The 138,059-nt window shown below is 36.5% G+C and overlaps 8 protein-coding genes across 10 annotated transcripts; 1 reads left to right on the top strand and 7 right to left on the bottom strand.

Moving 5' to 3' along the window:
- The first annotated feature begins 30,183 nt into the window (after positions 1–30,183).
- On the top strand, positions 30,184–31,332 carry LOC107793175 (uncharacterized). The gene has a single exon (XM_016615462.1). It carries the CDS (start codon positions 30,184–30,186, stop codon positions 31,330–31,332), a length of 1,149 nt encoding a protein of 382 aa, XP_016470948.1.
- Positions 31,333–34,048: 2,716 nt separating this feature from the next.
- Positions 34,049–37,976, bottom strand: LOC107793178 (light-harvesting complex-like protein 3 isotype 2, chloroplastic). 2 transcript variants are annotated; one of them, XM_016615464.2, is made up of 4 exons: positions 37,517–37,976; positions 34,835–34,972; positions 34,462–34,723; positions 34,049–34,376 (listed from the first exon to the last, which is right to left on the bottom strand). In XM_016615464.2, exons 1-3 carry the CDS (start codon positions 37,881–37,883, stop codon positions 34,473–34,475), a joined length of 756 nt encoding a protein of 251 aa, XP_016470950.1. In that variant the 5' UTR covers positions 37,884–37,976; the 3' UTR covers positions 34,049–34,376; positions 34,462–34,472. The 2 variants fall into 2 exon arrangements, with proteins under 2 accessions (XP_016470950.1, XP_075109394.1); XM_075253293.1 differs by having other exon boundaries at positions 34,049–34,723.
- A 5,982-nt stretch (positions 37,977–43,958) lies between these two features.
- LOC107793179 (GATA transcription factor 26) lies at positions 43,959–50,834 on the bottom strand. The gene is made up of 8 exons (XM_016615465.2): positions 50,307–50,834; positions 48,070–48,435; positions 47,077–47,509; positions 46,480–46,552; positions 46,074–46,177; positions 45,789–45,975; positions 45,551–45,671; positions 43,959–44,548 (listed from the first exon to the last, which is right to left on the bottom strand). Exons 1-8 carry the CDS (start codon positions 50,344–50,346, stop codon positions 44,238–44,240), a joined length of 1,635 nt encoding a protein of 544 aa, XP_016470951.1. The 5' UTR covers positions 50,347–50,834; the 3' UTR covers positions 43,959–44,237.
- A 15,630-nt stretch (positions 50,835–66,464) lies between these two features.
- LOC107793180 (bax inhibitor 1-like) lies at positions 66,465–87,290 on the bottom strand (the record flags this gene model as incomplete). The annotated part of the gene is given in 7 exon segments (NM_001325559.1): positions 66,465–66,925; positions 67,022–67,177; positions 67,279–67,465; positions 68,048–68,139; positions 68,263–68,406; positions 69,623–69,793; positions 87,280–87,290. Coding segments are annotated over 6 exon segments (750 nt in total). The 3' UTR covers positions 66,465–66,874.
- Positions 72,420–77,060, bottom strand: LOC107793181 (vesicle-associated protein 2-1). 2 transcript variants are annotated; one of them, XM_016615469.2, is made up of 8 exons: positions 76,986–77,060; positions 76,717–76,789; positions 75,364–75,434; positions 75,167–75,248; positions 74,800–74,909; positions 74,555–74,671; positions 73,353–73,427; positions 72,420–72,666 (listed from the first exon to the last, which is right to left on the bottom strand). In XM_016615469.2, exons 2-8 carry the CDS (start codon positions 76,772–76,774, stop codon positions 72,538–72,540), a joined length of 642 nt encoding a protein of 213 aa, XP_016470955.1. In that variant the 5' UTR covers positions 76,775–76,789; positions 76,986–77,060; the 3' UTR covers positions 72,420–72,537. The 2 variants fall into 2 exon arrangements, with proteins under 2 accessions (XP_016470955.1, XP_016470954.1); XM_016615468.2 differs by having other exon boundaries at positions 76,896–77,018.
- A 7,446-nt stretch (positions 87,291–94,736) lies between the features above and the next one.
- On the bottom strand, positions 94,737–97,573 carry LOC107793182 (hydroxycinnamoyltransferase 1). The gene is made up of 2 exons (XM_016615470.2): positions 97,068–97,573; positions 94,737–95,656 (listed from the first exon to the last, which is right to left on the bottom strand). The coding sequence occupies exons 1-2, from the start codon at positions 97,539–97,541 to the stop codon at positions 95,012–95,014; spliced, it is 1,119 nt and encodes a 372-aa protein (XP_016470956.2). The 5' UTR covers positions 97,542–97,573; the 3' UTR covers positions 94,737–95,011.
- Positions 97,574–101,339: 3,766 nt separating this feature from the next.
- LOC107793183 (RGG repeats nuclear RNA binding protein A-like) lies at positions 101,340–108,157 on the bottom strand. The gene is made up of 8 exons (XM_016615471.2): positions 107,695–108,157; positions 104,792–105,125; positions 104,593–104,661; positions 104,361–104,493; positions 103,235–103,393; positions 103,056–103,103; positions 101,965–102,174; positions 101,340–101,567 (listed from the first exon to the last, which is right to left on the bottom strand). Exons 1-7 carry the CDS (start codon positions 107,888–107,890, stop codon positions 101,989–101,991), a joined length of 1,125 nt encoding a protein of 374 aa, XP_016470957.1. The 5' UTR covers positions 107,891–108,157; the 3' UTR covers positions 101,340–101,567; positions 101,965–101,988.
- Positions 108,158–110,674: 2,517 nt separating this feature from the next.
- On the bottom strand, positions 110,675–112,382 carry LOC107793184 (phospholipase A1-Ibeta2, chloroplastic-like). The gene has a single exon (XM_016615473.2). The coding sequence runs from the start codon at positions 112,301–112,303 to the stop codon at positions 110,711–110,713; it is 1,593 nt and encodes a 530-aa protein (XP_016470959.1). The 5' UTR covers positions 112,304–112,382; the 3' UTR covers positions 110,675–110,710.
- Between the last annotated feature and the right edge of the window lie 25,677 nt (positions 112,383–138,059).

Raw genomic sequence — 138,059 nt, 5'->3', positions numbered from 1 at the left:
GCTTACCCGAGCGGACAGCTCGAGCCGGGGGGGAGGGGGGCAGCGTACCGGGAATACAGAAGCTTCACCGGCTTTGCAACTTTTCCGAACCTCGTTCTAAAATTGGGATAAGACTCTAACAGAAAAGAAGTCACATGAAGTGCACACTTCCCAGATGATTTAGAAGACTCAGAGAGAGGAGGGTTTCGTAGCAATTTATATACAGTCCAAACAATATCAAAGCGGTAAAAGCGGCATTTAGCATATTAGGCTCAACATGTAAAAATCAGATAAAACAAGCCAACTATAACAGTTATTCTAAGCTCGAATTCTTGAACCCTGAACCGAAGTTCTGGGTTTGGTTCCCCAGCAGAGTCGCCAGAGCTGTCACACCTCTTTTTTGCGCACCTACCCCGAAGGATAATGCACAAGGGAGTTTTTTCCAATTTAAGTGACATTATTCGAAATGAGATTATTTATTTATTTCAGAGTCGCCACTTGGGATAGATTTGGCTTTTGGTGTCCCAAGTCACCGGTTTATCTTGAATCCTAATTCGAGGAAAATATTCGACTTTCCAAATGAAGTCTGCGAACCAGAAATTCTAAGTAAGGAATTCTGTTGACCCGAGGGAAGGTGTTAGGCACCCCCGGATCCCATGGTTCTAGCACGGTCGCTTAAATTGTTGTAATGGCTAAATATCTGATTTTAATACATGTTATAACTTATGTACTTTATTAACTTTAAACCGCTTTTATTATTATTTTTAATAGAATTGCAACGTCGTGAAAACGCGTCTCGAACCACGTCGCAATCAATGCACCCGTGGTTGTTGATATATTTCGACTCCGTTGAGATTTGGATTTGGGTCACATAAATGTGCACCCGAGTTTAAGGAGGTAATATTATTAAGAACGCGCCTAAAGAGGCTAGCGTATTATTATTTTTGGGGAAGGCCGTGAAATTCGCTAAACGACCATTCCGAATTCTAAATATTTTATTATGACCAATTATTGAGGGCCCCGCAATTTGTATTTTTTTTTATTATTTGGCGAGGCTCGTCTCATCATTTTTTTTTTATTTTTGAAGGCCAACCTAAAGCAAACTACGATTTTCTATTTAATTTGTCTCTAATAATAAAAGAAGAAACCCTAATTATTTAGCCTATTTGAAAGGGTCAAATCCTTATAAACCCATTTTAGATCAGCCAGGCCAAATAACTAAATAAATAAAAATATATCATTTTAGCAACTCATTCAAGACAACCCATATTGTGTTCATAAGGGGGCTGGACGGTTTGAGCCCATAGTGAGCCCAGAAACATGACAACGGTTTCAATTTTTGAGGCCTGCCAGTATTTTATGCCCAAATAACCCTTTTTAAAATCAAATTGTACGCTAGTCCTCAATCAATGAACACTCAAACCATTCAATTCATTTAACAGTGCACATATATGGTAAACGTGAACATTAATTTCATTTATAAAGGGGTGGGGATGAGATGGCCTTTCAACATGCAAATGCAATGTGTATTATTTCAGAGATGATATGTATCTAGTGCTTTTGAATTCACAACATATATAGTTGTATAAACCCGGCAATCCAAGTTAAAACTCAACTTCCTGCTATTAAACTAACAAACTACGTGAGTTATTGATGGATTCCTTTAAGCACAAATTAAATTATGACTCACTGTCTATGAATAAGGTATCCAATGCTAAATGAACTTGAATCATACTAAAAGCTATACTAAGTAGCTGTATTGACACAAATTTCCAATTACGCCAGCCCAGGACAGTCCAAGACTAACTACAAATGAATTGAAATTAGTCCACTACTCGACTGTTTAATGATTAATTGCAAAATGCAGATCTAGAACCAGTTGATTCTGTTGCTAAAGCTTTCAATTAAACTAATCACAAAATGACGTTATTAAGGTTATTAACTAAATAAAGTTCAGCAACTAGATAGTCCATTACGGTCCAAAAGAATTCTAATTATACAGTATACTATCCCAACCAATACCAATCGAAACTAAGCTATATTAAGTAATTACACATTAACTAATATCTATTTTGAAACACAGGTACATGGTAAGCTACATGAGCACAGATGTGGAAGCCAAGGCATGAATATTTCTATTTTCATCTTTCAAGTCAAAGCTACATCAAAGCTTAATTCGAGTGTGTACCTGGAAATATGAAAAATGAGAATGAAGTATCAGCAGCAGTAACTAGCAGGCCACACTAACCCAATTTCAAGCAGCACAGGGTCAGATTCGACTCTAGAACAACCTCGATGACCCAGAAGTGAGAGAAGAAGACCAACTGAATGCTCAAATTAGACTCGATTAAAACCCAGCAAACTTGAAATTTCACCCAGAACTACCTCTGCCAGTAAACTACCCAAAACAGTTTGACTAATACCCAAAATAGCTCGAATTCGAACCTTAGAATCAGTAGGAATCAGAATGAAACAATTAACCTGCAACTGATCTAATACTTTAATGCAACAGTACTCTATTTTTGTAGTTTTCTGATATTTTCTTTTTTTGTTTGGTTTTGAAGGGTTTTTTTTTGAATTTTTTTTTTTGTATTTTTTGTGTATTTGAATGTCAAATGCAGATTTCAAATTTTTTTTTGAGAAAAGTGAGAGAGACTTTTCAATAGGAATCTTTTATGGCTGAAGTTATCCTTTTCAGGGGTCTCCTCTTGTTTGATTTTTATAGGCCTTTTTGAAAAGAGGAGCCCTCCCCCTTCAAAATAAACAGGCTGCCCAGACTTAAAGTATAGTTCCTAATCTGTCCTTTCCACCTTTTGTTGTCTAGGCATGAGTTTTCTTATTTAACAATCTCCTGAAGTTCAAAAAGTAATGCATATCCTACTGTACAACAGGTTTCACTACCTATTCCATGTGCATTCTCGGCTTTTATTATTAAAACTCATTCTGCATCTGACTTCCCACCTTTAAAGATGTCAGCCAGGATGTATTTGCACTATAGATTCCCTCTTTTGATTAAATTATTCATTAATTTAATGGTTCACTACATACTCAATTGGCAGTCCACTTAATCTAAACCCTTTTTAGGTTTTCAAATCCCAAATTAAACTCTGAAATTTACATTAAAACTGCAGCTATAACCAATTCAACTTCCTAAATTCTAGACTGAACTTCAACCACAATGTTATCTTGACTCAAAACTATCCAATTATCCATTAAAACTCAGCAGTAAGCATATTAGGATTAAACAAACTCAGACAAAAGCAATTAACAGTGAGCTTAACTAATAAGTCGAGCATCAGCAAAGCGAATCGAATTCTTAAGCAAAAAAAATGCAAACAGAAATTTCAACACAACCTAAAAATCAGAATCAGTAAAGTTTAAACTATCGATTAACATTCGTAACGTATTAACTAACATACGATTGATTCATAGTCGATAACCGTATACGAACAACCAAACAATCGACCTAATTATACGGGCTGAACCGGCGAAACTGTGAAGAAAAAAGAAATCGAAAGAAAGGGTAGTAGGAGAACAAGACGACGTCAAACGACTAAAAATAAACAAGAAAATGGAAACAGAAGTACCTGAAATCGATCTAAGCAAGAACAAACTTGAATTTTCCACATCTCTCCAATTTTGGTCCACTCGGATATTATTCGTGTGTTTTGTTTTAGCAAAACACAAGAATAAAGTCCAAACAGACCTAATCCGTTCACAATAACCCCCACTCGCCCATTTTTGGGATTTTAGGGTTCATCTTCGATCCAATATTCGAAGGGTTCTACGAGGATTCGAAGAATAAGGTTCAGGGTTTTGGAAAGAGGGTGCTTTGGCGGTTGAGGTGTGTTATTTTGGTCGGATTCGGAGTGGTTGCCGCCGGGTTTACGGTGAGGGGATGGATGGGTGGCGCTTAGGGTTCAGAGGTCGTTTGGTTCGTCTCTGAAAGAGACGAAGGGGGGGTGGTGTTTGGAAATGAGACGGGTAAAGGGGTTTGGGGGGTCTTTGACATATTAAAAATTGATCTCTTAATCTGGGCCGTTGGGTGATGGGATCCAACGGCTCTGATTTAAAAGAAATGATGGGGCGGTCCGGTTTAGTAACGGGTCAGGGTCGGATAATGGATGTGGGTGAGGGTTGGACGATCTGGACCGTTGATCAAGTGAGATCAACGGTCAGGATGGGGCATGACGGAACGACGTCGTTTGGGACGTCTGTGAGGCTTGGGCCAATTGGACCGGGTAAAGGGATGTTTGAATTGGGATGATGATTATTGGGCCTGGTCCGATTTCCTTCTCTTCTTTTAATTTTTTTTTTCTTTCTTTTTCAAACTAATTTTCGAAATTTAAAAACCTAAAATCCTATTCTAACTTATAAAACGCCAAATTAACTTAAATAATATTAGGTTAAGTACAAAAATCACAGTTAAACATAAAAAATACAAAATGCCTATTTTTATGATTTTTCGATTATTGCCAAATAAATTATGATTTAAGTTTTAACCCACAAATTATAAAATTAAATCCTAAGGGTATTTTTTTTTTGTATTTTCCTTTTATATGACTAATTAATTCTAAAAATGCAAAATTAATTACTAAATGCACATGCACATATATTATTTTTTTGTATTTTTCATTAATTAAGAAAAAATAAACATGCACGCACAAAAATGCAAATAATTAATAAAATACCACAAAAAATTCTCAAAAATTGCATGTAAAGGAAAATTATTTTACTTTTTTTTTTATTTCTTTTGGAGTAATTGTTGCGAAGTAAAAATCACGTGCTCACAATATTTAAATAGTTGCATACTTATACGATGTATTAGTAGTAATTTTACGTCAAAAAAAGTTAAGCACTCATGAACTCAAAATCTTGTATCCGCCACTGATAACATCAGTAATATAATAAGATAATGAAAACAAGTGACATATATAACTAGGTGTGGCAAAATGGTTAAAAGAAAACAGTTAACCACCCATATTATTTACTAAAAAAATGGGTTGAATAATGAACTTTTTAAAAACGGATCAAATATGGATAAGAACTATATTATCCATCCAGAAAATAGATAACCAATGGATAACCAATGAATCTAACTTTTACATTTGTAAAACATCAAATTGGGGATTCCTTAAGTTAGGGAGCTAAGAATTCTCCCAAAAGTGATCATATGCAAGAAGTTATGGATAATATGATCACTCATATTATCCGCCGGTTAACCCTTTTTTATCCGTATTAAATATGGGTCGAGTCGGATAATTTATCCGTTTTTTGCATTACTCGTTTCAACCCGACCCGACCCGACCCGACAATTTGTCACTCCTATATATAACAAGTACTATAAATAACTAGGAATAAAAGAATACAAGAATATCAACCCACCACCTTCACATCTTTCTATCGTTAGTCATGTCCTCGGAAATACCCGACACCCCATAAAACAAAAACGAAAAAAGATAATAGAAAGTCTATAAATTAGGTGCGGTGCATCATCCATGAAAAATTGTCCATTCTTGAACATGTAGACAGAAAAGGCTAGGTTGGTCCATAATAAGGGTATAAAGCTACTAATAGTAGTCAATAAATATCATCTACCACTTCAGCACTTCTCACTAATCTGTACGTAAAAATCGACAGTGTTTGTCAATAAAGTCAATCCCTTACTCAATATAATGTGAGAAAATCAGTGCAAAAGAAGGGGAAAATGACACCGCATAATTGCTCTAAAAAAAATAATTGAAAAAATATAATTTATATATATATATATATATATATATATATATTGTATGTTATACGCAAAATAAATTTGACACTTATTCGACGAGTGAATATAAATAGTTTCTGGCATGACTAAAGTATAATATAGGAGAAATTCAAAAATAGCTAGATTCGCAAGTGATAATTGAAAAATAGCCACAGTTTCAAAAGTAATCGAAATTTAGCCACTTTTTATGTAAAGATAAATTTGAACGAAAACACTATTCAAAATCCGAAAAATATTCCAGCATAATACACTGGAGTTCCAGTATAATCTACTGGTCTAGCATAATACGCTGAAAGTTCATACACAGTTGCTCTAATCTCCAGTATATTATGCTAGAATTTTTCGTGTGTTGGAGTTCCAGCATAATATGCTGGAAGTTCATACACATGTGCACCAATCTCCAGTATATTATGCTTACAGCAAAATTGTTGTTATTTTTCAATGACTTTGCAAACGATGGCCATTTTTCAATTATCAATCCGAAAACTGACTAGTCCGTGCTATTTTTACGATAATATACTTCTACAAAACGCTTATGTGGCGAGTGGCATGTTATAAGTTGATGCAAAGTAGTAATTTAACTTCTCCGTAATTCGTATATTTTAGTGATTCACACATAGTTCAATCATAAAAATTAATTTATGAGCTTTATTGTTATAGAGCAAAATTGCAATAACTACATGGGAAAATAACTCATTATATAGTTAGAGTAGAAAATAGTGAAAATGAAAATGATACTAACAAGACTAGTGGAGTAGGTGTGGGATTAGATATGCACATAAAAGATGGTATTTTTGGTCAATCAAGCCACACACCTTGCTGCCGCTAGGCTACCATGTAGATAGGGATGGGTTTGTTTGCTGCCGATAATTGTAAAGGTAAAAGTGTTCCAATTAAAGAATTTCTCAATACAAAAAGGATGTCAATTTTTTTAGATTAACTAAAAAAGGGATAATTTCAGCCCTTGTAACTTGGGCTCCCCATTTTTCAATTTTATAGTCCATATTTCAATTTATGGTCAACTAATCCAAAAATAATAGGCTAAGATTCAACATCCAACTCTGATAGGTTCTCAAAATTACCATTTAATTTTTAAAACGGATTGCTCAAGCTTTTAAGTTAACTTTTGAATTAGTAATTGTGACTCAAATATTAGTTCAACAAACCAAATCCATTTGGGTGGTGAAAATTAGAATTTTAACAAGCTTAAATATGTGGGTTTAAATTCCGAATTTGATTTTGTGAGAAATTTGGAGTGGGTATTATTTAGACTTGTTAGAAATAGTATAAGGAGGTTGTATATAAAATTTGAAGTCATTTAATGGAGATTTGGACTGGTTTTGAATAGGAATTGCAACTGAAAATCGTGAAAGAAGTTCGTCTATAGACGTTTGTATAAAGGTGTATAAAAGTGTATAATAGTGTATACGATGTGTTTATACACTCATATACACTATTATACAAGATTATACATAATTATACAAAAAACTGATTTCGTCTTCTTCCTTGCGTTTTTTCTGAAATTTAACTCAAATCTTGCTCAAATCTACTCCAAATCACTTCAAATTTAAACTTTGAACTCCTTTTGATATTTTCAATCAATTGGAACAACACTCAATCCAAACAACTAAGAATTACAAGAAATTCTATTTTTTAAAGCAAAGCTTTCAATGCCCTTTAATGGTGGACTTCTACTCTTCAATTTTTTTACATTGCAACCAGGTGTTATAGGGGGAGAAGCAGTAATGGCGGATGGCCCCTTGAAGCATATGTAAAATAAAGTGAGAAGAAGAGAGAGCGAAAATAATGATTGTGAGAACACAGATTTAACTCCATAGCTTTTAGAAGCAATGGTTGTAAGAACACATATTTTGAATTTGCAAGAGCTAGTGTTTTCAAAATATGTATAATATAGGCTAGGTGAGGTAAAACTTAAAAATATGGGCCATTTTTTGTTATGGTGTGAAGTCATGTGTATTTTCTTGTAATTCTTTCACTAAAAAAAGGAGTACTGTATAAAGTACAAGGAATTAAATACTTAATATTACTCCTTCCATCTCATATTAATAATCATGGTTACTAAAAATAGTTGTCTCAAATTATTTATCATTTCAGAAGTTCAAGACAAAACTCATTGTTTTTTCCCCTTTTTACCCTTAGTAATAATTGTTCTTGAAAGTGGAGATAACACATAAATAGAATAAATATTTAATAAAGAGAGAATTATATTATGACATAATTAAGGGTAGAATAGTCCAATCCCTTTCCTAGTTAATATTTCTTAAGGTGCATGTAAAAGAGAAATACGATACATAATATGAGACAGAGAGAGTATAATTTATGTAGCAACATCATCAACAACAACAACAACAACAACAACAAACTCAGTGTATTTTCACAAGTGAAGTCTGAGGAGGGTGTATTTCTATAAGTGGGGTCTCGGCTGAAGAAAAGATTTGATTCTGCCATAAAGCTAGCTGCTACTCCTCATCCGTCTCCTTAAAGATAGGATACTCCTTGGTCCTTTTTACATAACACTCTCAGCCGCCCAAGAGGACTATCTATCCTTCTCTTCATATGCAATAACTTGAAAGGCAAAAGAGAAGAAGCATTGACAACAAGTAGTAACAATAATAAAATATTAAGAAAATCCGAAGCAAAGATAGCAATAAAACAATAGATGGTAACAGAGGCGGATCTAAGATTTGAAGTTGGTGGATGCCATAATTTCCTTTAATGTATACTTTGTAATGACTAATGCGAAATTTGTTAGAAACGTTTAATCGATTTTTTTGAGTTGATTTGGGTCAACCTAATTGGTATTTTTTTTATTTGAAAATTTAAAAATTACATCTCAGATATAAAAAAATAAATGTGATTAGAATTTTAAAATAGGATCACACCTTTATTATAACAACATAAATAAAATTAATATTTTCACTGAAAAATTACATCTTTTCGGTATATTAAAAATTAATTTACACAAGTAAGATAACATTTTCAAAGAGAGAATTTTATCAATCAGTGTGAGCACGTGATTTTTGCCCTATGTAAGAATTACTCCCAAAAATTTAAAATAAAATAATTTTCCTTTGTGTGCAATTTTGAGAATTTTCGTGGCATTTTTGGATAATTATTGATATTTGTCTGTGCATATTTATTTGTTAAATTAATAAAAATACAAAAAATATGCCGCATTCGCATTTAGGATTTAGTTCTGCGATTAGGAGCAATTAAGTTTGTTTTACAAAAATAAAAAATCACAAAAATAATGTACGTCGCATTTTGGCATTTAATGTCCAAATTGTGTGATTTTATTTAATTGTTATGTAATTGTGTCTTAATTGTTATTAAGAGTTAATTAGTACTTTTTATCAATTAGTTTAGTTCTATAGGTTAATTTAGAATTGTTAGAATTTTAAGAAAAAAAGAAAAAGAAGCAAAATGGAAATAAAAGAAGAAGAAAATCGGATTGGGCCTTTTCTTCAATTTTAAACCACAGGCCCAAACCAAATAACCCCTTATCCAACCCAAAAAACCCACCGACCCGGTCCGCCCCATAACCCAAATGACCCCCCTTTCTTCCATTTCATTTTTCACTTCCCATCCCTAATAAAAGAAACCCTAAAAAACACCCCCCCTTTTTTTTTTTCTGCTTCGTCTTCTTCATCGCCAAACCAGCAGCCCTTACGTCCCGTCGACCAGCTCAACCAGTCCGTCGACCTCCTTCCATGAACGACCACAGTCCGTCGAGCTCCAGCCAGTCGCCAGGGCAAAAAAATCTTCTACTTCGTCTTCAACTCCAGCCATGGACGAACCACCATGAACGACCACGTCGACCTCCAGTCCAAAACGAGCTCCATCTCCAGCAACCATGGTTGTTGTTTCTTCTTCTTCGTCTTCAACATCGTCACGACAACCTGGAGCAGCCCCACGACCACCATGGCCGCTGCTTCGTCTTCACCAGCAGCTCGTCGTCGACCAGCAGCTCGTCGACCAACAGCTCGTCCAAACAACCAACTTCATCTCCTTCGTCATTTCCTCCAGTCGCTGGAAAAACCAGCAACGACACTCCACATGAGCGACCACCATCGCTTCTGCTACGTCCAGCCATGAACGACCACCGTCGACTCCATCAGTTCTTCGACCACCCAACGTCCAGCTTTATCCGCGAACGACCACAAACCAGTGAACTCGATCGTCACTGCATCAAAAATGAAAATGGGTTGAAAACAGTTATGTTTGTTCAGGAGTGTCGAAGTTGCCATTCGAACCCGGGTTTTAAACCAGTAGGTTTCCGTTCTCTTTTCTTTTAGTTTTCGTTTAGCGAATTCATCTTCCGCCCCTTTTCTTCTTTATCTGATTGTGTTTGTGTTCCGATGGGTTGGTTTGAATTCGAACCCAGATCTTTGTTTGTATTAGAGATAATTCATGTTCATTTTTGTTTGAAGTTCGTTAGTTTTTCATCAACTGATTTAATGTCGAGTGTTTATGTGCTGGTCCTTAGTTTTTGATTTAGTTTGAACCATTCATCTTTGTTATGATGTTGTTTGACTTAGTTTGAGTTCAACTGATGATTGAGTTTAGTGATTTGAATCTACTTGTTTATCCTATTAAGTTTGTTGATATGAATCTGACCATGATAAACTGAATTGGGAGTTAGTTTCATGTGTTTAATTTGTCAATTGTCAGGCTTGATTTGGTTATAGCTGATGTAGTTTGATTAATTGATTAGGTGAATTGGTTATAGATGATATGGTTTTGGTACAGATTGAAAGGGATGGGGGTAGAATGGTAATTTCAGTGGTTTCAGGGGTAATATGGGAAATGAGTCTTAAAATGATTAATTTGAGTGTTCCGTCCACTAGGCACTAATAATATTAAAATAATATGTAGTTGGGGACAAAACATATGGTAGTGGGCAATAATGCATTGTTTAATATAGTGGGGGACAAGACATGTGGTGGTGGGAACTAATATATTTGTTTAATATAGTGGGGGACAAAACATTAAGTAGTGGGATTCAAAAGGGGGATGGGGAGAAGATGGTGGGATTAATTTAAGTGCTTCAAGTTTGGCTATAAATAAGAAGAGGTTGACACAAGTTAAGGGGGGGGGGGGGGATTTTCTGAACATTAAGAGAGAATTGGGGATTTTTCGGAACAGAAAAAACATTCTGGAAATCTAAAGAGAGAGTAGTATACACCCGATATACACTATGGATACACTGGATATACAGAGGGAGAATTCATTTTGAAAAAAAAAATCGAAAAGGAATCTAAAAAAAGGGGGGACGGATTTTGGACATCAAAAATTCAAAGTTTAAGAGTGAAATACAAGCTGAGTTTTAATCCAAAAGAGTTCAATAGGTTGAGAGCTAAATACTGAAAAGTGAGGTCTTCTTTACTACTGAAAATCAGAATCAATTTGTTACCGTTTAATTGAGGTTTTTTAAGTGGTTTCTTGAGTTGTTATTCCTGGTATGCATTGGTTTGCGTCGATATTGTTTCATTGAGTGTGCTGGAATCGTGTTGGTTTTCAAATCTGTCACTGGGTGTCCCGTTTGCTGGTTGTTGCTGGTTATTGTTGTTGTTGCTGTGTTACATACTACTTTGCTGACCTTCCTCTTCTTGTATTGGCAATACCAGGTACACAGCTGTAACTTTGGCATTTTTAAGCTGAAAACATGAAGTTCGAATATACGTGAAGAGTTGAAATTCTGCTTTGGTTTCAATATGACTTGTGTATTTAAATTCTTCGGTCGCTGATGATAGGTAGATCCCTGTTAGTATGTAGTAAGTGGACTGAAACGGAGTTGTATGAGAGATTTTTTTTATTAAAACATGTTAGCATTTGGTAATTGATTCTTGTAGTTAAAAATAAGCTTGTTGGACTGTTAAATTAATCTGGACTGGGACTGTTTGGATCTCGGAATATGATTATGTAATAGTCGTATTAGTTTAGTTTTGTTTCATATTATAATTTGTGAGATTAGAGGCCAGCTGCAAGCTGAAACATGAAAGTGTTTTGGAATTCCTGAATTTCACTTGTATTAAATAAATTGAACTGAAATTAGTAAAGTGGGTCTAAAATGGGTAAAGAGTAATTAGTTTCGTTTTTGATATTATTGTTCATTAATTCTGTATTTCTATTTATAATTTCAATTTTTTGGTAATATTCACTTATAGAATAAGATACGAAATAATCTCCCTTTGTACAAGCTCAATTACAATTTTCCATTTACATTTGTCTTAGACTAATAACTAATAATTTGCGTCCTTATTTTAAGCATGTAATTAATTTGGAGATTTTCTTTTAGAGACAAACTTAATAGAAAATGTAGTCACTTTAGGATTGTCCTTTTAAAATAAATGAGATGAGCCTCGCCTAGCAAAACGCACAGATTGCGGGGCCCTCACACATATATGTATTAATTACTTAGAACTCGGGATCGGCCGCTTAGCGAACTTCACGGCCTTTTCCCAAATTAACCACGTGTTAGTCTCTTTAGGCGCGTACTTTAAGTAACATTACCTTCTTAAACCCGGGTGCACATTTATGTGACCCAAATCCAAATCTCAACAAAGTCGAAATTTGTCTCTAACCACGGGTGCATTGATGTGACGTGGTTCGAGATGTGTTTTCACGACGTTGCAATTCTAGTTGAAAAATAACAATAATAAAAGCGGTAAAAAGTTTAAATTTGCACATAGGTTCAATATGAATAAAAATCAGATAAATAAGCCGAATATGACAGTTGAGCGACCGTGCTAGAACTACGGAACTCGGGAATGCCTAACACCTTCTCCCGGATTAACAGAATTCCTTATCCAGATTTCTGGTTCGCTGACTGTAATATAGAGTCATTCTTTTCCTCGATTCGGGATTAAACTGGTGACTTGGGACACCATAAATCTCCCAAGTGGCGACTCTGAAATAAATAAACAAATCCCCTTTCGATTGTCCTTTAATTGGAAAAACTCCCTTTACGTTCCTTTGTGGGGTGTAGGTAAAAAGGAGGTGTGACAATCAGAATAAGAAATTTTAAAAAAATATTTTCCATAGATAGATTATACCCCATAAGCATAAATTAAATAAATTACAATTTATCATAAATCAAAATCATAAATCACATATTTTTTAAGCAATGCTTACGAAATTATAGTATAGTGATTTAAATTATATCTAACAACCATCGCATAACACAAATTTTTATGATATAATAAAAAAGATGAAAAAAAATTGATCTCAATCCAAAATTCTCATTAAGACCCAAGTTTTTCGGATTTGAAAGAAGAAAACTCATAAATTTTTAATTAAGAGGATTGCTTATTTTATATAATTTTAAAGTTTAGGAGTCTCATTTTTGAGTGTTCTTGCTAGAGATCACATACAAATAATAGAATAGAGAAAAGAAAAATATAAAAAAAAAATGACAAATAGAAAATTCGGTGGTAGCCGAAAAGGGAAATAACTGGGACAGAAGGAAATAAAAGCACAAAGAAAAGAGAAAGTCAGATGATCACGCCCAATTATGCCTTATAAAAAGGACAATGTGGATGTTGCAAATATAACCTGAGTATTCTGCCCAGAGTCGAATCCACAGAGAATTAACCTATCAATTAGAACTACTAAACTCTTGAGAACCAACTTTCCCAGACGTTTGAATCACCGTTGATGGTTTCTTTACTAACTAAGATTGCAAGTAAATAACAAGCTGTAAACTAAAATGCTAAGGTTGTAAACAATAATGAGAAAATGCTAAGGTAATGACTTCCCCTAATGATGGAATCCCTTCTGTTTATGCTTCATACAAATTTACCAACACACCTCTATCAATCATGAACGCTCATCTTACCGCAAATCTCTCCCGAGTAATCACAGTAATATACTCAATGCACTCTCCCGAGATACACTAGCTAGCTTTAATTAACACAGTTCACTTCAGATTGCACTCAAGGCTTCATTATCTCTAATCCCGCCTTTAAACCCGCAGTTATAGATCCCTCTTATACTTTGGGAGTAGTGTTGTTCAACAATAACCTAAATATACACTCTCTCCCGAGTTATGCACACTAAATAGGCACAGCTAATTGAGGATCCTGTCAATTAACTACAGCAAAAACATAGTTGAACAAATAAAGATTGAAACTAGCAATTTGTATTCACATAAACAAGAAGTTCATCCCCCAATAGGTTCCATCAAAACCTTAGACAAAGGATTTAGCTACTCATAACTATGGGTAAACAAACTAAAACAATATTCATCATAAAACTTGCAAGAAAAATAAAGAGAAAGAAACCAAGATGTTTTGGGTGATCTCTCACACTTGTTCTTCTTGCCAAAATACTCTCCAAAAACAATACATGCCTCTCTTGGGCGGAGTCTAATGTTTAATATAGGGTTTTGGGCTAAAAATCCCGTATTTTGCACTTTAGTCCCTGAACTTTCTCGCGCCTGCCGCGGTTTTGCCGCGGTCGCGGTTTTGCCGCGGTCGCGGTTTTGCCGCGGTCGCGGTTTTGCCGCGGCCAAACAGCTCCTCTGAATCTCCTTCTGTCCGCGAGCAGTCTTCACCGCGGTTCTGCCGCGGTCGCGGTGGAACCGCGGCAGAATCATTTCTCTGATTCTTCAGCCTGTTTTTGCGTGGTTCACTTGGGATATTTCACGGATGGCCTCTCTTTCTTCAATTTTTGACTCCAAAAGTACTCCCTAGCCTTCCCTAGTCATATATAACCTGCAAGTCATGAAAAGCACTAATAAGAGCATTTTGTTATCACTTTTATTATCAAAACTATGCAAGAAGGCGGTTATTTAGGGCCTGAATATAGTTAAATTCACCTATTATCAACACCCCACACTTAAACCTTTGCTCGTCCTCGAGCAAGCTAAACCACACTTCTAAGCCTAACCGTTTGATGCATTACCCCAAGTATGTCACACCCGCCATTTTGACGGAACAACCTAAGCAATGTGCCGGTCATACCTCAGATGCAGACTCTACTGCCTGACACACTTGCGCTCACTCTAGTTACTCTAACAGAGGTTAAGACTTACTTTTCCTTCCCGAGTCACATTCCCTCACATCAAAAATCTGAGAGAAATTCCACACGCATAAAATTCAAACACAAGGAACCGAAGATAGAAAGAATTCACTCACTCTCAGCAAAGAACATTCACATGCCACACAGACACACCATAAGCTTGCCCATAGTGTAGTACTCTATTAATCGAGCTGTTTTAGTCAAAGATCAAGAGGTCTTTATTTGGTTGTAATGTAGGCTAAGGGCCGGGCAGGATACATTTGGATGTAGTGACTAACCTCCTTAAGCACTTTTAATACACACTTTCTTTTATCTCAATTTCCCTGCTCAGCCTAATCATTCCTCCACATTTTTGTTTCACAGGTGACCCCTACTTTTCTTTAGGTGCAACTGGCCCCTTTTTTTTTAATGCCAGTGCACTATTCAAATGATTCATTCCTGATTCCCCTTTTTTTTCGCTAACTCCCTACCACCCCACACTTTGACTTTTGTATGTTCCTTAGTGATTCAAGTGCTTCTCGGAGGTAAAGGTTCAAACAATCAGCTATTCAAACACAGGGATATAGGTCATTATAGGGTTATCAAAGAACAGGCTTCAGGCTCAAAAGGGTTAACTATGGCAATATAGACAGGTGGATTCACCATTATATATAGGCTTACACAAAGAAATGCCTCAATCATCTCTAAAACCAAACAGCTTCTATTTCGCTTTGCAAACACACAGGGCAAGTTCTAGGTATCGCATGCAAGCACAGAATGCAAGTAAAATCTCACACACACTTAGTATGTAACTCGTTCTGAATCAGTTTATCAACACACTCGTACGAGCGTTCAAGCAAAGCAAGATGTGCAAAATTAAGGCATAGATTTACAAGTCCACAACTGAACCTAGACGTCACACTCTCAAGTTCATTTTAGTTGTTTGCCGGTGTGTACATCCAGGGTAGCATTCTAGCCTTTACCCATCTTAGTCCTAACTACAAAAGGAAAATCTACCTAACCCGGTTCAAGAAAAACCCTTGGAAAAGAACCGTGGCCAAAAGAAAAACCAAGGGGGACTTACTACACTACCTAAAAAGGAAAAAAATAAATAAATAAAAAGAAAAAAAAAATTCATGGACTACTTCCCTCAAGAGTACTTGTCCAAGTGGTCCGCCCTCAGGAAGAGTCCTCTTTATATTTTTTTTTCATTTTTTTTTATTTTTTTATTTTTTTTTATTTTTATATATCCAATTTGGACCCTCAAGAGACCTGTCGACAAGTATCCATTTGAACCCTCAAGAGACCCGTCGACAAGTGTTCGTCGTTGGGCCAAGTCAGACTCCTCATATAAGTACAGTAAATTGTATATAACAATATCAATTTCATGCTACAACACACACAATGTCTATGTACAGTACACATATCACTAAAGCAAGTCTCCCACCCACACTTAAAGTCATGGCATGTCCCCATGTCATATCAAGAAGGTAAAGAGCAGAAGGGTAAGAAGACTTCCCTGAGACTCAATCAGAGTCGGAGACTGTGCTGGGGTCCACATGGCAAGCTCTCCCCAAAGCACGGAACCACGACATGAATCAGCTCTCAGACCTGGCCTGCCGCTGAGACATGACATTCATGGGTTGCCTCCCATGCAATGCCTGATTTAACATCGCGGCACGACCCAGATGAGTGCAGTTAAGGCTCGCTCGACCTCCGTGGTTCAGTCAACTGCAGTTCCGACCCTTCCTTGGGCTCGCTAATACCCACATACAACTTCAATCTCTGACCATTGACTCTAAATGTACGAGAGTCATTCTCAGTGGAAACGTCAACCGCTCCTGACTGGAAAATTTCAACTACTCGAAATGGTCCAAACCATCGTGACTTCAGCTTACCCGGGAACAACCTCATTCTTGAGTTGTATAGCAATACCATGTCCCCAGGTTTGAAATTTCGCTCAACAATGTTCTGATCGTGTAGCCTCTTCATTCTCTCTTTGTACAGCCTTGTGCTCTCAAAAGCAAGATACCTGAACTCCTCGAGCTCATGCAATTATGTGACTCTTGACATGCCCGCAACTTCCATGTCTAAGTTTAGTTGTTTCAGTGCCCACCACGCTTTATACTCGAGTTCTACAGGTAGGTGACAGGCCTTCCCAAACACTAACTTGTATGGTGACATACTAATTGGTGTCTTGAAAGCTATTCTGTAGGCCCAGAGTGCATCATCTAGCTTCCTTGCCCAATCAGTTTTTGTGGCGTTCACAATTTTCGTTAACACACTCTTGATTTCCATGTTGGATACCTCAACCTGTCCACTAGTCTGCGGGTGGTATAGAGTAGCCACCTTGTGGCGCACATCGTATTTTATAAGCAACTTCTCGAAGGCTCTATTGCAGAAGTGAGTGCCTCTGTCGCTGATAATCACACGTGGTGTCCCAAAGCGGGTGAATATGTTCTTCTTTAGAAACCCCACCACCACTTTCGCATCATTGGTGGGCAACGCTACAGTTTCCACCCACTTGGACACATAGTCTACAGCAACAAGGATGTACTTATTGCCATAGGAGCTGACGAAGGGACCCATGAAATCAATCCCCCAGACGTCGAACACTTCTATCTCCTGAATTGGGTTCATGGGCATCTCGTGGCGCCGGGAAATGTTCCCGGTGTGTTGACATTCATTACAACCCTTCACCCATGAGTGAGCATCTTTAAACACAGTTGGCCAGAAAAATCCGACTTCTAGCACCTTTGCTGCTGTCCTGATCCCTCCAAAGTGTCCACCATAAGTCGATGCATGACAAGCCTGCAAAATAGAATATTGTTCTATCTCGGAGACGCATTTCCGGATCATGTTATCCATGCATATTCGAAAGAGATAGGGCTCATCCCAATAGTACAAGCGGCTTTCACGAAAAAATCATTTCCTCTGGACCGATGAAAGGTCGTGAGGAACTATACCACTGGCCAGGTAATTGGCCAAGTCTGCATACCATGACGCGTCCTGATGAGTCGTGGCGAGCAGTTGCTCGTCCGGAAAAGTTTCCAGAATTTCCTCAACTTCAATTGCATTTTCAGCTCCCTCAAGTCGTGATAGGTGATCAGCGACTTGATTCTCAGTGCCCTTGCGGTCACGTATTTCAAGATCGAACTCTTGCAGCAGCAACACCCAACAAATCAGACATGGCTTAGAGTCTTTCTTTTCTATTAAATACCTGAGGGCAGCATGGTCAGTGTAGACGATTACCTTTGATCCTATCAGGTAGGATCGGAACTTGTCGAATGCGAACACGACAACTAGCATCTCCTTTTCAGTCACCGTATAGTTCAACTGGGCTCCACTCAGCATTCTGCTGGCATAGTAGTTTGGGTGCATCAATTTGTCCTTCCGCTGGCCTAGCACTACCCGCACTGCGTAGTCACTAGCGTCACACATTAGTTCGAATGGTTGCTCCCAGTTGGGGGCAACAATGATGGGTGATGTGACCAGCCTCTGCTTTAACTCCTCAAACGCTACCCTGCACTCATCAGAAAATACAAACGGGTGATCTTTCTCTAATAACTTACATAGAGGTTTGGTGATTTTGGAGAAGTCTTTTATGAACCGCCGGTAGAAACTGGCATGTCCAAGAAAACTTCTGATTGCTTTGACCGAAGTTGGTAGAGGCAGCTTTGCTATTACATCAACCTTTGCTCGATCTATTTCTATTCCCTTGCTTGACACCCGGTGCTCCAAGACTATGCCTTCTTGTACCATGAAATGACACTTCTCCCAGTTCAGCACCAGATTAGTCTCGATGCACCGTTTCAGCACACGCGTTAGATTCACCAGGCACTCATCAAATGAACTTCCCACCAATGAAAAGTCATCCATGAACAGCTCCATTATATCCTCAACCATGTCAGTGAATATGGCCATCATGCACCGTTGGAATGTGGCGGGTGCATTGCATAGGCCAAAGGGCATCCTTCTAAAGGCATAAATGTCATAAGGGCATGTGAAGGAGGTCTTCTCTCGGTCCTCAGGTGCAATGGAGATCTGATTGTACCCTGAGTGCAAGGGAAGTGGGAAGTGGTCTTTCCGGGTGGCTAGATTCAACTTTCGATAATCCATGCAAATTCTCCAGCCTGTGACGATTCTCGTTGAGATTAGTTCATTGTTGTCATTCTTCACAACCGTCATGCCACCCTTCTTAGGCACACATTGAACTGGGCTAACCCAGCTGCTGTCAGAGATTGGGAAAATAATTCCTGCATCTAACCATTTTATCACCTCCTTCTTCACCACTTCCTTCATATTTGGGTTCAGCCTCCTCTGATGTTCCCTGGAAGGTTTGTGCCCCTCTTCCAGCAGAATCTTATGCATGCAGTAAGCAGGGCTGATCCCCTTGATGTCTGTCATGGTCCACCCAATGGCAGTTTTGCACTCCTTCAATACCTGTAGAAGCTGTTGGACCTGCACATCTAACAAACCAGATGAGATAACAACAGGTAGAGTGGAGTCAGGTCCCAGAAATTCATACCTGAGGTGGGCTGGCAATGGCTTTAGTTCCATCTTCGGCGGTTCTTCAATGGATGGCTTAGCTGGAGGAGTCTCCCTCTTTTCTAAGTGTAGGGGCTCAAACTCGAGATTTCTTTCCCAAGACCCTCTACCTTCTAGTGCCAGCACCCATTCTGCCAAGTCCTCACCATTCACTTCCTCCAAATTCGTCAAACATGTAGCGAGGGGATCCTCAACCGTCAACACTTCATCATCAGACTGTATGATTACATCCACGACATCAATAAGAGAGCAATTGGCGAACTCACTTGGTCGCCTCATAGATTTCTGCACATTGAATATAATCTCTTCGTCATTGAGCCTCATCTTAAGTTCCTCGATCTCACAATCAATAAGAGCTCTCCCTGTGGCCAAGAATGGTCTTCCTAAGATGATAGGAATTTCTTCATCCACTTTGCAATCCAATATCACAAAATCTGCAGGGAACACGAATTTCCCCACCTGAATAAGTACATCATCAAGGATCCCAAATGGACGCTTCACAGTCCTGTCAGCCAGCTGCAACAACATAGAGGTGGGTCTAGCTCTCCCAATGCCCAACCTTTTGTAAATGACCAGGGGCATAAGATTAATGCTGGCCCCTAAATCACAGAGTGCTTTCGCAAAAGCAAAGTTTTCAATAGTGCATGGAATAGTAAAACTCCCTGGATCAGAGAGCTTTTCAGCAATAGGTCTAGTTACCACTGCACTGCACGTCTGAGTAAGTGTCACCGTGGCCAAGTCTTGGAAGTCAAATTTTCGGGACATTAAATCTTTCATCATTTTTGCGTATCCAGGCATCTCCTTTAAAGCTTCAATCAATGGAATATTAACCTGAATTTGCTTGAGCATCTCAAAGAACTTTTTGTACTGCTCCTCCTTTTGATGTTTGGCCAACCTCTATGGAAACGGAGCAGGAGGTCTTTTCTTCCCAATCTCTTGGGACTTTTCTTTCTCAGCTACTATCTCTACTACCGGCTCTTCAACTGCTTCAGCAACTTTCTCGGTCTCCTACTGAGTAATCTTTTCTTCCTGAGCAGGTTGGATTGTCACATCTGTCATCCTTGTGGAATCATCTAGCTCAATGGGTACTTGAATGAGTGTCTCAGCCTGTATATTGTCATGAGCTCTCTCATGCTCTTCATTAAGATCCCTGCCATTATGGAGACTTATCGCCATCAGTTGCTTCGGGCCCTGATCTTTAGGATTGATTTGGGTATCAGCAGGTAATGTCTCCCGAGGACGATTGTTCAGAGACATTGAAATTTGGCCCAATTGCACTTCAATATTTTTGATTGCTGCATCATGTGCATCTACTCTTTCATTTATTTTTGCATTGGACCCAATCACCTGCTGCATCATTGCTTCAAGTCTTGTGAACCCATCTTCTTGCCTTCCACCATGTTGTTGCTGAGGTGGGAGATACCCTTGCTGTTGATTGTTGTACCCCTGTGACCTTGGATAAGGTGTCATATTGTTGGGGGGTCTCATACCTCCCATGTTTCCAGCGTTGTACTGTGGCTGAGGTGGTTTGTATGGTTGCTGAGTTTGCTGACCCCAGTTCTGATTGCCCTGTCTCTAGCCTCTATAGTTTGACACATAGTTCATGTCCTCAGGGTGCTGATGATGATGATCATGTTCAGCATTCCATGGATTACCAATTGGCTAACTAATTCAAGATGTGCACAAGCCCCCATTGATGGTATCTACAATATGCACTTGTTGTTTCTGCCCCGATTCCTCCACCTTTTTGGTGAGTATGCTCATCTGTGTCAAAAGGGTCGCCACATTTTCAGTCATGGAATTTGATGGGTCAAAAGGCACTGAGTGTACCACTGGAGTGATACGTGCATTCCTTGTCGTCCACCCCGAATTTTGAGCCATTTTGTCAAGCAGACTCTGACCTTCCCTCCAAGTTTTGCTCAAAAACGCCCCACCAGCTGAGGCATCTACAATGTTCTTCATGCTATCTGACAGTCCCATGTAAAACCGTTGTCCCAATATCTGATCTGGAATACCATGGTGTGGACATATAACCAACATTCCTTTAAACCGGCTCCATGTCTCATGCAGTGTCTCCATTGGTTTCTGTTTAGAGCTCACGATCTCATCAATTTGTTGAGCTGTTTTGTTGGGCGGGTGGAACTTGATGTGAAATTGTTTGACTAACTCATCCCAAGTTTCTATAGAGTTTATGGGGAGTGAGTTTAGCCAGACCTGAGCAGCTCCTATCACCGAGAATGGAAATAATAACAGTCTGATTGCTTCCGGAGTTACGTTAGGTTGCCTTTGAGTTTTGCAAATCGACAGGAAGTTCTTCAAGTGCTGCTGAGGATCTTCGGCTAGTGTCCTAGAAAATAATCCCTTGTTTTGCAGCAAGTGCAGCATGTTGTTCGTGATCTGGAATGATTCAACTTGTATCACGGGCAAAACAATGGCAGTGGCCAGATTGTCAGTTGTGGGTTGTGCCCAGTCATATAGTGCAGCCTCAAGCATAGGAGGTGCCCTATCTTTGACGTTTCCGTTGACGTTGTCTACGTCACCCATGTCAATTTCGAGGTTGTGTGTTTGATGAGGTTGTTGAAGTCTTTTGTTGGCACGGTTCAATATCCGGAATGTTTTCTCGGGGTCTGAGAGTCCTTCAAGTACTTCTCCAGTCCTCGTAGAGTTTCTAGGCATACACCTGTGCAACCACGTCAACAACCGTCAAAATTTTCAATCAAATCTTGGTGTAGAGAAGACTAACTATACTAAGAAATTTTTTGTATTTCCATCAATGGTAATTGATAATTCCGTTAATTCCCCGGCAACGGCGCCAAAATTTGATCACGCCCAATTATGCCTTATAAAAAGGACAATGTGGATGTTGCAAATATAACCTGAGTATTCTGCCCAGAGTCGAATCCACAGAGAATTAACCTATCAATTAGAACTACTAAACTCTTGAGAACCAACTTTCCCAGACGTTTGAATCACCGTTGATGGTTTCTTTACTAACTAAGATTGCAAGTAAATAACAAGCTGTAAACTAAAATGCTAAGGTTGTAAACAATAATGAGAAAATGCTAAGGTAATGACTTCCCCTAATGATGGAATCCCTTCTGTTTATGCTTCATACAAATTTACCAACACACCTCTATCAATCATGAACGCTCATCTTACCGCAAATCTCTCCCGAGTAATCACAGTAATATACTCAATGCACTCTCCCGAGATACACTAGCTAGCTTTAATTAACACAGTTCACTTCAGATTGCACTCAAGGCTTCGTTATCCCTAATCCCGCCTTTAAACCCGCAGTTATAGATCCCTCTTATACTTTGGGAGTAGTGTTGTTCAACAATAACCTAAATATGCACTCTCTCCCGAGTTATGCACACTAAATAGGCACAGCTAATTGAGGATCCTGTCAATTAACTACAACAAGAACATAGTTGAACAAATAAAGATTGAAACTAGCAATTTGTATTCACATAAACAAGAAGTTCATCCCCCAATAGGTTCCATCAAAACCTTAGACAAAGGATTTAGCTACTCATAACTATGGGTAAACAAACTAAAACAATATTCATCATAAAACTTGCAAGAAAAATAAAGAGAAAGAAACCAAGATGTTTTGGGTGATCTCTCACACTTGTTCTTCTTGCCAAAATACTCTCCAAAAACAATACATTCCTCTCTTGGGCGGAGTCTAATGTTTAATATAGGGTTTTGGGCTAAAAATCCCGTGTTTTGCACTTTAGTCCCTGAACTTTCTCGTGCCTGCCGCGGTTTTGCCGCGGTCGCGGTGGAACCGCGGCCAAACAGCTCCTCTGAATCTCCTTCTGTCCGCGAGCAGTCTTCACCGCGGTTCTGTCGCGGTGGAACCGCGGCAGAATCATTTCTCTGATTCTTCAGCCTGTTTTTGCGTGGTTCACTTGGGATATTTCACGGATGGCCTCTCTTTCTTCAATTTTTTACTCCAAAAGTACTCCCTAGCCTTCCTTAGTCATATATAACCTAAAAGTCATGAAAAGCACTAATAAGAGCATTTTGTTATCACTTTTATTATCAAAACTATGCAAAGAAGGCGGTTATTTAGGGCATGAATATAGTTAAATTCACCTATTATCATCAGACAAGCTTCAAGATAAATTCAACTTGAATATTACACACGAGAAAAACTTTCAAAAAGGTCTACCAGTCATGACACCTTTGTCTAGTTTACGATTACGGGTGGCAGGATCAGATAATTAACCTAATTTAAGAAAAACTCTAACATAGGTATATAATTTTTTTATAATCTTACCGGGTGTGTGCCTTGTCACCCCCTTCTTAAAGGGGTGGATCCACCCCGACTAGCATGGTTTCGTGAAAAATTGTATTATGTTATAAAATAAAGACTATAAAGTAAAGACAAGTATAGAGAGAAAATGATATATTATTCGAATTCAAACTGATGTACATAATGAACTGAAATCTCTTCTATTTATAGAAGAAAGGAAGCTGTTGTGTAAGCTGCTACTATACCAAATATGGATAATCTTCTACTGAGAGTAATGTTTATCCATAACGGAGTACTGAAAGGATAAGCTTATTATACCCGATATGGATAATCTTCTATCGGGGTAATGTTTATCCATAACTGGGTACTGAAAGGATAAGCTTATTATACCCGGTATGGATAATCTTATATCGGGGGTAATGTTTATCCATAACTGGGTACTGAAAGGATAAACTTATTATACCCTGTATGGATAATCTTCTATCGGGGATAATATTTATCCATAACTGGGTACTGAAAGGATAAGCTTATTATACCCGGTATGGATAATCTTCTACCGGGGGTAATGTTTATCCATAACCGGGTATCGAAGTGATAAGCTTCTTCAAGAAGCTTATTTCCAATAGAGTACTTAAATAGATAAACATATTTACGGTGGAGTCCCATATGGATAAGCTTCTTCAGGAAGCTTATTTACAATGGAGTACTAAATGAACATCCATAATATAATATATTTATAACACTCCCCATTGGATGTTCATTAAAAGATAATGCGCCTCATTAAAACCTTACTAGGAAAAACCACGTGGAAAAAAATCTTAGTGAAGGAAAAAGAGTACACATATTTAGTAATACGCATTGTTGGTTGCCTCATTAAAAACCTTATAAGGAAAGCCGTGTGGGAAAAACCTTAGTAAGGAAAAAAGAGTACAACGCACATTTTACTCCCCCTGAAGAAAATTTTATTTCAAATATTTGAGTCTCCGCATTCCAATCTTGTATACCATATTCTCAAAAATTGATGTTGGTAAAGACAATCTGTTGGATTGTCACTTGAACTAATTTGATGCACATCAATGTCACAATTTTCATGAAGATCATGTGTGTAGAATAATTCTGGTGAAATGTTCTTCGTTCTATCTCCTTTTGTAAATCCTCCCTTTAATAATGCTATGCATGAAACATTGTCTCTGTATAATATTGTGGGGTTTTTTTATCACATTTCAACCCACATGTTTCTCGAATGAATCACTGATCTCAATCATATGCACTCCTTGCTTGCCGGTTTGAAATTGAGCTTTATGGGTATCGGATAAATAACCTGCATCTGCATTACCAATATGATCTGCACCACTTTTGTTAGCATTAGCAAGATAAATAAGTGCACCATCTACACCGAGATAGAGTATTTCAGGACCAAGGAGCTCCTCATCCTCTTCTAGAGGTTGGAACGGATCCTTATTCACTTCAAGTGATTGAATATTCATTGGTGTACTTAATGGATACACTTTGTCCATGTAAAAGTATTTTTAAGATCCTCTTGGAGCTCTTCCGGAGTTCCAATAAGATTTATGTCACCAACATAAACAACAAGTGTAACAAATTTTGATGACATTTTTTTTATAAAAATACATGAACAAATAACATAATTTATGTAACTTTCTTTCAGCAAATATTTACTGAGGCGATTATACCACACGCGCACAGATTGCTTTAAACCGTACAAAGATCTTTATAGTTTGATCGAGTACATTTCTCAAGACTTTGAATTATATGCTTCGGGCATTTTCAATCCTTCAAGGATCTTCATATAGATTTAGCCAAATAAGTCATATAGGTTAAGACTTGTATCTAAATGGTATGACATCTTCAAGTGTCTGGACTGCTAGTTCGATCCTCACAATCTTTTACAATATTGTGCACTATATTGTATTAAATATATCGTAGACGATCATTTTGTGTCAGTTCCGAAGCGACATAACTTGTGGAGATCTCATCACTTTCTTTATTTTCAGGTACCTGAACTTTTTCGGGAGTTTCATGAAATGTTATGTCGTGGGCTCTTCTAGAGCTTATTTCCTCCTCATTTTGATCTTTAGCTCCTACTATTTTTCAAGGATTGTTACCCTTGGAACCGATTGGTCTACCACGCTTCATGCGTACAGTAAACTCTATCTTTCAGGGACTTTAATTTTAATAGGAGCATTTGCAGCTGAAATATGATATTTAATTTTGGATCAGCAAATGCTTCTGGCATTCGACTTGAATTATCTTCTAAGTGAGGATCATGATAATTCGATTCATATAGCATATTTTTCAACTGTTTATTCCATCCCCCAAAGGTTAGAAAAACTAACATATATCCCCAATCATCTTTGGGAAACATATCTTTGTGTATTATGGTAGAGAAATTAATCATATACCACGCAACAAAAGATAGTAAAAATATTTGGTTTCTGATCCTAAACCAATTGTGAAGGGAGGACTTATCATATATTGTTGATCTGATGCATACAAGTGCTGCTATATGCAATTTAGAAAATCTTAGACCAACACATGAAGCTTTGTTCTCATAAGCAATGGTTTAGCCATTAATAGGAGGTATTCAATGCTAAACCAGCTTGGATATAAACCAGCATTATCAAGATGAACTGTCTTGATTTCATAATCTGAAAATTATGCTCTTAATCGAGAAAAGCAATTCCAAATGTCAAACTGCAGGTTGACAATAATTACACATGTAACCATCTCATATATGCACCTATAAGTGGTTCACATGATAGGTGAACGGGCCCATATTCACCTTTTATATATTTTAGAATCAGGGGTCTTAGTCCCAACTTTAGCTGGTATAATCAATTCATTATGAGAACAAGCAACACATGAGAATTCCCGAAGAATCTTCTAGTTCTTTAGTATATGCTTATCTGAATTCTCAAATAGCTCATTTAAAAATGGCAAATGAAAACTTCAAGTTTATCATGTCATGTGCTATCACTTAGTAAACTTCTGGTTTACTATGGCATAAACTTTTGCTTTAGTAAACTTCTGGTTTACTATGATACATGATATAGTACAAATTAAAGAATAAGGCAGGTAACTTCTCACATACATATTATTTTACCCCCTATGATTGTGGAAACATGAAGATTATCAATCTTCCAATCATTTGTAGTCTCAATATGATAGTCATTTGTATTAGTAAACTTCAGGTTTACTACAACATATGTTTTGACCATAATCATATAATATGAATGACATATTTGTATATAAGCTCTTCGAGAGCCTTCATTTATTATCCACAATCTAATATTTATCTGGCACTACTGGTGTCATGTATTCTTTAGGCAAACATTTAGCTCTTCAGGAGTTGTTGATACATTTTGTACTATCAAATGTTGCTCAGACACTGCTTGTGTCATGAGAGAAAATCACAATCAAATAAACAATGTAAAACAATTGTTTAAGCACACGAAAACTCCTCTTCATAATATTTTTCCACTTCAGGAGGCAATTTCAATTGTGTTACTTCTTCAGGAGCAAATTTAAAATACGAAATATTGAGTATATATTCTCTTAATTATATTAACTCTTCCGGAGGTGAATTGTAATGTATTAACATCAAGAGCGCATTCATATTTACCCAACTTATTAGTATTGTCACATGCACTTCAGGGAATGGATTAATATTATCAAAAGTTATCATCCTTCAGGAAATCGAACATAATTATCTGAATGCACATTAATCACATCAAATTGTGATGCCTCAACCTCTTTTAAAATATTTACTACTTCAGGAGCAAATCGAGGCGTGCATTTAATATAGAGAATATTTATGTAGCTTATCTTCAATTGTAACCATAAAAAGCCTAAATTATCACTTCTGGTGATCATAGGCATATACCACTTCTGGTAGTTAACAAAATATAATTACAATGAGATATACGAAATATAACCACTTCTTGTGGTTGTATATTTCTTGCAAACTCTGCTAGAGTTAAGTTGATCTAATAATGTTATCCATATTCTTCGAAATGACATAAACAAGATATATTATAGTAAACATCATTATCAAATCATAATTTTTCTTTATGTACAACAATTACATAACCATACTATCTATTACAAATAACAAAAATTAAAATATTTTACATTTCTTCAGATTCACCACCGATTACATGACTTGTTTTTCCTTCTGGGAGTGCAAGGTAATCAGTTACATCCAAATGCATGAAGTCTAAATTATCTTCAGAAATAAAATTTGCTTCAACATTTTTCTGTCTTCTTTAGGGAGGCTTGATAAAGCTCAACCAGGTGCTTTGGCGTACGACAGGTACGTGACCAGTGCCCTTTTTCTCCACATCTATAACATGCATTTTCTGCATTTGGTGCTTGCACCATTTCATGCTTTTGCTCCTTCCTTTTCCACTGCTGATGGTGAGGAGTGTTCTTTGGTGCATTATTATTACCATGATTAGAGTTTCTTTCCCGACCACGACCATGACCACGACTGGGGCCACGACTTTTTTCACGTTTAGCCTGGTGGAAGTTCGTCTCATTCACTTCAGGGAATGGACAAGAACCAGTAAGTCGGCTTTCATGATTTTTCATTAATAGCTCATTATGTTGCTCGGCTATAAGAAGATGTGAGATAAGTTCAGAATACTTTTTAAATCTCATCTCTCGATATTGCTGCTGCAGGAGCATATTCGAGGCATGAAAAGTGGTGAAAGTTTTCTCCAACATATCATGATCAGTAATATTATCACCACATAACTTCAATTGGGAAATAATTCTGAACATAGCAGAATTATACTCACTGATAGATTTAAAATCTTGTAGCCTTAGATGAGTCCAATCATATCGTGTCTGTGGAAGAACGACCATCTTCAAGTGGTCATATCTATCTTTCAAATTATTCCACAGTATGACTGGATCTTTAACAGTAAGATATTCCATTTTCAGGCCCTCATCAAGGTGATGACGTAGGAATATCATTGCTTTGGCACGGTCTTGGTTTGATGCCTGATTTTTGTCTTTGATGGTGTCTGCCAGACCCATCGCATCAAGATGAATTTCAGCATCAAATACCCAAGACATGTAACTTTTGCCCGATATATCCAGGGCTACAAATTCAAGTTTAGAAAGATTTGACATTATTTAGGAAGAGAGAGTTCTTGCCTCGGATACTTTCAAAATATTTGCTCGAGATGGCAGAGTCTCGTGCTGATAACGTGTTATAAAATAAAGACTATAACGTAAAGACAAGTATAGAGAGAAACTGATATATTATTCAAATTCCAATTGGTGTACATAATGAACTGAAATCTCTTCTATTTATAGAAGAAAGGAAGCTGTTGTGTAAGCTGCTACTATACCAGATATGGATAATCTTCTACTGAGAGCAATGTTTATCTATAACGGAGTACTGAAAGGATAAGCTTATTATACCCGGTATGGATAATCTTCTACCGGGGGTAATGTTTATCCATGACTGGGTACTGAAAGGATAAGCTTATTATACCTGATATGGATAATCTTCTACCGGAAATAATATTTATCCATAACTGGGTACTGAAAGGATAAGCTTATTATACCGGTATGAATAATCTTCTACCGGGGTAATGTTTATCCATAACCGGCGGGTATCGAAGTGATAAGCTTCTTCAGGAAGCTTATTTCTAACAGAGTACTTAAATAGATAAACATATTTACGGTGGAGTCCCATATGAATAAGCTTCTTCAGGAAGCTTATTTACAACGGAGTACTAAATGAACATCCATAATATAATATATTTATAACATATTATTTGTTTTAAAGCCGACTCAAAATTTTAAGTTTTATAAACTTAATTTTAAAGATTTTTAGAATTAAAGTTATTAAATTTTTATTTATAAATTTATATTTTATTATCCCAATAATATAAGTTACATCCGCCCCTATATTTGCTAAACTGTGTTTACATCTAGCTAGCTCCCATTCAACCACCCTACTTACCCCCCTTCCCAGTCACAAGAAATATCTAGAAAGTGATGATGGTAAGTGGGGGGTGGGTGGGGAATCACTACCTATGGTAAGGGTGGGGGTGGGGGACTAGTGGAGTAGGTGTAGGATTAGCTGTGTACATCCCTTTGTGTAAGTTAGCATTTGTGTGTCATCATTCATATCATTATCCCCACCCACTCTAGCAAACAACTGGCCAAAATTCAATGCCCCCATCACCACCCCACCACCCACCACCCACCACTCCTCATAATCCCCCCACCTCTCAACATCATCATTCAACAACCTCAACCTCCACCATCATCCCCACCCCCACACCATACCCATCACCTATGCTATCATGCGCCTCTCTACCACTACCCATTCCCCACCCCCACCCCCTATACTCCCTCCCCACTCCTCAACATCAATCATACAACAACCTCCACCACCACCCACCTCGCCACCTCATCATGTTTGCTATCTTGCGCCTCTTTCCAACACTACCCATTCCCCACCCACCATCACCACCCCATTTATATCTCAAGTTCCCATCTAAATACAATAACTTAAAAAAACACCACTCAATTTCCTAAAAACAAAACCACACAACACCATAATACGATGTCGTCTAACCTTGATGTCACCGTCGCAGAAACATCCCCGCTGGCGGTGGAGGAGGAAAAGCCTCCAGCTCCGGTGAGGAGATTTCCACCGCCGTGTTGGACCCAAGAAGAAACCCTAGCCCTGATCGACGCCTATCGCGAGCGGTGGTACGCCCTCCGCCGGGGCTACCTCCGTACGGCAGACTGGGACGCGGTGGCAGCCGCCGTGACCAGCCGCTGTCCAGATGCATCTCCGGCGAAAACCTCCGCCCAGTGCCGCCACAAAATGGAAAAACTCCGGCAACGTTACCGTGCTGAAAAGCAACGTTCCCTTGCCTCTCCAACCGGTAGGTTTTTTTCGTCTTGGTTCTTTTTTGATAACATGGATGCTATGGAAAATGGTACTACTGTTGCATCAATCAAATTAAATCAGCAAATGGCCGAAAAACAAGTCCCATCAATTGACCCAAATTTATTGAAATTAAAGATAAATCAAAAGAATGGTGTGAATTTTATTGAAGATTGGACTCCAACTATCATGTTAAATCATGGCGTTGCGAAAACACCCGAAAGAAATAATTTTTCTTCTAAGATTCCAAATGGGTATTGTTTTAACAAAGAGGAAATGCCAAATGAGGTTGAGTTTGGTAGTGGGTTTCGCGTAAAAAATGGGATTTCAATGAAATCGAAGCGATCAGTAATGAATAGTACTAGTTTTGATTGTGATGAAGGAAGTGAATATAATGGGAGTAATGCTAGTGATGGATTTCATGTAAGAAATTTTGGTGAAAATTTTGGTGTTTCGAGTTCGAGAAGAAACTATGGTGGGAATGTTGAACCCAATGTTGATTCTAGGTTTAGTACTCCAAAATTAGGGAAAAAAGGAGTTGGTGGTGGAGGTGGGGGCGGAGGGGTGAAGAGGGGGAGAGATCCGATGGAAGAGATGGTTTTATCGATTAGGTTATTGGGTGAAGGGTTCATGAAAGTGGAGAAGATGAAGATGGAAATGGCGAAGGAAGTGGAGCAAATGAGAATGGAGATGGAGATGAAGCGGAACGAGATGATACTTCAATCGCAGAAGCAGATTGTGGATGCATTTGTGAAGGTTTTGAATGAGGTAAACAATAAGAACAAGAATGTGAAGACTGTTTCACCTGATGAATCATAGCTCTAAGGTGGAGAGTTTATGTCGATTTCCATTGTTTTTGGAGGGCATTGCAACAACAACAACGATGCCTCAATCCCAAACTAGTTCGAGTACGGCTCATTTCCATTGTTTTGGATGCATTGGAACAAAAACGACGACGATGCCTCATTCCCAAACTAGTTCGAGTACTGTTCATTTCCATTGTTTTGGATGCATTGGAACAAAAACAACAACAACGCCTCATCCCAGACTAGTTGGAGTCATGTTGATTTGAAGATTCTTGATTTCAAGGTCTGTGCTTTAATTTTGCTACCTATTTATGACTTTTGTGTGATCATAGGGAATCATAGTTTTAAGTCTGTTTTTGCATTTCCAGGCAATCTGTAAAATATTGTAATGTGTATAGCTACTAGTTTTAGTAGTAGTAATAGTTGTTATTTATTTATATAGTATTTGTGTAGTAGGATTAAGAAGTGAGGGATTTATCCTGATCTGATTCTTAAGGAAATGTTACAACTCTTCAACCTTCATCAATTGGTTGACTCCTTTGCTTTTATAGGTGTTTGTTTTGATGAAATTGTTATTTGTAAAAGAAGATTAATGAAGAAGATATTACTATTTGCTTCAGATAAGAAAAAACAAGTTTATTAACAATTCTTAAGATATTACTTGATTATATTTATTCAATGTTTGGTTATAGGTATTAGCTAATTTCAGGATAAGTTTTACGTTAAAATGGTGGAATTAGCTATCTCATATAAAAGGTCCGATAGCTAATCACATGGGATATTCGATCCTATGAGATATCTTATTTATCCCACTATTGTACCAAACGACCCCTAAGGGTATTACAGACAATTTGATCATTTGTTATAGCTCGAGCTACTCTTTTTTTCCTTGGATAATGGAGTGCAGATCAGCTTGCGTAAGGAAGATACATGTTGATCAAATTATTGTACCACTTCTGAGAATGATCTTGTACAAATTATTGTGTAGAAAGAGAAGGTTAAAGTTTCTTAAAAAGGCAAAACACATAGTTTACCCATCAATATTGTACCCAAATTCTCATTACACATCTTTTTACCACGGGCAACCTTTTACACACCCAACTTTTGTAGAGGGTGTGTAAGACAAACCATTTTTTTCTTACCCAGATTTTCAAAGCATGTGTACTACCACGCGCCAATAAGGTTGTGACACGTGTCACTGACTAATAATAAAAAGATAGCACATAAAATTACAATTATATCCTCGTCTTCTTCCTCTTGTCCGCCATATAACTACCATCACTACCCATAAGGTTTTTACGATTTAATTATGTGTAAACTCACCTATTAACAAAATTAAAGAATGTGCTTATCTGGAAAAGCTTGAGCTAACAGCTGGGGAAAATTTTGAAAACTTCACCCTTTTGAAAATTTAACTTAGCCACGTCAAAGCTCAAGCTAAGTTTTTCTAGAGAAAAGAAGAATCTTCTCTACATAAGCTTAAGCCTAGCTTTAATGGTCGGTGGAGCTACAAAGAGTTTTAATTTTTGAATTCTAATTACAATCTCTCAACCAAAAAAAAAAAAAAAAATCGACAAATCTAAGGACTAATCAACAAGAAAAGATATGAGAAATTTTGGTGGGTCTACTTGAGAAGAAGTAGATTGAGTGGAGAGAAATGGGTTTAAGCGGCAAGGAGTAGCTATGGCAGATTTAATGATTTTTTTAAACAAGGAAGAAGATGACCCTATTTTAAAGTTTAAAAAAACTAAAACTTGACATCTGATATAAAAATTCTCATGTTCACGCGCTTCATTTGTTGGTAAAAACACGCATTGACCACGTGGTCAAAGTGGTATGTCTTAGACACACTCTACAAAAGTTGGGCGTGTAAAAGGTTATCCGTGGTAAAAAAGTGTGTAATGGGGATTTGGGTGCAAGGACGTTTAGACGTAAAATATTTGCAACAATAGACGACGCTACTCATATTCACATGTACACTGAATGGTGTTGAATATAAAAGAATAATAAAATTACTAAATATTTAATATGTTAGGAAATTCTTAGAAAAACTGCATAATCAAATTCATTTGAGTATTAGTTTGTTGCATTTAATTTTTATATCAAAACAATATCAATATTATATACTTCACATAACAACTCATAATGATGACCTAAGAATTAAATTTTATCCAAGAACATGTGTATAAAGAAATATTAGGCGAGACACGATCATATCATATGTTTGTACCAAATAACATCAAAATTAATCTCACTAATTTAAATATATTGTTTAATAGAGTAGAAGTAATATTATGTGTTGTGTTTTTTAATAATGTATAACGATATTGGTATATTCGTTTTGCACGTGCCTAGAAACTAATTAGTTTGTGTAAAGTGCATCAGACTAGTATAACAAAATACTCCAATACACTAGTCAGATAAAATTGACGTTGAATTGCACACCCGAGGGTATGATTTGGCGGTCAATAAATTAAATGAAAACGAGATATAAACATACCAAGTGATCTATTCCTATCTTAAGTATTGGTGGATAAAATTACTCGATATTGTGCAAATGAAAAATAATATGTACTCGGTGCCATGGTGGAGTGCGCATAAGCTGGTTCGGACTGCACTGCTATCAAAGAAAGAAAAAGAAATTGATGTTGAACCATGGCAGCTAGTAGAGCCTCTTAGACTACCATTAATTTTATTAGTAACTCAAAACCACAGCTATTCAACAACTATAAGTGAATTGACCAATTCTTCACATTGATTCTGTCAAAAGGATAGGAGAGTTAGCATTCAAGATCAGCAAAAAGACCTTACAACAAAGACAAAGAAAAAGTTAAAATTAAGAATCATTGACCACAAACAGAACAAGGGAAATAAATACAAGGCAGACCGGTGCATGAAGCATCCCGCGGGATCTGAGGAAGGGCAACTCCCCAAGGGGATGTGATGTAGACAACATCAGTAGCTGATACCACGGCTCGAACGCGTGATCTATAGGTCGCACAGAAGAGACAACTTTACCGTTGTTCTAAGTCTCCTTCCAATATAGCAGCCCGAGCACTACAACAAAATTGAGAATATGATCCTTTGACTAGCATAGATGAATTAGGGGATTATTTGAAGAATAAGGAAACTAATGTTATACGAGGAACAATCTCAAGACTCCTTCGAACTGCTTGAGGTTTCATCTTTCCAAGATGCTTGCCATTGCTTGTCATAGAAAGTTGTCTCTTCCACCAACTTTTTGATAGTTTCTATATCCTCATTCTTGCGGATTAGAAGAACACCGGCTACAGCTACAAACAATAGTGTTTTGCAGAAGAAGTTTCCCATTTGATCGACGAGGCCTACACCAGTCAAGCTATCCACAAAATAGGCCATAAAGAAACCAACCATTGCAGCACGACCTATATAAGATTCACATCACTCGTTAGTTGCTCAGCTTAAGCCTAATATAACTACTTCTTTGTATTTGAGACCAGGAAACAATTGATCAGGAAAAATGTGTATGAGCCAACCGTTTAGACGTTCTGCTTCAGGGAGATGGAACCTCTTCATCCATGCCCACCAAGGAATAATTGAGGTGTCAAAAAGCACAGGATCTTCATTACTTGATGACTCTGGGTTATCTTCTAACCATTTCCTTCTTCTAACCTCTGCAAATGAATAGCCATCAATTGTTTAATTGAGATAAATTCCAAAAATGGACGAAAAGGAGACATTGATAATGTCTACTACCAATAGGGATGACCAAATATATCTCGAACCAAGCAAGCCAATGTGTAATCGAGAAGGCATCAAATATAGGTAAACGATCCCCAAAAATGGATTAAAGATTACAACTTTTTATAGTCTAGTACCAAACAAATAGTGCTTAGTGAAGGCTTCAGACAAATAATCTCAATGACACACCCAAAGAACTGGAGGAAATGGTATCAACTTATAGTTAAGAAGTAACAACAGTATATTATCTGCTATAATCCATAAGTTAAAGAGAGTCCTCATTGTTATCTCCATTTCATGTACTCGCTTCGCCCCAATTTAAGTGAAGGTGTCTGACTGACACGGAGTTTAAGAAATAAAGGAAGACTTTTGAAACTTGCAGTCCAGATAAATTTGTGTGGCTAGAAACATCTCCGGTAGAAAGGGAAATATATAGTTGAATTGTTTCTAAATATAGAAAGGTGTCATTTCTTTTTGAGACTTTCTGGGACTGACTAGAAAAGAAAGAGCGTCACATAAATTGAAACGGAGGGAGTAATATTTTATAATTAATTCCACTAATTATTGACCAGCTTCTCGCAAGTGTCTGTAGACTGTAATTGCATCAAACATACAGATAACTCTCGATCAAGAGTTCAATCAAAACCAGCCAAAGAGCAAGAACACGAACATCTACCGATACCTTCTAGCGCATGGATCTCCACACGTTGTGTGCAGCCAACCTCACAAGAAGGCTTAATACAAAGATTTTGCTCCATAAATTCTTAGTAGTCTTATTTCTAGCTCATACTCACCTGCTTAAGGTCCAAATGCACTTACTCAACACACTTCCTAATTATGCCTATTAATTTCCTTATTTGAGTTGACCAGAACTCAGCATTACACCATCTCTCCAAAATAGTGGGTGGCATCCAAATCGAAAAATAACCAAGTCATATAGAAAACCTTTATGGCAGTGTGCAGGCACACCCACTGTCAAATCAAACCAAGTTACGCTGCTTGACACACCCTCAATCGGACACCATTTCGGAATGAGACACTTAAGCTGCACACTAGTTTCTCAGAGTCTCGGCTAAGAGTGGGCAAGGTTGTCAGTTAGCTATCACTCTATGGCTGCAAACCAACGATAGAAGAACACCCAACATAAAGATGCACACTCCTTGTGAAATATTCATCTTCATAGGAGCTTTTAGATAGTAGTCGTGACTAACAATCATCAGCTCTAGGCTTGCTGGTAAGGTGAGAGCTTCAAGCCCGATTTCTGGTGGCGCACCCTCAACACAAACACCGCCAGACGAGGGGGGGGGGGAGAGCTACAGGATAACGAACCAATCTTATAAATAGACCGGAAGCCTTTGGCTAGTGCGCTGACCTACTCGCCTTCACCTAACCAAGCACAGAGCTGTTAGGAAGGTTGGCGCCTGGTGCCTAAACAGGAGACATCGCACCGGTATGCATTCTCCACGCAGAAAATACAAGCTAAAAGTGATTTACAAGGAGTTCTCAAGTACCGAGATAGATGCTGTTGCATTACTAACTCCAGCCAAGTCTCTGTCGGCTGCATCATCATGTGTGTCATCGAAGCAAGACGTTTCAGGCAAGAGCCCCGAAAAAACAGCAACATCATCCTCCATGGTGGTGGTCATGGATTGTCCAAGGTACCACATGTATGTCTTGGTAGCTGAAGCTGACCCAACATGCCCTAACACAAGAACACTACTCGGAGGATGACTTAATTTGGTTTCATCAATCTAGAATCCGAATTATGTTCTTTTATTACTAGGTTCTAATCCCCCCCTCTCCCTCCTCCCAAAAGAAAAGAAAATCCCCCTTTCCCTTTCATTTTAGTTCCTATAAATAGCACTACTTGAGTTCCATTGTTGCGACTTAGATTTTTTTTTCATTCTTATTCTTTCCCCATTGTCATGAACTAGATATTCTAAAAAGAAACAAGGGAAATCATTTTTCCTTTATTTTGGAAAAAAAGAAGCTATACATAGACTCCCTTAGTTTCATTTTATATGGCATTCTCTCTTTTTTTTTGTCCGTTAAAGAAAAATGACAACTTTATATATTTAGATACCCACCGGAATAGTAGTCCAGGAGCGGACAAGCTAGGCTGGATACCATATACTAAAAAAAGGCTTTCCATTTTATCCATGACATGGTTTTAAGTGTTCTTTTGTTGTGTGCCAAAAGTCTTTCTTTTTAACAAAGAAAATATTCTGAACCTAGTTAAATATCTCTATATAAAACGAAAGGGAAAGAGTAGTTGTACAATTTGAAAAAAAATATACGTACTATATTTATACTAATGCTGCACACTTTGTCACAAAGTAAGGGAAGATCCATGTAGTTATACTTTGCAATCACTTAAAAAAAGTACATAAATTTAGTTCTTTAGTTACTCCTAATTAGTCATATAAATAAACCAACTCAAGAAAAGGAAACAAAAAAATGGAGATAAAGACTGTCACCTGCATCAATAACAGAATCCCAATGAATCTTCCCATCTTTCTCAAATTTCTTCAAATCCCAAGTCCCACTAACCCATCTACTATCCTGAAACTTCCTCACCCCCTCTTCCGCCGCCGGAGCTCCGGCGGAAACCGCCGGCGGTGACCCATTTGAGTTCAAAGCCACCCCATTAGACTCCTCAGCTTTTTCTTGCTCAATAGTCACAGCTGAAGTAGCTGTAATAACATCATCAACAGCTCTAAAGGAGAAATGGGGTTTCTTGAGAGTTAAAGGTATATATAGTTTGTGTGTTAAATGGGGTTTTGGAGGAGAGAGAGTTGGGAAATGGGGTGGAGGAGCTGAGAATAAGGCCATTGATGACATCATAGAACTTTGAGAGAAGTACTATACTACTGAATTTTTCCACAATCCTCAGCCGCAAAGATGGGAGCTTTTTATATATAGCTATTTAAAGATTGAGTTCTAATTTTACTTGTACATTATTTTGTAGTTTTATTTTATATGATGAACTGAAATTTAAGAAGAAGAAAAATTATTGATAAGTAGACGTTTGGACATAAAAATTGTAATTTTTGATCAAGAAAATGTAGTATTGGAAGTTACGTTGGAAAATTGTATTTGAAATTTAAAATTATGTTTGGATATGTATTTCACTTGAAATAATATTGCAATTTCGCGAGTGAGGAAAAAGTTTTTCTAAATTTTTTGAAAAAGTGGTCAAAATTATTTTTTAGTTTTTGAAAAATTAATTTTTCAAAATTTTTCAAAAACTTGTAAAATTTCATGAACAAATACATTTTTGAAAAAAAAAAATTATGAACAAACGGATCCTTATAATTATGTATTTCTTCTATCCTAGTTTATGTGATGATATTCATTGGGTGAGTAATTTGTCATTTAAAACAAATTATAAAAACTTATGTATCTATAGAAACTTCTCGTTAAAGATAAAATAAAAAATTTAAGGTAAAATTATTTTTAAATATAAAATGATATCATATTTACGATTAAATAAAAAATAAATATGCACATAAATTAAGATATTTGGAGTATATGACTGTTTTTAACATGACATAATTTTGGTAAAGTCGTTATTTAAGATAATTAGATTAGTGAAATTACAGATTTCTTCGCAAGCAGGAGAGTTCGACAATCCAATTATGTTCAGTCCTTTAATTGAAAGAAACCTTCAAAATGATAGTTTAATCCAATCGTAAGCAACACGCTGATTGAACCGCGGGTTAGTCGTTTAATTTTTTAAGAGATCTATAAAGAATTACATACGAAAAAATCAATGAAATTTTACATAGGTATATAATATGTACGTAAAAGAAATTTACTTATCTATACAATATAAGTTTTCCGGCTTGGACATGAATATGGTTTATCAATTTTTTTAAAAAACTTGTTTAAGAAAAAAGAATGTGCAAAAGCTTGATAATTGCATTCAAAGAGCTGAAATTGTCACTAGGGGTGTTCAAAACCGAACCGAAATCGAAGTTTAATAGTTTATTGGTATCGGGTTAACGGTTTAACGGACGGGGAACAGATTAAATTTTTTTTATTAACGGCTTATCGGTTTGGGGGCGGATTATTCAATTTTCTTAACGGATAATCCGTTAACCCGTTAAGAATATATATATATATATATATATATATATATATATATATATATATATATATATATATATATACATATATAATTATATATATATTAAATAATCAAAAACCCTTCTTCCACTTCCAGTGCTCTATCTCTATTCTCTATTACTAATTTACTATTAGACAAATTTTAATTGCTTGCTTCGAGTATTCTTTTCAATCCTATCAAACCAAAAATAATATACTTGATTGCTTCACGTATTCTTACCACCTCCAATAGGTGCAGTGAAGTACCAAAACTTAACAAACAAGAGATAGTTTAACGAGTAGAATCTGTTGTTAAATTGGGTTTAACACATACATCTGTAGGTTTGCTTGCATGTAAAAAAAACGTTAGTCCGCACACATTTCGGCAGGTGTTCTTGGATTGTTTAGAAATTAGAGCAACATCTAAAGAAAATTGGAGCAGTTATAAAACAAGAGCAAGAAATCCTATTCTTTGACCAACATCAGCATACATTTGAAGCATGGCGAATCAAATTTCGGACCCTCGCTAAATTTGGTAAATTGCGTCATGTGCAATATAGATTGAATTAGGCCGATAAACCGCCCGATAAGATCTAAACTGATACCAATCCGCCTGATATCTTATCGGGTGGCTAGCGGATTAATACATCTAAAAGCCGATAACCGATAAGACAAACCGTTAAGAGCAAATAACCGCCCAATCCGCCCGATAAGCAGCCCTAATTGTCACATTTTCCTCAAAAGATTCCTGATTACACTACATTACTGGCAATTCTGATGATGGACTAACTTCAATATTTTTGGGGTCTTCACACCTACCGGACTCCATTTGTAAAATTACGCTGAGTTTTTTCTTTTTTTTTTTATTATTGTTGGTATCACACTTACCACATTAACCAAAGGAGCTTGAGGTAAGCACCAGATAGCCATTCTAAAGGACTGTTATTTAGGAATTAATCAGTGCGTTCTGAAATTTAATTTTTCAGGACAAAAATATCCTAAATTTGTCATAAAGTTAAGATTTTTAATTTAAAATTTCAGGACAAAATAACTTGTGGCTTATCTCTAAATAGCATACCTGAGAATGACTATCCGTGCACTTGCCTCATAATATTAAGTGCACTAATAGCCATTTATATGGTCGCTGTTTAAAAAATAGCCATCATTTGCAATTAATTTAAAACTTCAGACCCGCTTCTTCTTCACCTTTCTTTTTACTGCTCCATGTTCTTCTTCCTCCTTTTCCTCTCCGTATACTCATCGTATTCCTACATAATAATCTGCGTATATACTCATCATATAACAATCTTTACAGTGTTATTATAAGCATTATATTTCTTACATTATTATTTAACTATATAACATTCTTCACATTAAATTAGGGCTAATTGCGGTTAGTTAAGTGATTCTAATGTTCATCTAATAGGAAAGAAACAACCCATCTAAGGGGTAGTTTGGTAAGATGCATTAGAGAAAAATAATGCATGCATTAGCTTTTGGTATTGCTAATCTCTTGTTTGGTATACTTTTTCAACCTATGTATTACTATGAAAATATTAGTTATACCACCTATTTGGTATTATCCTATGTATAACTAATACATAGCAAACTATGGTATTAGTAATGCCAAAGCTATTAGGGATCGTTTGTCAGGGTATATAAGAATAGTGCTGAATAAGGTGTATTAGTAATGCACAGATTAGTAATGCATGAGTTAGTAATGCAAGCATTAGTTATGCAGATATTATTTCTTATCTACTGTTTAGTGTGGTGTATTAAAACTATAATGCATTGCATAATTTTTAAGAAAAATAATTGTTTATAAAAATGTCTTCCAGCTTTAATAAGGGACTTTAAGGATAATTTTATCTTTAACCATGCTAATTGTCATGGGCGGCTTTCCAGCCATGCCATTGGACGCGCCCCATGGCGTTCTAGCAAGCCTTCCAATGCTTAGGGGGATTTCACTTCAACCTGGAGTACCGAAGTGGGAAGACTAATCATGTTGCCGATGCACTCAGTTGGAGAGCTGATCTAGCATCGGTGTGCCTACTCTCCTTCCTAAGGGAGAGCGAAGTAGCACCACCATAAAAAATCAGATACAGGATCTACTCATCAAGGATCCTGTTGCACAGTATTTTATTGACTTGGTAGGACATGGCAAGACTCGCTAGTTCTACATGGAATATGGTTTCCTGAAAGTGAAAGGGAGCCGACTTTATGTTCCCCAAGGAGGAGATTTGCGAAGGACTCTTCTAACGGAATGTCACGATACTTTGTGGGCCTGTCATCCCGTTGAAGAACGCACCATGCAATTACTTCGTCGTGCATATTATTAGCCTCAAATGGCCGATGACGTCGCTCAGTATGTGAAGACTTGTCTAGTATACCAAAAGGACAAGTCGGACTGCTTGACACAAGCGGGACTCTTGGAACCACTAGCTCTCCTAAAGAGACCTTGGGAAAACGTTTCCCTGGACTTCATCATCGGATTGCCCAAAGTAGGAGATCTTATAACTATCTTGGTTGTGGTGGATCGGTTTTTCAAGTATGCTACCTTTGTAGCAACCCCGCAGAGCTCGACTCTTCTTCTCTCATGTCGTCAATATTGGGGTTTGCCTAAAGACATCGTTAGTGATAGCGACTCACGTTTCACTAGCAAATTTTGGACACAACTCCTTAAATGTCTCGGGTCAAAACTGAGTCACATCTCAAATTTTCATCCTCGATCTGATGTCCAGACGGAGTGGTTTAATGGCATGCTGGAGAATTTCTCCGCCACTTTGTAAATGGATCGCAGAAGAACTGGGTGAAGCTTCTGGATGCTACTCAACTGTGTTTCAATTCACAAAAGAGCTCTAGTACAAACAAAAACGCTTTTGAAATTGTTACCGGACAGCAACCGCTACTCCCACACACTGTGAATGCACCAAACATGTCAAAATCTCCTCGAGCTGCTAGTTTCTCAAAAGAATGGAAGCGAAATTTGGAGATAGTGCGGAGCTATCTTGTCAAAGCCCAAAATCGGATGAAGAGGCATGCTGATCAAAATCGTCGCTTTGTTGAATAGCAAGTAGGAGACAAAGTGATGGTTAAAATTCCAATACGGTACTTGTTTACAGGGGTCCATGACCCTCGCCTATTGCAAAAATATATTGGACCCTTGCCAATTGAAAGGTGCATTGGAAACGTTGCATACCTGGTGGATACCCCAGCTTGGTGGAAGATCCATCCCGTCTTCCGTGTCAGTCTTCTGAAACCTTTTCGGGAAGACATGGAGGATCCTTCACAGAGCCAACTCATAATACCAAGTATTTGAGGCCCCAATTCAACCAGGAAAAGGCGTATTGAAGCTATTCTTGATAATCGAGTGATTCACGCCTCAAAAAAAAATCACCAAGAGTTCATGGTGAAATGGCAGGACAGTGATGCATATGAGAATACTTGGGAGAGGGGAACAAACCTCAAAGCCTACAAGAGCCTAATTGATGATTATCTTGCAAGTAAGGCGCCGAGGATGTCGCCAACTCGGGTGGGGGAGAATGTCATGGGCGGCTTTCCAGCCATGCCACATGACCCCTTGGACGCGCCCCATGGCATCCTAGCAAGCCTCCCAACGCCTAGTGCCATGGACGGCCCTGTGGTCTTGGCTGCACCAAGTGACAAGCATGCATATGCCTCTGTCGCCCCACCGATAACCCTCGCCAGCGCCCAGTCGCAGGCATATGCCAACAGTGTCACATGCGCAAACAATGCCACGCTCGCATACTAGGATGTCAAAGACAAGGTTGCTGACAACGGACCTGTTTCTACCTTGTAGAAAACTAAGTCCTTTTCATTGTAAATATAGAGTAGTTTTATTCCATGTACTTCCATTATGATTCTCTAGCTTAATCAAGTCTAGTCTTGTAGCTTTGATTTATTTTTTTAAATACTATTAGGGGGGATCAAGCAATCAAACTTTCTAGCAAGCAAACAATTCTCTATATTGGTGTCTCTCCCCCTCGTCACTGTGTTGCTTTTCTGTAATAGCTTTTATTAATGCAATCAAGCTTTCTTTCATTCTTAATTCTCATTTATATTCTCTCAATTGCTCTTGACATTGGTTTTCTCGTACGACACTGACAATTTCGTCTAACATATGAAAGGGACCTCAGTTGGCGGATAGTAACTACACTGACATCAATTGCTTAACTTACGTCAACCTTCCAAGGAATCTCAAGAAGGCAGCCATAATGCATATATTAATAAACCTGGTACTGCTAATACCATGATTTGCTATGTATTAGTTATACATAGGATAATACCAAATAGGTTGTATAACTAATACTTGCATTAGTAATACATATGTTAAAAAAGTGTACCAAACAAGGGATTAGTAATACCAAAAGCTAATGCATGCATTATTTTCTTTGATGCATCCTACCAAACAACCCCTTGATGCATGCATTAACATGGTTAAAGACAATTATCCTTAAAATCCCTTAATGCTAAAGAATATGGACTAATTTTTTTTAAAATTATGCAATGTATTTTAATTTTTAATACACCACATCAAACAGTGGATAAGAAATAATTTTTGCATAACTAATGTTTGTCTTACTAACTCATGCATTACTAATACACCTTATTCAGCACTATTCTTATACACCCTACCAAACGACCCCTTAGGATAACAACAAGAAGAAATGTTTGAAAGGAGCATAGCAAGGAACTCTACCCCCTCCATTTGGAGATTCGATGAGTCTTTAGGACTGACTTCACCATCAATAGAACTAACACACAAAAGGGTGTTCAAAATTAAGCCAAAAATTTCACTGCATACAATATTTCTAGCCATTCATTACCACTTCTGCATTTTCAGCTATATTTTACATTGTTTTATCAACCTATACAAAAGGGAAAAACAATCATATCCATTTGCTAAATCCAAAATTTGGTTTCAAAATAGGTCAACCGCGAAAAGGTAACCATCCGAGCCCCTTTGGCAAATTCCATATATAAGTTTGCATGGGATATGCAACACTATCATATTGTTTGGCTTAACTAGCTTTGAGATATAAAGAAAGCAAGCAAAGTGTGATAATATGGCTAGGGACGGACGAGATGTGAAGGATACATTGAGCTACTACTAGCACTCGCTTGAGGAGTAAAACTTGATGTTGGTAAGAGTAGTTCTGCTTGAGGGAAGTAGCTGTTGGATGGCACATTCAGCAGCAAGTCCTGATCAGAATTTTCGTTTGCAGAACGGAAAGAATCCAGTACGAGGGAACTAGTCTCAGAAGGCAAGGCGAACGAGCTTTTTGGGCTGGAGTAAGAACCATCATTGTCTAATAGTTCCTTCTGCTCATAGATGCTTTTCATCACCGCACTCTTGGGGCTCTTCATTGTTGTCTTTGCACCTGAAGCGAAATAGCTCGTAAATATTTAAATTTGTTGGAATTAGTCAAATATGTAATCGACAACACACTGCACATGGAAATGGAGCAAAGGGGGGAGGAAATTCTTGTACATTCCCACATGAATTTGAACAATAGTTTAACTTGAGAAAGTTCTATGGAGAAGATACTAGATAGAGATAAAAGCTTCGTAGAATTGACGTATTTAATGTAGTCAAAGGTTAAAGGATATCAATCTCCCTATTGAACAAGTTGTGATGCTTACCTATTTATTAAGTAACTAGAGTAAAATAAAGTTGTGATGCTTACCTAGTCAAACCAATCATGATTTTCGCATATACTACTAAAGGAATATTTGCTGGTAGAGAGGGCTAAAAAGAAATACTCCCTTCGTTTTATTTTATGTGTCTTAGTTTGACCGGACACAGAGTTTAAGAAAAGTAAGGAAAACTTATGAATCTTGTGGTCTTAAATTAAAGATGTGTAATGTACCAAAATATCCTTGAATCTTGTGGCCTGAAACATGCCATGTGGATTGGCAGAGTTAAAGAGTTACTAAAAATAGAAAGTGGCAGTCTTTTTTAAAGAGACTAAAAAGGAAAGTAAGACACATAAATTAAAACAGAGGGAATAATAGAAGACAGAGATATATAGGTAAACTTCTCTTTTTACCAACCTTTATTTCCAACCTCTCGTTTTCAACAAATGTATTTACTCCCAATGGTAATAAGGCACACTATGTGGTTTCTCATGTGTGAAGAAATAACCCATAGCATTGTCGGGAACATTTTCTAAATATTACCGGTTATACGACATAACAACGTAGAGAACTCAGTAATGAATGCTCAAACTCATGTGCAAGTCCTTATCTAACATGTGCTTTCTTTACTATGCAAATTTGAACAACAATCCTCAGGTAAATACTTATCTCCCGTCAAAACAAGTCTATGACTGAGGAAATGTCAAATGTCATAAAGGGAAGAGTGAAAGAGGAACACTACCGACCCGAATACTTTAGATGTGGCCCCTCCCGTGGTCTCTTCGCATTCACTGAATGACATGTGCCGACAACACTTTGCTCTCCTGCAACTTCAGAACCGCTGCTACTATTCTTACATTTTGTGTCCTACCGAAGAAACAAAATTAGCTTCAATAAATTGCATTACATTTAGCAGATATAATAACATAGTAGATGGTGGATTACATGTTCAGTATATATGCAACAAATGGTTAGTAACCAAACCTTGAGTAGATTATATTGTTCCACCCACTTTGACTTTGATAAATAGCATAATATAAACCTCTTCAATGTTCTACAATCTTCTAATTTTACTCCTGGCAATGAGTTATCGAAAACACCTTCTGCAAGAAGTTTCTGGAAGGAAGAGACGTTTTCCTCAAATTGAGAGCTCTCGAACATGCTTCTAAGACTGCAGATAGAGAAAAGAACAGGAAAATAATTTGTTGTTCAAGTTCAATATAAGCCAAAACATGACCAGAAAGTGAAATATAGAGAAGACGTGCAAACCTATCTGGAGGCGCAAAAGAATCAACAGGCGGTAAGTACTTTAGTAGCTGTTGTTGTTCATCACTTGATAAATGCCTCATGAATTCTTCATAATTAAGTACATCCTGCACCAAGTATCACATAATCTTATCAATTTCTGATCGGTTCCAGTAACATTTCACACTGAACAACCTAGTGAAAATTGACTTTGAAAATGGTTAAAGACATTTACTGTTAAAGAGAAAGACAATCCACGCAAGTCAAAAGTTACTAATGATAATCAAAAGAGGAAGATCATTTTAAGACTACAAACAACAACAATAAACCAGCAGCACAGACAAGTTGGCGTTGTTAGGACATCCTATGGTAGTATTAAGTGAAAGAAAGCAAAATTACTTTATACAAAATACAAGAGAGAGTGACAGACCTTCAGTTCTATATAGCGAAGGGGTGAATTATGATGTCCAAGAATCTGTAGTGTTTCAAGTTTCTCTTTGTTTCTGCAATTTAGAAAATATATCAGAAAGATGGTAAGCATACACCAAAAACAAAGAGAAAGGCTTCAAATGCTCATAGAATGATGGAACTAGAATGACGCTGCAACAAGTTTACCTAACAATTCAACGGAAAAATGTGGACTTGTGTTGTTTAGAAGATGTGGTGACCAAAATAATGTATGTTCCAGACCCGTAGGTGATACCAAAGGCGGAGCCAGGATTTCAACTTTATGGGTTTTGGATCTAAGTACGACGACTAACAACAGGGTTCTAAGTTCAATATGTGTACAAATTTAATGAATTTCTTAACACAAATACACTATTTGAGCAAAAGCTACTGGGTTCCGCCGAACCCATGTACAGGCTTCTACCTCTGCCCTGGATGATACTACCTGTGTAGCGACATGACATCCAACTTTAGCAGATATAATGCATTTAACACCTTATATTCCATCTGACCAACATGCAGACAAAATTTAGTTTCTCGATGCAATTTTACATGCTATCAAGACTAATGGAGAGTGCACCTTTTAATCTGGTCTTGTTCCACAGCCTGACCAATAGGTTTCTTGGTTCTGTCGGCACCCATATTAGGTGAATTGACACCCTTAATAATATTTACAGGTCGGGTAGTCAATCGTGAATAAGCCTCATTGACAGAACGGTGCTTGTTGTCAACAGAAAGAGAGCTGGCTTCTGATTCTTCTTCTCTACCTATCGAACTAGGATGCCGAATTAGCATACTCCCATGTCCTATCTCAACCGAAACCATCGGCTTTTCACTCTCGAAAAGCAAATCATCTTCAGAGGATGCAGAGAAGCATGAACTTTGCTGTTGTTCATGTAAGATGGTATATAGGTCTTTGGTGAGCTTCTCGACTGAAGATGGCTTTGGCCGATTGAAACAGGTTCTCTTCTTTGACGGCACCGTTGTATCCCATATATTGGATTGCGCCGGGCCTGAAAACCAAAATCAAGGGGTAAATATTTCACGCACAAAAACTTCAAAACAGAAACATAAACATAAAACACAAGAAAATGCTAAGAACAAACAACTACACTTTAAGTTTGATTGAAAGAAGAGACCAAGTTCGAGATTTGGTCCCAAAATTTTCAGTTTTAGAAGAAAATGCAGCCATAATTCTAGAGAAGGTGCAGTTATTATCCAAAAAATATTCTCCCTGCATTTCAAAAAGAATCAACCTATTTCCTTTTTAGTCCGTTTCAAAAAGAAAGTCCTCTTTCTAAATTTGGAATCAATGTAACTCTAAACTTGCATTTTACCCTTAATGAGATGATTTATAGCCACACAAATAACTATAGATTGTTTTAGACCACAAGTTCCAAAAGACTTCGATTCTTTCTTAAACTCTGCGCCCAGTCAAATAGGTTCATTCATTTTGAAACGCAGGGAGTATATACTAGAGAAAGTGAAATAATTCTGAGAACAATATATTGATATAACTAATAAAAAGGTAGAACATAAACAGTAGGCATCAACAAAGAAATATTTAGGTTACCCGTCAAATCACTTGCTTCAGCACTACCAAATTGTGCACAGCTCTCGGAGTTTGAGACAACGGAACCAGAACTCGACCTGTTGCTAGTATCTTCATCTAAACACTTTCGGAAACCAAAATTATAATCAGGAGGACTTCCAACTTCAACCATATCATGACTTTGTTTTCGTTTCAGAACCTTTGCCTCTTTGTTCTTCATGGGCATGTTTTTGAACCTCGAAACTCGGTGTTCCTCAAAGTCACAAGGTTCTGCCCTTGCATGCAAAGGAGTATAGTTTGCCAAAGTCCCTTTTGTTCTCCACCGAGATCCACATGCGTTGCACAGTATTGGCTTTTCAGGCGGTCCATTACGCCAAAGTGGAGTGCCTGCAACATGATTTCGATGGTTAGGACTGTACTCAAAGTACATAATATGGGGAAGTTCCCAAGTGTGGAGAGAAAAAGGAGGACGAGACACAAATTCCCACTGCGACAACAATTGGACCATGTAACTAAGGCACTACAAATTGCATGTCTATAATTAAAAATTCTTATGAAGTTGTTTCTTCAGTAGAGCAACAACGACGAGCAACAGGAAGCCTTCCACTCAACAACTCAGCTAAGACTGGAATTGAATAAAAAAGCAAAGAGCTCCACAGAATTTTCCATCAGAGATCATTGCACTAGATGCAACAACAACAACGACCCAATGTAAGTGTAATCCCACTACTGGGGTCTGGGGAGGGTAGTGTGTACACAGACCTTACCCCTACCCCGAGGGGTAGAGAGGCTATTTCAAATCATTGAACTAGATGGACTTACAAAAATACATGCTTAAAGAATTATACTCCCAAGAACAATGTGACATTGTTAAACATCTCTAGTAAACCTACTTGAAATCTGGCAATTACACAACTTGAACCAGTTTATCACTCTTTGTGCACGAGAATTTGTTACACGAGTCAATAACAAGAAAAAGAAAAGCATCCCAATATCCCAGATGACCTTAAGTAACACTAGTATTGGAAGAAGTAACCAATTGAACACGTCTTCCTAGAGAAGTTGGATTATTTACAGTTCAAAACTAAGAAATACAGCGAAAGACAAAAGAGGACTGCCAAGAAGATGTTATCAAACGTAGCGTACAAAGATTTTCTACTGGAGTAATTTGTTCTATGGTGTGATTCTTATGCAATCCCCTAATTTGAACAATGCAACCTAAATATTTGTCAACATGTTCCAACTCGTCACAATGTCGAGATCAACTCAAGCAGGAGTGGAATCAAGTGACTTGGTTCAGGGGATACAGAAATCGTCCAATAGAACTCAATGCCTTCACTTAGTGAGACGCTGACTAAGAATGTGCTATTATACAAGTTATGTGAACACACAACTGTAACAGAAGCATGACTAAGCAATCAAACAACATTTGTTCATGGAATAAACGTCCTTCGTATTACAAATCTCAGGATCATGAACTTAGAAATCAGTCATCATCAAATTGTCACTTTACGTGCTGCCTTCACCCCTTAAGGAACCATATCAATGCCACATTACAAAGTACATTTCAACATTGGAACCTATGTTACATTTACTAGTTATACATATCCGATACACATGTGTGTAAGACTGCAAAAGCGCAATCTTTTGCTAATTCTGTGTGCATTTTAAGAGTTAACACGAAGTACCCTATACTCATTTCCAACACGTTGGGAGCCAACGCATTTTGTTATCAACGCAAATGAAGGAACCATTATACACATCACATAGTTTTTAGAAGGGAAAATCAAGAATTCAATACAAATCAAAATATTCCCCAATTCTGTAGGAAAAATTTAAAGGGAACTAAATTGAACTTTTACATAGCCCATTTACTCATAGAGGCTTAATTAGCAGGATTTCAACAGACCAATATTCTACAAGAGAGTCAATTGGTATTAAAATAAAAGCAAAAAACAGTTCCAGAAACAAATTCTAACTCAAAAAAACAGTACTCAAATCCATAGAATTAAGTAAAACACAAACAACACAAACTCAAAACAGTACATAGCAATCTTTATTGTTCATTATTGAAGCAACAAAATTATGGGTATTTAGTTCCATAATTGAACAACTATTTAAGCAATAAAAAAAACCCATTTATATATTTTTTTTTTAAAGAATTTCTACAGGGCAAAGAAACAAAAAAGACTCCACCTTTCTTGAAAATTAACAAAATTTAAGTGGAAAAAAAATAAAGTGAAGAACTATAAACTCACTTGTAACACCACAGTGATAGCAAGGTCCTTCCTTTCCCATCCAAAGATTAAATCTTTACACCAATAATTAAAAGTTTTTTTTTACTTAAGAAATGATAAGGAAAAAGTATAAAAATCTAATCTTTATAAGTTTTTGAATTCTGTTCAACCTTTTAATAACAAATTTTTCTGCAAAAAACACACCCAAAAAAAAAACTCAAGACTACACAGAAGAGTTTGTATCTTAAAGTCCCAGAAAACCCCACTGAAAATAGCAAAAAAATAAAATTATGAACAACTTTTTTAAGGGATTTGAGATGGGTTTTTCTTCTTTCTTTCTTTCTTTTTTTTTTTTTTTTTTGGTTTGAGCAATCAGCTGAAAATTTGTACAATTTAATGGACAAATGAAAGACCCATTGAAGGAATCTAATAAATGGTTGAAAAAAGGAAAGGGTGGAGTTTTGTTTTGCTTGTGTATATGACTTCTTTATTGTGTTTGTAAATTTGTATTTGAAGTAAATGTTTCAGCTTTCTTTGCTATTGCTATTGCTATTGCTTTTCCTTTTTTCTTTTTATTTACTCAAAAGAGAATTGGTATACATATATTAATTTCGTAATTAAATTTGAGATAGTTTATCTCACATTTGGTTGGAATAAAATCGTGGTATAACTAATCTCGAGATTAGTTATCCCATAATTGTAATATTTTTTATCCTTATGGGCGGATGGGATAACTTATCCTGAAATAATTAATTATGGGATAACTTGTTTTTCAACCAAACGACCCCTAATAGTGTAGTCATAATTGGACTTTTCTAAATATAGAGTTTTCTTTTCTGTTAAATATTTTTTAAATGTTCCAATTTTATTTTTTTTAGTTTAATGATAAAGTTATCTCCGTGTGATCTATGGCTCATGAGTTTGAATTGTGGAAGAAGTCACTAATGCTTGCATTAAAATAGGTTGTCTTCATCACACCAGTAGAATGTAGTTCTTTCTTGGACCCTGCGTGAATGCATATGCATTATGCACCGAGCTGCCCTATCCTTTAACGATTTGAAATTCGGAACTCATTGGCCGAACTAATTGAAATTATCGCTACGTAGGGTCCATTTTATGGAAAAATACTTTAAAAATTTCTCAATTTTCAAGACTCGAACCGAAACCTCTAATTAAAGGTAAATGAATCACATTCATCCTACTATCTTAATTGATGATAATTGTTCTAATTCCTTTATCTTTAATGAAAATGCATAAAGGAGATTATTTTATTTTATTAATATATATGGACTTCATAAATTTGAAGTTTACTTTGCTTAATATCTTTGTTGACTTTAGACTTTTTTGTTAAATCTTAAACATGTGCTTTCTTTTCAATTCTGTCCTTTCCTCTTTCCACTATGTGTATTGAATATAATGAATGCAGACGAAGTCATTGTCTTCTTTTTTTAATTGTTTATTTTAATTTTCTGATTTGTTTTTTAATTTTAGAGTTATGAAGCTTTTTTTATTTTCAGTTTGATTCATTAAAATATACTCTATTAAATTGTTATAAATATCGCTAGATAGACAGTGCATTTATTAATATACATGAGTATATTAAATATGAAATTAAGGAATTGGACAATTGATTTAATATATATTGCAATTATAATAGTTGGTTAATATGTTACAAATAACTCACATATAGTAAAACAAATAACTCTATTGTAATTCAGAAAACTCTATTATTATGATTCTAAAATAAGTTAAGTAGACCTACACGTCAATAAAACTTTATGAGATATTATTTGACAATTAAAAGCATTCATGCAAAGTAAAGTGCAAAATATGGTGATATAAATGAGCAATTAAAATGGGAAAATATTTACTCCGCATGTCCAATCTAATTATCATGTTTCAATTATTCTTTAAGCTTGATTTACATAAATATTTTTGGAGATAAATTTAAAAAGAAGTTTTTGATTTAAAATTTAATTATTGTACAAAAAACTCTTAATTACTATCTTGTAGGACGGTCAAATTTAGCCCAAGCCCAAATGGTGCCCAAGCCGCCCTGGTTGGGCTGGTTTTTGACCGCCCATTTGTTGAACTCAACTCATCTTAACCCAACACATCTCAACTCATTTAAAGTTGGGTTAATTTTTAGCTCAAATTGATCAATGAGTAACTTTGCCAAAATATCTTAGAAATAAATTTATTTTTTTGTTTGATATGTTATATATGACCATAACAAAGGAAAAAAAGTTTTATTTGGTAATTATACGATTCATAAGAAAATAACAAATATTAATTAAAGATTGATAAGAGTTGGGCAGGTTGGACTATTACCCAAATTTTAGTCCACCTTGACGCAATCCATCTTAGCCCAAGTAACTTTTGGGCGGGTCAAATTGACCCGTCGAATTATTGACTCAATCCGTTTTGACCCGTATCGATCCAACCCGCCCATTTGACACCCCTACTAGTAAAAATAGCAGGGACTAGCCAGTTTTCGAACTGGTATTCAAAAATAGTCAGGAGATCGGTGCACATTTGTACGAGCTTCCAGCATATTATGCTGGAACTCCAACACGCAAAAAGTTCCAGCATAATATACAGGAGATTGGAGCACATCTGTATGAACTTCCAGCATATTATGCTGGACCGGTATATTATACTGGAAGTCCAGTATATTATACTTGAATTCCAGAATATTATGCTAGAGTATTTTTTGGATTTTGAATAGTATTTTCGTTTAGATTTATTTTTACATGAAAAGTGGCTAAATTTCGATTACTTTTGAAACTGTGGCTATTTTTGAATGACCACTCGTAAATCTGGCTATTTTTTAATTTCTCCCCCCCCCCCTACTATCTTGTAATGAAAAAAAGATTTTTGTTAAATTGGTTAAATGTGTGCCTAGTACCTTAATAAAATGTTTCATTGGTGCCACGTGGCAATAAATTCACTTACCTCTCATGGTATTCGTCTATTGGTCATTTCACTTAAAACAGCATATGGGATTCAACAATCGAGTCATCAATTAATTTGAAAATACCTCAACCCCCCCCCCCCCCCTTTCCAAAAAGAAAAACAAAACTAAAATAAGAAGTTACTTCCCCGGTCCAAAATAAGTGATTTTTTGGCTTTTCTCTTGTGGTCCAAAATAAAAGTGATTTTTCCAGATTTCAAGAGTTAATTAATTATTTTTTTCCTACATTGCCCTTGGAGTAATTAATGTTGGAGTATGTACTAAGAATATTTATGTGAAGAGATAATAAAGGTTAATATGGTCAATTCCATTGTTAATTCATGTTAAAATATGAATTTCTTAATATGTGTGAAAACAACCAAAAAATCACTTATTCTGGACCGAAAGAAGTAAAATCTAAGCTCTCTCGACCCTCCAAGTGTAAATATACAACAAATGATCTCCTATGATCAACTACAATTTGAATAGAAAAAATAACCCACAAAGAGTTTTTGTATTTTCATACTAATCACTTGTGAAAAAGCGTCATATCATTAAAATAACATTTGCAATTGAGCATAAATCCTAATATTCCGAAAAATGTGACTATGCAACCGTGACTATGCAACCGTGAAAGTCCATCTATAGCTCACAGCTCGAATTAAAAAGGCAGCATGGTGCACAAGATATTCTGTGTTCACGTAGGGATCTGGGAAAGAATTGCACCCCAAGGGGTATGATGCAGACAACATATCCTAATACAAATATTTTTAGTTGTTTTTACGGCTCGAACACTTGACCTATAGGTAACCCGTAGCGGAGGTAGAATTTCCGCTAAGGGGGTTCAAAAAAATTAAATGAAATTATGGCTATTGGGAATTGAAACAACATCCTAACAAAGGTTTGAACTCCATTAACTACTGAGCTATATTTTTGGGCAGTATCAAGAAGATTCAAAATATAATATATAGAAGTACAAACCAAATTTCGCCTTATATGTACAATGTTTCCACCCCCTAAATCCGCCCCTGTAAATAACAGAGAGATAATTCTATCGTTTCTCCAAGGCTCGCCTTCGCTCACAACTCGAACTAGTTGAAAATTTTATGAGTTACTCCCTCCGGTTCACAATAAGTGACCAGTTTCCTTTTAGCACGCCCATTAAGAAAATGCTAAATCCTATACAAAAATACCTAGTATGACTAAACTACCCTTATTAAATATTGGTCACTTTTTAGGGATATGCACATAAGGTAAAAGAGTAAAAACAAATTAAAAATTTTCTTGATTTCCTAACTGGACACTTATTTTGAACCAAAATAAAAAAGTAAACTGGTCACTTATTGTAAACCGGAGGGAGTACTATATTTATAATTTTAGGATGAAAGAAAAAAGAAAAGGAAAAATAGAGAAGGAAGCTCACAACTCACAAGAAAGGGAAAGGTAAGGAGAGAAAAACAAGATTGAAAAAGGTTGTTCAATTTGGTCTGCTGAGCCATTATCTGTTAGGTCATAGTTGGGTTTCACGTACCGATAATAATAATTATAATAAGATTATGTTATATATATCGTTAAAGGTAAAAAAATATATCATCAATTTATATTTATTTATGATAACAAATAATTTTTATTTTATTTTTAGAAGTACAAATCTTACCTCTTGTAATATTTTTTGAGTGATATCGTATGTAAAAAGTTCTTTACATTATCATTATTTGGTAACAAATTATTTAAACATATTTATTTAGAAAGTGTAGAAAATAATGTTTATCTCTAGAAATTGAATACATATTAGCTTAAAAAACACAGAATACATAATTAATTTGGGCAATAAACAAATTAATTAATATAAATAATCGGTAAAGGTGGGACCCATTCTAGCTTCCCCAATTTCTAGCTTTCTCTACCTTTGTTTTTTCATGTAATTTTATTTGACTTTCGTAAAGTGAAATTAAACAATTACCACTAATGGTGGCGGTGACTTGGAAAGGATCCTTCTGTCCTTAATCAGATATCTCGGATTCAAGCATTAAGTATAGAAAAAATCCCGTTAGAAAATATTTTTTCTTTTAGTGGACCTTACGTCATGTGAATCTGGATTAGTCGGGATTGTAATACGAAAATCAACCTCCCCTCCCCCTCCATAAAAAAGGAAAATCAAACAATCCTTCAGGGTAAATGGGAAAAGCAATTCCGCATTACAATCAAAGAGCTTTAATTAAGGATGCACTGATGTTTTCACTCCACCACAATCTTTGGTGGTAATAAAAAGAAAGGTTAACACAAAATTGTCAAACAAATTAGACTTAATCATGTCATTAATTAACAACGTAATTAAATCTTCAATTGTCGCAATAATTACAAACTGATTTTGAAGGACCACGGACTTCCATTAGGTTGGAGGCTTTGACTATAGTATAAAGGAAATAAACTACCTATCCATCAACTAATTAGTTCAAATACCTAATTTAATGATTAATAAACATTTATTATAGAAAAAAAAAACATATTCAATTAGCTACTAAAACAGTTCTTTCTTTTTTTCCAATAGTAAACACAAATTAGCAATGCACATATATATGAATAGGTATGAGTATAGTAATAATTCAATTTTGTTAGGGAACACTTTATCTATTAATGTGTATTTTCCGTTACAAATTTGAATTTTAGTCGAATTCAAATATCAGTACTGAACACCGGATATAAAATAAAAGAATTATAATAATTGTGTCCGGTCGAGTAACACTAATCGGTACTCGATTTCTCATGTACCACTTAAACACAAAACGCAGACCAATCAAAAATATAAAGAAAGTGTAATTCACACATAACTTATGTGGCAAACCAACAACAACAACAACAACAACAATTCAGTATAATCCCACTTAGTGGGGTCTGTGGAGGGTAGTGTGTACGCAGACCTTACCCCTACCCTAGGGTAGAGAGACTGTTTCCAAATAGACCCCCGGCATCCTTCCCTCCAAGAACTTCCCACCTTGCTCTTGGGGAGACTCGAACCAACAAATGAAAAGATGACATGTGGCATTTGTTCCTAAATAATTTAAAAAAATAAATTTTGAAGGGAAAAAAGAAACTATACTTATAATTACTCCCACCAGAGTTTTTGTTACTGAAATCTTCACTTAGATAATTTCTCCGGTTTCTTGAATTTATTTTGCGTTCTAATTTGACCATAATTTTAAATATGAGAGCTAGAGAGACTACAGAGTTGGTATGAACTTAGGTGTTTTTTCTTCTTCTTTTGGCTTAGCTTTTATGGAACCTTTCTCCTTTTACGGGGAGGGTTGCTCTGATGGTAAGCAACCTTCACTTCCAACCAAGAGGTTCTGAGTTCGAGTCACCCCAAGAGCAAGGTGAGGAGTTCTTGGTGGGAAAGATGCCGAGAATCTATTTGGAAACAGCCTCTCTACTAGGGTGTTCACGGTTTGACGGAAAATCGAACCAAACCGATTAAGTAAACCTATATTTTTCTTGATTTGGATTGATTTTGGTTTTAAATTTTAAAAACCAATAATATTTGGTTCGGGTTCTGGTTCTATTTTAAAAAATCAAAAAATAAACCGAACCAAACCGAATAATTATATACAAAATTTAATAATTATTTATATACAATATAATATTTTTTGTAAATAATTTTAAATATTTTATGCATTTTAATTGTTATTTTGAATTTTGGTTTATCCTTTTGTATCTTAAAAGATTGCCTAAGCCCAAAACAATAAGACTCGACCAATTTTCTTTTCATTAAGAGACTCTAATTCTCTAACCCTCCGCACATACTTTTGCCTAACAGAATAGTTAAAAAAAACACTACCACAAGAGTAAAGAAAGCAAATTCAAATTGCAAGACAACAATGGCTAAAGCTTGAGAAAGCAAACTTTTAGTTTGTTTTTTGTTCATTCTTTTCATATAAACAGGTAAATAAACTTTCAGTTCTAAAAGAAATATATAAAAAAGCATAAATTTAACAAATTATTTTCAGATTATCGACTTATCATTAGCTTACTAAGAACCGAAAAATTGAACCAAACTGAACCAAACCAACAACAATCAAACCGATGATTTGTATTTAATTTGGTTTCATTTTGGTTTTAAAATTTTAAAAACCGATTAAATTGGTTTGGTTTTGGTTTTAATCAAAAACCGACCAAACCGAACCGTGAACACCCCTACTCTCTACCCCAGGGTAGGGGTAAGGTCTGCGTACACACTACCCTCCCCGGATCCCACTAGTGAGATTATACTGGGTTGTTGTTATTGTTTCTCTGTTTTATTGCAATTTCAGTGTAATTTTCCAGTTTTGTTGTTAGAAATCATCGGTGTAATAGCCTTCTGAGTTCAATTAATACAAGTGCATACTAAAGGTGTTCAAGATTTAATATATCTATGTACTAAAACTCTAATATTTGATCTATATGGTGAAGGATGTACAACTGATCATCGTTGAGTCTATGTGGCTTCACCACCGGATAAGTAGTCAAGATTATGGGCGTACAAAGAAAATCAATAAACCGCACCAGACTAATATTTCGATTCAAATCGGAAAAAAATCTAATTGTGATTTGGTCTGATTTGGAAAAAAATCGACCATAATTGGTTTGGTTTGGTTTTAACTAAAAAAGTCAAATCGAAACCAAACCAAGGCGATAGTACATTTATACAATTTTAAAAAATATTTTATACATATAAATATCTATTGTAATGTAATTTATATTTTTGAACTTTTTTTTATAGTTTTATCTTTTAACATATTATTTCAAATTTGGACTTAATAATCTTGAATGGTAAATAAATTTTATAGCTCATAAATGTAATAACTCAAATAAAGTCCAACTTATACTAATGCTAACAAAACAAATTCAATTCAATATTTGGAATGACGATAGTGTTGGGTATTTTTTTTTTAGTTTTACATTGTTTTTATGGTGAAAATGCATATCTTACCAAGATGGGTTGTGGTGGAGTGGTAAGTACTCCTTCAACCTTAATCAGAGGTCTCGGGTTCGAGCCTTGGGTATGAAGTTGCCTTTGTTTCGGAGCGCTTTAACCTCCGAGACTTCCTGATGCAAATTCGAATTTAGTCAGGCCCCAATGCGGGGTACCGGACACCGGATGAAAAACTAAAAAAAAATATATAACTTAGTTTATCTTTTTCTTTACTGCCTGTACTTATTTTAGCATAACCTATATAGTATTTTTACAGGCTATTAATTAGTAATATTTTGTGCGATTTTATTATCTCTGTTATTGAATTTTTAGTACAATGCTATGACTGATCTCGTATTATTATGTTATTTTCTTGAAAAATATATTATATATTTGTATTCTATTAGGACTAAAGAAATATTTGGAACACAAGTTACATATTTTGTGCTATGAAGACTTCACCGGAAAAACTCAAAAACCCGAAAAAAGTTGAAAAACCCGAGAAAAATCGAGATTGAAAAAACTGATTGTCACGTCCCAAATTTTATAGATTTAAAAGTCCGACACTATTAATTTAATTTGGTAATTAAAAAACCTGAGCCAACCGAACTTATGTACATTCCTAATTAGCATAAATATAAGTTGACTTGAATATCACTGTCATGAGAAGGAAAAAATAGAACACTCCTCTCGCTAAATGCTCATGATAGATTTAACTTATTATTGTAAAGTAGTTTAGTTTTCAACTATTATGTGTTATTTCCAAGAAAAAGATGAGTCGACTATTATTGGATATGAGCATTGGAATAAGCTCCATTTTACCTTAAATTATATGTGAATTCGGAATTAAAATGTGATTTTTTTTACTCAAACTACACAAATAGGTGATAAAAAAAAGTTACATTTTTATATATAGCGTCATAATACCTGGCGCTATACATTAACAGTAATGAAACCGTTAATGTATAGCGCCAGGTATTGTGGCGCTATACTGTAAAAACTGACATGGCCAGGTATAGTGCCACAATACCTGGCGCTATACATTAACGCATTAATGTATAGCGCCAGGTATTGTGGCGCTATACATAGATTTTTTATACCCCTCCGTCTTCTTCTCCGATTCCATCCATCCCCCATTTTTTTAAAACTCTTCCCCACTTCTTGGTCCCCCCAATTCTGCCCGTTTCTGTAAAAAAAAAAAAAAAAAAAAAAAAATTGGGTCCCCCCGACACATAAAACTCGAAGAAAAAGGATCCCACATTCGAGTAGAGTTTCGTGCTATTATTGATTGACAATTCCGGAGTCAAAATTTCAATCTTTTTGCTTTGCCAAAATTCTAAATCGAGGTATTTCGATTTATTTTAAGTTGAAACATTTATAATAATGTATATTATTTGATTTGTATGTGTTCTATTTCGGTTTGTGTTTTTTTTCGAAACTAGCATGTTAAATTTATCCGAATTTAATATTAGTGTTTTCTAATAAAATATAAATTAGTAAAATAAATTTGTCTGTTAATATCCTGATTTATATATATGTTTTTTTTATTCCGTTTTGTGTTTTATTTGCAATTAAATTTATTTGTTGTTTATGCTTAGTTTAGATTATTTTTAGGGAATGAGGTCATAGAAGACTCGACTTGGACGTGTCATCATTGGTTTCTATTTGTTAAACTCTCATTTTCATCACATAAAGATAGGTATGTACTCCTTTCGGTCTATTTTATTTATTTATTTTAGTTATTTTTTTACATATATTAAGAAATTCTTCTTTTAATATTAATTCATAATTAAATTAACCATATTAATTATTACTATCTCTTTAATTTGTTTATTGAAAATATAATAGATACTTCAATACTCTTTTTTCTAAGGTCAATTTTGAAAAAACGAAGTTAGTTCCTTCTTAATATTTGAAAAAATTAAATATTATAAATTACAAAAAATATCAAAAAATCAATTAAAATAGACCAGAGAGATTAATAATTTCTCTCCACTCACTCGGTGTTTATACAAGACATTTGTCTTGAGTAAACACACTTAACTATGGTTAACGAATGTGTATTTAATGCTTAATTTTTAACTGCTAAAGTTAATTTGCTTATTTGGTACTGGGTGTGGATAAATAATTTTACAGAAGAAAATCTGTATAAAAACCAAAGTAGTATAAAGAGGACAATGTTAAGTAATTAAGCTAAAGCAAGTGCTCCATTTCTTAATTAGTGGATTGCTAAATAGGAAATTGAGATTAAAAACTGATAAAAACATTAGGTTATGGTGGGGAGTGATAAAGATTTGCAAACTAATAGACACATACTTTGTCTTGTCTTACATGAGACCAAGAGAATATTATGCTAAAGACTTGTATTAACACACAGTACAAGATTTTACTAAAAATAGTTTAATGGAAGACAAACATAGAAGAGAAGTTTGCTATGTTCAACATTTTTTTTGACTTTTTAGCAATATTATAAATGACTAACGTGAATAATAATTTTGTTCCCACATATATGCACATAAAAATAAAAGATAGAGAAGGGAAAAAAGGTGTCTCCTCCCTTCTTATCTTGATATTTGTTGAAGGATTTTCCTTTAGGTTTTCACTCCGCGTTCGGTACTTATTTTGGAGCATAGACTAATTTGGATTCACGTCACATAAGATCCATTAAAGGATAAAAATAGCACGGGTTAACCAGTTTTAGAATTGGTAGTCGAAAAATAGCAAGCGTTTGCAAAGTTATTGAAAAGTAACCATTGTTTTGTTGAAACACGAAAAGTTCCAGCATAATATGCGGGATTATGGAGCTCCTGTGTATAAACTTCTAGCATATTATGTTGGAACTCCAGCACACGGAAAGTTCCAGCATAATATGTTGGATTATGGAGCTCCTGCATATAAACTTCCCGCATATTATGTTGGAACTCCAGCACATTATGAAATTCCAACACATTATGCTGGAATCTCATATTGAAAAAATTTAAACTTCAGCATATTATGCTGAAATATTTCCAGATTTTTAAAGGTGTTTTTGTTCAGATTTTATCTTTACATGAAAAAGTGGCTAAATTTCGATTACTTTTGAAACTGTGACCGTTTTTCAATTATCAATTGTAAATCTAGCTATTTTTTATTTTTTTCCCCACTAAAGGGGAAATCACTCCTTATTAGAATTTTTTTAATATTCGAGGCTCGAACCCGAAACTTCTAATTAAAGATTAAAAAAAAAGAAAATCTATTCATCCCATCACGACCTTGATATTGTTTCAAGAGATTATGGCCCATAGCCTTTTCAATCATTTTAATCAACAAATATAGGATAAGATAAGAAATCTATTCCTGTTTCCAATTATGTTATCTATCAGCTTTTTGTTGGATTTATTCATTTTTGCACCTTCGTTCTAAAAGAAATAATTCACAAAAAATACAAAAGGTATGCGGGAAGAGTACAAGGTTTTTTCTTTGTGATCTATAATCTTCTAGAATATGATTTCATATTTATGGTAAATGTTGTCTTAAGGTCGTACTAAACTTCTGTCTTTCCTTTTGAATGCCCAAAACAAGAAATTCGAAGCTAAATACATAGATATGCATAGTAGACAGAAAGGTAATATTTTTATTTTTCTAAATGCTCCATAACATGAGACAATGAAGAAAATATAATAAGACAAGGGAAAGGATAACAAAAAGATTAGAGTAATAAAAATTTCTTGAAGTCTCCTCATAAAAAACTGAAAATTGAAACCATTAATATTCCTTTTTAACTGCTACTGACGATATAGAAGTAAAAGTCTTACCTTAGAGACAAGGCAGGCATTTCCTCATCTCCAACTAGTGCTGTATTTTGGCCCGGGCCCGGGCCTTAGTGGGCCTAACGGGCCGGGCCTCGCGGTCCCGGGCTTCGTGGTTCTGGGCTCTGGCGGTCCCGGTCTTCGTGGGCTCAATGGGTGGAACCGGCCCGTGACGGGCCTAAGCCCACATGGTCCTGTGCTTAACGGGCCGGGCTCGTGGGCTTCGCGGGCCTAGCGGGGGTTTTTTTTTTTTTTTTAAGACAATTTCTTGTAGTATCATGGCTATATTAAAAATATATATGTAGTATATATGTATATCTAATTATTAAAGTGCTTGACGAAAAAGAAAATAACAAAACAATAGTAAAACACTAAATTGTCATGCATAATATATTTTCTTGTAGTATATTATATTGTATCTTATGTATATATATTCTCTTATATATTTTCTTGTAGTATATATATTGTATCTTATGTATATATATTCGCATAATATATTGTATCTTATGTATATATGTTCGCATAATATATTTTCTTGTAGTATATATATTGTATATTATGTATATATTGTAGCATAATATATTTTCTTGTAGTATATTATATTGTATCTTATGTATATATATATTCTCTTATATATTTTCTTGTAGTATATATATTGTATATTATGTATATATTGTAGCATAATATATTTTCTTGTAGTATATATATTGTATCTTATGTATATATGTTCGCATAATATATTTTCTTGTAGTATATATATTGTATATTATGTATATATTGTAGCATAATATATTTTCTTGTAGTATATTATATTGTGTCTTATGTATATATATTATCTTATATATTTTCTTGTAGTATATATATTGTATATTATGTATATATATTCGCATAATATATTGTCTTGTAGTATATATATTGTATATTATGTATATATTTTCGCGTAATATATTTTCTTGTAGTATATTATATTGTATCTTATGTATATATATTCTCTTATATATTTTCTTGTAGTATATATATTGTATATTATGTATATATTGTAGCTTATAAATAGTTCTAAGTATAGACAAAGAAATATTGCGAAAAGAAGCTCATGGGTAGAAGCAATAAATTTTATTACCAAAAAATGGCATATCTTTCTTAGTCATCCTTCCCCCAATGAAATGAGCACAACAAGGTACTAATACCACCATTAGAAGGAAAAAAACTAAGGAAGATGTGCCAAAATACAAGTTACATATTATTCTATGTATTATCTCTAACAAATCTCATAAATCCTTCAAGGTTCGGAGGAGGTTGCGTTGGTGGTAGTGGAAAAGAAGCTTGTTCATCACCACTTCCGGGCGAAGCCGAATCCTCCGCAAGTTCCGCTATCATTTCTTCATAAGCTTCATCTATCGCCGGTTGTGCTTCTGCAATTCCAAAGTTTCTTCTTTCCGAGCGGATCCAATCTCTAAACAATACTGATTTTTCCAAGCTATCCCTCATAGACGCTCGATGATCACCTATTTGCAGTCTTGCTTGACTGAAAGCGCTCTCTGATGCAACAGTTGAAGCTTGAATTGATAAAATATCCCGAGCCATCCTTGCAAGAACAGGAAAATGTTTTTCTCTTGCCTTCCACCATTCCAAAAGATCAAAAGAGCCGCCTGGATTCTCCTTTTCAAGTCCCTGAGACAAATAAACTTGAAGCTCATTTAGATGTGAAGTTTCATCATAATTTTCACCTTGAGACCCCCTGAACTCCGTCCAAGATGTAAGAGCTTTTAAGCCCGCAACTCTTTTAGAGGATTGTGAGCTAGACGAAGTAGGGGTTGGAATAGTTGGCCTAGCATGCTCTAAGGCAAGTTGATAAGCATTATAAACTGTTTGAGCGTTAATCTTAATTGAAGCTTTTGCATCTGCAAGTGTCGCAATTTCCTCATTTGAAAGATCTAAAACCTTATAAATATTTGAATACCAAAAATGAGGACCTTCCAATTTCATTGTAGGATTTAGCATTGCAGCAAGATCATAAATAGGAGGGATAGGAAAAAAATATTTTTTAAACTTTTGTTTCATTTCATTTATAGCAAGTTCATAAATATCCCCACCCTCACTAAATTCAACAAACAAATCAGATAATGCTGCAATATAAACTAAACAGTTTGAAATAGTAGGATAATATTGCCCAGAAAATGCATTTGTAGCAATTTGAAAATGTTCTAAAAAATCTAAAAGAATTTTAACATTAGTCCAATCTTGAGTGGTAAGCATTTCATCATCATCCTCACCACCTACCCGAGAATTAAACGTTGCATTAATTGGGTTTCTATATTCATATGCTACTACTAAACTTTCGTACATACAATTCCATCTAGTCGGGCAAGGTTTAGGAACCTTTCTTTCTCTAAGGCCATATTCATCACATTTTTTAAAATACTCTCTAAGTCTACTTCTACGGTTTGAATAAAAAAGCCAATTAAGAGCCATTCTAACCTTTTCAATTTCTATGTTTAATATTCGCATACCATCACCGACAATTAAATGATAAATATGCCAAATACATCTAACATGGAAAATATTAGTAAATGCAGGATTTAGTGTTGTTGTAAGCATGCCTATAGCACTGGTGTTACTAGAAGCATTATCCATTGAAATTGTCATTATTTTATCGCTAAAGCAAAAATATCTACAAATATCTGCAACAGTGTTAGCTATAAACTTACCTGTGTGACGCGAATTAATTATTCTATATGCAATTATGCGTTTTTGCATTATCCATTCCTCATCTATCCAATGACTTGTAACAGTTAGATAATCACAATCATTACCACTTCTACCAATATCAGTAGTAATAGAAATCCGATTAGGTATATGAGTAAATAAATACCGCAAATATTGTTCATATTCATGTTTGAATTTATAAATATCACTCTTAACTGTTGCGCGAGGCCAACCTTTATAAGTAGGATTAAACACTCTTCTAATATAATGAACCCAATTAGGATTAGAAGCAAAAGTATAAGGTAAGCACATAACAGTAATCATCTTTGCTAATTCTTCACGATCTCTATTTGGATCGTAATATAAAATACCTCCGGTGACAGTGTTAATTCCTGGTTGAACTAGATTTGAACCTGTACTAGGGTTAACCGCAGAATCTACACTTGTCCCCTCTAGCTGCGCTTTCATTTGAAAAAATCTAGCCTTATCTCTAGGGTGTGTTTTTATGTGCCTAGTCAAACTACCTGTGCCGCTACGGTCTCCAGTATATTTATGCGACATTAATTTCCCACAAGTTTTACACTTAGCCTTATTTTGTTCTCTTACTTGAGTAAAAAAATTCCAAACTAATGATGTTTCTAGGCGTTTAGCAGGTTCTCTATTAAAAGTAGGAGTTTCTACAGGTGGGTCGACCGGTGCATCAGTTGGGTTATTAAGAGGACTAATAGGTGTATCATCTAAATCCGGTGCTTGGGTTTCATCATCATCCTCATTTTCCTCATTATTTTCTAAGATGGTTTCATTAGGATAAAGAGCATTCATAATTTCATCATCTAATCTATCACCTGGTGCAACATTATGATAAAATTCACTATCGGTAAATTGAAAACAAGGGTGATCACTATCAAGAATTACAGAAGGAGGAGGACGTCTAGGTTGGCGACTACTTTCAACTTGCTTATCTTTTCTAGGTCGGGGAGCCGGGGGAAGGGTAGTTGGTTGGCCACTACTTTCACCGGTTTTATCTTTTCCTTTACCAAACATTTTTTTCAAAGTAAATGCCATATTAATTATAATTATGCAAACTAAACCACACAAAAATATATTCTAAAAACGTAAGAGTTGAAACGAGTTTACCGGATTGCCGAACAACTTCTTGAAAATTGAAAATCGTTGAACACTTGAAAACTTCAATTCAACAACTTCACAATTTTTCACGAAATTTCAACAATAAATTAAGTAATTGTAGTAGAGAGATTGAGAGAGACTGAGAGATATTGATGAATTGGTGAATAAAAATGAAAGAATGAGGGGGTATTTATAGTTGAGAAATGAGGAAAAGTGTAATTATATAAAGTTTGGGGGCCAAATGGCCATTTTTTAAACTTAAAAACGGTCATATTTTCAGCCCAAACGGCTAGATTTTAAATATGGCCGTTGGAGAATTTTAATTTTTTTTAAAAAAAAAAATAGCCGTTGGGCCCGCCAGGACCGGCCCAGGCCCGCCTGACGGTCCCGGGCTAAACGGTCCCGGGCTCGTGGGCTCAACCTTGAAGACCAGCCCGTAACGGGCTCAGGAGGACCACCAAGACCGGCCCACCCAGGACCGGCCCACCAGGCCCGTTAGGACCGCGGGCCCGGTCCAGTCCGGTCCAGGCCCGGCCCACCGAGCAGCCCTATCTCCAACTTCTTGGGCATAGAATACGTAACTAATAAGCCCTGCGCTAAAACCACATCCAACCCATGGCTTAGGGTAAAAAATTCCCATGTTGAAGGACAAAAGTAACTACAATTGCGCCTCAGTCTTAAACAAGTTGGGGCGACGGTGTGAATTTTCATTTCTCCCATCAATATGAGAAATTAAACGTCAAGAAAGAAGATGGTCTAACATAACGGAAAATCAACTATACAATCATGAACAACCTAACACAGCAAAAGGGAGCAGAAATAAGTAGTACACTCGTAGGTTATCGATATAGTGTAAACATGCATGTTATTTGATGGTATGCTTCGGAAACAAAACCATCTATGTACCACCATAACCACATTGGCATGCGGCATAACAGAGCCTCGCAGCTTAATCTGAGGCGTTACCAAACTATTAACAACATACTTGTCGAAGGTCTACAGAAGTTTATGAACAAGAAAATGCCAGATTCTAGAGTTACAGAGTCTTTGAATAACCGCTTATGCATTAGTTTCTCCTCTTCTTCTTCTTCTCTTCCTTGTCGGATGCATTCTTCAGCTGGGAAAAAAAGAAAGAGTCATAGTATCAGCAATACATAGAAAGGGCAGGTGGGTCAACACTTTGCAGAATAAACCGATTGGAAAAATCGCTCACCATTATGATTAATATTCGCACAAAAACAGCAACAAAATCTGTAAAGAGGGTCAGAGCATGCTTCACGTAGTCCAAATCCCCAAGGTGTGCCTTCTCAATTATATCTTGGGTGTCAAAAATGATATAGCCCACAAACACCAAGAGCCCAAAATAAACCTGCGAAGAAACAGGCATTAAGAGCCAAACATAGTCTCCTTCAGAGTTCCCTACCAAGTTAAGAATGCTATGAGACGACAAAAAGAACGTTGAGTTCATACCTCGAACTTGAACAAGGCCATAGAACCACCAAAAATGGAGGACGCGAAGTGCAACCAGAAAAGGATAGAGAGACCAGATGAAAGAAGACCTCCAAGATACAAGTACTCTCTGCGCCTTGCCACCATGGCAGCAGCTGAGAAGCAACCAAAAGCCACAGCACAACCAACAAAAGCACCGATCACAATGCTGCAATACAAGGAATGTAAGCATCAGAAACACATTGTTAACATTTAAGATTGTGCAGCTGTTAACTAGTCAGTCCCAGGAAATAATAATTCTCAACAACCAGATACACAAGCATGCAAGCAAAAGCTACTCAGAATGGAGATAGAAAATTAGTATTAGAATATGAGATGATATCATCTTAACAGAGCAGGCGAATCCAGGCTCACACAGCCCACCCAAAACTTGATTAAATTCCAGACCTTCAGACATATCATTTCTCATTCAATTTTTGTCGCTTATTTGTACATTAAACTTTTCCTCGGTAAACATTGGGAAATTTTTAGTGTGCTTTTGTATTTCCACAACAAAAAGCTAATCTAAAACATCAAGCTTAAAGTAACAGTACAATGAATTTCAAAATAATTATTCCAAATTTATAGGCCATTTTCTAAAGCTAAGGGCAAATGTTATAGTGGTTCCACTTCCAAACCAAAATAAAGCATTAGCTTTAGTGCGAAAAAACTAAGGCTACGAGCTAGAAACAGTGGCAATTCTTTAAAACATGAACTACCTAAATCGATAAAATGATGGAGGACCACAAACCTTGGGTCAAAGTCAATAGCCAATTCAATCAGTGGACCAATAGATGCTCCTTTAAACAGTGCAGCTGCCATCAGAAGTGCTATCCTCTTTTGCTGATCACCACAATTAACACATATATCAAGTTAAAATCAAATGAACACACAAAGTGGAGAATCACAGATGTGAGGCAGAGGAGCAAATGATAAGCTCTATCAAGAAAAATACTTAAAGAGTACCTCTTCATACAGAGGTGTCGCCATCAGCCACACTATGCTTCCCACACATCCCAATGTCGTAAGTAAGCCACCAATGTTCCAAAGAATGTGAAGGTAAGCTCCAGCAGCCGAAGCAACTAAAGCACAACATAATGAAAGGTAGACCTACAATCAAGATAGAAATGATGATCAGGATAACATTCTGAAGCAATACTAAAACCTTACAGTACAATCCAAGACCAGAAAAACAGGAAAAAAGAGATAAATGGGTAGATTCCACCAAATTTCTGCCACATTGACACAGTTCAATGCCAAGTAGAATGATCTCTTAAATTAGCATGAAAAAGTCCCTTGACAAACCTAAAACTTCTAGTACTGAGACGAAATGAAACATCCAGCTTTAACTTTAACTATTCTCATGTAAAGCAAGAAGAAGAGTGCTGCAAACACCAAAAATGAATTATTATTTTTGGTAACCGAGAAATCTCCCGAGGACACACATGGTCTGAAACTGATGAATAATGGAGCCGCCTCTCTTCCCTTCTGCACTTAAATACATGCTTTTGTCTGCAGTCAAACTCGTGACGTGTGCTTTTAACACACACATCATGTTCTATGCTCTTACTACTAGACCAAAGCCCTGAGGACTTTCGGATGAGGCGGGTCACACAATTAATGGTATCAAGCATGCCTCCATCCCGATTCGACTCTCACCAACTATACTAGCCCAATAAAATGAATCAAAGTCGCACGTGAATAAATACAATTAAAATGTCCCATCTCTAACTACTTTTAGTTAAGGCGTTAACACAATTCAACAAGCATTAAGCTTCCATAAATTCTCCTATTTTCTAAACCTAATTTGCTTTGCTTTAGGCCAAAGAAATTAAAAAGGCCACAATTCTAACTGTTGTCAGCAAATAATTAATAATCCGATAGAAGCGCAAGGGAAATTAATTGAATTCAATATTACAGTAACCAGATAAACAAATTCCTTGTTCCAGTTTCTACATTCGCAAAACACAGCCAATTCAAAGCTCTAATAAAGCCAAAAACAACAAGTTGAGATTGTTGCAAAAATAGCATAATTATGACGATATTTTACTGATACTAACCTTTTTGAGATGATACCTTAACACAATTCAACAAGCATCAAAGTTCCACAAAATTCTCCTAATTTTTTAAAACCTAATTTGCTTCGGTATCTAGGCCAAAAACTTTTTTTAAAAAAACCATAATCCAGGCCGTTCTCAACAAATAATTGATTCAAATTCGTCAAATAAATTCAACATAATAATAACCAGATAGACAAATTTCTTGTTCCAATTTCTACATTCGCAAAGCATAGCCGAAAATATGACGAAATTTTACAGATACTGACCTTTTTGAGATGAGTTTGAACAAAGGGAGAGATCTGGCGGAAGTTCTTAAGAGAATCGTAACTCCAGCGATTGCGAGACGACGCCGACTGTGAATTGAAGAACGATGTGCAAGACTCCATTTCTCTCTCTTTGCTTCTTCAACACGCCAAAAATGTTTTCTCAATTAACAGCTGAATTTTTAGGGACGTTGAAAATGTGGTTATATAGTTACGTACCTGTTAGTTCCTGGAAGTTGCAGGAAGATAAAAGTTTTCAAGGGTCATTTACTTTCTTTATTTACATTTACACCCAACTCTTTTTCTTTTTGGGTTTAAATTTTAATTATCCTTTTTTTTTTTTTATAAAAAAAATCATGGCAGATCAAGAGAGTAGTATATGGGGGTTCCCGCAAACTCATTAATTTTTGCATAGACCCAATATTTTTATTAAAAAATCCCTTAAATATTTATAACTATGTAACCGTGAACCCAATTATTACTCCCTCCGATCCATAATAATTGCTTTTTTATTTTGGTCCAAAATAAATGACTTTTTATATAATCAAGAATGAATGAATTTTATTTTTTCCAACTTTGCCCTTGTTTAGAAATCCTATTATATCAAGTTAATAATATGCTAATTTTAATTAAGGTTAATAATATACTCTTTGAAAAGAGGGGTTGCTCTAATGGTAAGTAACATCCACTTCCAACCAAGAGGTTGTTAGTTCGAGTCTCCCCAAGAGTAAGGTGAGAAGTTCTTGGAGGGAAGGATGCCGGGGGTCTATTTGGAAACAGCCTCTCTACCCGAGGGTAGGGGTAAGGTCTGCATACACACTACCCTCCCCAGACCCCACTAAGTGGGATTATACTGGTTGTTGTTGTTGTACTTTTTTTCCTAGGAGTTAGTGTTTTCTTAAGAGGTGTGCCAAAAGTCAAAAAGTCATTTATTATGGGCCGGAGAGAGAGTATTGTATATTAATTTAAGATTATAATAGGAATTCATAAACTTCAAATCATGGATCTGCCTCTGGGTAAAATACTCCCTAATGAAGACGATTTTATATTAAGGACTTGAACCTGATACCTTTGATTTAGAATGAAAGAGTACTTATTACTGCACCATAATCTTTATTGGTCGTTTAATTATCTTTATCAAGTATCATTTTAGCTCGAATTCGACACATTTAATTAGGGTAATTCAAATTATCCCACCACATTCCTGAATGGTTACCTTGATATTCCTGAGTCTTGCTGCTTAGGATTTACTTTATCCTTCCATTTTTTTTTAAATTTCTTCAGTTTTCAACTAGATATCATAACTTATTTTCTTTTACCTAAATTAGAAGAATCAATGACCTCTTAATTCCAAACTAGTTGGGATCTATTATGTAAGGGGTCGTTTGGTAGGATGCATTAGATAAAATAATGCATGCATTAGTTTTGTGTATTAATAATACTTTGTTTGGTAGATATTTTGAATCTATTCATTAGTTAAGCAAACATTAGTTATATATTCTATTTGGTATTAATGCAATGCAATGGATTTTAATGCATGCGTTAGCTTAGTTAAAGATAAAATTGTCCTTCAAAATTTATGCTTTATTAAAATATGCTTGTTATTATATTAATGCAAGTTTAAATAATCCAAATTGTGAAAAGTAAAATTATTCCCTAGTAAATAAATAAATACTTAGCAGATTTTCTTTTTATAAACAAATATTTAGTTCTATATTACAATATAGGTAGACAAATCAAATAATTTTTTTTAAAACTTTTTCATATAAAAACATTTCTCAACATATGTTTCTTTTAAAAAGTTAGAGTGATGGACTGGTTTTGAGGGCATTTTTGTAAACAAACAATTCTTTTAGAAATTGTGCAATGCTTTAATACATCAAACCAAACAATAAATAAGAAATATGTCAGCATAACTAATACCAGCATAACTAATACAAGCATAACTAATACCAGCATTACTAATACACCATATTCAGTATTATTCTTATGCACCCTACCAAACGACCCCTAACTTCATCCATTTTGTTCTTCACTAGACACGTTAAGAACAAATTTAGTATTCAAGAATTTCATCTAATTAAATTAGTTATTATACACTAACAATCGTAGCATAGTCGTATTTCATTTTTCCAAGCTCAACAACACTCAATATTATAAGCAAGTTTCAAACATATCCAAATATGTCATCAAAATGTTCGCAACTCTATTTGTTACAACTTACAACTATGTATTTCTTCTTGCTTCATCTTAACATATAGTTTGGACTTTACTCTAACTTTTATTTTCTTTAATTTCTTTTATAGATATAATATCTATTTGTTTCAATTGCATATCTTTTTTCTTCTTCTTTTTTTGGCCAAATTTGTAAAAGCTTGGTTGAAACTCCATCATTTTAGCCAAATAGAAAACTTTTAGCAAAAATAATGGAGTACTAGTTGTGTATTTTCTGTTATTTTTTCCTTTAGATATAATGTCTATTTATTTTAATTGTATATTTTTATTTTCAAGCTCAGTTTAAAAAAAAAAGGCCACAGCTTCATTATTTTTTACCAAATAAAAAAGTATAGCCAAAATAATGAACTTGCAGTTGTACACTCTTTATACTTCTTCTTTTGATGCAATGATTATTTATTTCAACGGCATATTTTTACTTTTTCCGGTAATATCTGTAAAAAAATAAATTTAGAGCTATATAAAAAATTATAGCAAGAATAATAAAAATCAAACTATGTATTTTTAGATGCCTTGACTATTTACTTGAAAAGATTAGCCCAAAACACATGATGAGAAAAGATTATAAATAAATAAATTATATAAATTGATCAATTTACACAAAATTAACAGAGCTAGAAAGCTCTTCCCTTCATCAGCACTAGAAAATTATACAGTAAAATCCAAGAATGAAGAAACTTGAGCTATTCTACTGAAGGTGATGACAACAGTTTTAGCAGAAAGCCAACCATTAGGCCAATGACTCCCACAACAATTGCAAACTTTAGAGAGAAGCCTGGATCATTCCGATTTCTTCGTCTCTTCATAATTTCCTGCAAGTTAGAGAAGCAGAAATATGAGAATGGTGGCCAAATTTCATGTGTAGAAAATGATATAACAATAACAACAACAACAACAACTAAGGCTCGTTTCCAAGCAAGTTGGGATCGGATATATGAATGCTCACTGACCATGTCGCTCCATTTAAGCTCATCTACATCCAATATTATACAACATGTGCAGAAGATGATATGAGCTCACAATTGAAGCACCTAAATTATCATCAATTCATTCTTGCTCTCGGAGAGACAAGAAACTCCGAAAGCTTAGATAGCTGTTTACTGTTGTATACTCTAATATATTTCGCGGCCAGCTTAATTGTTGTCCCACTCTTTGTTACATACTTACTGCCTTCTCCTTATAAAGCAAGCAAAATGTAAGAAAGTTGCAACTTCCAGATTTTTTCTCCCAGAAACTAAGGCGTCTTTTTACCTTTTGATTTCAAAACAGTTTAAAATAAGGATGCAATGTCTTATATGAACTATTAATGAATCAAATATATGACTTCCAATGTACAATCAACCATTTATCATGTATTAATGAGGATAATTCAGGCTAGTTAGTTTCTGTATACTGAGCCAGCTTATATACTAAGTATTTTTTAGACTAGTGTATGCCCATATATGGATAAAGTTGCAACTACTCACATTAAAGCGAAAACATAAATAAGTAAACTAACCAGTTCCTGTAACAGCTGTTGTGTTTGTCGGACAGCTGCATCTCTTTCATCCTTGATACGCTGCAATGCTTGATTCTATACCATCGAAGGGCAAATATTTAGCATTAAAATTTGCACTTAGATTCTAGTCTATCCTCTATCTTCATGTACACGGCTCTATCATTGCAGACTAGAAAATATAATGCAAGCAGAGCTTTTCTCAAGTCACACACATGGCACTAAAATATTATTCCCTTGTAGCATATTACAATATGAAATTTTGATTAAAAAGTATAAAAGATGCAGACACATACACGCAGACTAGAAAATGCACATAAAAAGTTTCCATACCAATACAAACTAGATATTTCTCAAGTCGCACAGAATATTCGTTTCACTGACTGCACACTATGTTATTACAGATGACCAGAGCTTAAGAGTACCAGCTTCTAAGCTATGGTATTTCTTATCTGCCTTAAAAGGGGGAGGCAGAACCATTTGTTTTCAAAATCTTATCACTAAATCAGGATATCAGATAATTACTGCCACAGAAAAGTCGTTCAATCTATTTTTAAGGTCATATAGCATAAGTAAGGAAGTAAAGCAATTGGTGCTTTTGAAAAGTTTACATGCTCTACACGTTTGGCCAGTCATCTGAGAGTATACAAGGTTTGACGGAAATGAGGCAGAGAGAGATAAATAAGCAGAGCACATGGAATTTCTAGAGATTCTGAACTGCTTAGATAACAATCACAAAAGAAATCCTGCCTCAAACATGGTCCCTTTGATGCTCCTTTTGCTACCCGGTATTATCTTATATATCCCTATGGTCATTATAGGAAGTGTTCTACATTCACGTGAATTAAATTTTACCTAGAAAAATACTAAGGTGCGATAAGATAAAAGGCAGACACTGACATCCAACCAAAAGCACAACTCATATCACAAAAGGGAGCAACCCCTGGCTTTTCAAATATAGGAGGAGAAAAGTAGAAAGGCAAATATGAGAAGTTATCACTGAAAAAAAAAAGCCAAGTTTTCGAAAATTAAGATAATATTAGCTGCATGCTTACAAATCTAAGCCACTAGTCATCATCTCCTAAGGAAATTCAGCATTATGATGTTTGGGAACAAATATCAACCTCTCGTGGGAAAGGCAAAGTTCAAACAAGCACTTGAAGCAGTAGAGAAACACGTGGGCTAAAATTAAAGTTAGAACTTACAGAGGTGAAATCAGAACTTTGTTTAAAATCTTCAGAATGTCCAGGAGATGAATGAGGAGATATGTAAACAACCCTAAGCTTGGACTCTTCTACAGTTCTTCCGCTTTCCTTATTAAACTGGATACATCAACATAAAAAATAATAGAACAGTTATCAAAAATAATAATACTAATATCACAGAATAGGAAGAAGATTGTTTTCTATGTAAACATATTACACAGATTCTCTCCACATAAAATTCTTACAGTATCTGGAGAAAGTTCATCAATATCATTATTCACAATTGTGCTCTGTAGGAGGAATTTGTCCTTGCATTGCATATCGGGCGGATACTCCTTTTGAGACTGAAGGGTGACTACAGACACATCATAAAAATTAAAGATCAATATCAAACGCCAACCCCCCTACTGAAAAGATATCAATCGTAGGAATAGAATTTAGGCTAATAGTGTACAACAACAATAAACCCAGTGTAATCCCACACAAGTGGGCTCTGGGGAGGAATTTAGGCCAATAGTGTCTAGCGTACATATTCTGCTACAACAATTAATACTATTTGTAAAATAGACAAATTATGTGAATTGCACAGAATTTCAAGCTCAAGAGCGGCACCTCGAATGAAACATGAATCCCAGGGCTGTATAATACCAGTGTTCGGTCGAACAAAATACTTCTTTGGGGAAGTAGTTTTCACCTATCAACGAAAAACAAGCAGTATAAGTAGAGTGCACATATAATAATGAGTTACAATAGTCCTTTAAAAAGACATCAAGGATTAAAGGAATTATTCTAATTGAGATGAAGCATACCTTAAAAGCAACAGAATGCTCTGTGCTGTTTGTGACTTTAAGATCGCAGTAGCTTTGTTTATCCAACTCAACTGAGACAGGAAATTCCAGAACCACAACCAAACATGAGCGTGTATGACAAGTAAGAATATTCAAAAAGTATTTGATAAATCGTAGGCGAAGATAAAATTGCTTGATTCTCCAAATAGTAACATTGCCATATAAAACAGAACAGGATAAAGAATATGACTCTGAACGGTACCTTCACCGTATTCATCTCTCAGACATATGCTCGATGTTGCATAAAGAGGTTGTTTTCACAATGTCTTTACGTTCTTATCTCCGCTATGTTAACCACCTTTTGTATCTGAGTTGTCAAACTTCTCAAGCAATGGGGATTCACTCTCAATCAAACAAATGGAATTACAAGTTTCCTCGTCATAACAAATCCGATAAACAAGAATTGCAAAAAGAGCACAGAGGTGGACTACTAGGTAGCATTTTCCTTTGGAATTTTTTAAAAGTTTTACAAAGAATATTTCCACAAACGCATTTGTTTAAGTTTCTTCAAGAAGTTTTTGCAAAGACAATTCCTCTTTTTAAAAGTCTTACAAAGAGTATTTCAACAAAGCATTTGTTTAATTTCTTCAAGAAGTTTTTGCAAAAACAATTCCTCTTTTTTCTTTACGCACGAACTTTTTTCAGATGTTATCCAAATAGCTACTCCCTGTAGTCCATAATAAGTGATCATTTTACTTTTTTATTTTGATCCAAAATAAGTGACCATTTACATAATCAAAAAGGAAATAATTTTATTTTTCCAAAATTTGCCCTTATTTACATATTCCAACATGTCAAGGTAACAATTAGTTAAGGTTAATTCACTTATTGTGGACCGGATGAAGTAATATTTTTGGTCAAATATTGAATAAAATCTACTAAAAGCCAAATCATTTCCCCCATCCGCCCGAGCCTTGGTGGGCAAGTACTCGGAAGAATAGTCAAGGTGTGCCTAAGCTGGTTGAAACACCACCACCACCACCACCACCAACAACAAAAACAACAACCTAGTGAGATCCCACAAGTGGGGTCTGGGGAGGGTAGTGTGTTACGCAGACCTTTCCGCTACTACGGAGGAGTAGAGAGGTTGTTTTCGGTAGACCGCGCCCAAAAAAAAAAAAAATCAACCGAAAGCCAAATCATTTCTCCCTCTTTTAATTTCATTTCATCTAATCACACATCTCAACACATAAACCCACACAATCAATAAGAAATGTGAGCAAAAATTCTTATATTCAAATTGTCTTAACAACAAATCCAAAATGAACACACACAAACACAAGCGCACACAGAGAGAGAGAGAGAGAGAATTACATTGGAACCTGAGCTCCGGCGGACTAACAGATATCAACTGGTTCGTAGCACCACTCATGGTGAAAACCGCAACCTGATCAAATCAAATTCCCACCAAAAACGTACAAAAACAGATATATATCAATCGTGAGAAACAAAAAAAAAACAGAAATTTAATAAACCTTAATTAAACAAATTACCAGAGAAATGGCGGAAGGAAAAAATGAACAGAACTGAAATCAAACACAGAGAAAAAAAATCAGTGAAATTCAGAGGTGAAAATGCATTACCTAAAAAATCGCAGAGCTATTGAGAGAGAGGGAAAGTGAAATTTTCGGTTGAGAAGGTGAGTTATAGAGGTGACACGTGGAGGAGAGAGAAAGGAAAAGGAGGCCGAGTCAAAGTGGAAGTTAGGAGTGGCTGTTCTGGATGTGGGGTATAGATGATCTGTCAACAGTATTGATTTTGAGGCTGTATGTATATAATTTAAGGTGTCCTTTGTGTTATCTTAAGATTTGAAATAATTGTCGTGCCCAAATTAGGTAATAAAATTCTTACTCCGTCCCAATTTATGTGAAAGTTTTTAATCGGGCATAATATTTAAAAAATAAAATAAAAAATTAAAATTTATAATCTAAAGCAAATCATAAGTATTTGTATGGCTAGAAATCATTTCACTAAGAAGGAAATTTAAAGTTGAATTATTATTAAATATATAAACATGTCATTAATTTTCGGGACTCACTTAACAGGATTTTTGATAAGCAATATCAAAATTTATTAAAAATAAATAAATAAATAAATTACTATAATAAAGCGTTAGCAGATATAGCAAGTGTGCCAGTGATACAGCTCGAGTATAGTAGGTCTAGACGCCTAGCATGAGAAAGCCTTCTCTGGTAGCAGCATAAAAAGCAATATCATTTTTATATTTATACCTAATATATTTATTTTGTATACTATCTATATATACATATTTAGTATAAATTTTGATAAAGCGTTGTCACGTAACACTATTTGCACAAGTTGTATCCACCTCTGCTTATTAAAAAGCAAAGAGTATTACATAAATCAGGATAGAGGGGGTATTTCATTTGTCTCGATTTAATGGATAAGATCCCAAGTTAATGTATTTTTTCTTTCTTTTATTTTTGGAAAAAAGGTTCAAAATATTCTTCTTAACTATTCAAAACTAATCATTCATGCCCTTCTTTGATTAAGATAAGTTCTTGTTGTTTAATTTTAAGTCTTATGTTGAACAGAAAGCAATTCGTGGTGCTAATCATTTTTCGTTAGTGGAAAATGATAAATGTAGGCCAATTTGGTAAAGGTAGGCCCAATTTTGACCCCAACTATGAAAGGCAAAAATTAACCATTTGGCATAGTTCCAGCCTAATACCGTCAAACAAATAAAAGAATGAGTAGTTCTTTTTTCCTTCACATATTTGGCAAGAAATATATTGGCTAGTTAGGTGATAATTAGCAAAAAGTACATGTTCTTGAGTATGGTTGTATCTCATATTTTATGTGATTTGATGTAGATTGAATGATTATTGTAGTGATTTATGCTCATTATATGTTTCTTATGTGTTGGGACTTGTTAGATGAAAGTTGATCGAAATAAGATGATTTGGCGCGAAAAGGGATAAAAAATACAAGGGAAAAAAAAGTTGAAGGCAGCTCATCCAACAGCTTTGCGCTTCGCGGGTGAGGATGACGAGTCATGATGGGTGCCCTTACACAAAATAGTAACTTTGGGACAATGTGCGAGCCAATGCGAGAAAGAATGTAAAAAGAGAGTCGGGTGCTCGTTCACAGTTCACGCGTCGTGCGAAGGGGAGATGTGGCCCTCAGTTTTCCTAGCCGACTTGGGATTGGACTAAAACGTCTCCTACATCTATAAATGCACCCTAAACACGATTTTTATAGAACTTTCGACCTAGGGAGAGCAAGGAATGGACACGTAGAGCTTGAGGTTCATATTTTTTTGGTCAAACTTGGTGATTTTTAAGTTTCTTTTGATGATTGGTCGTCTGACTACCATGTCTATATGAAGTTAAACTTCACATTCTAGGATTTAAGTTCTTTCATGACTATTATTGTTTGAATACTGGTTTTGGCTTGTTAACATGTCGTATTAGTTTATTTGTACAATCGTATGCTTGATTATTTGATTGCTTGATCATCAATACAATATGATCACGCTCAACTGTGTCTATTAAAAGACTAAGGGGACGTTGCAAATATAATCTGAGGTATTATGCCCCATGTCGAATCCCACAAGGAATTAACGTATCAAGAGAAGTCTTTAAAGTACTAAATTCTTATTAGTCAACCTTCTCAAACTTTGTGAATAACAAGTGGTGTTATGGTCACTACTACAGCTAACAGAATTAATAAACGAAGATTAACTAACACACAGTTGTAGACAATTGGAATAAAGGTCTAAGGTAATGGTTTCCCCCGTTGTTGAATTCCTTAATTGTATGTTTCTTATAGCTTCGATTTAGTTGCCTCTATCGATCATGAACTCTCCAGCTATCGTAACTCTCTCTCAAGTAATTATGATAATTTACTAGACGCACTCCCTCAAGCTACGCTAGCTAGATTCGCATTACAACTTACTTAGATCGCACCCGAGGTATCATTATCTCTACTCCAACCTCTAAACCCTCGATTATGACTCTCGCCTATACTCCGGGAGTGATGTTGTTCAAACAATTACCTAAATATGCACTCTCTCTCAAGCAGATACATAATAAATAGGAACGACTAATTGAGGATCCTTTCAACTAACCAAAATCAAAACGTAGTTGAACAAATAGAGATTAACAACCAACTCAAAACTATATTAATATAACAACAAGTTCATCCACAACGGGTTCACCCAAAACCTTAGATTAAAAGAGTTAGCTACTCATAACAATGATGTTCATCATAATAATCAAATTCATTACAAATCATAAAAACAAAAGGAAGAAGAGAAGAACTTGATGTAGAATACTCCTCCTTGCCTCTTGCCTTTCCTTTTCTTGCTCTCAGCTATCAAAAGCTGCACAACCCCCCTTTGGCCGAGCTTGACCTTCTATAGGTTAAGTGAATTTTCCCCAAGACTTCCAAATTTACCCCTGAGAATTATTTTTCGGAACTGGGCTAGCGCGGCCGCGCACATGGGCGCGCTAATGGCCGCGCTAGTAGCCTACCATTCTGCCTCGACCATCTGGGCTAGCGCGGCCGCGCTAGTCCAGTCCTTCATTTGGTCAATTCTTTTTCTCGTCTTCTCGCTTACTCAGCTCCTAGAGGTCTTTCTTGCTTCAATGTAGCTCCAATCACAGCTTTAGGACCTCATACAAGCTCCTCATTCCTGCAACACAATTTAGAGCTCATTTTTCATCATTTAATTATATTAGAGCATTGAAACATAATCAAGCTGGGGCAAAACAATCGTCAAATGACATAAATCTAGCCTAATATCAACACCCCACACTTATATCTTTGCTAGCCCTCGAGCAATCCACCACCCTTTATAGAGGTTCCTTCACTAAGCATTCTTCCCTAACGCATCACACCAAGAACAAATCACATGAGTTACACCTAGTAGTGAACAATCCTAGCCTCAAAAGTTGACTCTCACGTGCCGTGCAATATTCATACCTTCTCAAGCTACTCTACACAGAAGTCAAGACTTGCCTTCCCTTCATGAATCACATGCCCTCACATTCACACAAGAGAGTAGTTCCACATATAATGATATTTAGAACAATTAGGAACTTGGATAGATGAAATTCACTCACTCTAAAAAAAAGAACATTCATATCACAAAGATGCATCATAAGCTTACCCGTAGTGTACTACTCTACTAATTGAGCCACTCAGTCTAAGATCAATAGGACCTCACTTGGTTGTAATGTAGGCTAAGGGACGGGTAGGATATATTTGATATAGTGACTAACCTCCCTACGCACTTTTTAATACAATTACATTAACATTCAAAGCCATACTTCTGTCAACCAAACATTTCACCACCATTTTTTTTATTTACAACAACCCCATCCATTAGGGGCAATTATAGCAAACCACCACTTCTCAACCACTATATTTTTTTTTGTGTTACTTCATCTTTTATGCGACAAAATTCGACATCTTTTTTTTCCGATTTCGGTGGTTCCACTCAAAAACCAAACCCTACCCCACACTTTTGCCTTTGCATAATTCTCAATACCATTCAAGTGCTTATGTGAGGAAAAAGGGTTCAAACAGAAGGCTATTCAAACAATTGGGTAAGGTTTGCAATGTGGTTGCCAAAGAAATAGGCTTATAGGCTCAACGGGGTTAACTAAGATGTATTGCAGTTAGGTGGGTTTACTTTATAAGTCTGGCTCAACAAGGAATTGCCTATATCACTTCTAAGACTGAATGAAACTACTATTTCGCGTTGCAAACACACAGGGCAAGTTCTAGGCATCAAATGTGAATCATGGAATACATTAAAACTCACACATATGGCACATGACTCATTCAAGATTGGCTTATCAAGACACTCTCTTCTGATTATTCAAGTCAGTGACAAATATACAATTTAAGGCACTTTAGCAAGAATCAACTACTGAGCACAAGCGTTACACTCTAGTGTCTATTGTGTTCAGGTGTAAAAACGCTAGAGGTTTTTCTTTTCAAATTCAGCTCGTTAGCCCATTAATCCTAATTTAAAAACTAAAAAGAAAACAAAATGAATAAAAACTACCTATACCCGGTTCAAGCTAAACCCTTGGAAAAGAACCGTGGCTCAAAGAAAAATCAAGGGGGAGTTACTACACTACCTAAAAAGAAAATAAAAAATCTTTTTGTATTTTTTTTATACTAACTTCCCTCAAGAAAATTATCTAAAAGATCCATCATCAGGAAGAGTCTTCATTTTCATTTTTTTTGTTCGACTTAGTCCAAGCTACTTACATACTTTAAACTAATTAACTCTTACTTAACACCAAAGCAATCAAAGCTAAACAACCAAAACAAAACAAAACCAACCAAAATCAACTAGTCAAAGGTTACAATTACATATATACAATGAAGTATCCCCACCCCACACTTATATTGAAGATATGTCCCCATGGCTTTAAAAATTAAAGAACAGTGAGGTAGAGGTACTTCCCTGAAGGCTCACTTCTGGTCGGAGACGGTGTCTGGGTTCACGTTGCACGCTCGTCCCAAAGCTCTCAACCAGTCCAAGAACTTTTTTTCAAACTTCCCCTGCCTGTCAGCCACCACCTCAACACGGGCACCTAAATCTGTGACTGAAGTATGTAACCCAGCCATCTCTTGTTCCAAATTGGTCATGCGGGTGCTCCTGCGTGGTTGTGAAGATGTGGATTCCCTAGATGGTATTGCAACTTCTACAACGTGCTCTGGGGCCTGGGGTTCGACCCTCATATTCTCCGCTTCTTTATCCTCGTCGTCTGAGTCGTCAGAGCTACCACTACTCTCTTCCTCTGCTGTTGCTGGCTCCTTACCCGTGGTTACTTTGTCCGCTCGGAACTTGCAGTCCTTTTTTACGAGCCCATCCGCAGCTAGATTTTCGGGCACTCGAGCATCCATGCAAAGCTGAGTTAGTAAAGAAGGGAATAAGAATCCATACCTTTTTATTCGGCTGCGGATGAACATCTCGTCATGTATTACTTTAGCCACGTCAAAGTTGTGTCCATTGACGAAGCACCAAATCAAAGCAACTCTAGGCCCATTTACCTCTGTAGTATTGTGGGATGGAATCAAATGGTTGTTGATGAGATACAACCAACATTTTGCTTCAAAAGTGAGTGCGGAGAAGTGGAACTTCTCACCATATTGCATCCAAACCACATCTTTCTCCGGTGCACAGATTGTTTCAAAGAATCACTACCACTTTTCCTGTGTTGGGTTACGGCCATACTTATAAAAGTCATCATAATCAATCACAGGAGGGGGTAGCTGGTATGTCATCCTTATCGCCTCAATAGAGGCATTCAACGCTTTCCGTCGTATTGTGACGATGCCATTGTCATGCTCAGGTGCGTTGGCGTAAAATTCCCTCACAACCATTACATTACCCTCACCGGGCTCATTAATGAATGTTTGTAGCCCTCGTCTCATCAGCTTATCGTACATGTGAGGGCAATTTCGCTGGAGTGATCGGACGTCAATACCCCACTCAGGAATTGGCATTTTGGAAGCCTTCTCAGCAAAGCAGTCTTGGGCTTTAGCCGAGACAAATTTGTGATTATCAAAAGGGCGTTCAGGGGTAGCCTCGCATGTCCTGGATGAGCTAGCTTGTCTGCTAGAAGATGGACCGGTGGTGCGGCGTTTCTTCGATGGAGCCATGGTACCTGAAAAACGGGAACAAATAAGTACCTCCCAACACTAAAAATTGTGACGCACTACGGTTACTCAGATTTCACACGCATACGTGGCACAATTACATAATTACACTCATTGAGGCCTTTTCACAAACACCTTGTGGGCATTAGGCACTCACAACCCATTCAAAGCAATTTACAACATGAACCCACTACCAAATTTTCCAAAAGTCACAATTCAAGTAAAACAACACTCTACAATTCGCACCACCCACAAATACTACAATAATTATTACCAAATCTACTACTAACAAACAAATAAAAAAAATAACCATATAAAAGAAAGCACACTTAAACACACAAAAATCTGCAGAGATTATGTGAAAACAAAGAAAGAAAATTGAAACAAGAGTAACATACGTGTAGTGTGAGTGAGGAGTAGAGAAGAGGGTTAAAGGGGAATGTTATTGGAGACTTAGAGAAACTTGAAAGATATGAAAATTTTCTGGAAGAGGGGAGCTGAAGAAGAAAAGAAATTGAGTTATGAGAGATTGGGGAGGGTTTCTGAAGTTTTTAGGGCGTGTGGTTTGGTGGGGGGGGAGGGTTTGTTAGATGTGGGTTATTAGATGAGGGGGGAGGGAATTTAGACTAAAGAAAAAGAGGAAATTGAATCATAAAAAAAATTTAGAACAAGTGAAAAATTGTCAGTTATAAGGGCTTAAATCGAGCGTTCGTAGCGCGGCCAAATGCGCGATCGAGCTAGTCTAGCACGACCAAGGCAGAAAGTTTTGCCAAATTAGCGCGTTCACTCGCGCGGCCACTAGCGTGATCGCGCTAGTAGCGCGGCCAGTAGCGCATTCACTAGCGCGGTACAGGCATAATGTTTTGCCAAATTAGCGCGGTCTTAGCATGTTCAGGAGCGCGATCGCACTAGTAGCGCGTTCATGAGGGCGGTCGCGCTACTGGGCTTTGATTTTTTTTTTTACAATTTTCACCTGATTTTTCTATTTTTGATTGCCTTATCACCCGCCCATTGTCACCTACATTGGTTAGCATTTTCAAAAACTCACAATTAACCACTACTACTATCGTCGGGTTGCCTCCCGACCAGCGCCTTAGTTAACGTCGTGGCACGACGTAGATCAAGCGCATTTAAGGCTCGCTCGACCTTTGTGGTTCAACGAGAAGTATGACGGACAACTCTTTCATTTTATCCATCCCCACATACAGTTTGAGTCGTTGTCCATTAACCCTGAAGGTGTTAGTGCTATCTTTACTGGTTATCTCCACAGCCCCAAACGGGAATACTTCGGTCACCCTGAACGACCCAGACCATTGGGACTTAAGCTTACCAGGAAACAATCTAAACCTTGAATTATACAATAATACCTTATCTCCGGGTTTGAAATTTTTATCCATAATGTGTTTTTCATGCAACCTCTTCATTCTTTCCTTGTATAGTCTCGTGATTTCAAAGGCGTGATATCTGAATTCCTCCAACTCATGCAACTTTGTCAGTTGATTTCATCCAGCCTCATCAGGGTTCATGTTCAATTGCTTTAGTTCCCACCAAGCTCGATGTTCTAGCTCCACAGGCAGGTGACAGGCCTTCCCAAATACCAACTTGTACGGTGACATACCAATAAGTGTTTTGAATGCAGTCCTATATGTCACAACCCAAGCCGATGGGCCATGACGGGCACCCGGTACCTTACTCAACCGAGTACCAATGTAACATATCTTTCTTATTACACCATCATATACTCGTGACATACGGGCCTAATAGGCCAACATGATCATTTATAAACTCAAAACATAGGCCGACAAGGCCGTACAATCTTTCACGTACACAACATATGTCTACAAGCCTCTAAGAGTACATAAATATCATAAAGGTTGGGACAGAGTCCCGCCATACCAAACAATATACATCTAAATCATACTAACCAAACACGCAACTCCGAAGCAAATGGAGCGCACCAACATCTTCCGTTGAGCTGATAACCTACTTGGAGGGCTCTCGATTTGTCTATCTGGATCTACGGGCATGAAACGCAACGTCCCCAGGCAAAAGGAAGGTCTGTACGAATAATGTACCGAGTATGTAAGGCACATAAATAAGTACATAATAGACATGAAAAAAATATAGAGTACATGACTCAACCTGTAAGTCTGACTAACTTTGTAAATCATAAATTACTTCTAGCGTCATGCATATGCGTATGAATGTCATGTCGTGCATATGTACATATTTCATAACATCATCAGCCTCTGAGGGCATCCCATCATATTATATTGGCTACTGTGAGCAAAATCATCATCGCATACCGGCTGATTAGGTGGTGGTGCATATATAATGCCATAACCTTTCTCATATCCCATATACATATATATACATACATATATACGCGTATATAACGCCGTTTGAATCATATTTCAGCCACTGTGGGCAACATCATCATCATATACCAGCTGATCAGGTGGTGGTGCGTATATAATGCCGTAACCTTTTCCCATATCCCATATACATATATTTATATATATATGCGTATATAACGTCATCTGGTCATGGGTCAATGCACATGTATGAAATGCATGAAAAATATGTAATAATTTTAATATTCCTTCCGGATAAATTTTTCCAACTGCATATTATTCTGAGACCCATGAGCAGAAGATAAAATATTATGACATACGGAAATTCAAGAACATAGATATCTCTAATAATTCTATGAATAGAGTCATTTATAGAATTTGTGCATTTGCACGTTTTGTTCGTATCATATGGATCATGCCAAAAGAAAGAAGGGATAGCCTTAACATGTCCGGACCCCATAAGTAATTGAGACCTGAGCAACGTGAACCAGTGAAATAGAAGGTGGTGTTGCACTTCCAAGATACGGGTCCCTGTATTTCTCCTGCTCATTGATTTACCCAGATAAAAAAGAGAAGAAAGTATCATCACCGCCTAGTTTCTTTTCATTTTTTTGGTGAGGAGTTGCAGAGACAAATTTAGTACAACTCCAAAATTGGATGACGATTTTGAGTCAAAAACTTCATAGGGTGTGTATTATTTTTCTTTGAGATTTTTCTTTTAAGAGACAAGCCATCAGAATCCTTGGTTTATAATTTAAAGAACAATCCAAGTCTTTGTACCTTAATCAACGATAAAGATTAACAATGAGAGTTATATATATCACCTGATCCAATTGATTCAATAGTCACTTAGTTGGATCACATGTTAGTGACACATTGAATTCTTATCCAATTATATCAATTAATTAGTTAATCTCCCACTAAAATCAATAATTATCCAACTATCACATAATTAAAAATTATCTCAAATTACTTATCATACCACTTACTTTTAACACACTTTATACATCTTGCTATTATGGTCATGTGGTATATTACTAGTTCATAAATACCGAGTATTTTAGCTCGGCCAGTATTTTATCCCAAAATGCCAAAGTTTGACAAAATTCATTTTATTAGACTTGCTCCCTCTTTCACCTTCATGAATTTACTAATCCCTTGTGAAATAACATAATCCTTATAATCCCCAAATAATCTTTTCCTTGGACTGATGTCAATTACCATAAGACAAATTCAACGTAAAATACAGCAGGGTGCAATACTGTCGTAACTTATTATTACGAAGCGTAATATCATCGTAATGTAATACCATCGGGTACAACACTATTATAACTTAATACTGCAGGACGTAACATCAATCGTAATATATTACTGCAGAGGGTAACACCATCGTAACATATTACTGCAGAGCATAACATTGTCGTAATATAATAATGCGGGACGTAATATTGATGTAATATTGCGGAGCGTAACACTATAGGCCCAGAGTGCATCGTCAAGCTTTTTCGCCCAATCAGTTCTTGTGGCGTTTACAGTTTTAGTAAGCACACTCTTGATCTCACGGTTTGAGACCTCTACCTACCCACTTGTTTGAGGGTGATACGGGGTCACCACCTTGTGGTGCACGTCATATTTAGACAACAACTTCTCAAAGACACGATTGCAAAAGTGCGTGCCTCCGTCACTAATGATGGCTCTCGGAATTCCGAATCGGGTGAATATATTCTTCTTCAAGAACCCCACCACCACTCTCGAATCATTGGTAGGGAATGCTGCAGCTTCCACCCATTTGGATACATAATCTACCGCAACAAGTATGTATTTATTGCCGTAAGAACTGACGAAGGGACCCATGAAATCAATTCCCCAGACATCGAACACCTCAACTTGCTGAATTGGATTCATTGGCATCTCATGTCTACGGGATATATTGCCCGTTCTTTGGCATTCATTGCAACCCTTTACCCATTGGTGAGCATCCTTAAAGATTGTTGGCCAGCAGAACCCGACCTCTAACACCTTCGCTGCTGTCCAAACTCCTCCAAAATGTCCTCCATAAGGTGACGCGTGACAAGCCTGCAAAACAGAATATTGTTCTATCTCGGGGACACATCTCCGGATCATGTTATCAATGCAAATTTTAAACAAATACGGTTCATCCCAGTAGTAGCTTCGGCAGTCACGATAAAATCGTTTCTTTTGAACATAGAAGAGTTCATATGGTTCAATGTCGCAGGCCAAATAGTTTGCAATATCAGCATACCATAGCACATCTTCCACACTTGTGGCTAGCAGCTGCTCATCTGGAAAGGTTTCCAGAATATCCTCAGACTTAGTTGCATTTTCAGCACCTTCAAGGCATGACAAATGATCAGCGACTTGGTTCTCCGTGCCCTTACGGTCACGAATCTCCAAGTCAAACTCTTGCAGAAGCAGCACCCAACGAATTAGGCGTGGCTTGGACTCTTTTTTATCAACTAAATACCGAATGGCTGCGTAATATGTGTACACGATCACCTTCGACCCTATCAAGTAAGACCTGAACTTATCAAAGGCGAACACAACAGCCGACATTACTTTTTCAGTTACCGTGTAATTCAGCTGAGCACCACTCAGCGTCCTACTAGAGTAGTAAATAGGGTGCATTACCTTATCCTTACGCTGTCCCAACATGGCTCCCACAACGTAGTCACTAGCATCACACATGAGTTCAAACGATTGCTCCAGTCGGGAGCAACTATAATCGGTGTTATGACTAGCCGCTTCTTTAGTTCCTGAAAAGCCACCCTGCAATCATCAGAAAACACAAATGGGTTATCTTTTTCGAGCAACTTACAGAGGGGATTGGCGATCTTGGAAAAGTCCTTGATGAATAGCCGGCGTGTCCTAGGAAGCTACGAATAGCCTTGATTGATGTGGGAGGTGAAAGTTTTTCTATCACGTCGACTTTGGCTCTGTCCACCTCAATCCCTTTACTCGACACAAAGTGCCCCAAGACAATTCTTTCTTGTACCATGAATGGTACTTCTCCCAGTTCAACACTAGATTCATCTCGATACACCTCTTCAGTAAGCGGGTTAAATTTGCTAGGCATTCATCGAACGAATTTCCCACCACTGAGAAGTCGTCCATGAAGACCTCCATAATGTCTTCCACCATGTCTGTGAAAATGGCCATCATGCACCATTGGAATGTTGCAGGCGCATTACAAAGGCCAAATGGCATTCTCCTGAAGGCAAACACTCCGTAAGGGCAAGTAAATGAAGTCTTTTCCCTATCCTCCGGGGAAATAGAAATCTGGTTGTACCCCGAGTATCCATCCAGAAAATAGAAGTGTGACCTCCCTGCCAATCTATCTAATATCTAATCAATGAAAGGTAGTGGGAAATGGTCCTACCGGGTGGCTAGATTTCGCTTTCTATAATCCATGCAAATTCTCCAACCTGTGACGGTTCTTATAGAGATCAATTCGTTGTTATCATTTTTAAATACCGTCATGCCACCCTTTTTAGGTACATAATGAACTGGGCTAACCCAGCTACTATCAGAAATTGGGAAAATGATTCCCCCATCTAACCACTTGATCACTTATTTCTTCACTACTTCCTTCATATTGGGGTTCAGCCTTCTTTGGTGTTCCCTGGAAGGTTTGTGTCCCTTTTCCAGTAGAATTTTGTGCATACAGTATGCGGGGCTGATCCCTTTTATGTCTGCCATGGTCTATCCAATGGCAGTTTTACACTCCTTGAGTATCTGCAGAAGTTGTTGAGCCTGCACATCTAACAAACTAGATGAGATAATAACAGGTAATGTGGAGTCAGGTCCAAGAAACTCATACCTGAGATGGGCTGGCAATAGCTTTAACTCCAGCTTTGGTGGTTCTTCGATTGATGGCTTGGCTGGAGAAGTTTCTCTGTTTTCCAAGTGCAAGGGCTCAAATTCAAGATTTCTATCTCATAACCCTCTACCCTCTAATGCCATCACCCATCCAGCCAGTTCTTCTCCCTTTACCTCATCTAAATTCATTATACACGCAGCGAGGGGGTATTGAATAGTCAACAGTTCATCATCGGTCTCTACGATTACATCCATGGCATCAATAAGAGAGCAATTGGCGAATTCACTTAGTCGCCTCATAGATTTTTGCACGTTGAATGTTATCTCTTCATCGTTCAACCTCATCTTTAACTCCCCAGTTTCACAATCAATTAAAGCTCTACCCGGGGCCAGGAATGGTCTTCCCAAAATTATGGGAATCTCTTCATCCACTTTCAGTCTAAGATTACAAAATCTGCAGGGAACACAAATTTCCCTACCTGAATCAACACATCATACATAATACTAGAGGGTCGCTTTACCGTCCTGTCAGCCAGCTGCAACAACATAGAGGTGGGTCTAGCTCTTCCAATACCCAACCTCTTATAAATTTCTAGGGGCATAAGATTAATGTTGGCCCCTAGATCACACAGTGCTTTAGCAAAGGCAAAATCACCAATAGTGCATGGGATTGTAAAGCTCCCTGGGTCAGACAGCTTTTCCGCAATTGGTCTAGTCACCACTGCACTACAGGTTTGAGTAAGAGTAACTGTGGCCAAATCTTGGAAATCAAATTTTTGGGACATTAAGTCCTTCATCATTTTTGCATACCCAGGCATCTCTTTCAAAGTATCAATTAAGAGAATATTTACCTGGATTTGTTTTAGCATCTCCAAGAACTTCTTGTATTGCTCCTCTTTTTGGTACTTAGCTAACCTCTGAGGGAAGGGTGCAGGAGGTCTCTTCTTCCCAATCATTTGGGATCAATCTTTATCAGCTGCCACATCAACCACTAATTCCTGTGCTATCTCAGCTTCTTTCTCGGTCTCCATTTGAATGCAACTTTCTTCCTGGGCAGGCTGGATTGTCACCTCTGTCAATTTCGTTGATTCATCCAACTCAATGGGCACTGATATGAGTGTCTCAGCCTCCCTAGCTTCTCGAGCCCTTTCTTGCTCAACATCCAAATCTCTGCCATTACGTAGGCTCACCGCCATCAGCTGCTTCAGGACTTGATCTTTTGGATTTACCTGGGTATCTGCAAGTAATGTTCCATGAGGGCGATTGTTTAGAGACATCAAAATTTGGCCCATATGCATTTCAATATTCTTGATCGCTGAACCATGTGCATCTACTCTCTCACTAATCTTTCATTAGACCCAATAAACTATTGCATCATTGCTTCAAGTCTAGCAAACCCATCTTCCTGCCTTCCACTATACTACTGCTGAGGAGGGTGATACCCCTGTTGTTGATTCTGATTATTGTATCCCTATGGTCTTGGGTAAGGTGCTATATTGTTGGGGGTCTCATACCTCCCATGTTTCCACTGTTGAACTATGATGGGGATGTTCTTATACTGCTGATTCTGCTGACCCCAACTCTGACCACCATATCTCTGACCTCCATAATTAGACACATAATTCATATCTTCAGGGTAGTGTTGATGATCGTGTTCTGCATTACACTAGTTACCAATTGGCTGAATAATGCAAGATGTGCACAAGCCCCCATTAGTAGTATTTACAATATGTACCTGCTATTTTTGCCCTGACTCTTCCACCTTTTTGGTGAGTATGCTCATCTGTGTCAATAAGGTGGCCATATTTTCAGCAATTGAATTGGATGGATCTAGAGCCTAGAGGCACTGAGTGCACCATTGGAGTGATAGGTGCATTTCTAGTTATCCATCCCGAATTCTACGCCATCTTGTCAAGCAGACCTTGACCTTCTCTCCATGTTTTACTCAAAAATGCTCCACCAGCTGAAGCATCAACAATGTTCTTCACGCTATCTGACAATCCTATGTAGAACCGCTATCCCAACATCAAATCTGGAATGCCATGGTGCGGACATATGACCAGCATCCCTTTAAAACGCTCCCATGTTTCATGCAATGTTTCTGTTGGTCTCTGTAACTCAAAATGTCATCAATCTGTTGCGCGATTTTGTTAGGGGGTGGAACTTGTTCACGAATTGCCTGACTAACTCTTCCCAAGTTGTTATGGAATTTATGGGGAGTGAGTTTAACTATGTCTGGGCAGCTCCTGTCACTGAAAATGGGAATAATAGCAATTTGATTGCTTCCGGAGTTACATTGGGCTGCCTTTGGGTTTTGCAGATTGACAGAAAAATTTTCAAGTGCTGTTGAGGATCTTCGACTTGTGACCCCGAAAATAGTCCCTTGTTTTGCAACAAATGCAGCATGTTATTCGTGATTTGGAATGATTCAGCTTGTATCTGCGGGACTAAAATTGAGGTGGCCAGATTTTCAACTGTGGGTTGTGCCCAGTTATAGAGAGCCGCCTCGGGCACAACAGGTGCCATTGGAGCTATTGGTACAGCTGGGTGTTCTTCGTGATCTCCCATTGCTGTTTCTAATGGGTCAGTTGTCTGTTGTTGTTTGTTTTTCCGGTTGGCCCGGTTCAAGGCCTTGAAAACTTTCTCGGGATTTGATAATACTTTAAATACTTTACCAATTCTCGATGAGTTTTTAGGCATGCACCTGTGCAACCAAGTCGACAAACGTTAAAAATTTCAATGTAAAAATTGGGCATAGAGAAAACTAACTACATTAAGAATTTTTGTACTTCTTTCAATCGTAATTGATAATATCGTTAATTCCACGGCAACAACGCCAAAATTTGATCACGCTCAACTGTGTCTATTAAAAGACTAAGCGGGCGTTGCAAATATAATCCGGGGTATTATGCCCCATGTCGAATCCCACAAGAAATTAACGTATCAAGAGAAACCTTTAAAGTACTAAATTCTTATTAGTCAACCTTCTCAAACTTTGTGAATAACAAGTGGTGTTATGGTCACTACTACAGCTAACAGAATTAATAAATGAAGATTAACTAACACGCAGTTGTAGACAATTGGAATAAAGGTCTAAGGTAATGGTTTCCCCCGTTGTTGAATTCCTTAGTTGTATGTTTCTTATAGCTTCGATTTAGTTGCCTCTATCGATCATGAACTCTCCAGCTATCATAACTCTCTCTCAAATAATTATGATAATTTACTAGACGCACTCTCTCAAGCTACGCTAGCTAGATTCGCATTACAGCTCACTTAGATCGCACCCGAGGTATCATTATCTCTACTCCAACCTCTAAACCCTCGATTATGACTCTCGCCTATACTCCAGGAGTGATGTTGTTCAAACAATTACCTAAATATGCACACTCTCTCTCTCAAGCAGATACATAATAAATAGGAACGGCTAATTGAGGATCCTTTCAACTAACCAAAATCAAAACGTAGTTGAACAAATAAAGATTAACAACCAACTCAAAACTATATTAATATAAGAACAAGTTCATCTACAACGGATTCACCCAAAACCTTAGATTAAAAGAGTTAGCTACCCATAACAATGATGTTCATCACAATAATCAAATTCATTACAAATCACAAAAATAAAAGGAAGAAGAGAAGAACTTGATGTAGAATACTCCTCCTTGCCTTTTGCCTTTCCTTTTCTTGCTCTCAGCTATCAAAAGCTGCACACACACCCTTTGGCCGAGCTTGACCTTCTATAGGTTAAGTGAATTTGCCCCAGACTTCCAAATTTACCCCTGAGAATTATTTTCCAGAACTGGGCTAGCGCGGCCGCGCACGTGGGCGCGCTAATGGCAGCGCTAGTAGCCTACCATTCTGCCTCGACCATCTGGGCTAGCGCGGTCGCGCTAGTGGACGCGCTAGTCCAGTCCTTCATTTGGTCGATTTTTTTTCTCGTCTTCTCGCTTACTCAGCTCCTAGGGGTCTTTCTTGCTTCAATGTAGCTCCAATCACAGCTTTAAGGCCTCATACAAACTCCTCATTCTTGCAACACAATTTAGAGCTCATTTTTCATCATTTAATTATATTAGATCATTGAAACATAATCAAGTTGGGGCAAAACAATCATCAAATGACATAAATCTAGCCTAATATCAAAATACTATCTACGAATCTTGAGTTGAACTCGGAAGAGAATTCTAGATTGCAAAGAGCATTGAGTTGAATAATTTCATGGTTAGGATATGAATATACCTAATAGTCTTGTTCAGTTGAATGATGTGCTTTATTCGTTCTTGATAGATTTAATAAATATATGGTTGATATATCTTGAATAGGCGAGTAGTACTAGGAGCATGCTAGTCATATTTACAAACCGGTCAACTAGTAAACTACATAAATTAAGAAGTTGAATTAGTTGAAGAATACGATAGGATCGTTAGATAGCTCATAACCCTCGAGCATTCGTAGGTATTGTAACTCAAATTCGTACCACCAATGGTTGTGATATCAGAGGCGGAGTCAGGATTTAAAGCTAATGGGTTCGGGATTTTATTCCTTCTTAGTTACTATGTTCTAAATTAATAATTTATACACATTCAATGAATTTTTAAAGGCAAATATAGAATTTGGACCAAAGCTACTGGGTTCGGCCGAACCCGCGTTCGAAGCTCTGGCTCCACCCCTGCATGATATGATGGATGAGATCCCTCACTTTTAACTAGAGGTCTCGGTTCAAGCTCTGAAAATAATAAAAGTAATCCGAACTTGTTTGCCATGTTTCAAATTGACATATTTTTGTCGTTGTAGTGCTTCATTGCAGACCAAGCATATGCTTACTTAACTCACTGCACAATAATACTGGTATATTATGGTGAGAACCACTTTGTATTGTAACTTGGGATTCTTTAAGCTCTAAGAAAGGTCAAATGAAAAACATTGAACAATCTTTTGGTAACATATTAGTTCCTCTACGGGTGAATTTTATTCCACACTCTACGAGATATTAGTTGCTTTCTTTTTATCTTTCCTTGAGCCGAGAATCTCAAGATAGGAATAAGGTCTGCATACACACTATCCTCCTCAACTCCCACTTGTAGGACTATACTGAATTTGTTGTTATTATACTCTACAAAATATTAGAAGGCACTTTTAACTGTTATCTCCATTCCAAGAGTAGATTCTTACGCGTTACTCTCCCGTTCGCTACACAAATACCATTTGCTATCCGATCTTAAGTTAGGATCGGACTCTCCATGGAAGATTCATTATTTATATATCTTTCTTGTTTATAAATAAAGCAAGAATATATTTAGATATGGATATCTTGTATAAGTCATTTATTCATCTTAACCTGATAGTACAAAAAAATTACATAGTTCGTGCACAAATATTAAACTCTTTGCAAAGTTGTGAACTTGAGTAGTGTTAATGTTATATGAAACATTTTATCTAGTGGTCTTGACAGCTATAATCTTCTTGAGATACATAAAAGCTTGGACTTCCAAAAACATTCAAAAGGAAGTATTGATCTCGTAGAATATAACAAAATATTTGATAAATAACATAGTACAACCAATTTACTTAAAACAACTACTAAAAAGAAAACTAATGTCCCCCAAAAACCCAAAATAATAAGAGCCACAAAAAAATATTTCTCTTTTTTTTTCTTTTTTCTTGGTGGGGGTTAGGGTGGGGAAAATAAGTACATCTTTTTCAAGCTTTCTCAAGAATTTGATTCGCAGCGACAATAACGCTTCAGTCCCAAACAAATTGGAATCGACTATAAAAATCTAATTAGTAACGGTAATTATAATGTTTAGTTGAGAGCTATCTTCATCAAGAGATGGAGTAATCATCACAAGATCTTGATTTTCTGCATTAATAATCCAACATGACATATTAACAGCCTTATTTCCTTCATTAAAACTCACTTTATCACCTCCCAAATCATCCCAACTTATTGAAATTAATCCACCATTTTTAGATAGTAATCCACATTCCTCCTTAATTATCTCCTCTTTATTACAAGTTTCCACCTTAATTACATTCTCAGAATTAGTACTCTCTTTCACAAACAAAGTGAATTTTGAAGACAATTTTTTACCAATTTTTTCTTCTATTTCTCCAATACATTTTGCTGCATAATTCTTGAGGAAATTATTGTTTAAATTCAAGGGGGTTTTGGGAATTTTGAAAATTTGAGTTTGGGTGGTTTGATTTCTTGTGGTTAAGCTAGTAGATATAGTAGGTAAAAAGCCAACTTTTCTTAAATTTGGAGTGTAAAATGCTGGAATTTTTGGTGCATCAATTTGTGAGATTAATTTGTTGTGAATTTTGGACCAATTTTTCAAGAAATTTGTCATGACAAATGGATCTGCTAGAAAAAGGCTGCAACTTATCCCAATTGAGTATCCTCCACACTTGAAATTTGTCACCTGAAAAATAATTATTTCAAAGGTTAAAATAGCTTGGACATAAGAATAGTGAAATTTCGGGAAAAAATAAAAAATAAGTGATAATGGTATTTGGAAATTAAAGTTGTGTTTGGACATGAATACAATTCAGAGCTGTTTTTGAATTTTTGTGAGTCATTTGAAGTGAATTTTGAAAAATAGCTTTTTTGGAGTTTTTTAAAATTTCATAAAATTCTGAAAGTCAATTTCAAGTGAAATTTAAATTTTCATGGCCAAATGCGGATACCGAAAAAATGTGAAAAAGTTTCAGAAAAAAAAGTGAAAAAATATTTATAGCCAAACGGGCCCTTAATAATTTGGTGCGACACTATTATTGCGGGAAGAGTTAGAGATGAGTGTAGTGTACAAAGTTATAGGTTTTGAACCATCAGAATCAATAATTTTGGCTCAGACCATGCATATTGTCAATAAAATTACTAAATAAGTAGCAAATAGAACAAGCATCATATCGTTGCAAAGATAATTAAAGGTAATTTTTTTCATAAAAAATCGGTTTATGAAGATAAAATATAAGATAGATTACCCGGTGCAATAGATTAAAATATATAGGTAGTGTAAAAGAATTTTTATAATATTAGGTTCTCTACAAAGTAACTACAGGAAATTATCCATAAAAAGTGAAATTAGCAACGGAAAAATGAGGTATAGTATGTACTACAACAGGTTAAATTATTTTGATAGTGCCAAAAATTCTTTATATTGTCCATGTAAATTGACATAGATAGGGGTGTCAGGTTAGGCCGATTTTGGACGAGTCAAAACATGTTGAGTTAATAAATAGGCGGGTCAATGACTCGCCCAAAAGTTGCTTGGGCTAAGATGAGTTGGGTCAAGATGGACTAAAATTTGGGTCATAGCCCAACCAGCCCAACATTTGTCAAGCTTTAATTAATATATGTTGTTTTCATATGAATTGTATAATTATAAGACTTTTTTTTCTTTTGTAATAATTGTGTATAACATATCAAACAAAACCAAAGTTATTTTTATGATATTTTGAGCAAAGTTACTCATGGATTAATTTGGTCTAAAAATCAACCTGAGATGGGTTGGGTCAAGATAAACTAAGTTCAATAAATAGGCGGGTCAATAACCAACCCAACTTTGGGTAGATTGGGCGGGTCAACTAGGCTTGGGCCAAATTTGACAGCCATAGACATAGACTTGTGAAACACTAGGTGATTTCTTTTCAGATGTTCAAAGCCTTAATAGATAGAATTATACGACATTTGTGTTGGTAGAAGGTAGCAAACTAGCATGTACACCGTAAAATTAGTTCAGGTGCACGTAAGTTGACCCGAACACCATAGTTATAAACAAAATAAAATTGACAAGAATCTAATCGCTATGCTAAGTATAGAATTGAACTTACCTGGACATAGAAAAGGGGAGAAAATTGAGGACTTGTTTCATGAATATCTTCCCAGAAAACAAACTCAGTTTCTATATTTTCCTTATTTTTGAGATCAATAAAATCAGCCATATTTATTTCAACATTAGCCTCAACCAATCTAACACCAGAATCATTTGAAACCAATTCCAAATCATTATTATCCTCTAATTTCCTTAATCTTCCACCAAATAATGGACTTTCAACTATTGCCATTCCTAATGACTCTTTAAACCAACCCGCAACTATCCATCCTGAATCCGTCTCTGATGCCTTATTATAGTACAACACCATGTGAAATCGCCTTTGCAAATCACCCGAGCAAAATTTCTCAGATACCGAGATTCGCCTCGATAACCGTGGATCGGTTATCTTCATTGGTATCACAGTTTGGATTGCTTCAACTTGCAATTTGGAGGAAAATTTTGCAGCTCCATTTCCATTGCAAGTTGCCATCTTTTAAGAAACTTAAGTGTAATAGTACACTAGTTGAGTATGTACCATTATATATAGGTAAATTGGGAAGAAACCCCCACCCCCACTCCCACTCCCACACCCCACCAACCCCCAACCCCCCCCCTCTCCCCCTCAACCCCAAGAATACAAAAGTACCCTTCTATATGGTTGGGTACGGCATGCTCACATTATATTTCATTTGACCAAAAAAAATTAAAGTTTTATGAGTGAAAATTATTATGTCACTTGAAATACCCTTCGAATAAAATTTCGGTTTTAGATCTTTATTTCAAGTTGAAGTTAAAAATAATAGACAAAATTGAAAAATAAAAGTTGATTTGAAAATATTATCCGCAAATAATATATGTCCAGGGCGCTTACTTGACTTTTTAGAAAAATAAGAAGTATTTATTATTATTTTCAGATTTACTCTTACTACTTCAATTAGTAAAGTATTTTTAAGTGAAATGCTTAGGAGAAAGATATACGATATTTTAGACAAATACTCTTATAATTAAGACTATTAATTATTCAACTTAAGAGGTATTAATTATCTCTAAACCATTTCAACAAGTTCAAATACCTTATATGGACTTGTTTAAAGGCTGAAAACACAACACGAATAAAAATGATGCAATACAAAGTCAAACTCTTAAGTCAAATTTATGAACCTTATGCTTCAAATTTTCATGCAATAGTGTCGAATCGCACCCCAGTCCTGGCTCCTAATCCGAATATATGTACAAATTTAAAATCATCATATGAATATATATGAATTTTTAAATTATGATTTCAAGTCCGTTTACCCTAAGATATTAACTTTAGTCACCTCTATTAAGTTAAGGCCTCTAATTAGGAACTAAGTTTTAAAAGACCGATATAATGGACATGAGATAGTATTAAAAAAAGATCACCAAAAGATGTGGTGCAGCAGATGGGATTGCTCCTCCCTTAACCAAAGGTTTCGGGTTCGAGCCCTGGGTATAAAAAATCTTTGGTAAGGAGCGCTTCTCCCCGAATGGGGCCGTACCCGGCGCGAATCCGAATATAGTCGGGCCTCAATGCGGGTACCAAATATCGAGCGGAAAACCAAAAAAATTAGTATTAAAAAAGGAAACACACAAAAGGATGAAAAAAGGACAAAAGAAAATTGATGATAATAATACAGATGATCTGTCGCTTTTATGTCATAAATTGGGTCACTGCAAAAAAAATTTAGTCAATATATTACATTATCAAGATTAGTTTACTGATACACCTAACATCATTTAATAAGTTTTGCTGTAAAAGTGGAGAAGACTTTTTTTTTTCCTTTCTTCTTCCTACAAGTTGTCTATAAGTAGTTTGGACATAAAAATTATAATTTTTGGAAAAAAATAGTATTTGGGGTTAAGCTGAAAAATGATATTTGAAATTATGTTTGGATATGTATTTTACTTGAAAAAACGTTCCAGTTTTGTGAGTGGGGAAAGAGAAATTTTATGAAAATTTTGAAAAACTCATTTTCGAAAAATTTCCCAAAAGTTGCAAAATTTCATGAACAACACATTTTTGAAAAAAAAAATTATGGACAAACGGGCCTAAATACATTAGTTATAATCAACTATAATTTTCTTTGAATTTATATATATAATATACTGATTGATCTTTATGTTTGCATAGTTAACAACAACAACAGTAACCCAGAATAATCCCACTAGTGGGGTCTTGGAAGGATAGTGTGTGCGCAGACCTTACCCCTACCCTGGGGTAGAGAGGGTGTTTCCGATAGACCCTCGGCTCCCTCCCTCCAAGAACTCCCCATCTTGCTTTTGGGGTGACTCGAACTCACATAGTTATACATACTTATAGTATACTCTCTCCGGTCCACTTTAAGTAATTTTTGGTTATTTTCACATATATTAAGGAATTCACCTTTTAACATTAATTAACAATATAAATCAACATATTAACCTTAATTTGTTCATTGAAAATATAACAAATATTCGTAGGTTCGTTACTCCAAAGAAAGAAAAAATAAGTTAATTCTTTCTTGATATCTGAAAAAATCAAATATTATGGACCACAAAAATAAAAAAGGTCAAAAAATCAATTAAAGTGGACATGAGGGAATATAATTGATGCTAACTCATTCTCGAAGTCAGAGCTTTGGCTAATGCAATTCTATTTGTAATTAACGACCAGTGGCGGAGCCACAATGTTCGTTGCGGGTTCTTTTCGAACCCAATAATTTTAGTTCAAATCTTGTATTTGTGTTAAAAATTCAATGAATACATACAAATTATTTATTTAGAACCAAGTAACTTAAAAGGATTATAATCCCGAACTTATAAGGTTAAAATCCTAGGTCTGCCTCTACAAACGACAATCAATTCGCTTGGAATAAGGCTTTTGTGTATGGGTAGAAACGGGACCAGAATTTGAAGTTTATTGATTTTGAATTTGTCATGGAACCTATGATTCGCAATTGAACCTAATACAAATATACTATTTAAGCAAAAATAATTGGATTTAACCGAACTCGCACCTCATAATCTAGCTCCATCTCTTTTGTGTGTGTGTGTGTTTGAGTAGATATGTGATAGTTTTTTTTTTAAAATTTCCTCCCAATTTAGGAGGATCTACAGTGTTTCCACACTTCTCCTCAAGCATGACTCAAACCTAAGTCGTAAGTGGATGTGCTTTACCAACTGAGCAAACCTTACTTGTCTATGCGATAGGCTAGAGACATGTGAATGTGAATACTTATTTGGTCATCAAAATGAAGATGCAGTTGACAACATTAATTGGTCATAAAAATGAAATAGACAAAGGCAGTAATGAGGCCTTTTGACAAAACCAATTATTTCGTTGGGGCTACCAACTGCAGTTATTGTGCCGCTATATTGATGGGAAATATGATGGGCTCTAGGTATTCTGAATTCTAAAATTTTGGAATTATTGGATTTTAAATTTAATAATTTGTATATATTCAACAAAATTTTAAAACAAATATATCGTTGAACCAAAGCTACTAGGTTATGTCGAATCCGTACAGTAAAGAGTATATAATAGGTAACCTGTCATATTTTTCATGCTATACTCCCACTTTCGTGAACAGTTATCTTTTTCAGTAGATATGAACGATGTTAAAATTCTTTCGCATTATCCCTTGAAAATCTTTGTATATTCTCCTCTAACTTAACCATCCTAGATTTACTACTAAAATCGTTGTTCTTTTTTGTCTCTTCATACATTTCTACATGTTTTAGCCACTCTGAAGAGTAGAATCAGCAACTCACCTCACGTTTTACGAACCAAATAAGAAATCACACATAGGCAAACCTACCACAACACCGATACTTCTTAGTCAATTTATTCCTACTCGAACCCTCCATACTTTCTTTTGACTACTCTTGAGATACTTCTAACTCCATTTACTCCTACTCAAATCCATCGTACTTCCTTTGACTACTCCTAAGATATAGTGGAAACATCTTGTACAGTCCTAGACAGGGAAGCCAATTTGCCAAGTGCACTTGCAACACTCAAAATGGATGTCGCTCTTCATGGGGGCAAGTGCACAGATAGTCATTCTCAAGGATGCTATTTAGACTAGAAATCTTAACATCCAAACAATTCATGTCCTGAAAAACTAAAATACAAGGCGCACTGGCTAATTACTAAATAACTTGGCTAATTACTAAATAACTGATCTTTAGAGTGGCTGCCTGGTGTCATTTCTACCTCTTCATGCAATGGTTAATGATGCTCAGTTAGTTTGAGCATTTCAAAGCACTTAAGGTGAGAGGGATAAACTAAGATGCAAATTCAAATTCATGAATTAAGCTCTTGCTAGAAATCTCTTTATCACTACTAAAACAAAAGAAACACAACATTACAACTACCAGAAACATAATTAAAGTCTTCTGCATGAACCATTTTTGTAACATTCTCATTTGCTCCATGTTCATACAATAATCAAAAATGTCGTTATAGACGCAGAAACTTGGCCTCTGTCAACTTTCAGGCTGATCGAATTTTGCCCTACACAGTAGCAAACATGTTTAGGGTATTAGACCTTCCAAATTTTATCAAAACAACCACTAGAAGTGCAACCTAGATAAGAAATCAACTGTCACAAGCATCTCAATATCAAATTAGCTAGGATAAACTGTATGAATCATTATCCATTTTGCACGTAAAAACTGATTCGACAAGTAAACAAAAAACATAAAATTAGATCCTACCACCTATATATGAAGAGAAGGGTTTTCATGCATGTCAAAAGTCAACAAAAAGAAACCATCCCCAGAAAATATCTAAATTTACAGACTAAAAGAACAAGGTTCCAGGAAATATTCAGCTATCATCAAAAAGCCCAAATATCATAAATATGGAGAAAAGAAAGACAGCTCAGATGGCAAGAGTAGCTCCCTTTTACCTAATCCATGCCAGAGTTGCTCCCTCATTTGGCAACCAAGGACGGGAACTGGCCAACATCTTCAATAGATGGGGCTGAAAAGTTTTTGTTTCCACCAACACCACCACCAAAACCACCTCTCCCACGGCCCTGTCCCCTGCCACGACCACCACGGCGATAATAACTACTTTCTCCATCTGCTGGCTTCAGAAACTCGTTTATGCTTTTGGTCTGCACAAAATCAGATGTATCAAGCCTCACGTATCAAGCCTCACAGTCGAAGCAATAATTAAATCTATTGAATTCGACAATTTGCAGATCAATACAACAACAACAACAACGACCCAGTAAAGTCCCACTAAGTGGGGTCTGGAAATGCGGATCAATACATTGTCTTTAAAATATTATACTTGCAGGGGTACTTCTGAAGTGTAGACTTTCAAGCTCTTCTTGTTAAAGAGAAAGTATGAAATGATTTCAAAATAAAATGATACTGAGGTGAAACCAGACAAACTTTAATACTGACACCTGTACAACTGTATACATCATATCACTTCCGCATCCTGCTCTTGCCCCACTAGGAACCAAGGGAAGAGGCTGTTGAAGCGAGTACTCAATGTATGAGTCAAACCTCCATGCGTTGGGAACAACTTTCATCATGTTGGAAGCTGATATAAAACTAAACAGCCACATGGCATAGACAGCTTTCAGTCTTAAAAAGTATAACTGAAATTTTTTCCGTGATTCTTGAAGTTCAAAATAACACATATTTTCTCTATTGGGAGGGGTAGCAAAGAGGTAGGATGAATTGCTCTTCCGTACGCGAAGAGCCCATTAGGTACATAACTTTTGACAAATAAAATGACAAGACACATATACTAGTAGGTTTATGCAGTGTTATTAAAAGCTAACACTTCAGAAAAACGTGCTTCAAACAGTGACAAACAAAGTTATCCAAAAGAAAAGTGGCCTTTCTTTGAATATCAACTTTGAGGGATTTAAACAATGGGTTTATGAAATAGAACGCTTTCCCAACAAAGAGATGCATAAAAAATCATGTCTCCAGTTGCTATGATACAAATTTAGCCACTTAAAGAGAGAAACTAAAGTACCTTTCTGGCTTTTTCCACTGCCTCTTTTCTCTTTTCTTTCTCAGAACCCTGCCCAGACAAAAAATTCACGTATGATGAATAAGCTAGCATATAACACAATCAAGTTCTTAATACGACAATTAGTTCTTAATACTACAATTAAGCAACTATAAATAGGAGGATAGCACCAAACAACTCACCAATTTAATGAAGATTTCATCATCATTTTTCTTGTTTGAGAGAAGTTGCATGGTTTCAAGTTCTTTGTCCAAATTAACCTTTCTTTCCTCAGGCTTTAGAGCCAGCAACGCCTTCCTCTTCTCTTCCATAAGCTTCTCATACTCCTCAAGGGTCATCTCCTACCAACACAAACAGATATGAATGATATTAGTTCCGGATAATGATAATAGATACATATGAATAAAAACTACTGGAATCTATGCAAATAAAAGTAGCTACAACAGTGTAAATAAATAGCTACAAAAAAATTAATCCAACATATACAAATCAAGGTTAAGAAGTACCTAGTCTATCAGAAAACAATAGTCCAAGTTCATATCTACTTCACAGAAACATCTGCTGCAGGTAACATTGATAACAGTATGATTCCATTTTTTAAAAGAAACAATTAGTAAATTAGGAAAAATCAACTGGAGCACCAAGTGGTTATTAAATTTTAGCCAAGAACGAGGGACTAAAGCCAACGAATATAAATGATGTTCCCAAAGGGAATAGCGGTGAAGCGTGTCTGCACTGAACCTTAGGCCCTTTTCAGAAGTTGGCAGAGGGAGGGAATAATTGTAGCAAGACATCCTCCTACTGATGTCAAGAATCATTCGTAAGAATACGATGACCATTTCCAAATTCATACTATTACCCTTCAATGCACAACGCAAACTACAAGTATAAATCTTTAATAGGATGGCCGTTTCAACTTAATCTTACATGTTAATACGAGCACATGTGGCCGTTATTTCCCTAGTCTATTGGAAGGAAATGATGCTATCTTAGAAAATACTTGGATAATATTGAAGAATCTTATCAACAATAAATAAACCAAATTACTGGTTTCGAAAAGGTTAGATGGCATTAGTGTATTGAAAACTAGATGTGCAACTGGACTAATATTCATTATCCAAACTGATTAAAATTGACAATGAGACATTCCAGAAATTCAATATTGAAATTTATGTCTCCTATATCCACCAAAACAACCACCCAAAAGGATAATAGTGAAGTGAGACAGATATTAATTTGCAAGAGAAGAATTAGAGCATGTAAACAAGCAAAACAAAAAAATGGCTTTTAACAGAAAATGACAGTAACCTTCTCCTCAGGTTCCTTCTCTTCTGGCTCAGCAGCAGTAGAATCCTTATTGGTGTCTTCAGCATCTTCCTGTCCAGCTTCTTTCTCAGCCTCGACAATCTTCTCACCATCATTAACAGGCACTTCAGTCTCTCTAAATTTGGATAAAAACCAACATTCAACTATTATGAAAAAACTAATACGTAAAGGCAAGTGGAAGAAGGAAACAGAAAATTGAGATAACAGCGCTCACTGTGCAATATCATCTGCAGGAGTTCCCCAATTCCCACGACCAGAACCCTCCCGTTTAATATACTCATTCCTATACAATAGGACATGTCAATAAAGATACACATCATATGCCCAAGAAACAATGACAACCACAATAACCACGATTTCGAGCGATTGAACAACACAGACGAATGGGATTGAAGTACAGCAGAATCACTTACCCACGGCCAGTTCCACTTCGTCGATCAAACACTCTCCGTGGGCGTTCCCCTTCTCCTTCTGCAGCATCTCCATTACTGAAACCACCACGACGACCTCCACGGAACCCCCCACGAGGTCCGCCATATCCACCTCTCCTTTCAGAGAGCTTTCCTGACTCTCCATCTTCTTGAACTCTGTACCGCCCAGAGAATCCATTGTTACTGCCAAAAGCATTCTCATCATCAGCAGATTCTTGGTTAAACCCACGTCCACGCCCAGGCGCACGTCCACGGCCTCCCCCACGTGGACCCCCACGTCCTCCTCCACGCTGGCTGTCACTCCTTGCATCCCTCACTGCTCAGAAATTGTTACACAAATAAGCAATTGAGTAACTGAGTACTGCGAGCTAGAAGTTAATTGACAAAAGGTGAATAGCGAGCTGGAATGAAGGAAAACACAACAGTAGCAAATTCAAAAGCGTTTACTTGTCTGTTATAGAGATGTGGTCAGTAACGAACACCAGAACATCAAAACCAGATATGAGACACCAGTGTTTTGGATAGCGTGCGGCGACAAATAGCGACAAGGGCCCGCTTCACTGAGGCGAGAGGCGCGTAGCGAAGCGCTCGCCTTTTTGATGCGAAGCGACAATTTATACAAAGACATATATATATATATATATATATATAACACTAAAAACTCAATAACAATAATATATTAATAAATATATCAATTCAAAAAAAAACAGAGCCTAAAAAGACACTCTTCTGCCTCTGCTGCTTGCTCCAAACAGAGCCAAAAAAAATAAGAGAAGAAGAAAGAGGAAGGGAAGAAAGAAAGAAAGAGCCTCTGCTCTGCTGGTCAAAAAACAGAGCACAAAAAATAAAAGACAAGAAGAAGAAAAAAGAAAAAAGAAGAAGACAATGGTTGAAGTCAAACTGTCGAAGAAAAAAAAAGAAGACAGCAATGATTACTGTCGCTGAAATAGAAGAAGAAGAAGAAGAAGAAGAAGAAGAAGAAGAAGAAGAAGAAGAAGAAGAAGAAAGGAGAAGAAGAAGAAAAGAAAAGAAAGAAACATACCTAGGTTACTGTCACTGATGGCTGAAGATGAATCCCAAGCCCTAATTTTTCTGTTGCTGAGAAAAGAGCGCTGAAGGAGAAGAAGTGAAAAACCCAAGCCCTAATGTTTTATAGCGACGCCGCCTCTCGCTACACAGGCAGAGGCGCTCGCCTTTTACAATCGCAACGCAACCAAAATAGCGCAGGCTGCTCGCATCGCATCGCCTCACGCTATTGTGAGACACACAGTCAAGGGACACAAGAATGACGCGTTCTCTAAAGATTTATCTACCACTTGCAACTAAGTTCCTGCTAATCAAATTTCCATATAATAACCCTACTTTAATCTGCCAATCACAGAGGACATTCTCTTCCCATCCACTAGCAAGCTATCATACTTACTAAAAAGCAGACAGAAAATAATTGCATAAGCATTGAGAAAACCACCACTAGTTCCACGTATTTTTTATGGCTAAAAAGTGTTGATTGTTTCAGATCCAACTAATTACGGACCGAGACATAATTATTGATTCATTTGTATCACCTAAAAGTTTAAGCATGTAAGATTAACACAAGCCCATACTATGACATAACAGTGTCACATTGGGAATAGGAAAAACAACATTTCCACAATATATACTTCAAGCAGCTACACAATAGACAACGAAAGAGAAGACTAAAAACAAGCATAACCCTGCAAATAGCAAGTATTCTCTTAAAAACAACTAAGTTGTTGAAAACTCAAAAGCCTTAGTCGAGTTCACTGACATTTAAGGCAACAACCTCAATATTCCTCACACTTTATCTTTTTCCCCACCAACGTTTATATAATATCCAATGAATTTAAGTTATGTACACCAACGGTGTAATGAATTTTTACATCATGTCTAGGTAATTGCAGGTAACTATATTTAATAAGGATTTAAGCAATATACACTGGCATGGTAAATACTGTGAAGCTGTGATAGTAGGCTAGTTATCATTTTTGCTATATTAACAATTAATGCTTGTAAATGAATTCATTGTAATTACATAATAGACAACCTGATTGTTTAAAAAAACATCTCAATTTATAGAACTCAAACTCATCTAATAAGCATTGATTAATAGCCTACAATAAATCCAAATAACTAACCAGTTATACCTACTGAAATTTCCGTGATAACATAAGAATTTCATTACATTGTTAATGTACATATAACTTACAGCATAACTTGTTATAAAAGCCATATTCATTCACTACTATTACTACTACAATAATAAGAACTACTACCACCATGTCTGGATGGTTGTTAGGTATTATATTGTATCGTATTGTTACGGTAAATACAATGTTTGTTTTGATTGTATCATATTATTAAATCCGTTGTTACGTAACAACGGAAAAAACCCATTTTATGTAATGACCAATTTAGTGTGATCACGTCATTACCTTATTTATTTTCTCATCTTGCCGTTACTATAATTCTATTATACTCTTTGCCCTGCCTTTTTAATAATTTCTCTAATTCATAGGCTACTTTTTCATTGTAATATTGTGCACTTATTCTTTAAATTATTGTTGTGACATTATGAAATGACAGAAAATAATACAATATATCCAAACATTGTATTCATTAAAACAATACAATACATTAAGAAACAATATACAATACAATACGTTAAGAACCAATATATAACAACCATCCAAACAAGCTGCACTACTCAATCCAAACTAAATCAGCTACATGAATCTAAACTCGTTCAGCTTCATAGGCCAGTTTCAGACAAAATATAAACCCAAAAAATACAAAAAAGTATGAACAAATATACATTAACCTAAAACAAAAGAATATGTTTAAAATGATTAAAAATGCATATTTACCAGCCTGAGAAGGTGGAACTGGTTTGGAAGGCAACTTAGCAGCAGGCTTAGCGGGCTGAGCTTGGGCCTGAACTGGGCCCGTTTTCTTAGGTACAGAACCAACAGCTGAAGCCTGAGCTTGAGCCAGTTTCAACTCATCCAAACTTGGATCCTCAGCATCATCATCCAATAGGTCAAATGGATTTAGTGTAGCCATTTATTTTTTGAGTACAAACAGATATATGAAAAATTCAAAGAGGACAATATTTTAAGATATCAAAAAAAAAAACTTAGTGATTAAAATCCATTTGGATGAATTGCTTGGTATAATATGAAAGCGGCAATAGAGAAGAGGAATTTGAGAGAAACAAAATTGTGTCAAAGCGGCTGATAATTGAGGGGAGTGAAGTGGTTTAAAACCCTAGTGAGTGTGTGTCTGTGTGTGTGGAAGGTTCAGTGTTGAAATGGGTAATGGGCCCGGGCTGTGTTTTTTGGGTTGTTTACTTGGACTTTGTAATTTTGTTTCTTTTGGATTTAATATGTAAAGGGAGTTTTTACGCAAATAGCCGGCTGAATTCATTGTTTTATTTTGGAGAATTAACCCGAAGGAGTATAATATATGTATAATTTATGTTTTTTTTTTATAATTAACTTTCTTTTGTATTAATCACCAAAGGTGAATGGTACAAATCTATAGTCAAGCTAACTCAGCTAACTATTTCAAAGTGTAAAAGCAAACATAGCATACCTATTTACATATAATACTAATGTATCTAATCTGTTCCTATAGAAAATTGTTGTATATAACTCTTAGCTCGAGTAGCTACTCTAACAATGCAAATATATGCTATCTCCCTTGCAAGAACATCACTGTCTCGATATCTTTGCTCAAATATACGTGTGTTTCTTTCAATCCATATTGCATATGAGGTCTCAGCATAGATCATTCTGAATATGCTAGCCTTATTGGATTTCCCTTTTCCTTGCTTGATGATCCACTGAATATGTTGGTCCCAGCAGATGGTGATCATTTGTACACATTTCTACATTCTTCTTGGGCATAGATTATACACACACACGCACACACATATATATATTTCATTTACTAGATATTTTTAGTTTAAAAGTTGGGTAAATGGCTATTTCGGTTAATTCTTCTTCCGTATAAGCCTTTGGTTTTAGACCAGGTTTGGAGATTTCTTATTAATCATGTCATCGTGCTAGATGCATATGCAAATAATGAGTGTAATATATTAAATACTATTCCGTCCATCTCAATTTATATGGCATTATATGATTAGAAACGAAGTGAAAGATAGAAAAAGAATTTTAAAATTTGTGGTCAAATCAAGCCATAAATATTGTGTTGCTATAAATTAACTCATTAATTATAAACACAAATTTTAAATTTAAATTAATTCTAAACATATAAAAGTACCATTTTTTTTGGAACAGATTAAAAAGGATAGTGTGCTACATAAATAGGGATAATGGGAATAGTATTTATATCCTATTACTTAAAAATAAATACAAATTTTTGTATAATTATTCCTTTTATAGGATGATTTTTTCTTATCAAATCTTGCATTGCTGGACAGAATTATATGGTACTTATAATGGCGGAGGATAGCAGATATTCCGTAAAATAGTTAAGATGAGTAAGTTGGAGTGAAGGTTAAAAATTATGTTTGTATATCATATTAAGATTCTTGCTATCATTATTTTTTTTCTGAATATTTGAGTGAAAAATGGTTAATACAGGGAACATTGATAATACTAATGTGAGAAAAACATTCGTACTATATGAATAAGAAGTTACACGCTTAATTTCAAATATACCATACACACTTATTAATTTCAAAGATACCATATATATATATTTCAAAAGTGTCAAAACATAATATAGAGAACAATTATTTAGCTATGGGAAAATAGTTTTTGTTTTAAATTTATATTGAATTTAGTTTTAACAATGGCACAAAATAAATCGAACGGTTTTCTATTAAGGTAGATGGAGTCAACCATTTTCGTGTATACTCTGTGTTTTGTGTTCTACCTACCACATGGCTTGGCTCTTCATTTTTTATCCTCTTTTGGCTATTATTATTCTTTTCTTTTTCCACACAAAATCAAATTGGTATAGAATTTTTAATTTATCATGATATGGGAGAAGGAGAAAAGGGGCAATTAAAATCGAACTCATAAACAGTCAAATCTCTCTATCACAGTCTCGTTTGTTTCGAATATTTTTGGATGTTATAGCGAATTACTGTTATAGAAAATGTATTTTATAATAGAACATGAGATTTGGTTCCGGAAATATTTGGCTTTTATAAAGAAGTGTTGTTATATAAGGATGTTGTTATAGAGAGACCTGATTGTATATATTGCGTGGAAACCCATACTATACAACACATATTAGGTTGTGATTGATGCAAAATCTCTTCATTCTCGTATTCATTTCAGTTTATGTGACACACTTTTCTTATTAGTTTGTTCGAAAAAGAATGATATAACCTATACTTGAAAAATATTTATCTTCAAACTTACTAATTTACTCATTTTAATTACTCTTAGTGAGAAGCTTTTGCAATTTTAAAAGTCTTAATTTTTTTTTCTTAGACCCCATATCGAAACAAACTACGTTATATAAATTGAAACGGATGGAGTACTTTCTTTATTCTTAATCTATGCAATCAGTGAAAAAATTACAAAATTTTTTGAAGTCACTTGTCTAGTCATTCAAGCAAGGAGATAAAGAGCTCGTTTGGATTGGCTTAAAAATGGCTTATTTGTTGAAAGTGGCTTTTAAGCCCAAAAACAATAATAAGTTGGGGTTGCCCGACTTATTACTTTTGGGTTGTTTTAAACAATTTTAAACTTATTTTAAACACTTTTAAGCTTTGCCAAATATTGAAAAAGCTAGAAAGCGCCTAAAGCTGATTTGACCAGTTTAAAAGCTAGTCTAAACAGCCTCAAATAGTAAAAGAAAAGTTACAACTACATAGAAAACATAGTAGTACTTCTTATTTACTTATCAAGAAGATGGACTAGGCAAACAACTAGGTGTAGAGAAACTATGTTCTCTTTCAAGATTAAGGCTCAAACCTTTTGCTTTACTAGTATAAAGCCTTTTGATATTAGACTTTTGTTCATTTAACAACTTGGCTAAACTTCTCTTTGCATTTGCTCTAAATGGACAATTTGATGCTAAATATCCATCCACCAAATGCAAATATGCCTCCAAATCATGGCAACAGGCAATATCTGCATCAGGCTTTAAAAATGGTGACATTCTTGTGTCAACTCTTAGCTCTGTTCCAACATGTGAATATGCCCATGGCATACTTTTGTCAAGCACATTTAGCACACCACTCGCAATTCCTGACTCCCTTAATTTTTTATCGAGTGATTCGCTCACGAACATCCCTGGAACTCGAGTGATTACATCTTGATTGTTCACGATACGTAGCACTTTAACGTTTTTTGAGTTTAATCGATCTGCAAAGCTTCGATTGCCCACTCGAGGACCCCCGAACGAGAAAACAGCCACGGGTGGTGCATCGGGTGCACATGTACTTATTTCATCTGCTACTAACAATGCCAAGGCTGCTCCAAGACTATGGCCTGTTACAGTAATACTTAAATTCTCACCTTTGTATTGTTCAATGAGTCTTTGCACTTCATTAACTACTGATTCAGCTAAACTTGGAACATTAACACCACTTGTTTGAAACAAACTCAAGAATCCACATTCCACTTTAGCCTGTCCGTCAGTTGAATCTGTTTCTGTCTCTGCTGGAATTTGAACCAACAAGTCACGAAAGTTTTCACCCCATTCGAGACAAGTTGCAGTGCCACGTAGAGCTATGACAATATCCCTCCGTCCCATACGTTGAATCTCTGACCTATCATCACAAACCGCGACATAACCAATCCAACTCGACCTCTGAGTCATCCATCCAAGGTCTGGTGCAACGTCGTCCACCCATTTTGGTAATCCAACGGACGACGTTGCATACAGACTCTTGGTCACCTTATATGACTTATCGGGCAACGCCACGTGTCTCGGGCGTAACAACCCTTCTCCTGAAGAAGTTGAAGGATTTGAATGAAAACAATGATAAGCTGCTTGAACAAACTCACCATATCTAATCAATTCTCGCCTTAAATTCTCATTTAAAGGATCAATTAAGCCTAGCCAATCATTACTACCATGAAATTCCTTCCACCTACTACCAAGACTATTTCTTGGCGAATATTCAATGTTATTATTTGATAACATTTTTTGTAGCCTGTTTAAATATCTTGGTGACATTTCTTCAGCAACCTTATGTTCAGGCCAAATTCTTGCCAAATTCAACCCTTCCAATAAATTCCTTCCCTTTTTCTCCTTTAACCCATTACGCGATTCTTGAACAACTTCATTTGAATCGACTGATTGGGTTTTTTGAGGTTGCTTTTGTAAGATTTTTTCAAGATTTGAGAGATGTTTTCTTGTCATCTCTGTTTTTACACTTTGTGTATTCAAAAAACTAGGGTTTAATGGGGATCCATTGCATTTGAAACTGGCTCTTTTTGACTGAAAAAAATGGAGGTTTGTAGCCGGAAGTGTTGCTCCGATTTGCATGGTTTTAGAGAGAGAAAAGAAAATGTGCAAAGTTTTTAGAGAGAGAAGTCAGCTCAGAAGGAGAGATCAAAGTTAACGAACACACATAAAGTAGGATTAAAGAGCTAAGCTGAGGTATTTATAGAGGGTATAATTAAGTAAAAAGACTTTAAAGTATATCACATTTTGTTTTATTTACAAGAATACCATATAAAATTAGGGGGAATTATTGAAAAAAGAGAGGGTATTTTATTTGAAAGAGTTCATTAATTGACTTTGATTAGCTTGACTTCATATCGTGAAAAGTCTGCTTACTTGGTCCCATTGTGATTTAATTGACTAAAACACCCATACCAATCATCCTTCATTTATTTTTTATTTTTTTTTATATATTTTCAAAAGAGTTTATGGTATATGTATGAGTAGTGTAATATATAATATAATTATGTATGTCGGAGGTTCGAGAATCTATGAAAAGATATTTAAGGCTAAGGTTACGAAGTAAAGGAAAAGAGAAGTGGTGATCTCGTCTTGCTTGCTGGGGAAGAGGAAGCTTCCGAACTATCTTTTCCAGCCAGATAGCGAGCAATCACTCAGCAATAAACACTAACTAAAAGCGGCCGGAATGAATACATATCCCTTACGGGAATCGAACTCGTATCTTCGACATGAAAAGACGATGTCCTAACCACCGGACAAGAGGGACCAAAAAGCTAAGTATATATAAAGACACTTATACGATAATTATATGCAAGTTATATGATAAATATTAGTAATATGCAACATTATTAAAATTAAAATTAAGAGTTTAACTTATATACACTGATAGTATAATATTTTTTATAGTATAATCGTCATTCGTCAAAAGAATGTCTATAGGTAACCTCCAGAAAACGTGGGGTTTGTAATCTTGAAAGTACGGCAAATTAATTGTTATAACAGGTAAACCGGAACTGAAAGTATAGAATTATTTACACAGTCGTTAGTATGTAAGTTAAATTAATTGTAATTCACAATTTAGCATGTTACTACCGGTTAAATTATATTTTTCACTTTTTACACTAGTATATAACTTAAATCCTTTTAATAAAATTATATATTTTAAAGCCTTCAACATTTTTGTGTTTCATTTTTAGATTCAATTCAAACTATCAAATGTCAAATGTGCCCTAAAGAGTTGACAATAGTCTGCAAATTGGCTCTTTCAACTTTTCATAGTTCACGTACACTTACATCATGCTTTATGTTTTCGAGTTTCAACCGTGTTGTTGACAAATACTTGGTTGAAAATTACTTATTTTATGTTGTAAATTAAGAGATTTTTTTCAAACAAAGAAAATGAATCGTATCAGATTATTAATGGAGGCATTTTGTGTGTTTCTCACCTAATTGTTTACGTCAGGACTAAATCCGAATTCGCGTCTGAAAATTTCATATTTAAAATTCCCAAAAAAATTTCACTTTATTTCAAAAATTGTTCACTTTTTTTTTTCGAAATCAGTGTTTAGCCATAAATTTTCTAATTTTCACTTGAAGATGAATTTTGGAAATTTTCAGAAATTTGAAAAACTCAAAAAAACTGTTTTTCAAAATTTTCACTCAGATTACTCAAAAAAATTAAAAAAACAACCTAAAACTATATTTATGTCTAAACACAACTTTATTTTTCAAATACCATTTTCACTTGAAAAAATAATTCACTTTTTTCGGAATTTTACGATTCTTATGTCCAAACACCCACTAAAACTCTCTCTAACAAAAGCGATTCCAGTGGATTGGTGTTTATACTTAATATTCTAAAATGTGATGTAGATTGAAACAAAGAAAGTAATACATTAAATACAACATTAATTTTCAATGCATCCCTTATTGTAATACTGATATTTCAAATTAATTTTCGTCTTATACTCAAAAATATCATGAGATGCATCATCTTTTTCTGTTTTTAAAAAAATTAAACGATTTATTTTTAATGAAAAGAAATTAAAGTCTAAAATTTACTAAAGAGTGGTTGATTATATAACTTTCCACTTAGAATATAGTTTGAAATTGAATTTTTACAGTATTGACCAACAAATTTTGAATACTATATTCCCAAGGAAATATGACTAAATTCAGAATTGAAAATAAAAGAGGTCAGCAAAAAAATTATTTTTTTATGTCACTAGATTTTCTTGCATTTGTCCACTTTGCAACCCATGTTTTCTTCCTTTTTACTCATTTCCAGTTTCTTGTAAGTTTCCTTAGGCCAAAAGTAGAAACTAAAGAACTAAAAACAGTTCCATTCCTCTGAAGAAAAAGGCAGAATTTTCTTATATTGATAATATGAAAAGTTTAAGTTGACTAATATAAACTTTTTGCATGTCAAATTAAAACTTGGGCGAAAAGAAAATTAGGGTTGTCAATAGGGGTAGATCTAGAGTATTAGGTATGGACTCGGGCGAACTCAGTTGCATAGCACGAGCTAGCCAGTTTTCGGGTTGGTCATTAAAAAATAGTCGGCGTTTGTAAAGTCATTGAAAAATAGCCACTATTTTGCTGTTACACAAAAAGTTCAAGCATAATATACGGGAGATTGAAGCACTTGTGTATGAACTTCCAGCATATGCTGGAACTCCAACACTTTTGTTCAGATTTATCTTTACATGAAAAATGGTTAAATTTCAATTACTTTTGAAACTGTGACTATTTTTCAATTACTACTTATAAATCTGGCTATTTTTAAATTTCACAGACGAAACTTGAATTTGATAACATGCTAAGAACTCACAAACTTCAAATCCTGACGTTCTCCCCGGTGATCTAAAAAAACACAATTTATGTAGTAGAACTTTGACTTCAAGAAAAGCTTTAAAGTTAGGAATATAAATTCCACTCATGTGTCCATACACAACAAATTGAAGATACAGTTAAAATCCTCTATAACAACCATCTTCTATAATAATATTTTATTATAACCACCAAGTTTTTTAAAACCAACTTATGTTATGTTATAAAATATATTTCGATAAGAGTGGATTGCTTTGTAGTGAGCACCCTCCACTTTCATCCAAAAGGTTGTGAGTTCGAGTCATCCCATAGCGTAAATCCGTCCGGACTGCACTACACATGTAGTTACGCTTTTATCGAAACTCTTGATGGAGTAGGTGTTTCATTAGATTGAGTATTTATAGTATTTATAATTCCTTTTTTTTCAAAAATGTATTGAGTCGATTCTTTTTAATGAATAGATCCAATCGCAAATTTGAATGTGAAATTTAAAGGGATCGAATAAAAAAGGATTCACTAAATTATAGAACTATAATGAACTATACGATCAACTAAATCTTATCGTTTAAAAAAGATAACAAATGCTCACCAATTGCTTAGTATTAATGCAATCACTTTTATCCAAACACATAACTGCTTAGTATTCATAAACTTAATTTTATCATTTAAAAGTGTCTTGTCAACTCTTGATACTTATCAATTATTTTTAATCAGTTAAACCCAAAAAGGATTCATCTCTATTTTTATTTTTTTTCATTTTATCTTTTCCTCTTCTAGTTGTTGTTGTTGGCAGGGGCGGATTTAGGGGGCTCAAGGGGGTTCACCCGAACCCCCTTTGTCGAAAAAATACACTGTATATATAAGGCAAAATTTATTTTTTACCTTTATATATTAAGTTTTGAACCCCCTTAACACAATCCAAAAGTGTAGTTTAGTGGTCAAGGAGGTTCAAAACCTACATAGGGTTATGAGTTCAATTCTCACTGGATACAAAAAAAATAAAAATTGAACCCCCTTCGTGGAGATCCTGCCTCCGCCACTGGTTGTTGGGGGAGTCCCACGGGGTCGGTTAGGGCCTTGGAGTGTGACACTGTAGAAATTTGACATCGCCCTTCTATTAGTAATATTCAAATAGTAGAATATAACAAACACAAAAAATTTCTATATATCACATACAAAGATTTGGAGTCGCAGTTCAACCTAGTCTACTAAAGTTAATTTACTCGTGCCACATGATCAAAAACCTTAATTAGCATCATTTTCCTGTAGAAAGATGGTAGTCAATTCAATAACTCCAAAAATTCAGCAATTTTTGGCCTAAAGTTGGAAGTATGTTTATTTAAAGCTATAAGCATCGTCATCATCATCAATAACAACCCAGTATAATCCCACTTAGTGGGGTCTGGAAAGGGTAGTGTGTACGCAGACCTTACCCTTACCGTGGGATAGAGAGACTGTTTCCAACTAGACCCCCGGCATTCTTCCCTCCAAAAACTTCTCACCTTGCTATAAGCATTGTCGTACCGATCTATAACAAAAACGGATCTATTGTTGTAAAGAGAGGGACCACAAAGTTCAGCAAAATTTTCATGTAATGTTTTAATAATATAATGATATATTAATAGTGACACCATATATACAAAACCGATTTTAATTGTATGCGAATGTGCCTCCGTGATCTTCAAATCTTAAGCCCGCCTCCGCCACCAACCTTTCGTCCATGTAACTCATCTACCACATTCTCGTACAAATGTTGAACTCAAACTTCCTATGTTCACTAAATCATGGAAATATATTGTATATAGTATGAAAGAAAATAAGAAATTGAGCTTGTGCAATACATGTGTTTACCCGAAAAACGGATAACAATTAAATTTATATGTGGTTTTAAGGACACACGATTTTACTTGGCACAAATTGACAAAGAACATAAATTGATATTGAAATTGACTGTAAATAGAAATAAAAGCTAACCAAATGAAATGTTTAGCTAAAGCCCTTGAGCAAGGTCGCCCTCGAACCAAACGAATATTCCACTGAAAAATAAGAACAAAGTAACAGAGCATTGAGATCTTAAGAGAAATATAGTATATTGCTTTATATAACGTGAATGTGATCCCATTTACAAATAATCAGCTCCCCTTTATATAGTAGGGTAGTCCTACCCTTGGTACATTTCTGAATATAATAAGAAATCTCATGATTAGCTGATTAATCGGCCTCTTCTTAATACGTACCTAGATTTCCGCCATGATCCTCGCCCGATCGCGGCTATCTTGACTTTCTATTATTTGGCTCGGCAGACTTCCCTCGAACTTGCTCAATCTCTATCCCGCTCGGTTTCGGCCTTGGCTGATCTCGATCTTGATCGATCCCTGAGTCATGAGCTTGGCAATCTAACTTCGTGTCACTGTCCGGTACGACATGGGGCCAAACCTCGGCCTGCCACGCCTCGATCTCAATTAATCATATAAAAAGGACAAGCTCGATTTTGATCGTATACAATATGTTTACTAGTTTTTAGCATACCATGAACCACATGGCAACCAAATTTAGTTAAGTGTGTGTGTGTGTTTTAATTTTTTATAGAATATATCCAAATCAAACTCACTTTTTTAATCTTTTAAAGAGCAAGAAGGTCTTGGTTTTATTTTTCTACGCAACTGTGTTTTTCCTGTTCTGGATAACAAAGACAAAGCTAACATGTGATACATGCAGGGGATTTCATATATAGTTGGGATGAAGTCCTATGCTCCTATATGGGGGCATAGTTGGGCACACCCAAAATCCAAACCGAAATTGAAATTTTTTAGATTTTTGGTTTCAATTTTTGGATTTAAAATTTAAATTTTAAATTTTTTGGATTTCGGATTTGATATAAGATTTGGTACTTCAGACTTGTTCATATTCGAAAATTCGAAATTCTTATACTTTATATGAAGTCCATCAGTGGCAAAGCCAGGAAATTTTTAAGGGTGTTCAAACTTGAAAGAAGTAAAAAATAATTCTCATATAAGGGTGTTCAATATATGTTATATACCCCTAAAATCTAATATTTTACCTATATATATACAATGTAATTTTTCAATGAAGGGTGGTCAATTGACCATCGTTACATGACTCTAGCTTTGCCCATGTAGTCCATTATTCATATATCAACAGTAATAAGCCCAATACCTTATTCATTAGACACTATCTCATATATTTAATATTAATTATTAAGTTACTGTCATAATACTTTCTATTTGGACATAGTTTGATTATTTCTACTTTTTATTGGCCTTATTAATGTCTTTCTTGTATTTCCTTGATAATAATTTCATTACTTAAATACTTTATTTGGATGATTACCGTGAGAATGAGAAATCTTTGAGATAATTTAACATTAATACTTTATTTGAATATGTTCATTTTTGTAAGAAGAAGAAACATCTAAATTTATAAACTCAAAACCGAAAATTCGAAATATTCAAACCATTAATCTAAAACCGAACTTAAAAGATCCGATCCAATCCGAACTTATTTGAATTGAAATTGGATTATCATTTATTTAATCAGAAAATCTAATATCCCAATCGAAATGTTCATATTCAACGCGAACCGAACGCCCACCCCTACTCCTATATAATAAAGAAAAATGATTATGTACTCATTGAAGTAGATGGTTGGAGATAATTTAAACAATTTTTATACACGTAAAAAGTTAATTACATATAACTTCATAATAAGTCAAAATAGTAGTATAAAAATAAGTAAGACCAGCTACTATAGGTAAGAATATTGATACGAAAAAATTCTTTATAAGAGTGATATTAATATAAATCCTAGGGCTGAGGTTTCACTTTTTCATATAAAATGACAAAACAAGTTTAGGTACTTACAATATTATTTATTAAATAAAAAAAGTGTGAACGGAAAATAGCGAGGAAAGAAACGGAAATGAAATTTTGAATTGGTTCCTTTTATAAAGGAACTTTGTCCCTCATTAGATAAAAAGAGAAAATTTCTTGTAATTATATAATAGAAGTATTTTTTCTAGTTTTTACAGAGTTGAAAAGAATGCAAGCCTCACGCCGTCTTCATCGTCGCTTGACTTCGACTACGGCTTCAGATTTGGTTATTTGATTGATAAGTTTTTTGGACCAAGTTTGTTTTCCTTTTCCATTATTTGTTTTCCCTTTATAATATTATTTGCGCGACTTTTTTATAAATTTGTGGGTTAAATTGTTAATTCCCAAAGGTAACTGTCCGATTTCCCAAACGGACCTTAACAGAAATTTGAAAAATGTATGGCCAAACAAATACCTATTTCCGAATAGGTAATTACCACCTATTGAAACTCTAACTGGTTGCCTATAAGTTCAGAGGTTTAGCCTTATTTTTCACGACAAAAAATCTGCGAACTCTCCCCTCTTTCTTTTGCATTACTTTTCAAAGCAAAACGTAATCATCTAATATGATTTGCTCTGTCATTTGAGTTTGTCGAAGTTCTGTGATTTGTGGTACCGCTATCACATAATAGTTATTCTGTTTTCGTCCTGGGAGGAATGAATCCGAAATATTGGGCAAATGTGAGGCGATTAGATTCTTTAAGGACACACAAGAAACTTATGTGCTTGGAATTTTCTCTTTTTTTTTTCTTTCTGAAACTAATATTTTCTGATTTTGAATAAAGAATTCTAACACTAATTCCATCCATGGTTGTTACAAATGTTTAAGGTTTAATTTTAAAATCATTTGTGCTAATTGGAGTTGAGTTGACGAGGATTGAAATAAATAAAAAAAGAGGGAATTACAGAAAAAGTTAAAAAAGACTTTGTTCTCGTTGGGGCCAGGGTTGACGGGTACAAATAAATACTTATTTTGAAATATTGTATTAATTTGGGCAGACTATGTAACTGAATTAACCCATAAGAAAACTTAGCAAGACATGAAAAAAATAATTTCTTTTGTAGTGATTAGTTAGATATAGTCACGACAAATAAAGAAAAAACTTTTGTTAGCTTGGGTTGACAATTAAACAAGGGATAAAAGAATAAATAAACAATAACAATAATAATTATGTCCAGCCAAATTAGGATCGGCTAACAAAAGAACAAAATAAATAATAAAATAATTTTCACTCAAAATTTGGTAGTAGTAAGGCCGCGATGACACTCAATATAACTATATCACTGCTCATAACGTGAAAGTTTTGTTTGAAAATATTTTTTTTTGTGCCGACGGTTGATCGGAAACAATCTTTTTACCTTATGCAAGATAAAGGTAACTTATCCAGGTAAGATCTGAATACACTTTATCCTCCTCCGACTCCATATTTATGGGACGGATATGTTGTTGTATAGTCACACATCACACGGTTACAAAGAAATTTAAACTAACAATTACACAGTGCGGCAATTGGCTATATGGTCAATGCAAAATTAAATAAAATTCACACATATAAGGGGCAGAACTAGAGTGCTAGAGCGGGATCCGCCGGACCCATTAGCTTGGGTTCGAACTTTGTATTTGTTTTAAAAAATTTATTGAATATGTATAAATTATTAATTTACAATTCAATAACTTAAGGTTATTAAAATCTCGAACCCATAAGATTGAAATTCTGACTCCGCCTCTAACAACTATAGGCAGTTTATTCCACAAACAGTGTTTAATTAAAGTGCGTACGAGCAGTGTTTAAAGAGCGTATAATTTTTCTTTAGAGGTTCAGTATTATGCTTTTCACACCAGCATACTACAATTATGACAGAAAATTTCTTCTTTTTTTTGGGTCGTGGACTTGACCTATAAAATTGTTAGATCTATAGGATATAGTAGTATATTAAACTTTGTGTCCCATGTTTCCTAAAACCTAGCATGACCTAGGACAACATATTTTTTTGGTTTTAAATTTTGGTAGTCGGTATCCGTTTTGGTTCTTATGTTAGAGGTCATTATTTTTACTATTTTCTATTAATGATAGTGATATATTATTTCTTTTTTCGTCTTTTTAAGCCGAGAGTCTATCAGAAACAGTTTTTCTATCCTCTCGAGTAAGGTAAGGTATGCGTACACTCTACCTTACCTAGACCCAGCTTGTAGGATTTTTACTAGGTTGTTATTGTTATTATTGGTATCCGCTTCGGGATCTCATTCTGCCGAAAATCGATTTTATGGTATAGACGCTTATGACCTTCCCCTTTGATAGTTTATATGAGTTCACCAACTGTATAGAGACCTGGTCCTATATTTGTTTCCTTAGTGCTAACTACTGAAACAATATGTAAATAAGACACAAGATTTTTACGTGGAAAAATCCCGACTCAATGGGACAAAAACCACAACCTATATTGGTAGGATTTCAACTTCACTAACTTGTAACTACACTATTACAAGCCATTTTATAATGACTCTATTACAAAGACTCCAATCACTCTAACTTGTAATACACTTATCACAAGCCACTTTGTCACTCACTAATTACAAAGACTTCAACCTATGACAACCTCTAGTCACAACACAAACTCAGATGGTTTATGATTTTGAGTTTCCTAAAACAAAGCTTCTAAAAAAGCAAGATGGGAGTTACAATGAAGAACAAACAAACAAGATTACAACTCAACTAAGGACATACATAGACTCATAGTGAAACTGGTCCGTAGTGAAGTTGTCTTCTTGTTCTTGACACACTCGTAACTTCAATGATGGATCAGCTCTTCAATGCTGAGAGAATATCACTAAATGCTCAAGTAAATACCTTGTTGTCTTACACCATGTTATTATACTTCAAAAGACATCCTCTGGATGATGTCTATTCTTGGTTGGTACACGCCTCTTCCTAATAGGAAGTTACTGTTGCACTGTTTCTGCACTGTAGCGTGCACAGTTGCAGGTAGTCACTTTCTGCAGTTGCTTTCCAACTATAGAGTTGACTTGTACTTCTGTCAGGGAAGTACAAAGGGATTAGGTCCCTAAATTGGTTCTTGTGAATCCAAGGCACACTGCCTAGATTATCTTGAGTTCATTGCTGAATGATTGTACCAAGCGTGCATCGGGTTCTTTATCTGGTTATATACAGAAAGTTTGTTAGATCATCAAAATATAAGACTAAGAGACCTTAAGCCCATCAATTTCCCCCTTTTTGATGATGGCAAACTTTTAAAATTGATGACTATTTATAGAGCTTAACTTAACCAAATAAAGTACCAGTAACCTCATATGTTCCCCTTGACTCTAAACTTCCCCCTTAATCACCTGCTTCAATTTTCAAATTAACCAACTCTTCCTCCTTTTGGCATCATTAAAAAGTCGTAACCAGGCAAAAAAAGCATAAAGAAGTCTAACGCAGCTAACTCATGCCCCATATGTGCACACAATATGATAGAAAAGAGAAGCAAAAAGAAAACAAGCATTGTACTAGCAAAAGAAGAGTTGTTTCACTAATAATAAAATGGTTGATTCAACGGGAGCTGTAACGGTGGAATCCAACATGCCATCACAAAAAATACAAAGAAAACAACAGCCACAAAACATTAGAACATAAGACAGCTGGTCACTGGGAGGATCCTAGGGGACACTAGAAGAGGGAGGCTTGGAGGAGGAGGCAACAATGGTTTTGAGAACCAGGTCCATGCGTGCATTTTCAGACAACTGTTCCTCAAGCAGTTTCTCCCCCATGTGCTCCACCTGCTGCCTAAGCTCAACATGCTCCTAAGTCAAGCGGGCAACCTCTTCAGGGAAAGAATTAACATAACCAGGTGCCCCAACAACTTGACTGAGCTGAGTTTGCAGTATGACATTCTGAGCTTTCAACCTTCTGATTTCTTCAGTAGCAGCATTCTGAGCATTTATTAGCTGAGAAATCGTCGAAGTGCTTCCCCCAACCTTTTCTATACACTCACACTCTTCCAGAGTTATTTTGGAGAACATTTGCTTGCGGGTACCTACTTGTGGATTGGCCAAAGACACCTTGTAAAACTGGAACCTTAGTGAGGAGAAACCCGTATGGAGGCCCATGATTTCCGTCTTGGAAGTTCGCCACCTTTTGCATGTGTTCTATTATAATTACTGGCAGATTTATCAGTTCGAACTCATCAAGAGCCTCCATTAAGACCAAATTAGACTTGAAAGCTATAGACCTCCTCTCAACATGAGGAAAAAGAACATTGACCAGTTCAAAGAGAAGCTGATACACCAGAAGTAATGCCTTCTTATGTACCCGTTCCCCATGTTGGATAGCCTGCTCTTTTACAATGGCTCTCCTAAAGTTATCTCCACGAGCACCCTTGACTAAGGATATCCTTTCACATGGAACTTGGAGAGCTTTCCCCAATGCTGAAGTGTCAAGCACAATATCAACTCCATTAACCAACACGCAAATCTGATCCCCTTAAACAATGAATAAAGTTGCATAGAAGTTCTGCACCTCATCTTCATATACTGTAGGCACATCCTCTTTAAACAGATGACCCCATTGCTGGAATTCCACCATCTCCAGAACTTGCCTCATACCTTCCATCTCCGCAATTGTCGGGTCAAACATGCAACCCCGCAAGACTTTTTGAGTTCTCAATCTCTCCTGCCTAAGTCCACTGTCACTTGGTATGGTCTTCATTGAACAAGATCCTCTCACAACTTCCGCTTTCATATTTTAGACTTTTCAACAGACTTCCCTTTCCTACTTGCAACAACCACATTATCACCTTCAGAAAAATCTTTTTCAACAACAACCTTCTTAGATTTACCACCACTCTTCATAGATGTTCTACTTTGTTTTTACACAACTTCCTTAGAAGCTTCAACCACAAACTTTTAGACTTTTGTAGATCTTTTCACTAGAGAACTAGGTTCCTCTATAACATATTCATCAACCTCAACCGCTGGAATATTTTTGTCAGCCACAACTTTCCTCTGTTTCATCAACCTGTTTTTCTTTTTCTTAATACTCCGCTTACTCTTCTGCAAGGCAGACTTAAAAGCCTCTTTCTGCTGCAACCTAATAGTGGGTCGCTTGGAAGAAGACTCAGGAGTAACTGCTGGTTTGCATATCTTAAAATGGACACTGAGAACCATGACATCTTCATCATCTTTGTCAAAAGATACTGCAATAGGAGGAGTGGACTCCAAGGGCTTAGTATAGGAGATGGGCTCCTGGTTTGTTTCGGCTGAAGTGGAATCAGGTTCTCCAACAAGTTTTTATGCGATAGTGTTATGAATCGGAGACTCAAACAGCACCATAGCCCCTTCATCTCCTAAGAATGGAATTTCTTCCCCTCGAGACTCAGGAAGAGGGAAGGCTCCTTCATTTGTAAGACTCTCAGCAGCGATGGCCATGATGTTTTCCGCTACTTCCTTTTTTGGTGACTTCATGGAAACCACTAAGTCTAGAATGGAGGAGTTCAAGTATCGATCGGGATCTTCCTCAGAGACCTCTGATGCCTGAGGGGTAGCACTTTCCAAGTATTCTTTGGTTTAATCAGAAAAGGGAGGAGAAGTATGGTTAACCTTTAGGGAGTCGGAAGTTGTAATATATGGAAGTGAGGCAGGGTTTGACAGAGGAGTAAGGGCGACCGGAGATGAAGTGGAAACCGGTGTGGGTACAGTAGTATCAGGGATAGTGGAAAAGTGGGTTTCTGGTGGTGATGATAAAGGAGGTGGAGATGTGAGAGTGGTGTTGATGATAAGAGAAGGAGAAGATTTTTTGGTGGCCATTATGAGAGAAGTAATAGAGGGTGACAAAAGAAATTATAGAGATGCAATGGGAGATAATAATGAGAACTACTGGGAGTGAGGGTTTTATGGAAGGAAGGGCTAATAAAGAGCGGGAAGAGGAACGAGTTCTGAAGGATTTTGAAACGGCGGTAGGTTTGTGGGAATACATATCGTGTAGTGGAGGTGAAAGGATTTTAGAGACAAGATGTGATATACAGACTCTGAAAAGTCAGATGATGTGGCAGTTGCAATAATTTTGTTGTCTTTTGAAAAAGCATGAGAAAAATACATTACTACTAACCTGTGGTACAAGAACTAGGTTCTTGACCTATTTTTGTAAAAGGATTTTGCAGCTCTCTTTCGCAGTTCAACACTGCACCTTTAGCTTCTATAATCATCATACGTGTTTACCTGCAACTGTATAGATGTGAGTTAGGCCTGGTCAGAAAACACGTTAGCCAATTTTACTTGAGTATGACCTTCATAGCCATATGAGCATAACCAGGTTCTCAATTAGGTTTAATTAACCCCCAGTGCCATCCCATTTCTCTCAAAGTGTTCCCTGCTCAAAGCTTTGGTGAAGATATCTGCAATTTGATCTTCCGTGCAACAAAATCTCATATAGATAAGTCCATTTTCTACATTGTCTTTGAGAAAATGGTGTCTGACATTAATGTGTTTGGTTCTCTTGTGTTGAACCGGGTTCTTTGCCATGTTAAGAGCACGGATTTTGTCACATAAAAGTGGTACACAATCAATGTATACTCCAAAGTCTTCCAATTGTTGCTTGATCCACAAGAACTGAGCACAGCATGAGGCAACTGCAACATATTCTACTTCAGCTATTAAAAGAGCCACTGAGTTTTATTTTCTTGTACCCCATGAGATTATACATGATCCAAGGAAATGGGCCATTCTATATGTGCTTTTCCTATCTACCAGACATGCACAATCAGCGTCAACATAGCCAATAAGGTTGAAATTGTCGCCTGAAGTATAATATAGAACCAGGTCTTGTGTGCCCTTAAGATATCTCAAAATTCTCTTAGCAGACTTCAAATGAGATTCCTTAGGATTTGATTGAAACCTTGCACATAATCCCACACTAAATACAATGTCTGGCCTACTAGCAGTAAGGTAGAGTAGAGATCCAATGATTCCCCGATACATTATTTGATTTACAGGTGATCCAGAATCATCCATGTCTAGCTTAGTAGCAGTAGCAATAGGGGTATCAATCACCTTTGATGTTTCCATATCAAACCTTTTCAGAAGTTTTTTGATGTATTTCTGTTGACTGATACATGTTCGCTTTATGGACTGCTTTACTTGAAGACCCAGGAAGAAGTTCAGTTCCCCCATCATACTCATTTCAAACTCACTTCCCATGAGTGTCACACCTCCTTTTTCCGACCTCGCGAGGGTACAAGGAGTTTTTTCCAATTAAAGAACAATTGAAACGGGATTTGTTTATTTATTTCAGAGTCGCCACTTGGGAGATTTAGGGTGTCCCAGGTCACCAATTTAATCCTGAATCGAGGAAAAGAATGACTCTTTATTACAGTCCGCGAACCAGAAATCCGGATAAGGAATTCTGTTAACCCGGGAGAAGGTGTTAGGCATTCCCGAGTTCCGTGGTTCTAGCACGGTCGCTTAATTGTCATATTAGGCTTATTTATCTGATTTTATACAATTATGAGCTCATGTGCAAGTTTTAACTCTTTACCGCTTTTATTATTATATTTCAAAAGAATGTGAACATCGTTTAAAAACATGTCTTTGGATTGCGTCACATGAAATGCACCCGCAATCCGGAACACATTTTTATTCAATGTTTTGGGATTTGGATTTGGGTCGCATGAAATGCACACCCGAATTTAAGAAGGTAAGATTATTAAAATGCGCCTAAAGAGTCTAACGCATTATTATCTTTGGGGAAGGCAGTGAAATTCACGAAACAGTCCATCCCAAATTCGAAATATTCAATTAAACGTTTATTGAGGGCCCCACAATTAGTGCGTTTTATTGGGCGAGGCTCATCTCATTTATTTTTAAAAGATAATCCTAAAATGCCTACATTTTTCTCTATTAAATTTGTCTCTACAAAATAAAAAAAGAAAATGTCTTAATTTATTTACATGTTGAAATTAACCAATAATATTTAAACATTCCTCCAAGTTCCAAAATGGTCTATTCGCTTGATGAACTAACGTGCTTTTTGAGACATGGTAATCATCCAACAATAGCGAATTGACTAGACGAAGTTACTACACCATTTATTTATTTTTAGGCAATATATAGATAGTTCGTCCGTTAAGCTATCGTCCGATGTTTCACTATTGTCACACCTCCTTTTTACGCACCCGAGAGGGCGCAAGGGAGTTTTTCCAATTAAAGGACAATCGAAACGGGATTTGTTTATTTATTTCAAAGTCGCCACTTGGGAGGTTTAGGGTGTCCCAAGTCACCAATTTTGATCCCGAATCGAGGAAATGAATGACTCCATATTACAGTCTGCGTACCAGAAATCCGGGTAAGGAATTCTGTTAACCCGGGAGAAGGTGTTAGGCATTCCCGAGTTCCATGGTTCTAGCACGGTCGCTCAACTGTTATATTCGGCTTGATTATCTGATTTTATACAAATATGAACTTATGTGCCAATTTTATCTTTTAACCGCTTTTATCATTATTATTATTTTTACAAGGAATTGCAACGTCGCGAAAACATACCTCGAATCACGTTACATCAATGTACACGTGATTATTGACATATCTCGACTCGGTTGAGATTTGGATTTGGGTCACATAAATGTGCACCCGAGTTAAGGAAAATAAATTATTAAAGGCGCGCTTAAAGCAACTAGCGTGTTGTTATTTTGGGGAAAACCATGAGATTCGCTTAAACGGCATGTCCCGAATTCTAAGTATTTTATATATATATACATTTAGAGGGCCCCGCACTTTGTACATTTTTGTTTGTCGAGGCTCGTCTCATTCCTTATGAAAAGAATTTGCAACGTCGTGGAAATGCATCTCAGACCACGCCACAATCAATGTACCCGTGGTTAGAGACACATTTCGATTCCGTTGAGATTGGGATTTGGGTCACATAAATGTGCACCCGAGTTTAAGGAGATAACATTATTAAGTACGCGCTTAAAGAGACTATCGCGTTATTATTCTGGGAGGGCCGTGATATTTGCTAAATGACCCATCCTGGAAACTGAATGCTTCGATAATATACATTTAACGAGGGCCCCGCAGCTCGTGCGTTTTTATTTATTTTTGTCGAGGCTCATCTCGTTCTTATTTTAAAAGGATATCCTATAGCAACTACGTTTCTTGTCGCATTTGTCTCTACTAATTGAAAACAGTAGATAGTCCTAATTAATTACGTGCTTGTAAGTTATCTATAACAACATTCAGAAATGCTTAAAAATCAGAAACGAGGCTGCGTGCACAGTCAGCCGAACAAATAATCACGGGCCCAAATCCAGCCCATGCGTGATGGGCCAGACCTGGGCCACTGCTTGTTCGATGCGGGCCTGCTTGGTCTGTTTTGACCTGGGCTTGACCTTCATGAGGTTGAGATTGCAAGTTTTGTGTTCTTTGTCTTAACATGTGGTTTACTAGTTATATGAGACCATTAATCAGAAAAAGGAAGAACTTAGCCAATGATGTACAGTTTTCATGCTTGGCATACATTACAGCACATATTACAAAGTAAACTAAGTCTGAGATGCAACCTATTTCATTGAGAATATTTTCACCTATCAGCATACATATGTAAACTACCATTTAGCTAATCTATATTGATATACACTGGGCATACAGGCTGCTTCTATTGTCAACACAGGAATGAAAATTATCATACAGTACATGATATCTAATATAACAATCTATGTATGAAAATCAACTTCAGGTCTTTTCTTTTTGCATTCATGCTCAATGTTCCAATTACATTTGATAGTGCATTGGTTGTGTACCTGGTATAGAGGACAAAGAAGAGAGGACTGATCAGCCGGGCAGTATGCAGTAAACACAGCAACAGTAGATACACAGCAACAACACAACAACAAACCAACAATCACAAGTGTTTTCCACAGTCCACAGACAACCAGCAACAATTCCCAGAACAAAGAAAACCAGCAGATGGTCGAGCACCAAACAAGTAATCCCAGAAAAGAGTAATGAAACAACAGAAGTAACAGAGTGTTCAATGCAGCAACACCAGCAGTTCAACAATCACAAGCAGCTCAATCAGTGCAAACAACAGAGCTTGGCCAAGACAGCTTGACCAATATGAACTCTTATGTAGCTTTCAGACAGTCTTTGGTTACAGTGTTTACTGGAAATTTCCTTATGTTTTCAGTTTTCTTTAAACTCACAAGACCTCTCTCAAGACTAAAAATTCCAGCCCTTTTTAAGTTCTGAAATGGCCTATTTATAAGCCAAACGACCAGTGCAGTCAAGCTGCCTGGATCCCCCCCACTTGCAGACTGCCCATACCCTCTAAACCCATGCCTAAGCATCTTTTGATGCCAGCCATTTGTTCCCCACGCCTGGTTTATTCTTTAATCAAGGATTATGGGCTTATTTTAGTATTCATTTTAAACTCATACTCTTGTGTCTTGTTCCCCATTGGTATTAGTTTAATCTTAATTAGTACCCTACTTGTCAGCTTATTTAAACTAAGCCTTTTCTGTTCTTTTCAAACCCCAGACTACCCCTGTTAAACCCTGCTTATTACTGCCCTGCCCCTTGCAGCATCAGGGCATTCTGAACTCATGAAAGTTCAAATTCAGGACTGCCCTGGACTGAACCTTTTCAGTCATTTTTGCAATGCAAACAAACTCATTTCAGACAATACTGGGCATTCAGTCAGTGACAAGGTTCAATTAGTCATGTGAAATTATTAGCTCATTCGATCCATTAGTTATAGAAAACTAATCGACGACGTTTATCGAGTCGACTATACTAATTATAACAGGTAATAATCAGTCGTTCAAATAAACAAACACATACAGGGACCTAAAGGCATCAAACAACTTTTGTTCAATTATTGGGAACCTATATGAATTATTTATGCGACGACTAATCTAATCGAACATGTATATCACAAAATACGTTCAAAACATACACAGAAGACAATCGACCAAATACAAGGTCTTTACAAGGACGGAAGAAATTAAGAAAAGTATCAGAAAATACCGAACAAACACAACAGAACATGCTAACAGACTCATCCACACAAAAACAGAAAAGGAAAACTTACTAGAAAATGTTCAAAGCAGGCCGACCCTAGTCCGAATTAGATTTGACCATTTGAGGCCAAACAAACTCTAACCAGGGTGTTCTCAATCGAGAACACCTTGGTTAAGGTCTATTAGACCTCAAACCCTCTATGAAGCAGGTCGGATTCCTCAGGCTCTTGTGTTCTAAGGTTCAGATTCTCAGATTTGAGTTTTTGGGAGTTGTGGGTAGATTCGGACCAAACCAAACTTGGTTTGGTCACGAGGAGGGTCAGGGGAGTGTCTGGTATGAAGATGGGGTGGTTTGGTATAGATCGAGTTTCGTCTTGAATCTTCAAATCCAGATTCGAGACGATGGAAGGTGATTCGAGGTACAGGGTTAGTAGATTCGTGTTCAGGGTGGTTGGATGTTTCAAGGGTGTGAAGGGGGTGGTCACCGGCGTTCATGCCGCCGGGTTCTGGTGAAAGGGAAACTAGGGCGGCGTTAGGGTTTGGGGGTTTCAGGGCTTGGGGAAGGAGATGACTGAAGGGGGGGTTCGGTTCGGATAGGGGGCGTGGGGTGAAGGGCCAAGTTTATATACAGAAGGGGAAGAGAGATTGGAGCCGTTAGATCAAGTGATCTGAACGGCTTAGATCTATTGGTGGGTAACAGGACGGGGTCGTTTGGTATGGGAACGGGGTCGTTTTGGTTTAGGTGAGGGGTTGGGTTGAACCGGCTAAATAGGTCGGGTCATGAGGGAAGCCAGGGACCGTTGGATCAATGGGGTTGGACGGCTCAGATCAACTTGCCTGAAACGACGTCGTTGAGATGATTTGAACAGCCTGATCTGGACCGTTCGTTTGAATCAGATCAACGGCTTCAATAGGGACGCCGATACGGCGTCGTTTGGGGACGTATCTGAGCAGCTTGTTTGGACTGGACCTATGTCCTGGTTTTGGGCCTGATTTTAATTCATTTTTTTGGCCCAAATCAACCCTTTCTTTGTTTTCTTAACAAAAATGAAATAACAAAAATAAATAATGAAACAAAAAATGAAATTAAAACAAACAACCATGTGACACTTCAACACAATTATCACACCAAATTAAAATATTTAAGTAAGTTAAATCACAACCTAGAACGAACGACGCCTATATATTTTTTTGAATTTTCGTTCTTTTTAACGACCGAATTACGATTTTGACTACCCTGACAGACATGCTTTTGTATTTTGATCGGTAAGATTAAATGCAAAATGGGCAGATCCACACATGACTAACAATACCTGTCACGGAAAAACGACAAATTGTACAGTGAGGCCATTTATCACTATTTTTTGTTTTCCTTTTTGAGTGATTGCTCGTGAAGCAAAAATCACGTGCTTACAGCTGCCCCTCTTTGCCCGAAGACACGAAGGGTTTTCGCGCAAAGATAAAGCAAGCGATTTTTGCTCGTCCGAGTACTCCGTGTGAAGCATTTTTGAAAAAGATTTGACCGAACCTTTGCTTCAGAGGTTTCCTACATATCCTGGGCTGAACAGGAATCAGGTCAATGTAGTTCGGGAAGTTTTGGTAGCTGGGACTACCGTGTGACTGTAGTGCTTGCTGCTGTTGTGCGCTATTGCATGCTGCTGTAGGATGCTACTGCTCACTAATCTCCTTGTTACATTGTTCTTGAAAGGAAAAACAGGAAGCTAAGCTAGAGTGTGAGATCTCATCTATCTTCAACTTGTTCTTGTTGCCTTGCTTTCTTGTCGGCTAACGCTTTCCTCTGATGCCCTTATTTTGTGAACTTGGGAGATGATGCTGATCCTTCACCTTTTCTGAATGTCAGTTTTCATCACTTTGCTTGATTTGCTGGGAACATGGCTTTCTTCTTTAAATCTTTCAATGGTTTCTTCAGTGGTATGGCTTTTTTTCATCAAAATTGTTATATTGGGCATGCTACAACGTTTCCAAACTGCTTCTTCTGAGACGCGTTCCTTCTTCCTTTTGAATGCGCGCTTGCTTTTGCAGCCTTCTGCTTCTTGGCGCTGGGGATTTTATTGTTTCCTGCTTGGGGATCTCAGTTGTAACCTTCCGTCTTCAGGTGGGGTTACTGATTCCAAAAATCTAGAACTTAAAATGTATTCCCGCATTATACTGGTGGGCGACCTAGAACTTAAATGTATTCCCGCATTATACTGGTGGGCGACCTAGAACTTAAATGTATTCCCGTATTATACTGGTGGGCGACCTAGAACTTAAAAGTATTCCCGCATTATACTGGTGGGCGACCTAGAACTTAAATGTATTCCCGCATTATACTGGTGGGCGACCTAGAACTTAAATGTATTCCCGCATTATACTGGTGGGCGACCTAGAACTTAAATGTATTCCCGCATTATACTGGTGGGCGACCTAGAACTTAAATGTATTCCCGCATTATACTGGTGGGCGACCTAGAACTTAAATGTATTCCCGCATTATACTGGTGGGCGACCTAGAACTTAAAAGTATTCCCGCATTATACTGGTGGGCGACCTAGAACTTAAAAGTATTCCCGCATTATACTGGTGGGCGACCTAGAACTTAAAAGTATTCCCGCATTATACTGGTGGGCGACCTAGAACTTAAATGTATTCCCGCATTATACTGGTGGGCGACCTAGAACTTAAAAGTATTCCCGCATTATACTGGTGGGCGACCTAGAACTTAAATGTATTCCCGCATTATACTGGTGGGCGACCTAGAACTTAAATGTATTCCCGCATTATACTGGTGGGCGACCTAGAACTTAAAAGTATTCCCGCATTATACTGGTGGGCGACCTAGAACTTAAATGTATTCCAAATTGTTTCCCCGTTCTTCCGAGAAATTTTTTGACAATCGGCAGAAAATTTTCTGCCCCGGTTTTTGGTGACTTCCCTGGCATTGCATCTTGCTGCCATCATCAATCCTTTGTTTTCCTGCAGCAGACAAAAGGATTTAATTAGTTTTCATCGTGGTGGTAGAGGGTGTCTTTCTGGCGGATGATTTTTCCTTTCTTCTCTTTTTCTTGCTCTATGTCCCCATAATTGATTAGTGGGCAGAGTTGCCTGCTGGGGGTCTCTAGCCTGCTGGGGATTGGCTTTCAATTAATCCCCTTTTCTGCTTTCTCTTTAAGCACATGCTGTGGGAGTCTGCTTTTAACTCCCGAAACCACTCCCTTTAGGAGCTTACTTCCTCCAAAGTTGCCGGGCACGATCACTGCATTGCCTGGGATCGGCTTTTAAGACTGTTTGTATTATCCTGCATTGGATGAATTCCCCTCCGGTTTCTGGTAGTAAGCTTTGAAAAATCTTTTCAAGACAAATTTTAGGAAAAGAAATAAAAGATAGAAAAAGGAGAAAGTCTTTCTGAACCAATATTTGGTGGGAGAAGAAACCCAAAAGAACTTATCTAGAGGACATGACTGGTCCCCGTGATCATGACGTGCACCACAGATTCCCGACCCAGTCTATTTGTATCAATCGATTTGCCCGATGGTCTGATTTGCTGGGGATGATAAAGGAGTGTCCATTTCGTTTCGAATGTGGTAGCTTTTGTTGATCTGTCTTGTCGCCTCATAGTGCCCTTCGAGGGGTTTTCACTAATGAGACTCTCTCTTTTCTCTCATCTCCCGGCGCCTTATGGTGCCTGTGAAGGTTTTCACCAATAAGACTCTCTCATTTCATATCCCTCATCTTTCATCGCCTCTCGGTGCCTGTGAAGGTTTTCACCGATAAGACTCTCTCATTTTATTTCTTTCGAGGAATCGGGGTGTTGTAGATACGACCCTCTCTTCTGGAGATTCCTTTGACCATCAATTCATTTCCAGTCTTACGATCCTCTTCTTTGCTGGGGATCGGTGTATTATTCTCGGCCTTATTTGCCTGACTCGGCATCTCTTGAACATTGATCGGGAGGTCTTTTGGACGTTGATGTTGGTTTTGGTGTGGGGTTAAAGAAAGGCTATAAAAATGAAAATATTTGATGGGTGATGTGCTACAACTTTTGGAATCAAACCTTTGTTGGAACTTAAAACATAACCTCTGCCCCAGTTTTCTTGCTTGGGGAATTTTATTTTTTTACACTTATGTTGAGCTATGTGCGTTACGCACATTGTGCCTATTATGCACACTATGTACATTATGCATCCTATATTCACTATGATGCACACTATGACCGAGCCGTGAGGCGCCTACGTATCCTCTTCGAGGAATCAGGTCAAACGTAGTTCCCACGGTTTTGTATTTCTTATGATTTTATCTTCTTTTTTCTTTTCCTTCTTTTCATTTTCTTTTTCCTTTCTTTTTCTTCTTCTCTTTTTTTTTCCATGTCTTTTTCATTAATGATTCCAAGAGAGGGGTATGAAAGAATAACTTAAGGCTCAAAGGGGGAAGCAAGGGTTAAAAAGTGTTTGGATAGAAGAAAAAAATTGCCTCCGTCATCTCATTATCCAATAAATGCCAAATACAAACAAATAAACCAAAAATTGCCATAATTAAAGAAATTACACATAATATCTCTTGACTGCATCTGAATTGATAGCCATGTCGACACATCTACCTTCGACATCTGTCAAACACAAAGCACCGTTGGACAATACTCTGGTCACGATATAAGGCCCTTGCCAATTTGGGGCGAATTTGCCTTTTGCCTCGACCTGATGTGGGAGGATCTTCTTCAATACCTGTTGCCCTACTTCAAACTTCCTAGGGCGCACCTTCTTATTATATGTTCTTGCCATTCTCTTCTGGTACAGCTGACCATGGCACACTGCTGCCAATCTTTTCTCATCTATCAGGCTCAACTGTTCCAATCGAGCTTTGACCCATTCATCATCATTAATCCCGGCCTCAGCGACAATTCGGAGGGACGGAATTTCGACTTCCACTGGTATTACGGCCTCAGTTCCGTACACCAACAAATAAGGAGTTGTGCCTATGGAAGTTCGGACGGTAGTGCGGTAACCCAACAAAGCAAAGGGTAATCTCTCGTGCCATTGTCTGGATCCTTCCACCATCTTTCGCAGTATCTTCTTGATATTCTTATTGGCTGCTTCAACCGTTCCATTCGCCTTGGGACGATATGGGGTGGAATTGCGGTGTGTAATCTTGAATTGTTGGCATACCTCTCTCATCAGGCTACTATTAAGATTCGCACCGTTATCCGTGATGATCACTTTTGGGATCCCAAATCTGCAGATGATATGGGAATGGACAAAGTCCACCACTGCCTTTTTGGTTACTGATTTGAAGGTTTTAGCCTCAACCCATTTGGTGAAGTAATCAATGGTCACTAGAATGAACCTATGACCATTGGATGCTGCCGGCTCGATGGGCCCAATGACATCCATGCCCCATGCCACAAACGGCCAGGGTGCTGACATCGTATGTAACTCCGTTGGCGGAGAATGAATCAAATCTCCATGTATCTGGCACTGATGGCATTTCCTTACGAAAGTGATACAGTCGTGTTCCATGGTGAGCCAATAACACCCTGTTCGAAGGATCTTTCTTGCCAATACATATCCGCTCATGTGTGGCCCACAAACTCCAGCATGTACCTCTGCCATAACCGTCGTTGCTTGACTGTCATCTATGCATCTCAACAATCCCAAATCCGGGGTTCTTTTGTACAATATTCCTCTGCTAAGGAAGAAACTATTCGACAAACGCCGAAGGGCTCTTTTTTGGTCTCCAGAGGCATGTTCTGGATATATCCCCATTCTGAGGTATTCCTTGATATCATGAAACCAGGGTTCGCCATCTGCTTCTTCTTCTACGGCATTGCAGTAGGCGTGCTGATCACGGACCTGGATGTCCAGAGGGTCAACATACATTTTGTCAGGGTGGTGCAGCATTGATGCTAAGGTGGCCAAGGCATCCGCAACCTCATTGTGAACTCTCGGGATGTGTTTGAATTTCACCGATCGAAATTGCTTGCTCAGATCATGTAAGCATTGTCGGTATGGTATGAGTTTTAGATCTCGTGTTTCCCATTCTCCCTGAATTTGATGTACCAAGAGGTCCGAGTCTCCCAAGACCAAGACGTCTTGGACATCCGTGTCAGCAGCCAAGCGCAGACCCAGAATGCAAGCCTCATACTCGGCCATATTGTTGGTGCAATAGAAGCGTAGTTGAGCCGTAGCAGGATAATGCCGTCCTGTTTCGGAAATGAGTACTGCTCCTATTCCAACCCCTTTCGCGTTTGCAGCTCCATCGAAGAAAAGCTTCCAACCCGGTTCCTCGGGCAATTCCAACTCATTTGTATGCATTACCTCTTCGTCAGGAAAATACGTTCTTAAGGGCTCGTATTTTTCATCAACGGGATTCTCTGCCAAATGGTCTGCTAGCGCCTGGGCTTTCATGGCCGTCCTTGTTACATAGACAATATCAAACTCTGTGAGCAGAATTTGCCATTTTGCCAACCTTCCCGTGGGTATAGGTTTCTGAAAGATATACTTCAATGGGTCCAAACGGGATATGAGATAAGTAGTATACGAAGACAGGTAGTGTTTCAACTTCTGAGCTACCCAAGTTAGGGCGCAACATGTTTTCTCGAGTTGAGTGTACTTGACCTCATGTACTGTGAATTTCTTGCTAAGATAGTAGATGGCTTGCTCCTTCCTTCCGGTGTCATCATGTTGCCCCAATACATAACCAAATGAATTTTCCAAGACTGTCAGGTAAAGAATTAGGGGCTTCCCGGGCTTAGGCGGGACCAATACGGGTGGATTAGACAGATACCCTTTGATTTGGTCGAAAGCCTCCTGACACTCTGCCGTCCAACCTACCGCAGCATCCTTCCTCAACAGCCGAAATATGGGCTCGCAAGTTGCTCTGAGTTGGGCGATGAACCTGCTGATGTAATTGAGTCTTCCCAGCAAACTCATTACCTCTGTTTTGTTCCTTGGCGGTGGCAAATCTCGGATGGATTCAATTTTGGATGGGTCTAACTCAATCCCCCGTCGACTGACGATGAATCCTAGCAGCTTTCCTGATGGAACCCCGAATGCGCATTTGGCCGGGTTGAGCTTGATATCATACCTTCGGAGTATTTGGAAAAATCTCCTTAGGTCTGCTACATGGTCTTCCTGACGCCAAGATTTGATGATCACATCATCGACGTACACCTCGATTTCTTTGTGTATCATGTCATGAAACACAGCAGTCATTGCTCGCATGTATGTTGCCCCCACGTTCTTCAATCCGAACGGCATTACCCGATAGTAGTAAGTTCCTCATGGCGTAATAAACGCTATTTTTTCCGCATCTTCCTCGTCCATTAGGATCTGATGATAACCCGCATAGCAATCCACAAAGGATCCGATCTCGCGCCCCGCGCAATTATCGATCAAGATATGGATGTTGGGCAATGGAAAATTGTCCTTGGGACTTGCTTTGTTGAGGTTTCGGTAGTCGATGCACACCCTGATTTTTCCATCCTTCTTTGGGACTGGTACCACATTGGCCAACCACTCGGGATATCGAGTGACCCAAATGACCTTCGCTTGTAACTGCTTAATCACTTCTTCTTTGATCTTTACACTCATTTCTGTTTTAAATTTCCTTAGTTTTTGCTTGACCGGAGGGTATGCCGGGTCAGTGGGCAATTTGTGAACCACTAAATTGGTGCTTAATCCAGGCATATCGTCATATGACCATGCAAAAACATCTTTGAATTCCATGAGGGTTTTGATCAATTCTTCTCTGACATTCGGCTCAATGTGGATGCTAATTTTGGTCTCTTGGACGTTATCAGCATCTTCTAGATTCACAGCCTCAGTGTCATTTAGGTTGGGCTTGGGTTTCTCTTCAAATTGGCACAGTTCTCGGTTTATATCTTCGAAGGCTTCACCTTCGTCACATTCAAATTCATCATCACAAACGACCTATTTCATCATTGAGTCGGATTCAGATTGATTTATTAGACTAGGTCGAAGATCCGCTGTGCATGCCATGTCATTAGAACCAGTAAAAAGAGAACTGTTCAGAAAGAAAAAGAACAAAACAAAATTAAAATGGGACAAAAGAAAAAAAACTTTATTAAACTTGCGGGGTAAAAGGGTTCACACTTTT

This window comes from Nicotiana tabacum, chromosome 5 (genome assembly GCF_000715075.1).
Source record: "Nicotiana tabacum cultivar K326 chromosome 5, ASM71507v2, whole genome shotgun sequence".
Classification (NCBI taxonomy): domain Eukaryota; kingdom Viridiplantae; phylum Streptophyta; class Magnoliopsida; order Solanales; family Solanaceae; genus Nicotiana; species Nicotiana tabacum.
Note: the sequence above shows the minus strand (reverse complement) of the source record. Positions and strands in the feature narration are given on the sequence as shown.

What these genes read in the sequence shown, in the direction of transcription:
- LOC107793175 (XM_016615462.1), top strand. Translation starts at nt 30,184, where the DNA reads ATGTCGTCTAACCTTGATGTCACCGTCGCAGAAACATCCCCGCTGGCG.
- LOC107793179 (XM_016615465.2), bottom strand. Translation starts at nt 50,346, where the DNA reads ATGGGAAAGGAAGGACCTTGCTATCACTGTGGTGTTACAA. An exon ending in GAACAAGACCAGATTAAAAG is followed by an intron (nt 46,553 to 47,076) that starts GTGCACTCTCCA and finishes TCTAAATTGCAG; the next exon opens with AAACAAAGAGAAACTTGAAA. An exon ending in TTCGCTATATAGAACTGAAG is followed by an intron (nt 46,178 to 46,479) that starts GTCTGTCACTCT and finishes TACTTGGTGCAG; the next exon opens with GATGTACTTAATTATGAAGA.
- LOC107793178 (XM_075253293.1), bottom strand. Translation starts at nt 37,883, where the DNA reads ATGATGTCATCAATGGCCTTATTCTCAGCTCCTCCACCCCATTTCCCA. An exon ending in GGATTCTGTTATTGATGCAG is followed by an intron (nt 34,973 to 37,516) that starts GTGACAGTCTTT and finishes ATTCATTTGCAG; the next exon opens with AGGTTAGAAGAAGGAAATGG. An exon ending in TGAAGCAGAACGTCTAAACG is followed by an intron (nt 34,724 to 34,834) that starts GTTGGCTCATAC and finishes AATCTTATATAG; the next exon opens with GTCGTGCTGCAATGGTTGGT.
- LOC107793183 (XM_016615471.2), bottom strand. Translation starts at nt 107,890, where the DNA reads ATGGCTACACTAAATCCATTTGACCTATTGGATGATGATGCTGAGGAT. An exon ending in CCTGCAGATGATATTGCACA is followed by an intron (nt 104,494 to 104,592) that starts GTGAGCGCTGTT and finishes ATCCAAATTTAG; the next exon opens with AGAGACTGAAGTGCCTGTTA. An exon ending in AGAAGGAACCTGAGGAGAAG is followed by an intron (nt 103,394 to 104,360) that starts GTTACTGTCATT and finishes TTGTGTTGGTAG; the next exon opens with GAGATGACCCTTGAGGAGTA.
- LOC107793181 (XM_016615469.2), bottom strand. Translation starts at nt 76,774, where the DNA reads ATGAGTGGTGCTACGAACCAGTTGATATCTGTTAGTCCGCCGGAGCTC. An exon ending in AGCATTCTGTTGCTTTTAAG is followed by an intron (nt 75,249 to 75,363) that starts GTATGCTTCATC and finishes TTTCGTTGATAG; the next exon opens with GTGAAAACTACTTCCCCAAA. An exon ending in AAAGTTCTGATTTCACCTCT is followed by an intron (nt 73,428 to 74,554) that starts GTAAGTTCTAAC and finishes TCGATGGTATAG; the next exon opens with AATCAAGCATTGCAGCGTAT.
- LOC107793184 (XM_016615473.2), bottom strand. Translation starts at nt 112,303, where the DNA reads ATGCAAATCGGAGCAACACTTCCGGCTACAAACCTCCATTTTTTTCAG.
- LOC107793182 (XM_016615470.2), bottom strand. Translation starts at nt 97,541, where the DNA reads ATGGCAACTTGCAATGGAAATGGAGCTGCAAAATTTTCCTCCAAATTG. An exon ending in CTCCCCTTTTCTATGTCCAG is followed by an intron (nt 95,657 to 97,067) that starts GTAAGTTCAATT and finishes ATTATTTTTCAG; the next exon opens with GTGACAAATTTCAAGTGTGG.